This window comes from Artibeus jamaicensis, unplaced genomic scaffold, assembly GCF_021234435.1.
Source record: "Artibeus jamaicensis isolate MK-2021 breed Jamaican fruit bat unplaced genomic scaffold, CSHL_Jam_final scaffold_833, whole genome shotgun sequence".
Taxonomy (NCBI): domain Eukaryota; kingdom Metazoa; phylum Chordata; class Mammalia; order Chiroptera; family Phyllostomidae; genus Artibeus; species Artibeus jamaicensis.
The window spans coordinates 26,646,271-26,768,166 of record NW_026522056.1 but is presented as its reverse complement, the minus strand read 5'-3'; the positions used below and the strand labels follow the sequence as shown (position 1 = coordinate 26,768,166).

Here is a 121,896-nt window from a genome sequence, read left to right as displayed (position 1 = left end):
GGGCCGTGATGTGGTTTACGAGAAATAAAACACGCTGGTCCCGTGAAATCCTAATCACTTTCACAGCCAGCAGGCACCCCAGTGAAAGCATTTCCAGTGAAGTGAACAAGAACATTAAATAAAACCAGTGCTGGGGACTGGATGCATTTGAGTCAGGAGGAGAAAAGGGCCTTGGACTTGATCAAAGCCCAGCCAGGGAAGTAACTCTATTTGGCTTTAACTCAGCAGGAGAGGCAGTGACTTCAAATCCATGGTCAGTTCAATTCAATTTAGGAGGGACTTACCCCATTATTTCAGTGCTGCCTACCGAGCAGAGAGGTTCTGAGCAGCCTTATGAAAAATCTCCCCAGTGAAAGAGACACATAGAAATTGTCCCCTATGCAAGTTCTTTCAACTACCTCTGACCCCTTGAGCCACTCTCCCCAAGCAGATCCGAACCTTAAAAGCAGGGAAAGGGGCCCCAGGAGGCCTCTGTGTTCAGAGCAGGCAGCGCTGGTCCCGTTCCCTGTAGAGAACTTCTCTGTGATGTGGCAGAGTGTTGGAGGGCACTCCCCACTAACTGCGGACCAGGAGTTGCCTGGTAAGAGCAGGTTGGGGGGGGGAACAGAAATCTATCTGTGCTGAGATTAGTGAACTTCTTGAAGACATGAATGACTGGGAATGATTTTTCTAAAAATCTAAAAACAATGGACAGAAGGATACCCTTCAAGTGCATTGTGAATCCAAAATTGATGGACACTGACATTTAAACTGAATAATAATATGAAGTTTAGTGCTGATACAACCCCTCAAAGCTGGCAAAAGGCTGACATGTATTCTAAACAATAGAGAAATGTTATATCCAATGGAATGGTGGAAAAATAGAATAATAAACCAACAAAAACAGCTCATCAAAACACTGCTGAAGCAGTATTTGGTGTGGACTGTCTGCTAGGAACACCTGGGCAGGAAATGGATCTTATTAATGATGTTCAACTTGTAGTCATATTACAATCAGCTCGCTTTCCCTGAATTCAGCTTACGAAGTCACGAAGAATATTGCCTGGGCGGTAGTTTTTACTTTGATCCTGACTCTGAATGCCAATTTTCCTTACAAGTGGTTTCAAGAGCCATTGGAAATAGCTCCATTAATGCCTAAGTATAGAAATTTTATAATTAAAATGCATGCGAACATACCAACATCGACTAGAGTATCACTTCTGAGTTTAAAATTGTACGTAGAAATACTTTTAATCCCTAATGAGGTGAGGGTCACATTAGCCAGAGGGCCCATGCAGAGCTGTGTATAGCAAACCCCAGAAAACCTTTAGTACTCATTGTGATAGGAGCCGAGTAAGGGCTGGAAAGGTATTCATGAATTCGGGGTAGTCGTGGAAGGAAGAAAGGGGAGGAAGATTTTGAACAAGGTCAATACACAGTCAAGCATGAATTCTCTGGGTTAGACAAGAACTCAAGAAGATTTTTGAAAAGATGCCAGGAGGAGGAACTGGTATCCCTGTGGCCAGCAGGTGCATGTGTGTGTATATGTTTATTCCTTCACACTGGATAATGAAATTATTACCTACATTTGCAAGATGACAGAGGAAAACCCTCCAGAGACATCTGCATTTGATAGCTTTTGCTCAGCTTTTTGAAACAATAGTCACAAGTATATTTTATTAGCAAAGATCCCCGCACCTCAGCCATCTTCCCAGCTGTTTTGTCAGACTCAGAACACAGAGAAGTTGTTTTTAGAAAACAAAGCTGTTCTAGAAGAGGACGGCCGGTGGGGCAACTGAAAGCCTTTCTTGCTTTGACAGGTCAGGTTCAAACGGCATCTGGGGCACCAGAGCATGGTTCGTCTTTGTCTTCCTCTAGATGTCTCATCTCAGGGAATGTTTGGTGCTGTGTTCTTTTAAGAAGAAACACCGGCCAGAGTTTTGACAGTGTTCTCTGTTGATAATCCTTAACCAATTAAAAAAGACCCACCTGAGACCTTGTTCATGAAAGATTTACAGTGAAGTCACGAAGTAGTTGAATTCAAATGAAAAGTGTAAAGATAAGTGAGCATTTTTGAATAATAACGGATTCAGTAAAAGACAAAACATATCACTTCAAACGACCATGGAACAGCATTAAAAAAAGATATGTTGGGAGACATTTCTCTCCCCTAACAACTCTTTAGAATAAACAAATTTCTTCAGGGTTACTTGGAAACGCTCAAAACACTTAATAGGTAATTGGGTTGACAATTGCCCTGTTTTGAGACAACGCTCCAGGGAGATGCACTTCTTGCCCATTTGTGGAACGGAAATGTTAGCTCGATTGTCTCTGGTTGAACCCACACACTTGTAGAGAAATAAGCTGCTGTATCTACTTCTAAGCAACACTGCATAGCAAGGCTGCATTAACTCTATTCCCTGCCTCCTGATAACTTCTCGCTTTTAGAATACGATGCTACTGTTGCAAGATTTGATACTTTGTGTGTATTTTCTTTTTAAGTGGGGGGCCAGGGCAGTAGGAAGCAAGGTCTGTGGCAGGAAACGAGACCCCCCAGAATCGGAGTACTGGCTCAGGAAGGAGGGATGAGGACAGGGAGAGGAATTCATATGCATTCGGTTCTTGCTGCAAGCCAGGCACCGTGGTAGGTGATTCATATATAGGCACCGTCACCTCGGCAGCCCTCTGCGGCACGTGTCCACCACATCTGTAATCAGACAGATGTGGAAAAGGCCCAGAGAAGTTGAGTCATTTCTGCAGTGGTGCAGAGGTAATGGGGCGTGGGAGGAGAACTCCAACTTGGGGCTACTGAATTCCGCTGTCAGGTTCTCTCCTTTTCACCAGGCTGACCAAGCTCGGAGGTGCTCAGGTTCTGATGTGCACCCGAATCTGCTAAGGGGTCCGGTGAAAATGCACCTTCTTATTCTGTAGGTCTGAGATTCTGCCATTCTCATTGTCTCCCAGATCTCGCGGATGTTTTGGGGGCCGCCCCGAGAGTTGCCTGTCTCTACCTCTCGTGTTCTGTGGTGGAAATGTGGGGATCAGGGATTAAGAGCCCGGGGGCGTATCACCAGAAAGTGGCAGAGCCGAGTCTGAGCCAGCGTCAGTGTGGGAAGATGGGTTGGGAGAAGCCCCTTGCTAGTCTCCATCGGCCCCCAGAGCGGAGCTGCGTAACGATGAATGTGCCGGCTGTGCGCACTTGTTCCAAGTACCGCTGCCTCGGCCCTTTGCCCGTGGGCTCGCTGTCCCTCCCTTCTCCGGGCAATTCTGGAGTGACCGCTGCTGGAACCCTAGTGTTCTGACTTCCAGTGGAGGCTCTCCCCACCGCAGCTCAACTAGCACATCTCCAAGTGTGACGCCCAGAAATAGGAATGGGAGGGCGACACTGCGACCCCCGGGCCACGGGGATCGGAAACTCAACGGCCCACAGCAAGTGAAGGAAGACGCAGGCCTGGCTGGGGGCCCGTGTGTGACGCCCCCCTCCCGCAAAGGCAGCCCATGCAAAGCTCCCTGGAAGGACGAGGGAGCCAGGGTCGCTGCGGCAGAGCAGGTTGGTTTCCAAAAGACTCTAATGGATTCAGAAAAGCTAGCTAGTTTGGCCTAAACTCTTCTAGTTAGGATCTCACCCAACGACCCCGTTTGCCTCTTTTTTCAATGACTGATTTCTCTGAGAACATCTGGGATCTTCTCCGGGAACTGGGGCGGCGTGGGGGTGGGGCATCACCCGTGCGACTGTGGGTGAGCCCACAGTTAGTGTTTCTGCGCCTCCTGTTCTTTATACGCACATGCGCACAGTGATAAAGATGTCCCTTCCCTCCAGTCTGTGTTTGCCATAGGACTTCCGATTGGCTTGTGAGATTTGGCTTCAAAATGCTCCACTGAATAGACTGCTAGAGAACCATATTAAATAATAACAGCTAGCGGCTGTCTTCCTACACCAGCTTCTGGCTAAATAAGGCACCTTGGTAATTCAGATCTACTTAGCAAGTTTTCCTGAAGTGAACCAAATCTAGGGAAAGAAGTAGGTACGTTCTTGATTTTTGTGTATTATTTTAACTGTCAGGTATATCAGATAATTCAAATAGTCTTACCAAATGTTAGAATACGTCTCCTGTGTCCCCTGCTGGGAACCTGGCCTGCAACCCAGGCAGATGCCCTGACTGGGAATCCAACCGCGATCCTTTGTTTCGAAGGCCCGCGCTCAATCCACTGCGCTACACCAGCCAGGGTTTACAAAATGTTTTTAATTATAAATAATAATCCTTAGTAGGTTCTATAACCACACTTTAAAATGTGTATTTGTCCTCTTTGCCTTAGACTACCAAAATTATAAAGTCCACGAATTTATTCCCCATATCTGTAATGTGGTGTACAAATTAAATTTTGAGATTCCTCTTGTTCGTATCCAAGTGTTTGTATCCCTCCCCCACCCCCATTTATTTGTTGAAATCTAATACCCATCCTGAAGGTAACAGGAGGAAAGACCTTGGGAGGTAATTAGGGTTAGATGAGGTCACGTGGGCAGAGCCTTCACGAAAGTAGTCAGTGCCCTTGTAAGAGTCAAAAGGGAGCTGTTTTCTCCTCAGCTGACCACGGAGTCAGGAGAGGACACGTAGAGAAAATGGCCCTCTGCAAAACGAGGAGTGGGTTTTCCACAGAATCTTCATCTGCTGGACCTCCCAGAGTCAGTAACAAAAACATGTATATAAATGTTTGCTCGTTTTATTAGGGCTCTTTGTTATCCAAGCCTGAACTAAGTCGCCTACTAACTTAGCAAGAACATGAAATATTGAACTTAAACATGGTTCGTTAAATAATATAGACATTACAGGTTATCATTTACACCTGATCTAATGTCTTTAGAATTTTATTAACATATTGGAGATTATCTGGAAACAATTTCTGATCTAGAATTTGAGAACCTTATCATTTACTGCTATTGCTGAAGAAGAAGAAATAGATTTTTTAAAAATATATTTTATTGATTATGCCATTACAGTTGTTCTATTCCCCCCCTTCCTTCCCCTCCACCCTGCACACCCCGTCCCCCCCCATTCCCCCCCCCTTTAGTTTATGACCATGTGTCACAAGTTCTTTAGATTCTATATTTCCCCTGCTATTTTTGCCCCCCCATCTATTTTCTATCTACTGTCTATGCTACTTATTTTCTGTACCTTCTCCCCCCCTTCTCCTCCTCCCACTCCCCTGTTGCTAACCCTCCATGTGATCTCCATTTCTATGGTTCTGCTCCTGATCTAGCTGTCCTCTTAGTTTGCTTTTGTTTTAGGTGTGGTTCTTAATAACTGTGAGTTTGCTGTCCTTTCACTGTTCATCTTTTTTATCTTCTTTTTCTTAGGTAAGTCCCTGTAACATTTCATATAATAAGGGCTTGGTGATGATGAACTCCTTGAATTTGATCTTATCTGAGAAGCACTTTATCTGTCCTTCCATTCTAAATGAAAGCTTTGCTGGGTAAAGCAATCTTGGATGGAGGTCTTTAGATTTCATGACTTGGAATACCTCTTTCCAGCCCCTTCTTGCCTGTAAGGTCTCTTTTGAGAAATCAGCTGACAGTCTGATGGGAACTCCTTTGTAGTTGACTGTCCCCTTAGCTCTTGCTGCTTCTAGAATTCCCTCCTTAAAGAATAAGGATTAACTGTCCTGATTGTGCCCTCGGTAGGACGAGCTTGAAAAGGGAGGCAGAGACGAGTGACAGCTCTCGGCAGCACCTTCTGTGACACTTCTTTCTAGGCCATGAGTCACTTCTCTCTGTTTCAGCTCACTCTTCTGCAGAGAACAGGAGTTAGACTCAGGCTGTCGGATGTGTGCTTCATTTCTAAAACTCGGATCTTAGGAGCCGTGTTTTGGAAGCATCACCACTCTTATCCCATCTCCACTCCCCATGAGAAATCACACTTAACACCGTCTCCCAGTGGGAACCTATTGTACGTGTTATTGGAGGAAGGCGTGGATGATGCTTATGCCGCTTTTCTGATCAATCAAGTTCAGATGGTGAACGTTTTGCTTATGCCTCCCACTGTAGTTCTTTGTTACCTGTAAACATATACACCTTTGTTTCTCATTTCATTTCCCACCACCAGCGTCCTCAGTTCCCACCATGCGGGTGAGTGTGCTCATCTTCCTGTCCTTATGTGGCCTTCCTTCCCCTTCCCTTATCCCACCTTCTGTATCTACATTTAAACTTTACTGTGATACTTGTATGGACGTGTACGGCTAGAGTCTGGTCCTCAGCCAGGTTAAACTTTGTGTTTGATTCCAACCGTTGAAAGGATGATTTCAATGGTAGTGCCAGCTTTTCCAGCTTCCCACAGTTCGTTTAAGGTGCACAGTATGTGTAAGAGCTGAAGTTTGCATGGCGACTCTAAATGATGATCTGAGAGTTGAAAATCAGTAGCAGTGCTCATACTATTCTGTGTCCTCTGTGGGGGTGCAATAAGGTGGAGTGCAGAGATATTTGTAAGATATTAGGGTACCGACTGCTTTTTACCACATTCGAGGATGTGCCATTTCTTGCTAAGGTACATCCTGACTCTAAAAGAGCTTCTGCAGAAAACAAGATTAAGCTCCTCACACCAGACACCATCTGCCATTGTCTGGCAGCTGTTTGCCCTCTGGGGCTGAAAGGAGGCTGCCTGGGTGACCCCACTTTTGCTAAGCATCTGTAAATAGATGGTTTCTTTTTTCACCTATCCGGAGCCCATCTGAAGACTCCAACTATTACCTGTAGAGCCCAAGAACATCGTCTATGTACCCTGACATCCCTAGGTATTTTTTTTCCTCCAGAAGTTTTTTTCTCTTTCTTAATTTTCTTTACTTCCTCCCTTCTTTATTTTCCCTTGCTTCTCTCTCTGTCCTTTCACTTTTTCCCATCCCTCCTTTCCTTCTCTGTTTCTTTTTATTGCACTTCCTCTAATCAAGTTTATTCTAGCCTCAGATATTTCGAATGCAGGTAGCATGCTGCGCCTGCTATACCGATGATCGCACTTAGCCCCCGAATCCCTGACTCGGAAGCTACTGCTTCCTGGGACCCACGTCCCCCCCCCCCCGAGCCTCATGCTCACTGTGCTGGAGTACATCCTAAAGTAAACTTCTTAAAACGAAATGCACGGGAGGTAAATTTTCTGAATCTACGTATTCGTACCGATTTCATTTTAGCCCTTACTCTTGTTTGATCGCGTAAAAGTTTTGATAATTTTTTTTCCCTGAAAAAAATAAAGATTGGTAGCTTGTTTCTCAGCATCCCATGCTTTGTATAGGAAGAGCCTGCCACTAGTCCGATCCTCACTGCCTACACACACATAAGTACGATCTTTCCACCTGGGAGTTTTCAGAAACCCGAGTCTGGTTGCTTGCTGCAGCCCAGGTAACAGGCTCAGCCAGCGTTTCTGAGCCCTTTGTGTGTGTGACAGTGTTGTGCTTGAGATGAGCCTCCTGCCACAATCCTGTAAGGTTCCCGTTTTAGAGAAGAGAAAACTCAGGCACTAAGGGGGCAGCTAATTGCCCAAGGGCTCACAGCTGAGGGACATGGGGTGCGAACCCAAACGGTTAACTCCCTGAGTTCCTGTAACGTTTGGTGTGTGTCTGTGTGTACAACATACTGCAACACCTCACGACCTAGTCAATGATGTACCAATAAACTACTTCTCCAGGGGAAAACAACCAACCAACCAACCAACCAAAGAAACAAAAAAAAGCAAGCCCTATTTAGTGATGTCTGCTGAAAGGTGTGGGTGAATATCCCACCACGGCCCCTTCACGGGAAGAGCAGGTCCCCTTGGATCCTGCTGCTGAAAGCAGGCTCTGCTTTTGCGTCATTGGAACTAAACTGAGTGAACTTGGAACTTGTATTTGCCTGATACTGCTTTTATTCTGAACTTGTCTTTGGTTTAATTTTCCATCAGCCATACTTAGAACGAACAGAACAAGAAAGAAAGACAAATGATGATATGGGGCTTAGGAATGAAAAGAAGTATTTTGACATTTATGGTGCTTTAAGGACTCCGCACACGTTAGAAAGAGATAGATTGCTAGTCCTTGGGAGAAACTGCGCTTTCCACACCTACTCTAATACGATTTTCTTACAAATGTTACATATCAACACCCACGGTGTGTTGGAGAAAGCAACAGTGAGTTACGGGAACTCCAGGAGCAACCACATCCAGGGCAGAGCAGGGGAATGTCACGAGTTTCAGGAAGCTGCCTGGTTCTTTCCTGCACTGTCCATGCCTTCGACCTGGGACTGACTTCCTGTCCCTGTCCCTCAGAAGCCAACGGTTTGATGACGGCAGCTTTAGCTTCCATTACAGCCACTTAAACTGTGACAGTTACTTCAGCTTTCAAGTGGGTGTGCTCTCCTGGAACAATGAAATGCGGCCCCTCTTTACAGGGGAACATTGATCGTGGAGCACACCGGACTCTCAGACAGTTCCTACTTCTCGTGGACCTCATCATCTCACCTTTTTAACTTCCTAAGTCAGGAGTTGACAGTATACTAACATATAAGTAGCACAATACTCAAGAAAACAAGCAGAGATTTTAACATGCCTTTTTAGAAACCTTTACAGGGTCTAGGAACCTTTCTTTTTTTAAAGACAGTATAGTGATATAAATAGGTCTTAATTCATCTTCATAATTAGTATCCAATTAGGACATATATTTATGTCACCAGCTTTTTTTTCAAATGAATTTGATTAAATGATTAAGATCTTAAATGAGTTCAGTTGGTGCTTAGCTCCAAATTCAATCACCAGGCATCAGACGTAATGACACTTAAAAAGAAGTTTAACAATGAAAAACTATGGGGTTTAAAAAGTGTATTATAGTCTATGTATAATATCTCAATGAAAAATATATCATAGCTTCTTATTTGCCTTCTGAAACCAAGGAAGTCACGTGCTGGTATTGGAAATAGACATTTTTGTTCGTGTGTGTAGAGCACACACATACATCTCTAAAAACTCTGGGTCAGCACCCTTTAAGAGTAAATCAAGATCTAGTAGGAATAGTTTGAACAAGGGGAGGCAACCTTAAGTATCACTTGAGATTCCTATCCGTTATTTGGTACGCATTATGTAGGAGTACAACCTGTTAAAATTTGAATTATATTCGTTACTACGTCATTCAAAGGAATAAGGTTAATGAGCCTGTGTTTTAGATGGAATACCTGGACAGGGGAAAGGACGGCTCAGAGATGTCATCCCAATTGCTTCAAGGTCATTGCGTGAACCCTCTCCGAGGGCTGTCCTTGGCCTTTGTTAAGCCTCCTTTAGGATTTTGCACTGCAATGCTTGTTCCTATTTTCAACTTTCCTGCAGGTCTATAATGTTTTACTCCACATGTGTCCGACACAGTGAATAACAACACAATTAGAGATCAAATTCCCTAAATGATCTTCAGAGGAAACTGTTCATACTAAATCTTAGTAGCTAAAACATCACAGATTTTTGTGACTAGAGAACCTTCACACCGATGCCCTATCAGAGGAAAAGACCAAAGAAAGTCTACAATACCGCTTATCAGAAGACTGCCTGTATTTTCTAATGTGTGCAAGACAAAGAGCACCTTTATTATTAACAGCATCCCTCCCTCTTCCGGCTGGCAGGGAGCCGTAAGTAAAACCGACCTTTGGTGATAAGAGACCCATCACTGTATGTACTGACATTCAGCCACAACTAATCATACTTGGCCTCACCCTTACTTTCTTCTTTGGGTCTAAAACAACCTGGGTACTCTAATTATTTTAAGTATCCACTTATAGTTTATTTCCTTTGGCTTTAAGCTATGACTATGGAAGTAAATCCCCACAGTAGCAATTCCTTAAAACAGTGAGTAGAAATCCAAATATCAACTCAAATGTAAACATCTAAAAGATATATGGATATACATACGCATTCATTTTCAGGCAATATACAAAGCTCAAAATAAAAGTAGATGATAAACATTCATATATTAAAAGCAAACGTGCTCCTTTGGCATAAGTTTATTTTTACACAAAGAATTTAGAAAATATGAGGCATACACTCTGCACTGAGCGTGGGTAACCTTTTCAGTTTTTGCTTCTTTCTTTTTTAAATATAGATGCCGCCAGGAGAAATGGATCAGATGCAGTCTACTTTTTCCTCCTTTGGCTGATTTTTTAGGGAATTATAAACCATGAAATGAAACTGGGTAAATGTAGGTAGTTTATTGCAAGCAGCACCTGCAGCCAAGAAAAGAGAAAGTCGTTTGGTTTCAGAACACACACATTTACAAGCAATACAGACATCACCTGCTGTCTGCCTGGTGTCCAGCTAAACCTCACGTCTGCCTATGGTCTGTAGCCGACAGATCACAAGAAAGTAGCAGTAGGGGAGCCATCTTTCTGAACCTCAGACTATAGGCTGATGTTTTGCTCTATATACATGCTCTCATTGCTGCTATTATTTATTGTTTTTACATTCTTTTCTTAGCAAAAAAAAAATTCAGGCATATGCTGAAGATTTAATTCCCATACCACTAACATATTCCTACCATTCACTCATAATCCTCCTCTCCCCAGGATTCCCGTTTTGGTTTTTTTTTCTACCCTTCTATTCTCATTGAAAGGGAGGAGGGTAATTTGTCAAGATGCTCTCTACCTAATCAAGTTCATCTTAGGAAGTGGTTTCCTGCTGCCCCAGCTACCTGTGCACAAACACCTGGAGGGCCCCTTCTAACGCTATCGCGTTCAATATAAGGGACCAGATTCATCTACAATTACATAATTATCTTCTACAATTTTAAATTCAGCTATAATTATATAACTATCATTTTAGATCCTCTTACATCCAACTTTGAGCCTCTTAAGGTTTATTTTTTTAAGAGGATATCAATGAAACTGACTTATTTCATATATGAAGCCTTTCCCTCCCACAACTTATATTGACTTTTGCATCTTAGTACTTAGAAAAGAGTAAGATATACTTCAAACACGTTTTTCAAATACAGAACTGTGGGAAGTAGAAGATCAAAGAACAGTAGTAAGCAGTGTGACCTTATAAATGACATTGGTCAGTGTGCCCTACGTCTTCCCCAGCTGCAGATTCACAAATGAGGACCGGCTGTGGGTGGTCTTGTGATGCTCTGAATCCGCCACTGCCTCACACTGAAGTTGGATGAAGCAAAGGATGCGTCTCCGCACAAAACCAGTTCTGCTAATTCCTTTGGTTTACTAATCAGTAATACATTTTGAACCTCTGAGTCCCAGACAGATCGAAACAGCGGGGACATTTACATGATGAATGGGAAGATGATCTATCCATGTTTACTTCTAGTGAACAAACGCCGCTGAGCAGACACGCCCATTGCAGCGTGGACAGAAGCTGAAGCCAAACTGCGCTTGGGTCAGAAGTCACAGCCCAGGGCGAGGAGTCCACGGCGGCATCCCCGCCAGCAGTGGCCAGCCAGCAGAGGGGTTCGGGTATACTGTTTAAGAATTAGTGACTCTTAACGGGTCGTCAGTTAACATCTACCTAGTGCCTACCCAGTAGCATCTCTGTTGCCACCGTGTAGGAATCAAATACAACCACGGTATTTAAAAGTGTGTGTTTCCATCAACATTTGCAAGTTCGCACAAACACAAACTCCACATAAAACTCACCATAACTTCCAGTCACGTTGGCACAGATAACAGCTCCAAAGAACTTTGGAAAATACTTATGAATTCTGGAAATCACTTTTTGGCAAGCTACCGTTGGATTTTCTCCTCCTCTCATATATTCTACAGCTTGGTAGCTGATGTAAACAGAGGCAAAACTTGAGAATGACAAAATACACTAACTCTGAATTTGGTTACCTTAAGTTAGAAATCTAAAAGCATCAAAACCGTCACGTTTGATAGCATACATCAATGAACAGGACTTCTGCACAAACGTCAACAAGGCAGCGTGTCGACTTTGGTACGATGTCTATCTGGTCAACTACTCCACCTATCCCCTGCAGACAAGGGCTGATAGTTTCGGCTTTGACGGAGGTCATACAGTACGGAGCTTGTCTTCCAATAAGAAATGGGCCTATGATCAATAGGGAAAACTCTGGGCCTCAGCCGGAACCTCGTTGTCAGGATTATCTTCTAGTAATTAATTATAGGCAGGGACTGCACTTCTGACTTCTATCATCCATTACCGCAGCTGCTGTGGTCAGTGGCCTTACATAAATGGGTCCTAAGTACCCTCATCTGTGATGCAGAGGCAGAAATATTGTTCTTTTCAGAGGACGAGGGTTGCTTAGTTTGAACGATTACATTATCAACGTGATAGATAAAGAGTTGCGAGTGGAGTTTCTCCACTCACAGCCCTTGTACACACAAATTCGGATTGCACGGCACACATGGTTACTATCCTGACAGACAGTTGCCCTCCAAAGACCTCAGAGAGTCACGCATGGGAGAAGTCACACCTTGGTAGAAAGCGCATCAGTATGTCCCCGTCCCCAGTGGCCGCTGCAGCTCCAGCAGCGTCGTCCGCATAGGCCCCGGCTCCAGGAATCGGCGAATCTCCTATCCGACTTGGTGAGGACACAGCGTGAAAATTTAGGATGGGAAATCGCAGGTACACCCTAAGTCATCTGATGAGCTGTTTCAACAACAGCGGGTGTTTCTACTTAGCTACTGATAACTGTCTGAAGTAACTTCTCCATTGGGACCCAGAGTAAAGGATTTTCATAAGTTTCAAGCTAGGTTTGCACACACCTACATTAATCGTATAAGAATTAGATGGCAGCTGGTTACATATCAAGGTGGCACAGATTGATAGTGACTATTCTATTATGACCACCCTTGTCATCTCATTTCTGGATTATCTCTACAGGCTCAAATTAGATTTTGCCACCTACCATCTATTTCTGCATCCTATCTAAGGTGCCAAAATGGTACCAAGGTTTTTCCTTGTAACAACCCTTCGGTGCTTTTCTAGTACTCTGAAACAAAATCCAGAAACCCTTCACTGACTGAAGACCCCTTGAAATCTTGTCCCCTTTCCCTGCAGCCAGAGGCACCCAGTCTCTTTAGCAGCCAGCTGGAGCCCTGGACCGAGGGGCATGCTTTCGGATCTGGCACTGCCCTGGCCTGCCTGTCCCCTTGCCCTCCTCAGCCCCAGGCTCAGCCCCCACAGGTCTCCCTAACTACCGCAGCTTCATCAGACCACTGTGGCCGTCCCTGAACTCTAAAGCACCAGCCGGCTCTCCCTCTCCTTCCGCACTTAGCAGATACTAATTTATTTTCCTTCCCATTTATTTCTCTCAGCCACGAAGGGAGGGCCGTGCTTTGCGCCCGCCCCTCCCGCAGCAGCAGCACACACTGGTTTACGCTCAGTGTGCACTTGGGAGATGTGCGCTTTCAGACACTGACCCGGGTATTTTGAATCTTAGGCCATTTGTGGAAGTGCCAGCGGCTGTGCGTCCCGTCTTGTGGATGACCACCATGCCTGGAATTCAACGCAACGTCTTTGTAGGTATCAGCTCTAAAGTTTATCTCAGGTAGAACCAAATCATTCAATGGCTGGTGAAATAAACGTCCTCGTTCATTAATTTCAGGCAGCGGAAAACAGAACACGTGGGAATACTGAAAATTACACCAGGTAAAATTCGTGCTTTCTAGTGACCTGGTTTCATAGTATCAGTTGGTGGGTACCCCATATTCTTACTCTTCAGTTTGCTGTGGTACTTTTCAATGCCTTTCAAAGGTAATTCCACAGAAGATCAGTGATTTTCTGAGACTGACAAACATTTTCAACCTCATTCGCCAGAAAGAGCACTTGAATGTAGCAAATAATGTCAAATTATTAAAGAACTAAATATAAATAAAAATTAGAAAATCCACCAGGGAATGATCACCAGATATTAGGGGTACTGTGTAAGATAACTTACTAAAATGGACACAGATGTTCAGAAGATGCTAAGTGTGTGTGTGTGAGTGCAGACCTGTATACAGGCATATAGATCTATCAGGTCTTACTTGTCAGTTAGAACAGAATCCCCTTCTGGCACATGAATAGGGAAAACATTAGGAACTACAGAAGGACAATTACAAATGGCTTAACCTTAACCACAAAAACTGTGCAAAAGGCAGATTACCAATAGTGTCATGACCGTAATCATCTCCTGCTTCCTTATAGGTAGAACCATCTTGCTTTAAGATGCTAGGTGGTTTGTAAGGTCCACAGTATTTGGAAGCATCTGGTACAACATTCTGTAAATGAGATTTACGTTTTTATTTTTTAGAAAGGGTGATTTTAGAAAGTGGCAAGTAGTTACATGCAATCACGAGACATTAGGAAGAAACCAAAAGGACATCTGGTAAGTGAAAGATAAGAATTAAAAGCCAACGATTAACTAAGTCTCGTGTGAACAGATGGATATAATTTTACTAAATACCTAGTCTAGTCTCAGATGCACATAATGTGGAATAGAAACCTACTTAGTCTGGAAAAGACTCCTGATTTTTCTCTTTAGATGCCTAAAATTCTCTGCCTAAGGGCAGACATAAACGAAGCTCTTTTGTTAGATATTAATCCTCAGCAGAACCTTCAAAGTTCCTAATTTGTTCCCTGGCCAAAGAAGAATTATGAAATCTAAAGCAAAATCTACTTTAAAACCATCTTTTTTTTCACAGCTAGGTTCATGTGCACCTATCCTAAATTCTACTCCCAGACTCTTTTAGGAATCAAAGACTCGAGAAAATAATCCAAATCTATAAACTCAGGTGGAACATGGGTATCAACATTAAAGCAAGAAACCTACTGCTCCTTTCTCAAGAAACCTACTAGCTCACTAGGTGCCTCCCTGACCTGGTTTTACACAGTGGCCTCTTGCAGCCTGCAGACAGCCTGCAGTTACAAAACAGATCTGGTGACAAAAACAGATGAGAGGCTATGACAGGCCTCAGTAAAACTCTGAATGGCAAATGCAAACTGACCTGTGCTCAAGGATAAGGGTCACTCTGGAGTGACGGGCCAGGTACCTAATCCTACACAACCTCCAGTCAAACGAGGACAAGATCCTGGGTACACTCCGCACAGATAAAAATCCAGGAAATGTTTTAGACCAATGGTTCCGAAACTTTGATGTTTCAGACTTGGAAGCTTTCATTCTAAGGAAACACAAGCAGAGCAGCTCTGACTGAAGCAGCCCCCTCTCCCCATAACGGAACCTTCCAAGTCCCAAAACTGTCACCAGGAACCAGCAGCTGTCCCCAGCGGACAGGCCTTACGTGCAGTGCAGGGAGGGGGCTTTCAGGGACACCCAGGCCCCGAGTCATCGCTGTTCTCAAGTGCAACCGGGTGCTCCCCAGCACCTTTGGCTCTGGGTAGACAACAGAAGGCAAAAGGGAGGTCACTTAATATTTTCAATTTGCTTTTTAAACTTAAATATACATACCCTCCAGTAATTCGGCTGGCAATTCCGAGCAAGCCAGTCTGAATGAAGTGCTCGAGAAGTATTGGTAGACAAATCCTCGTTGACAAACCCCATACTTTCGGCAAACTTGGTGGCTGGTGAGTGGGAAGAGAAAGGCAAATTAGCTAACTATTGCCTTCTACACAAAATGCATGCGCAGGAAATGTTGAAGTTCAGCTGTCCCTGAAGTGGGCTGTGACCATCCCCGAGTACAGGAGAGTTCGGACAAGTTTTAAGGCATCTGCTTCTAGATCTCAGCTTCCCTATGTCCTCCCCAAAAGTGATCTGCTTCAGACCCCTGGGGGGTGTGTTTTGACAACTGTCCTTACCTCCTCCCCTCCACTATCTCCCTTCCTCTACCCGGGCAAAAGGCACACCTCTCGCCAGTGAGGAGTCTTGCAGCTCCAACCAGGCAGCCACGCCCAGCGTGTAAAAAGCTGAGGCACCAAAGAGACAGCTGGATTCCACGAATGTCTGTTTTCAAGTCTGATTTTCCAATGAAATCGAAGACCTCCTCTTGCCGTCGTGAGCTAATACATGTTCACAGTTACTCTGGTTATAGGTCACTGTATGGTGTTGGGTGTAAACTTGGAATGACATAGCAAACTCCTTCTGGTCCCATCTTCTTATGTTCATAGCACCCGTGGGCCTTATACCTCTCAAGGTCACACAGAGAAATGGTGCTGAACCCTATTGGTCCAGCAGGTCCCCATCTATAGCTAGCAAACTAATTTTTTAAAATCCTACTTTAAAGATGAAGAAAGTGAGAATTTAGAAGTTAACTTATCCACAGTGAAGTGGATATGAAGTAGAAGAGCTGGAAGTTGAGCTTTGGTCGGCTTTTTTACACTATTTCACACCGAGTCCTCTTCCCCCAGGGCACGCAAGACTAGATCCCTCAGCTCCGTGCACCTGTACCTGACTCTCCTGCCAGAAGCGTGTGTGTGGTGTGTTCCAGGACTTTCCGGGCCACGCCGATGGCGTTTTTAATGCGTCTAAGATCTCCTACTGCTCCGACGTTCATTGTAGTACTGGAAGAAAAAAAACACACAGTAAGATTTAAGGCATTTTCATAGATTCATAGATTTAAAAATATTGTTTTACTCTAAGCCTTTGTGTTCTGTATGGTAGACACCAACTTCATGTAGACGTCACAGCCCATCCATGAAGTTCATACAAACTCCCACAATCACACATGAAGGAAGAAATCAAACGCCAAATTACCACACCCCCCGACAGCACTCAGACACTCCGTGTGTGTCTCCGGGCGCGTCCCTCACACGGCTGTTCAAAGGGGTTGTAAGGCTTCCGGTCAGGCAAGCCACAGCCTTTGTGGGTGGCGGGTCAAGGGCCCTGCACCGATCAGAGACATATTTTCTGTAGTTTGGGGTCTCCTGTGCTCAAGAGACTACCATCCTTCAAGTGATATTTCTATGATTATTATGATTTTTTTTAATCGAGAGGAAAAGCAATTGTGATTGGAAAGGCCATGCAGTAAGCCAGGGGTTTTGGCCCCGGGACAAGCCTTTGACAATCATCCATCCTGCTCTCAGCAGAAGGCAGATAACGATACAGTAACTGCCCAGGAAGCGAAGGCGCAGGCACCCCGGGCCTGGAGCGCGTGCTCACCCGTCCATGATCATGGCGTCTAGCGTGGTTTCCCCAGCTTCGTCGGGGCTGCCCCCGAAGCCCACGGTGCCGTCGCACTGCTCCTTCTCGCACTGGGCGCAGCCCGTCTCCACGGCGTCCAGCGCGGAGCCACCGGACACCAACGTCCGCCACGCTGTTGGCAAAGCCCAACAGTACTTGTTTATATTTGTATATTTTTCTCAGTGCCAAAAGCAACGGGCCAGGAGTGTTTCGAAAACTCCTATGTTTACATTTTTTCACCTTTACTCTAAATTAAATGGAATTTTAATTTAACTTTTAAATTGTTTTAATGTGGTCTTTATTATATATTTTTCCAATACCATTAGGCCCTAATGACCCCCTTTCCCCAGCAATCACCTCACTGTTGTCCACGTCCACAGAGTCCTTTTTAAAAGCAGTTTTTAAATCAGTGTATTAGATGCTACAAAGGAATAAGAGTGATACAAACAATGGTATGGACAAAATTATGTAATACAACTAACTACTGTGAAGAATTCAAAGACTTCGGCTGCTGATGAAAAGTAAGGTTTTTTTTTCACTTATTAATATATATTTCTACTGTGTGTGAGAAAAAGATTTCATCCTCCAAAGTTACAATTGAAGCTGCTGAAAGACAGTGACATTGAAGTCATTAAATTACATCCTTATTAGTGGCTGCATCATTAGATCATTAAAAATATGTGTATATCACTAATACTTTTACTGCCATAACATCTGTCACAGCATGTTTTAATAACAGTACCACACAGGAGCAAATAATTTCAGTGTGGGCCTCACATGGATTGATTCATTTGATCTTCACGATGGCTTTCCAGGTAAGGACTATACACTTATTATCATCATTTTAAATGGGAGGAAACAGACCCAGCGAGGTTTTAAGTTATTCAACGTCACACAGAGAGTCTGCAGCAGAGCCAGGATTCAAAAGGAGCCGTTTGTCTGCTATTAGCACCCTGTTGTGTGGAGTCCCTACACCTTGAAAAGGAAAAAACAGAAAGTTTCTGATGGTCATTTTCCTTACTAATAAACAGAAAACTCCTTAAGGGGTAGTAGATACTATTTTAGTAAATAATTTAAGTATTATTACTGGCCACACTGGCTGGAAAGTCTTTTTTTTAAGAGAACAAGTTATTTTAATTTTAGAGAGGGAGAAACATCAGTTTGTTGTTCCATTTATTTATTCAATATATCACAACCGCATTCATTGGTTGATTCTTTCGTGTGCCCTGACCTGGGAGATTAAACTCATAACTAGCAACTGCAGTGTATCAAGAGGACACTTGGAGCTACCTAGCCAGGGCAGGGCAAAGTGTATTTTGAGAAGCTAAAGCCCCATACATCCACTCCCCTGCCTGGGCGGGTGCACTCTCTGTCTCATTATCGCTGGGAATTTGTTTCTTATGGTCTGCTTCCTCATTTTCTCTGAATGTATTCATTGCTTATAACATCCAGACTGAGCTCCACCAAATTCAGGAGCCAATTCTATCCCCAGAAAGTTAAATTAGCCTCTGAAGAGGTTTGAAATTACTTTTGGGGTATTATGTCTTGAAATGAATGAAACACACAGTAAGAAATTGGCAAGATAATGGTAAGTACAGGATGACAGCAAAGCACAGAAGATGGGCACCTATACTTCAGAATGGGTATAAGGGCAGTCCATCAGGGAAGGCACTTTAGCTTAACTGGCTTTCGATCTTGGCAGCAAATCAAAATCACTTTGGGAGCTGAAGACGAAACAAAACAAAACAAAACAAACAAAAAACTAGGTGCCTTGGTTCTAGCAGTTAAAGCAAAATCTCTGGAGGTGGAGCCCAGGCACAGATACATTTGACAAGCTCCGCAGATGATGCTAATGTACAGCTGAGACTGGAAGCTCGGGTTCCAGGTAGCAAATACAGCATATCAATTTGTGTGTAGGTGGGAGGAGAGTAAATGCAAAAATAATGTGCTTTTGGAGGGGAATTATTAGTCAATTTGCAAAGCTGGAGTACGGGGTATTATTGGGGAGAACGGAGAGGTTAGAATGAAGAGGCAGAAAGGAGAGAGACCATGAATAGGTTGCTGTCAGGCATAGACTTCCTGGGATAGGCTAAGCAGCAGGGCGGACGATATATTGGAGCAGGGCTTGCACAGAAGGAGTAACCCTAAATGATGGGGATGGAAAAATCAGCAGAGGTGAAGAGTACGGGGTAAGGGGTCAATTGCAAGAGATAGCGACGCAGCGGTGCGCCTAGGGCGGCAAGACGAGCCTGCGCAAAGGGTGGAAGGCCAGGGCTGGCCTTCTCTCCCCGAGACTCCCCGCAGGCAAACTCTCGCAGCACAGTCCCCGCCCGCGGCTACGGTCCCGCACCTGCTTCGGTTGCATTCTTAAAAGGCCAAGTGTTGAGAACCAGCGGGAGGAGGCTGGAGCTGCGCGCGAGAGCTGGGCAGAGAAAGAGCTGCAGCAAGAGGAGTGGGTTCGACTTCCGCACCATGACTGCAGGCCCCGCCCAGCGTCAGAGGGGTCGTGTCGCGGGGTGCTCTAGGACCACTTGACCCTAGGCGCCCCGCCCCCCGGCCCGGAAACCCGCCTCTTTCCGGCACTGTCTGTGCCGCAACTCTCGCGAGATCCGGATTCCTCCGGGACTGGCTACGGGAGGTTTTAGTCTGGAGGGCTGTGCAGGTTTCAGTATTCTTTTCCCGGTGTTAGAAGCAGATTGAGTTCCACACAGGAAAGTTCATGACATTATGTAGCCCTGGGAAGGTTTAATACCCTAGGAAGGTTGCAGACCCAGGGCAGGTTAAAATTTGGTCTAACATACCCGTTTAATGGCGAGTTGCAGGTGAAACGTTTGGCACAGGCAGGAAGTACTATTAGTCCGTGATTCCTGGCCTCAGGTCTGGGGTGGTCTTTGAGTGTGTCTACAACCGGTTCATTTTAGGTCTTCCCACTCCAAGAGCTTTTTGTAGGACGTCCTCTCCTTACAAACCCCTGCCTGAAAGAGGAGAAAGCCTGGGGGAGCCCAGGTTAACCCTCTGCACAGTTTCCCGAAGCGTCCCTCCCTGCTTCCTCCGTTCCCCGTCGCCTGTGCTTCACATTGAACCTGGCTTCACGAAGTGCTAAGTAAACATTTGACTGTGTCAACCTTTTTAAAGGAAAAGGTAAGAGACTTAGACAGCCATACTGAGTTTATTCCGAATAGCAGAGGGATTACACTGAGGAGCAGGAAACTGGTGAACCACACGCAAGTCCGGAAAAATAAAAAGCATTCTTCTATAGAGGAAAAGGGGAAGTTGAGAGAAGCCATTTGAACAAAAGCTGGAGCAAAGAACAGGAGATTTCCACGTGGCCCCGGCCCCGGAAGCTTGCTCACTGGTGCAGGGCAGAGAGGAAAGCTTTCTTTTCACACCGGCAACCTTACAAGGTGCAGCCGTGGTACTTTGCTGAGCAATTTCCCTTGTAGGGGTGTCCAACCCATGCCTGCAGGCCACGTGTGGCCCAGGATGCCAATGAGTCTGGCCCAACACAAAGTCGTTAATTTACTTAAAACCTTTTTGTTTTGCGAAGGGGGGGGTTCATCAGTTTTCATTAGTGTTTGTGTATTTAATATGTGGCCCAAGACAAATCTTCCAGTGTGGCCCAGAGATGCCAAAAGTTTTGATACACTGCATGGTTCTGACTGTACTTTGGATGAGGTTTCCTGTATTCATATTGACAGATAAAAGTTGGGATCAAGATTTTACATGCATGACAGAGGTGGACTTTTTGATAGTTGGGTTGACTGGGCAGTTGGGCAGGTGTGAACCGATCATCCGTTTGGGGCTCTGTAAGGCCCGCCAATGTTGCCAAGGGAACCCACAGGATCAAGTAATGTTGAAGAGTATCTATAAATCTACCCGGGCAGATAAAATATTAAGTTGGTAGGATGTGAGAGATTTACAAAACTTCCGAATTATGAAATTAAATACACCATTTAAATAGCATAAGCTGGGCTATCCTAGCCAGGGAAGTGCTATTAAAAAGTTTGGAGAAGTGTTATAAATTTCTACAATGGGGTTTTGGTGGAGGCACAGTTAATTTATGCTGAGGTAATCGGGATAAACTAATGCCATATGAAATTTAGAAAAGGGGCAAAACAGGGTCAGGAAGCAGGGAAAATGCCCACTGTACTTTGAATTCCTTTTCATTAGCACCTGATCTGAGCCCTAGTTTTCTTGACACTCCGGAAGGAGCCAGGACAGCCTTCAGCAAAAATCGTGCAAAACAACATATAAGAAACTGCGTTGGCATCCTCTGCTCTTTGGAGCATCTCCCGGAGGCTTAAGGCATTTGAGCTGCTTCTGGCTAAAGGAGTCCATTTGACCTTAACAAATGGCTGTTTGTGAAGGAACAACAACAACAACAACAAAAAGCAATTTTCAAGTCTAGAAAAAAGCAAAGGAGAAGAACCACTCTTTTATGGACTTGGACAGGGCTAGGAAGAAAGTGAAAGTTGGAAGTCTAGTGGTTTGTCCTTGGCCGAGTTGTGGGGGGGTCCCCCAGTGGCTGAGCTGTTACTGGGCGAGGGGAATCTCTGCTTCCTGCGGAGGCAGTAGTTACAAATGGAGCATCACTGCCTGTGAGAGATGTAAGGTACATCTCTTCTCCCTGAAGTCAGTGGTGTGTGTTGGTGATATGGATGGGAGTTCTTTTCTTTAGCTCAGCGATTTTCAGCCAGTGCTTTGAAAAATGTCTAAAACTTGTATCACCTGACTATTTAGTCAGGGGCACTGACCTGTTTTCCCTTAGACTGTCAAATAAAAAATGACAGCAATGAACACAACAATAGCTATCCAGTGTGAATTAATCAAAATTACATCTATTTTTATTAGATCAGCAAAAAATACATTTTTGGTGTGCTGCAGAATTTTGGTAATTAGTTTAGGTGTGCCATGAGATGGGAGAGGTTGAAAATCTCTGCTCTACCCTCTTGACTTCATTTTAAATAAGGTTTCTGTTACTTTTCACACTAATAAGTCCACCCTTTTCTCTAAAATTCCTCTCCTTGATTGAAATAAAAATTCCCATTAGAGAACTTCAACTCATCCTCTGGTTGTGGGAAAACAGCTAAAGAGAAGGGATGTTTGAGAACAGGTCTCAATGGGTCAGCTTTCTCAAGGGCATCGGTATTAAAAATAATTAATATGCCATCTTGAATGAATCGGACATATTTGATTCACTCAAATGAATGAACCTACTACAATACCCAGTGTGTTCATTGTCCAGTTTGCCTAAACTTGAAGTCCTTTCTGCCATTGTCTTAAACATGTGAAAGTAGCCTGGATATTTCAGCTGTTTACGGATTAGTTTTCCTTGATTAAAACTTGGAGACTAGTTTGAGTTTTAGCCCTGAAGTCGCCTCATGTTATTTTCAGGTTTTTATTTGGGCCTACATATAATTGGATCTTTATGCTTAATACTAAGAAAAATCCAAATGGAAAGGCATCTGTTAATTGGTTAGGTGGTACACCTAAAAAAAAGGATCCAGTTTTCTACAAATTTTCAATATCTTAAATCATTCATTATATACAACAACAGAGATCATTAGTGATAAATCAAAAGAATTAGTTGTGAATTATTTTTACTGCACATTAAAATGCATTACACGCTTTTCTTTGATAAAATGTTGATGTTCCTAATTAGTACCTACTTTGAATTAGCAATACTTCCGGAGGATTCTCAAGGCCTGGATTTTCTAACGTAGGGCAAGACCATCTTCCGGAGCCACAGTTTTCTCATCTGGAAGGTGGAAGAAACAAGTGTTCCTCCTTACCTTACCAACTTTTGTGAATGAGTTAGGAGATGTGGGAGATCAGTAAAGCACTGTGCATATTAAATAAAGTTCTGTGTTTAGTTGGAATTTTCCAAGCACTCATCAATAGATGTCAGGGAGGAGGCAATCCAGAAACATAGAAAGCAGCAAATTTCCACAGGAATAATAAAGATTGGACCAGATAGATACTCATCATGTATTTTGAAAGTCAGCAGTTAGAATTTCCTTAACTGACTTAAACAGGAGTTAAAAATAATGTTTTCTGTTTACTTTGAGCTGTCTGAAATTTGTTTTAAATGTCTGTAAGATGCCCATGGCAGGGTTGTGCAATTTCTGAATGTCATAAAAACAGCATCCTCACGTCTTCCCAAGGAGCAGTCTCAGATGGAAGTGTAAATGATGTTACAATTAGAGCCGTTCTGTGTGGGGTGAGGCAGGGGCGCAGGCAGCTGCAGGCTCTCCTTCATTTTTGCTAAACGTCACGGCTTTCAGTTTATCGGCCTCAGAAGGATGAAGAGCTGAGTCTCTCCTGATAGCATTCAAAGCTGTGGTTCCGCAGAGGATTTAATGCTGTCGTTGCAGGGTATCTCGGTATTTCAAATCTGAAGCTTAAAAATCTAAGCTATCCCCTCCGGCTTTTGCGCTGATGCTGTGAAATCCATTTGAGCAACATGCCCATGTTTTGCTACTTGTTCAAAGCTGTAAGCGTGACTTGGCATTGAAATAATTTTTTTTCTCAAAAACTCCCCGCTGAACTACTACCTGGGTTATCTAAATACAAGCTATTTATTTGATTGGCATTTGCTCTTGTCAGTTTGCAAACTCTGAGTAGTGACTGTTACTAATGTTAGAGCATTGTGGTACTGTATTTCTAATTTAAATCCATTTTTCATTAATTCAGGGACACTTGATGTTACTACCTGATCATACGGTCTGGTTGTAATTAGAGTCATTATACAGAAATAAGTATTATCTTATTATTCTCTAAATGAGAAAAGAAAGTATGTATCCTTTCTGGAATATATTTTTCTGATTCATGTCCGTGAAACCATTTGTTAAATCAATAGCAGATTCAAATCACCAACTTTTGGGGGGTGCTTTTTAATCTTTAAAAGTCTTTTGGTGACTTGTAGGACCAGGATTGTATAGTAGAATATTGGCCTATTCAATGATTTTTTCAAAATAACTCACGTACACCATATTCTCAATTTGCACTTTTAATAGTGGGCCACTGTTATACTACAGTTATCATAACGAGGATACAGGAGATCATTTTACATGGTGGGCCCTGATTTTTATGACTGTCGTTTGTGGTGTTATGAGGTCTTCATGAACGTGATCCATTCCGACAATAAAGGTAGAGGGCAATAAATGTCAGGATGTCTTCCTACCACTTAAAAAGTCACTTTGACATGGTTAACTGGTGTCACAGGTGATTTTCATGACAACGTTTCACAGTAAAAGCAAAATTCCAAAGTAACAATGATGTATGTATGGCAAATACTCTCACCATTTAAAATAATTGTTGGTCATGATTGCAAAGAAAAAATATTCTAATGGACAAATGTATCCTGTGTATAACTTTTCCACTAGTCTGTTATTTCCAAATGCTTCACTTTATGACTTAGAAGATTACACATACTTAGTATTCATTTTTGTCATTTTTTAGAAACATGTCTGTGTTCTTCAGTAAGTGTGCTAGTCCTTACTGAAGATCACCTACATCTTAACATTTCGGAACATATCTGTTTGGTGAAAAACCTTGACATTATTCACACTGTTGTATAAACTGCCTTTTATTTATTCATTTATTTATTGTTCAGTTCCAGTTGTCCCACCTTTTTCCCCATTGCTCACCCCTACCCCATTCCCCCACTCCCACAGTCAGTCCCCCCATAGTCCATGCCCGTGAGTCCTCTGTTCGTGTTCCTTTGCTTGGCCCTTTCCCCCATTATCCCCTCCATGATGGGGGGAGCATTACAAAAATGCTTTTTAAAAAGATAGGGTTAATCTCTTTGCATGTTGCTGATATTCTTTATATTATTTTAAATATAGAAAAGGACATAAAACATAAAGATGCACCTTAAAGAATTTTGCATAAGATGAACACCCAGGTAATAACCACTCGAGTCAACAGCTGAATATTTTGGAGTGCTGAGAGAAAACCCCTAGCTGCTCATGCAGCAGAATTTTTAATAACATTCATTTGTAAACAAACAAAAATTATTGTTTTCTACCGTTTAGGGTTATGATGACTGTGATTTTGAAATTTTGTACGAGCGTTAAGTGTTTTCCGTATTGAAAGAAAGAAAATGCAGTGGTGGCTTAAAGCCAATGGGATTTACGAGTTTGCCAAGACAAGAAGTAGAAAGTGGCAGGTATTCGGCACTTACCTGTTGCCTTAGGGCCCTAGGAATGTGGCTTCAGACGGAGGCCCACATCCCAGCCCTGGGAGGGAGGGAGGCCAGCTGTCAGCTGTGCTTCTCCCTTCTCAGCAAGGGAGCAAAGGCCTTCCAGGCACCCCCAGAGGCTGGAATGATGTCGTTTGGCCTTTCAGGAAAGCCTGCACACTCACCTTTTTTCTCAGTTCTTTTCTCTTTTCTTTCCTTTTTTTTAAGGGAAGGGTCTGGATGTCACCTCTGGTCAGGGTGGCACACAGCAGAAACAGCACATACTGAAAGGGGTCAGATACTGAGGCGACCTTGAAAGGTCAAGACCTCTGTAAATTTCTAGAAACTTTTTGAGGGACTTTGAACTTCACTAGAATGTAAATTTGGAGTGTGAGCGGATCTTATTTATATCTCAAAGATCAGGACGCCTTATTTAACATCAGAATTAAGACTGTGGTACTCAATGGGAGACAGAAGGGAAAAGGGCATTTTTCCCTCTGGGATAAAAAGATGGCTATTTTTGAGAATAAGAGATTAAAGGGAAATGGAGGTCTTAATGCCTGATGATTTTAATGTGCTGGGAGTAGTAAAAATCACCTGCCAAGATTACAGTGTGTTTGAAATGGAATTGATGACTAGAAATTTATGAGGGATTTTAGAAGATTCGTTTTAGGAAGAAGTCTCATGAAGATGAGCAGTAAGTGAACAATAAAGATTGTGGAGCTGAAGGTCCATTTGAAATAAGATGTTCTAATATTGTTGAATGATAATTAAACACAGTCTTTTGCCTTTTTCTAATATCATTTAACACACCTAAATTATAACGTAAAAAGTGAGAATTACCTGCCATTGGGGAGGGAGTCTGCTTGGTTGATGGGACATTTATTGGTATTGCCGACAGACTGGACACTGTGTATTTGTGTGTATGTGTGTTTAAAGGAGACAAACTGAGTGGAAGGTTTTGATTGGCCAGAAATTCTAGTGAAGGCAGAGTTTCCGTTTTAGTGCATGTCAAGGGCAAAGGCTAGAGAGTTGGAAATGAAGGAGATTGTGATAACCAATAACAAGCCTTTTCACATACTGCTGTTACATTTTAGGCTTGGAAGGCACGTACAATCCTTAAATTGAAGAGGGGCAAATTTGCAGTCTGGGGCATTTTAGCTTTAGAAACTCCCAAAATTATTGTCTTCTCTTTTCTTTCTTTGTTTCCTCATCTCTTTTCCTTTCTTCTCTCTTTTTCTGTCTCTCTCCTCCTCCTTCTTTCTTTCCTTTCTCCAACCCTTCCTTCTCTCCACTCCAGTTTTCTTCCTTTCAGAGTATTCATTGGTTGCTTGTGTCATGTTTTTGCGCAGTATAGATACAGTGGTGAACAAACCGGACTAATTCCTACTCTGATGGAACTTACCTAAACCACCGGGGAAGTATATAGCATGTTAACAAGTAGCGGAAGCCATGGAGGAGTGTAAGCTGTGTATGCGATTGCTCAGCCAGTTGAGCAGGGTGAAGGTGATCAGAAATGGTGAGAGTCTAGGCTGGTTTGGAAGGAGGAACCCGTAGACTTGCTCCTGGTTTGGATATGAGCTACAAGACAAAAAAAGGACTTAGGGTGGGCACCAAGGCTTAGTGAGCTGTATTGGGTGATGTGACTGATGTTAAGTTAGGATGAGAGACAGAACAAGGAATATTTGGCTTTGGGTGCAGAGTGGCCTTGGACCTGAATTAGTTAAGGTAGTGCTCTGACGCATTCCCGAGTGCTCTGAGGGTAAAATGGATCTTGCTCCGCATGGTCTCAGCAGCATTCGCAGGGCGTCCCTGGTGTTGAGAGGTTAGCATCGTGATGGTGGCATCTGTCTTCCCCCAAAGAGGAGAGTCAGGTCCCTGGCCCGACGCACACTGAGGTGTGAGTCACTGCTGGGACAGAGTGGGAGTTGAGAACTGTTGGGGCGAGTTCCTCCTTCCGCATGCCTTCTGTCTCCCTTCACCTGGGAGGGTCTTCTTGGAGCCTTCAGACTCTGCTCCGTTAGCCTGAGTGACTTGTCTGATGAATTTGGGAAGGCTAAACTGGACATGCTAACCCTTGCCCTTCTCCTCTGGAGCCTGAGCTGCTCACAGGACCTCAGGTCTGCACCCCCACTTCGTCACACCTGGCTGGAGTCAATGCCGGGCAGCCCTTTGGCTCTCACTGCGAGGCATGTCCTCTGACTTCACCTTTCTTCATTGTGACAGCGAAGTTCAGGCCTCTGTCTGCCGTTCCTGGATTTTATACTTTAGCTCGCTCAGAACCCTGGTGAGGAAGAAGAGTACAACTGAGTGAGACCCCAAGAGAAACAAAGGGAACGGGAGTCTCACCACCTCTTTCCGTTACAGCAGTTTGCAGAACGTATTCACACACGTAATCTCATCTGTGGCCGCCGGTCTGCAGGGGAAGGAGTTGAAGTTTATGGAAGTTAAATAACATGACCGAACTCAGTTATTAACAGTGGCAGTGAGATATAAATCCAGGTTTGTTACCACTGAACATGTTCTTTCTCATGTCTACAACTACTTTAGACATATATGAGGGATAGCTTTTCTTTGAGTCACTGGGGTGGCCCATGCATTCATCACGGTTGGAGCAGCAGCATGGGGACCTCTGTCAACTTGTGGAAATAGAACACTTACCATTATGTATTTTATTAGTTAAAGCCTCACACATTTGTTCATCCATCTCTCATTCGAAATATGCCAACTGTTTTATTTGTCCGAAATGCATTCAAATGCATTTGTCTTGCCAGTCACCCTTCATGGAGGTTTTTTTTTAAAGTGCTGAATTTTGGTATGGACTTTGTTATGTTTGTTAATCTGGTGATATTTGTGGCTCAACTAGGAAATGAATAATAGCCCCCCAAATTGCTGAAGGATTTTTATAGCAGGTGCTTTCTACCCAGTACATTTTCATTCCTCCATTTTGGCAGAATGCAATAGCTATTAATTATCGTAACATTTTAAAAGTCTCCAGCTTCACAGTGGCAACTGTGGTGTGCGTGTTTGTGTGCGAAGGGAAATCTGATGTGGCAAGTGCCCAGGGGAGTCTCTGTGGAAAGAGGGGTGCAATGGGAACGATGCTGAGATGTTTCCTTGTGGTGGGAAACTCCTGTGCCCATCTGCATGGGTAGAAGGAATGTGAATTAGCTGTTGAGGTTGTGCACATACTACTAAAAGCAACTGTGTAATCTAGTTTTCAAGACCTGTGCTACCCAAACCCATTTTTCTACATGACATAATGTTATCATTTAAATGTTGTCATTCGAATGTGAAGACCAGCTGTGCATATCAGGACACAGCTGCTGAGCTGAGGTGCAGATCAGCCATCTGGTGCTTGGTTCTGGGTAGTTAAATTCCAGCCAGGGATTTAACTTCATATCCAGCTGTGATAAAGTAAATTGAAGGCTGCATATTATTCCCCAGAAATCGCTCCTTTGGCATAGTCCTCAGGAATACATTTAACCAGGGGCGCCATTGATGGGTTCTACACTTCCAATGATAGCATCGGCCAGAACAAAACCAAACCCAAATTTATGTGGTCATTTCACATTTTTGTATGAAATAAAATAGCTAAAGAGAATGAAGCTTTTTAATCTTCTTCAAATGATTTGTTTACAGGGACGAGGTGTAGTACAGCAGCCTGGCTTTGCTCATCTTTCTGAGTGATGGGAGGAAAACTCAAGGAACTGGAAAAGGCGGATGCGGCAGAGGTGGCGCTTAGTTGGCCTGGTTTCCAGAATCAGTCGCTGTGGCTGGAGGTGAGTGAAGCAGGAGGAGGTGCTCAAGTTCCCAGTAGTCACCACTGTGCCGCAACCCGCCCTTCCTCAATCCCAGTGCTTTCAAGGGTGGACCTTAAAATCCCGCCTTGTGCGCAGGTTGGTCTCGGAGTCCCGAGGAAGGAAAAAACCTTGACAAATTAGACTCCTCCAGTGTCTTCAGGCATTCCCGTGTATAAATAACCGCATGGAATTGTAGACTTCATCTGTGTTACTCTTTAAAGGGGCAGACTTTTACTATAACTCAGTGCAATAGTTTCATTAATGAATGGTCTGTAGATGATTTTATCTAGAGTAAATGACTCTAGGATGTATTAATTACTGAGCAGAAGGGAATTAGGGCTTATACTAATGTAAGTTAGCTGTCAAATAATGTAGCCAACGCCTAGGTAAAGTGGTTTTATCTTTCTTTAATACAAGTTCTCTGTATTCCATCTTGTGGCTTCTGACTGGCCATGATAGGGGCTGGGCTGTGCTTATTGATCTGTGGCGTCTGCCCTTCTCCACGGGAGGCACGTGATTGAACTTAACGATGACCAGCTTCACAGCTCAACCAGCTGGTTTTTAGTGGGATTTTTGCGTGTTTACTTTAGTTTGTGTACAGAACACTGTTCTTGTGCATCATTAACTATGGGAAGATGAAGGAAAGAAAATGGCAAGTGAGAGTTATAAAATGTGTAAGATTAACTGAAATAGTAGATTCTTCTGCATTTCCAGCTCCATGTGGTGACAATGAAACGTGCTTTAGATTTGTGTCAGCTACGATCTGGTGTCCCTGGCCGCCCAGAGAAGCTGTAGGGCTGGTGAGGCCCCCCGACCCTGGGCCCAGACAGTCTGGCTGGTGCCTCTGTTTCTGCTCCATCTCTGCTGCTGAACTGGACTCTCCCCTCCGAGTGGGACCCCAGGCTCCCCTCATTCTCTGATGCACAAATCTATGTGGCAGTTTGCATATATAAATATGATGGACTAGGGAACAAATTTAGAAGCATAGAAACATATGCTTATGAGATCTATCATTATTATTTTGAGCAAATCCTTCCAGATACTAATGGAAAGATTTGTTCCTTTTTTTTTTTTTTGGATATGGGAAGGGGATTAAAGACAGTAAATTAGGATGTGCAGAGATGTTGCCAGTAATCCTGGGCCCCTATCCACTCTGAGCTCCAGCCAGAGAGCTGTCCTGGACATTTGGTTAGTAAACACGATGACTGTTAAACCACAGAAACTGGGGTGAGGGGTCTGTGACTCTAACGGAGGACCCATGGCATTCAGCACTGTGAATGTGATGTATCAGTGATGTGTGAGATGGGGACACAAAACATTTGGAGAGGACTAGGAGGGAGAGAAGAATTCTGGCTAGTGACTCAAAAAAAAAGAGAATGGAGGAGGAGGCATTGGATTTAGGCCTGGAAACATGGGCGGGGTTTTAAGTGAAGATAAATTTTACGAAGAAAAACTATTCTCTCCTTTTTTTACCTAAAGTCTATCTTTTCTTCAAACTTCAATTTAATAAATTAAACAGTGGTTGTGTGTGTGTGTGTGTGTGCGCGCGCATGCATGTTGGAAAACATGGGGACTTTGGAGCCATCTGACTCCACGCTGTCAGTAAGTAGCTGGCTGACCTTGGGAAACCCATCTTTGGGCCTCTGCAGGTGATCATGACCTCTACCTGACTAGGGTGAGAGGGTCAGATGCTAAAATGCCACAGAGCCCCGAAGGTCCTGGACCTGACTCCTTGGGAAAACTCACTATGGGCCACTTCCTTTCCTTAGTCCCCTTGAGCCCAGGACTTTGTATTAGGGTTATTTAGTGTGTACTGGGGATCCGGACGAAATCTTCTTTAGGAAGCAGATCCTGTAAGTACTCACTTTATAGTAACAGTCCACTTCCTCCTGGAAGGATCAGTGAGTGCAAGACTTTCACGGATGTTGACACCTGACCCAAACTGGTCCAGTCATAAAATGTAGCAAAATAACTGGTGACGTACAGAGCCTAAAAGAGAAATCTGTTTGATTTACAGAGTTTTTTGAACCTCTTTATTCTATAGAGAGCTATTTTCAAAGGACGTGCTTCTGCAGTGCTGACGCATTAGATTTTGTAGATGGTTGCATTTTGAGGGGTATGCGGGTTTTTTCTCCCAACTGACCTCTTAAGAATTAGGTCACCGAGTATACTCTCTTCCCCTAATTAGGCTCTGATGGCATCTAATTGGGCAGTTAACTTCCTTTGCTAGGTGTTTTTGTTCTTATTATGCAGACGTCTACCCCAACTGAGAAAGAATGAGACGGGCTCCCCCGAGTACGACTGAAGGGCGTCACAGGTTTGGGGATGGGAAAGGACACAGACCAGCTATTGCCAGCTGTGTAGGCTGCTTTCGAAGGTGTGGGGTTTACAGATGGCTACATACAATTTCTGAGTTGACAAGGAGAAGGATTCCCAACCTCGGTACTGTTGGTATGGGCTTGGGGAGAGGAAAAGTGAAAGAAAAATAGTCACTATACATGGTGGGAGAGGCAAAACATAGATCTGTAAAAAGTCTGATTTTGACTTTTGCTAAATTACAGTTCTTTATATTTATACCATCCAGCCATGTGCCTGAAATAAGTTTGAAATCACAAAATGGCAAAATTTGTAGTAAATGAAAATCATCCTGGATTAGTCCTATGTGAGGATATTGTGATAGAGCAAACAGTTGTGTCTGAACAGATTCCTCACTAATGATGTCTGCACAGCTCAACTAAGTGTCAGCAGTAAGAGGTTATCTCAGGAAGGAAGTGGTGGTGGCACTGACTTTTGACTTGGTCGTTACCTGCAGTAATTCAGCTCTGCTTCTCCATATGGTTTCCCTCAACAGAGGTGGGCATCCAGCTCCTTTTGTGCCGTGCGACCTCCCTCTCCGCCTTCGCAGAGCTGAGCCATCTTTTTTATTTAAAGCTGACATATTTAACAGTTTGGAGGAGGGTATGGGTGAAACGTTATTGTTTATTAAGTTATTCCATTGATGAACACTATTGAGAGTTCGTTATTTTTGTGTAAATGCTTTCTACTGGTTTGCATCTCATTTGTCTTACATTTGTTTCTGTGACGCTCCTGTGATGTTTATAATGGGTCAGACCAGTACCCGAGGGCTTGTTTCCTGCTACATTGCACCTTTACTTTGGTGCCCAGCTCCATCTGCTTCCTCCTGTCCTTGGACTTGGTCCTCTCGAGTTATTTCCATTCTTCCTGTCAGATAGCGTCCTGCTCCTAATGAACAGGCACACTTCAGAGTTCTCTGGAGGCACTAATCTGTGGTAGTGCTTTTAGTTAATCAAATTCAATATTACATACACATTTTTACTTTACTAGAAATATCCCATTAACGTTAACCATCAGAGTTATGAATGAAATGATACTCGATACAATTTTGTTCACACTTTCTTTAACCTTTCCTAATAACTTGGACATTTCTTACACTACCTTTTAGCCTACTGTCTACATATCTTTTCTCTCCTAATAGTTACAGATAGGAAATTTAACTTCTCTTATTTTCCAAAATCTGGGGTTGGCAAACTACAGCTTGTGAGCCAAATCTAGTCAGTCACCTGTTTTTGAACAGTTCATGGGCCAAGAGTAGTTTTTGCATTTCTAACTAGTAGAAAAAAATCAGAAGACACGTTTTGAAGCTCGTGAACATCATGTGAAATTGGAATTTCAGTGTCTGTAAACCCAGTTGTGTTGGACCAGGGCCACACTCCTCTGTCCGCGTGCCGTCCGCGTGCCATGTGCGTGCTGTCTGCCTGTTGTCTGCGTGCTGTCTGCGGCCACCATGGGGGCGCTGGGCGTTGGTGACCGGACAGGATGCCCACCCGCCTGCGCATTTGCCGCCCAGGCCCGTACAGAAGAGGCTTGCAGGCCTTTCTCCTGAAGTCCTGGGCAGTGGTCTCAGGGGTTGCCAGAGGCCTTGTGACGACCTCAAGAATGAGTAAACCAATGTATATTAAATTGGGAGTTATTATTAATAAACTTAAGCAGTTTGGATAGTTTAAGCAATATAGACAATTAAAATTTGCTGTGGTCACTGGCATGGAGCTGAGAACCCAGGCCAGATGCTTGGTGCTTCCTTATTCCTGGGTCGAGGTCAGTAGTCACAGGGCAGTGGCCACGTGAGCACGATTCAGCCCTTTAGGTCCTGGAAATAGCTGAGAAGGGAGGGAAAGCCAAAGAACAATAAGACTTTCTTGCTTGGAAATGAAATTACACTTTAAAAAAATTAATGGCAAAAACCTAAACACCAGTTGCAAGAAAATAAGGCGATCACTGTGGATTTGGAAAATAAATAATTCTGGTTTTTTAAAAAAGCAGTCATCTTAATATAAAACTCACTTCTTTACCTGGGGATTAGAAAAAGTGTATGCATAGAGTAAAAAACCTCACATGTGTGAAGAAAGATGAATTGGACAAGAAAGCTTCAAAACGCCCTTAATTAAGAGGCGTATGGGATGAATGTTCTCTTATACTGACGGCCTTTGACTCCCAAGGAGGGATAGCGAGAATTGAAAGAAAAGTGGGAGATGCTTCCCAGCCTTGCCTCCTGACCCGCACTTTATCGTGACGAGGTGCCGGTGGCATGGTCAGTGCTCAGGGAAAGGGGTGCCAGAAAAAGGGATTAGTTAGGCGTTAGTTTCTGACCTTCACAGAGTTGTCATAGAACGTTGGATGACTACTACTGATTTTAAATACAAAATACCACTTTCCATGCTTACAGTGCATTCAAGAGAGATGTCATTTTTTTCCTGAAAAAGTTAACAATTTTTAATAAGCAGCATTTAATTAGAAATACTCACTAAGATGTAAACTTGCTCCTAACTGCAGGGCACTGTTCCTTCGTGGCTGCATATTTAGTGTTCTGCTGGTGATGAGAGAATTCATTACTACCCCTGCTTGATACGATTAGCTTGGACGTAACTATCTAACGAACGTGATAAGTAATCCTTGCTGCAAGTGCGGCCCCGGCACCCAGGTCCAGAGTAGGAGGAAATACAGTGGGTGGGGGGTGATCGCTGGCTTCCGAAGGACCTGTCGTGTGTAACGACTGGGGAAGAGCGGTTCCCAGAGAGCACGACAGCACAGGTAGCATGGAGGCATCCACATGCGAGGTCTTTTTAGAACATTATATACGACATTATACTTTTTCAGGATGTGTAAAGGGAAATACAGGGAATGAATCCCCATGTTAAAATAAACCCATTGCAGCAGGTAGCATGAAATGAGGGTCACATGGTATATTTCGTTGTTTAAAATCTGTAGAGATTAAACTTTAGTGAGCATAAAGCACTAAAATGAAATTTCAGAGTCGTTCTCACTTGAGAAGAAAGCTGCATTCGTCATGAGCCCTTGGAAATGCAGTGATTTATGCGCTTCCTTGAGCTGTGCCTGGTCCAACCCCCTATGAAGGTGGGGCACTGGGGTGTTCGCCAGAGGGTGCCTGAGACCATCAGCACCCTGGGGCGCTCTCTGCCAAAGAGGAGGAGGGTGAGGAGTCCAGGCTTTTCGGGGAGGGGGGAACCCCGCACAGAGGAGCAGCATTTCTGATGGGTCTGTGTGGGTTTGCTGTCACTCCCCCAACTGGGTAATTACTTACATCTCCCGTTTGCTCTGCCTTGTGGGTAAAGTCATAGATTACTTGGCTACAGGAACGTGAAAATAATGCACATATCCAACTTCAAATGGAGGATTTCTGAGAAAGAGGCCTAAGGAGTAAATCCTTGAGAGCAAAGACTTTGGATATCAATATCAATATATCTATCATTTTCAAACTCATCTTTTTACAAAACAATCTTTTTGTACATCAGCTCACCACGGCCCAGGCTTTGGTCACTGTGATGGCTTGTAACTTTGTGAACTAGTAACTGCTGCTCTGATACTGTGATGAGGTTGTCAAGGTTTTCTGACAAGGAAGACAGAATCTGAAAGAAAGCATCACGCTACGTTATGTAGTGTAATTTAGGGGATGAAATGTTTTTAAATTTTAGAAAAGTTAATCCTGCATTGGTCATGAAAACATGCCTATCAGTTGACTTCTAGGGGAAAAGTATAAATTTTCTGCATAGTTGGGTCAGATCCCCAAATATCATATGATTTTCTGACACAGAGGTGGAAACCATCTATTGTATTAAAACCAGGCATTCAGGCGGGATGGACGGTAAGGTTAACAGGATTTCCCGAATCCGCTGCAGAGCGTTGGTGTATCCCTCTGGGCCACGTGAGGGCTTAGCAGACTGTGCCTGCGGCGGGTGAGACCTGCCACCAGTCTGGGCTGCTCCTTCCCCAGCTCTGTTTCTATTGTGGCAACCTCTCCTTGTAAAGGGACACAAATTCCACATTCTTTTCTTTCTATCACTTTTACTTTTCTTTCTATCATTAGTTATGTGGCTCAAGCTGTGCCTGAATATGCCAGGAGGGTATAGGTGTTATGGACCAAGAAGAGAAAAAGAATGGAATCGTGAAGTTGACCTGTTAGTGAGTGTTTTTCATCATTCGCTTGGAAGAACAAGCCTCAGACACCCTGCAAGACAGTTCAGATAACGTGAAGAAGTTCACAGTAAAGATCCTGAAGGTCGGAGCCTGCGGGTTGCCGACTCTTCCTGTTGCAAAGCTGCGGCGACTGCCACTCGCTTAAACGTGCACAAGGCGTAAACGTTAGTTGATGGCCGCTCTTCCCGAATGACATCTGGTCCACTGGGGAAAGCCTGTGTAAAATCAGTTTAGAAACAGAGTTAGAATGTGATGCCACAGACGGGCAGTGAGACTTTAATTCATGCTTCGATGACATCCTACTTGCAGTATGGTAATTCTCTGCGCACAGGCCTCCTTCAGGAGTCCCCCTGGAAAAAGAAAAGATAGCGTACACAATACAAGTGCGCAGCCCCGGAGACTTCCAGCCTGCAGAGTCTGATCCACACGGACTTCTGCTTGGAGGCTTTGGACCGGCTGCCAGTTAGGTCCGGGATTGATGGTAAGAGGTCCTAGGGATGTGTTTTTGAAACACTGCATGAATCCAAATGAGTTTCAGGTTCCCTATTGTCCAAGCTCAATTTTGTTCAAGTGCAGAAATGTTGGCTTTTCATTTGTCCAGAACTACTATTATAAATCACTATGCCCCATAGCTTTTCCAGGCAGTTGTAGAATACATTTTCTCCTGGATAGATTCAGAATATCAGACTTGTCATTGAACTTAGGTCAGGACTGAAGTGGCTTCTTTAATTTACTTTCTTTCAATACTATTGTAGTCTTTTGTGTATCCTCTGTGGCTTGGCCAGGATTTTTAAGATGTTTGTTAGCATTCTATATTAGGATTTAGACCTTAGCATTCTAATATTTAGGACTCCTGTTTAAAATAGACATAGTTGTTTAAAAACCTACTCATTGATATGCATGTTCTGCCTCACACGGTAATAACATCAGAGCCTTAACTCCTACAGGTGTCTTGTTGGTGAAGGAGAAAAACAAACATCCTGTTTTATTCTTTATAAATGTAGTTCTGTAGTAGGGGATGCCTTATAAAAGTATTTTATCATTCTCCACAGGTATTTTTACTACACATTCTCAAATCATCGTATTTGTGTCCATCTCATTTGAAAATAAATCACAAACATGCATTTTCACTCTTTTCAATACCTGGAATCGAATCAGCAACAGGCCAGTCATTTCTGAACGCAGGGCATTACTTGGTTTCTTTATCTACTGGCGTTTTCTTACTTCTTTTAAGTGTGCTCCTTCTATTACCCAGACACACGTCGGTCCTGGGTGTCACAGTCTGGTACTTACTTTCTCTTTTTACCTGTTGGTCATATCTGACATGAGACAGCACTTTTCTCTAAATTAAAGATAGGTAGGTAGTGCCTGTCTTAAGAAACCCATGTGCTCTTAGGGACTGCCGCCCTCAGGAGGGAGCAGCCATGTTTCTTTATTCCTCCTGAGCACGGGATAGTCCTTAGCTGTCGGGTAGTAGGCAGCGTGGAAAGAGAAATACAAGTGGGACTGAAAAGGTAGAAATGTGGACGTCCTGGGCTAATACTTGGTCGAACTTCTTTCCTCATCTGCCAAGTAGATGGTTGTAGTTCATACCTCCCATGGCTTCTGTAAGGGTTAAAAGAAATATGAAAGCCCTTCAGAAACTATCCGTGTATTTGCAAATATTAGTCACTTATAATACAGACCGTGTGCTGTGGGTGAGGAAAGCTTTGATCTACAAGAGGCAAAGCACTTAGCAGCTAACTTCAGGACTGACGTTGGAATCACAGAATTTCTGTTAACAGCAGGCCTTCCATCCCCGCCTTTTTTGCTACCTATTCCTCCCTTTTTGGGGCTTATTAGGAGTTTAAAACAATGTATATGTACGACCTCTGTATCATATCTTAGTAAAAAGCAGATAATAGACTAAGTCCTTGAATATGTGCAAAAATATAGCAGTAAATATAGAAAGCGAAAATATGCTTGATTAAGACCCCTTTGAAATACTTCTATCTGTGAGTTCACGATAAGGAAAATAATCTGCATGTTTCTGAACAGTCGCAAGATATACTACTAATTATGTTGGGACTAATACACAACCCATTTCTACATTTTCCTACAGAGTTTCTTTCTTTAATGTTAGAAAGACTAGGCATCTGATTTTTCTTTTTCAGATGAGTTTAGACCAGTTTCTGAACTAACCTCTGAGCTCTTTCTAGTAAGGGAGGCCTGGAGTCAGAACGCTTGTGCGCACTGACAGAACCAGGTGGAAGGGGGTGATAGCCCAGCCTCTGCTCTGCATTGTGAGATCGCTCTCTTTCTTCAAGGGAGAAAGAGCGCCTGTCTGCAGCTGTTCTTCGGAAATCACAAGAGTTCCTCTGACTCTGTGGACCGAATCCTTGGCAGTGCACACAAAGCTGTTAACCTAGTGACCCAGACCAAAGCAAGAGGACAGCCTTCCCCTGAACTGCTTTACACTCACAGGCTTCTTGGCTTCCTGCTTCATTGTGTTTTCTCCTTGAACTTTTCACTGTTGAGTGTTTTCATTTCTTTTGTGTCACACCATAGCCAAAGTTATACATATGAACTTTTAGAAAAGGAGCACTTAGAAGTGGGGAGGAGGGCTTGCCCCAGACACGAACCATGGAGTTACGCATGTCCGTGCAGTGCCCACTGCTTGAGGGTGGTTCTGCGTGTTTGCTGTGAGACAGTCTCATGGGGCTCATCAGAACCAGTGCTCTCAGGTTTAAAAAAGAATACGGGAGACATGACCGAGCACAGATGCTAGTGTTACAGCAGAGGAAGGGCTTACAGCACCCAGGTGAGCTTCCCGTGTTCCCAAAGGACTTCCAATGCTCACAAATTACTTTGTCACTGACCAGCCGAAAACCCGTGTCCTCCAACTGGTGCAAAGTTGAAGCACAAGAAGGGGCTAGAAAAGGAACGCCCACAGTACACCCAGGGCTGGACGTCGTTCTGCACACCGGGTTGGAACTGTTGTAGGGGGACTTGCCCTAACAGATTGCCTTGCTCCCAGAATGAGCTCCTCTCTGTACAACCTTGCTGCCGTCACGGCCCCACACCCGTGTTTTCAGCCAGTAGTTACTGAGCACACACTGTGTGGGAAGTGCCACGGGAGGGCTGGGCAGACCAGTGACGTCTTGGCTCCAGGAATTCCTAAATAACCTCCTATTTGACTGGAGTATTTCAGTTGTAGGGGCTTTTTTTGGGGGAACTTTCTGTCCAACTAACAATGAAAGTAGCAAACAGTTATTGACCTGTAGAGGCTGCACAGCGTAGTAGCTCAAGGCTTGGTCTCTAAGTTTTACCACTCAAGTGGCTGAACGTTGGAAAAGTAACCTAATCATTCTGATGTCTGTCATCTAAAAATAATTGAATTACTATTTTTAAAGTACTTTCAGTGGTGTCTGGATCCAAACAGCTGTTTAAAAATGAGTAAAATGCCTTCCTTGCTTATCCCAAGGACAGATCTAACATTAGACATTTCAAGTTTGTATTAGTCATCTATTGTTGAATAACAAATTACTCCCAGATCCAGCAGCTTAACACAAACGTTTATCCTTCCATAGTTTTGGGTGGTTCAGGCACCTGGGCATGGTTTACTTACGTGTGTCTGGCTCTGGGTCTCATGAGGCCACAATGGAGCTGTTAGCAGAGGCTAAAGGCTCAGACTAGACCGGAGGATTGGCTCTCGAGCTCCCCCACGTGGTTGCCGAGTGGTCTCCGGACCTTAAAGGCTGTTGGACAGAGCTGAAGTTTGCTGCCAAGGGGACCTCATTTTACACCAGGGTAACTGGCTTCCCCATGGAGTGATGGACGGAGGGAGTGAGAAAGAGAGCCAAATGGCAGCCACCATTTTTTGAGGAAATGATGCTCCATCACTTTTATTCACTAAAAGGCAGGCCTTGGTCCAGGTCACTCTCCGGGGGAGGGAATTGATCCAAGGATGAAAACACCAGGAGGATTCCACTGGAGACCTTCTTAGAGGAAGCCAGTCACCAAGATGACGGATTTTTTTTAAGCCTATGAAAGCTAAATATAATATACTTCCACTAATAGAGAACCTGAAGCCTCTTACAGGCTCCAGAGACGTGGCGATCTTTGAATGTACTTCATTTGGCCAAATAATATTTTGTTTCAGAGGCTACGTGGTTAATTACATTTTCTATTGGCCCATCGTCTGTCTTTGGAAGATACCGAGACCTCTGCTTGATGTAAGGCTCCCACACGGGTGTCTTCTAGCACTGGAGGCCGACCCTGTTTCTGTCCCTGACTTCCTTCTTGTGAAGCAGAGTGCAGGGCACTGGTTTTCAAACCCCAGGGGCACCGAGTGCTTGCTGTACCTGGATCGTCAGTCCCAGAGGGGAGCTCCAAATATGTGAAAGATTGCAAAGACCATCGCTACACTGAGCACCGGGAATTAGAGTCTGAACACTGTGTCTGGTGTCAGAGTCAATGAGGAAAACACACCCAGTCAAGCACTGGGGGTGGGCCAGGTACCAAACGACACACAGGCTTGAGCAAACAAGAACACCCACTCTGCGTGGAACAAGGAAGGGCGCTCCCACCCAGGGTGCTGAACAGGCTGGGGGCCATTGCTGTGTGACTCAGGGGTGTGGGGACGTGCAAGTGTGAGGCTGCCTCCCTGACCTTTGTGGTCCTGTGGAGCTGGTTGTTCCTGGGTTTTTTTTTTTTCTTTCTGTAGAGAATTTAGTTAAGACCATGGATTTGGGGAGAGTTTTCGGAGAAGCTCAAATACAATGGCTTCTTTGTGCTCAAGTCCCCAGAAGCATGTTTCGCAGAGTATTTTTACCCTTATGAGAAACTATGTTATGCTTTAAAACCAAACCATAAGGATAAATCAGAAAATGGTGTAAAGAAAAGTGCATTTTGAACTTAGTGAGGATAATCAACCAGCATCTTTCAGAATAACAAGAGGGAAATGCTGTTCTAAGACAAGAGATGCTGTGACTTCATTGGTCCCTGAAGTATCCAGATGTATGGTCAAGCCTTGAACAACCCAGGAGTTGGGGCTGCCAGCCCCTCCAGCTGTTGAAAACCCACCTGTAACTTTTGACTACCTGGAAACGTAGCTGCCCCTTGGCATCCACGGGGGGTTGGTTCCAGGACACCTCTCGGAAGCCAAAGTCCATGGATACTCAGGTCCCCTGTACAGAATGACGGAGATCGATGCACACCGATGGCCCTCTGCATCCACAGACTCCCAATTGTTGATGGAAAACAATACAGATATTTGTTGGAAAAAATCCATGTATCAGCGGACCCACACAGTTCAAACCTGTCTTGGTCAAGGGTCGACCGTATTCTGTTTTGCTCAGACCAGTTGCATCAAACACACGGAATTGAAATCTTACTGCTAATTAACTTGCGTGAACTTACAAAATTCTCCTTGAACCACATGCTTTGTGTGAGCTACTTCTGAAGTGTCTTTGAAAGAGAAAACAATCCTTTTCTTTTATGGCTGTTTTTCAATTAGAACTTCTGTGCTTATATTGTGCCTGACCTCTTTGAAAACCTTAATTTAAATGAGGAGTAAAGAATTTAACATTCTCTTGCAAGGTCCATTCCAGCTGCAACATTCTTCAGTTCTGTGTTTCGAAAAGCGACAGAGTTGTCCTGAATTGTAAGTAGAGAAGCGGAGAACTCTTTCTGCAGGAAAGCGAATGGTAAGGCACAATCTCCAACATGTTGAACAACTGCGACAACAAACAGGTTTCTGTATTCCTTCCGAGAACGAAGTAGAGAGACTTACTCTAAGGCATTTATTGGGTATTTTTTTTAAACCGATGCAGGAAGTGACGTTTTGGTCAGAGAAAGTAATTATTTCTCTTGTTTCTGTTCATCATCATGCCACCCATTTTAAATGGGCTTTTCTCTCAGATGACAATAAGCAAATCACTATAATTCTCTGTGGGTGACTCAAATCTGCCAGGTCATAGGATTGGGAGGTAACCCAGAGGATCCCCAGTTTTTCACTCATATTCTCTTCTTTCCTCACAATGTTGCAGTTCCTCTATTTCCCCTTCAGCTGCACTGATCACCCAGTAAACACAGTAAGCCCCCTCTTCCCTGTGTGGGTGTGTGACACGTGGACACCAAATGACCGGCTCTGACATGCTAGCGCAGGGCCTTTCTCATTTTCTCAGCTGCGAGCATCTCTCCCTTCGGGGTTGCCCCGGTCACAGCGCAGGCCAACCTGCTATCGTGAAGAAATCCGAAAACAGAGTGGCTCAGACGGGATGGTTAGTTTCCTCTCACATGAGCTCAGAGCATCCGGGTGGTGTGGGGTATAAAACATCTCTGCCTAATCAGATTTTTCCAGGGTCCCATCCATCTTGTTCTGTCTCATCGCTCTGTGATGTCTCGGTCTCATCTGCTGGCCAGGGAGGCTCACGTGCTTTACCTCTGTGAATTCTGGTCCCAGGAGTGTGGAGAGGAAGGAAATGAAGTTCCAGTTTTGATTTTAAGGAGTTTGGTCTGGAAGGTGCAGGCATCATTCTGCTCACACCTCATTGGCTCGAACTTAATCACATGACTGTGTAAGGTACAGTGGAAAACTGGGACTTGTAGTCTCCGGCTGGACAGCCGCATGCTAAACAAATACTCAAGGTGTGCCATTATTACCATGTGGAAAGGGGTAATCGGTCTTGGGAAATCGGTCTATGCCACCGTACCAAAACCTCTAAAAAGGCACCAAAGTCCCTGGAATACAGAGCAGAAATGTTAGGAGGAGGATAGCAGGTACAAGAGTGAGAGATGCCGCTTCCACACCTTGGCTCTCAGGCTGTGCGTCTGGCCTCTGGGAGACTTAGCATCACACACTGAATGAAGGTTTCAAGTTTGTATATCACACCGTAAAGGACAGTTTCCTGGCCACACTGCAGTTGGTGCCTCCTGGGAAGACCTACTTTCCCTGTGGCCCACCCAGGGCTTCCCTAAAGGTCCAGAAATGTCTCATTCACCTCTGCACAGTTCTAACACAGCATGAAAGTGTAAGTCAAGGTCAAATGTTTTCCTCCCCAGTCATCTGGTAGAGTATTGGGCTGGTCAAAGTTCATTCAGTTTTTTTGTACGATGGCTCTAGTAGCGCTTAGTTGTCTTTAACTTCATGCAAAACACTTTTGTGAGATTGTATTGTGACAGCTGTCATGTTAGCATGCATTTAAAAAAACTTAACAAAGTTGATGAATTTGTGTGCAGCCGTTTTAATACTGAAGATGGAAGAAGATGGGTAACATTTTTGGCATATTTTGCTTTATCATTTCAAGGAAGGCAAAAACAACTGAAACATGAAAAAGACTTGTGCAGTGTATGGAGAAGATGCTGTGACTGATTGGATGTGTCAAGAGTGGTTTGCGAAGTTTCCTGTACTATTGACATTCTGGTGGAATAATTCTCTGCTGAGGGGCCGTCTTCTGCATTGGAAGGTGTTCAGCAGCTCCCCTGGCCTCTCCCCACTAGAAGCCAAGAGTAGGAGATAGCCGGCATACTCAAAACATCCAAATCAATAAAGCGATTGGTGAAAATGAACTATCTGCTTTTTTTAATGGAAAAGACTAAACAGACTTTTTGGCCAACCTGATACTTCTCAGAAGACGCTGAGGGAGAGAGAGGAGGCAAATACAGTATCGGCAGAAATGGTGGGAATTTGAGTTGTCTGCTCATGCGACTTACTCAGAGCTCTACTGCAGACGATATGAACACCTTCCAAGAGCGCTGACGCTTTACAGCACCGAAGGATTTCTCAGATCTTAGTAAAGGGACCCACTTCTGAGCTCTTAGAAGACACGGTCAAAGGGTGGTTTGGTGGGTCACTAACAAATTTAGCAGGTTTAGCAAATTTAGTATTTATTCTCGCTATTCTTTGTGTTCCTTTTATATTATTCAAAGTGATGGCCTCTCCACTTTGTCATTCTGGGCCCTGGTTTCAACCACCCAATCAAGTAAAAAATCAGAACTTGCAGCTGATGCTCGAGTTGGCTAAAAATAAATCAATATTAAGATTTCCTTTCTCTTCCTCTGATTTTAAATCCTCCAGATTTTTAAGAGTGGGAGTCTCCCAGCCGGACCGTCGAGTTTTGGACCTGGTTTGTACTAACAGGCTGTGCGATCCTGGGTAACTTGCTTGACCTCTGTGTTCCTCAGTTTCCGTGTTTGTAAAGCAGAGCTATAGGAGTCCCTGTTAGTCCATTAGTCACGAGCACATTTAAAGTGGTTAGAAGGGCACACAACAGGAGATGCCTGTGAAATCAACGGTAACTATCACTATTTTATCCATGATAGGTCCATATCGCTGGTTCGCCACCTAGCAACCCTGCTTTCCCTTGCTCGAGTCTTAACTTCCAGCCTTGTTTCAAACCAAACACGTGCTTCCATTTTGCTAAGCTGGACTCCATTACATGGCCAGACAAGTCTCTCGCTTTCGTGTCTGGCTTCTTTTTTCGGCATGTCCTGTCGCAGACACTGCTGATTGGGCTTCACACATCTCACGATTCCTGCCAGGTGCCACTGCCCCTGTGGAATCTTTCCTGTGGTTTTCTTGTGTGAAGACGATCTTCTCAGAAATCTTCATTGCAAGTCATGTTTGTTTGTTTGTATTTTCAGGATACCTTATTAATTAATGAACTGCTTACAGAAACAGACACATCTTAAATGCATACCAACCACATTTAGGTAGACCCTTTTACTCTGTGAAAGGAGCTTGCAAACTCGTGAGAGAAATAGACATGTGTATAAACAACTTGTTCTAATACAGGGTTTTTTATGTTACTAGAGTAATGTTAGAGCTATCTAATAGTTCAGGTTACTTAGCTCCAAATTGAGAAGCCAGTGAGGGGTTCTTAGAGGAAGTGATGACAGAACTGAGTTGTAAAAAATGTTGTAGAGCTAACCAGGTGAAGTTCAGCAGGAGGGAAGAAAAGACACAGCCTTTAGTGACCGATGGGCAGTTTGGAATTCCTGGAGTGGACTCGGTGCACGTGGGGCTGGGGCGGGAAGCCTGGGAGAAGCAGCCTGCTAGAGAGGTAGAGCCCTGAGGACTGTGTGTGATAAGGAGCTTATACGTATTCTTAAGTGCTATTGAAGGCTTTTCAGCTGATTTTTAATGTAGATAATTCAGTCTAGCAACAGTGTGGAGGTGGGGCTTTGAGAACAAAAAAGACTAATTCAAGGTATATTGCCATCATCCAGGTGAGCGAGAGAAAGGGTAGGAAAAAGTAGGGGCTGATAGAAAAGAAGAAATGAATTAGAAAATTACTCATGAGAAAAATTAGAAAGAATTCACATTCAGCTAATTCTGGGAGATAAAGAGGAAGGAGGCACATATATCATTTAGGTTTTAACAGGAGTAACAGGAAGGTTGGCGATGCTAAAAGGCACCTAAATCTGAAATGAACACAACACAGGAGACGGAGGGGCAGCCTCCGTGTGTTTACAGTGCACGCTCTGCTGATCGCACGCTGACCGTTCCAGTTCCGCCTGCACACACAGGCGCGTGCTCCCACTCTCGGAGGTGAGTGGGAAAGACGAAGGAGGGGACATGTTTATGTAATCCTGTCCCACGAAGTCTGTGTCTCTACACCCACCAGTGGTTCATGCCATCTTCTTCAGCACTATAGAAAAGACTGCTAAGGTGGGGTGCATCTGTAATCTTAAAAATAAACAGAGAGGAGAAGAAAAGAAAGAAGGAAGGAAAGAAGGAACGAAAAACAATGGAACCTAAAATATCCACGTGGAAGTTGAGTTCATTCGAATGTAAAATTGGATAAAAACCTGGACTGGTAAATCCACGGTAGAGGAAAAGTAGGTTTATAATCATCTGTACGGAAAATAACATAAGAACTAATGAATAATAATATAAGACTAAGCTCTGTGTCTTAGATACTCATAACTGTAAACCTACTTTTGCTCCACTCTGTATGATATGAAGAGCAAATATCTAATTAATAAAAAAAGAACTTTTCATTTAAGGTTGATAATCTCTACCTCATCCTTTTAAAAAAGTAACTTATGCAAATCACTGCAAACTATAGATATCTTTTTCTGTACGGAAACATGAATGGAGGAGCGGAGTGACAAACACAAGCCGCACTGGGACCCCAGAACTCTGGGGTCCGGCCGTGCCCAGTCAGACTTGTCTGGACAAGTCACAGACTCATTTAACCTGCTCCTGAAAGTGGTTGTTTTATCTTCTCTGAAATCTGTGTTCAACAGTTTGGTTCCATACTGCAGCCTTCACTCTCTTGGTATTTTTTTTTTCTTTTCAGTTACTTGCTTATTGACCTCTTTTGATATTGATATTTTTCAATGTGGCTCAGAAATATTTGCCTTGTTTTTCAAAGGTCTTGTGAAAACAGAAGCAGCACATGGGAACTAGGTTCAGGCATTGCCCATGAACTCCTCAAATCTATCAGTGACAGTAAATGATATAATAGTATAAATTAACACTCTGGAGTGTTTAATTTTTGTTTCCATCTCTGCTCTTGGGAGGGATAAAGAATGGCTCTAATTCAGTTAACAGGCCATTGAAGCATCTTATTTGTAGACCAAGGGTTAAGACTTGGTAAGAAAATAATGCCCTAGTCAACTCTGGGGGACGGATTGAAATGAAATGAAAACGGATTGAATAAATGTACAAAAGAGCCCGAGAGTCATGGCTTACTTATTGCTCTACATTTCCATGCATTTTTTGTTGTTCTTCAGAGGTTCATAGTTTTATCTGCCTTTAGGGTTTGAACAACCCACAGTTTCTCAGTCTTTCCTCTGCATTTTATGTGTGAATAATTCACTCAGGTACACACAATTACAGGTGTATGAAGAGGCCAGTCTTGTTCAATTTTAGCAGCTTCTTATTCACAAACTCAAACTGTTGTTTGAAGAGATTAATTGTCAGTTGATTTTATACTACATGGGAAAGGGGAGTAATGCTAGCCTTAAAATGAAAGGTTTGAAAAGAGGAAATCCTTTCTAGGTAGAGGCAATTTATGTGATTTATATTCATTAAGATAAAACAGCAGTTATACTATGATATGCACAGTACAACGCAGTTGAATTTAAGGCTGCTTTAGAACGTTCACGGCACCTACCCTGGCTCTCACAATTCACTGCCTTGCACGTGAACCAGCGTTGGTGCACAGAGGACCACCCAAGGAAGAGGACGCCGCAGCGTTGCAGATCGCCTGTCTGCGGGTTTCCGTTTTCATGAAGTTTCACATACAATCTCTGCAGATATAAGTGAGGAAATAAATAGGTTGCTCAGGAAGCTTAAATTTGGTGGGGGAACTGATTAGATTTTTGAAGTTGATGTTTCGTTCCTAAATAACTTTCCTCTTTCTGGACCACCGCGTCCTTGAAAAGTTCATTTTGTTTCATCTCTGGGTACGGAGGCTGCACATGACAAGGGAAGTTGAAAGCTTCCCAGGTAAAGATCCTTCAAAGAATAAGCAACTCATGAAGGGGAAGGATAAAAGTCAACAGTTTATATCACTCCGTTGCTTTTAAGATTTTCATCAAATGCATCCCCTGCGGTTGAAACTTACTAGAGAAGCTTCCCAGCAGAGTTAAAAATCATAAAACAATGACAATGTTCCCTTTGTTTGTCTGAGCTTTCAGACGGGAAAGGCAGCGTTCGGACTGTGTATCAGCTTCCTTTCTTCCTCTTCTGGTGCTGGGGAGAAAGTCTCCTACCCCGAGGTACAGACACCGGCCACAGTGGAAGGAAAGGAACTGAGTTTTTGTTCTCAGGGAGACAAATGCAGCTTAGTTCGAAGAGTTTGTATTTTATGGGTTCTGGGATGAATGTGCCACCTGTTTACTCAAGGACAAAAATCTTTCAAAACACAAAAGAGGAGTTCATTGCAAAAAAAGTAAATATTAGCTTGTGATTGAAAAAACATTTTTATTGATACCTTTTCATCAAGATGCCTAGAACTTGATTTTTCAAAATCTGTGTATATGAATGGCAGTGGCAATAGCATACCGAAAATTAAGCCCTTGCAGAAATTACGGGGGCTATGCTTTCTTATTTCTCTGATGTCACTGGTTAATCCATGACCTCACACTGATGTTTGCTCAAGATGACCCTATGCACATCTCATCTCCTACTACATGCATTTGGTATGTTCCCTCTCGGGAGCAAAGGTGTGGGGGGGAGCACAGTATGACTCCTCAAAATGCAAAGTGCGGTTTTGAGTGGAGAAGCTTTCTTAAAATCTCCAGTGTAGTTGCTTCACCAAAAACATAGTGAATGGTGGCCAAGACTTGCCTGATGATATATTGCAAACTAATAAAAGTTGAAATGAGTTCTCTTAGATATTCATTGTGTAGAAGTTTTGCTGTTGAGTTACCTTTCTGAGGTTTAATTTTTTTAAAAAGCCCCCATCATTGGCACTGCAAAGCCCTGCCATAAGGTTCATGGGGACAAACTGCACTAATCTGGCTACATTTCAAATGAGTTAATCACATTTTGTTCACTTAAATTTTTCTGGATCTTTCTCTCTATTCATATAAACACTCTAATTACCACAACAGTTTTATGTAAATGGTTTTGATTAGAATTAAATTTAAAATAAGTCATTTTGCTACTTTTTATAGTCCCTCTAACAGGGATAAATACACCCAAGGCAGCTATAGTCTCCTGCAGCGTAAGCAATCCCCAGGCTGCAGTTTGAAGGTTCCGCGCACAATGAACTTGCGGATGAACAGGCCATGCATTTTGCAGAGGTGTTTGAGTGCACACCCCTTTCCACCCGGATGGCTCTCTCCTCCCGAGGAGAGCTCCCATTTGAGGATGCCGACACAGCTACTCTGCAGCAAAGACAAAAGTTCCAGCAAGGAACTGGATGGACCTGTGCAGTCTGTTTATGGTCTTGTGTGGAAATTAAAACATTGCTTGGACTCCTAGTTGCTGTGGGGCCGAGGAGCCTCACTCCAGAGACCTTTTGTCTTGTCCCTCGGCCGCGCCCCTTCAGCGATGTCACTAGACCTGTCTACCTCACTGTTTTGGGCCCGTCTTCACTGATTAGGTTTTATAACTGCTCTTTAACTAGGGCACCCAGGCTTGTGTGGCTCTCAGTGGTCACTGAGGTGTCCTGTGCACTGAGAGCTGGCCGGGGACAGGGCAGGGGGTGCTAGCAGCATGGAAACCGTCGAGCTGTCGAATGCTGCGAATCGGAGACCTCCCTCCCATCCCGCCCATCCCTCAGTGACCAGCACTAGGCGGCCGTTAGTTCTCTCTGCTGCTCTTCCTCTTTTCCTACTTTACGTCTTCTTCCGAAAGAATTTAATTCCTTCTTCTCCGTGATTCTGCTAGCTTTTCTTTGGCTTTAGCATTTCTTGAAAATCATCATGTGATTTTGGCATATTCCAGAAAGAGCTACCCTCCGATTCTCATATGTGCCTGTTTCCCCCATAACTCATTGTGTGGACAGGGCCCTCGAATCCAGTGCCCCCCCCCCCGACTCCCCTGTGTCGAACTGGGGCGCCAGTCTGCACGAAACGCAGCTGCAGGCAGAGTTGTAGGCGGGGTCCCCTCGGAAGAGCAGCTGTGTCCCGGTGGAAACCACACGTGCTGCAGTTAGTGCTGACACGTTATTTTTATCCCCAGTGGCATAGGCTATGTTATCCAGCTCATTATTTTAGCCTTTACAGTTTTGTTCTGATGGTTGCATTTTGACTCTTGCTCCATGCATTTTTAAAGGTGGTCCTGTATCCTATGCTTGTAGACCTTATTGTGTCTTCTGTCTCCATTTAAAGACACTGATAGGAGCGATGATTGGGATGGAGCTGGAGACAGAGCACAGCGCTGCAAATATACCATTAGTTCTGAATAAAGACATTAATTACACTTATGACACTTTTACAAAGCTTGTCTATGTTACCTAAGGATGGCTGCCTATTCAGTTAGGGTAATAAAGAAAAATGTTTTTACTCTTGCAGAGCTCAAGATTTAATTGCTCTCTTAAATTCTATGAGCAGAAGCTCTTCCAGAATGCCTTATCGCTAGGATCAAACTCCATCAGGGCTCCTATATCTCAGTATCCCCCGCCCCCAGGCCCTCCGGTTTCCTTTAAAACTGTGGTGCTAGATCTCATCTAGTCCTGCTGCACTCAGCCCCCAGGTCGTGTGGTGCAGAGGATGAATGCGGGTCCATGGCCACATGATGGTCGTTAGGACATAACTACAGTGGGACCGCACATGCCAGTTGGCTACTCATTATGGGATCATCCTTGGGAGCCGCAGCAGTATGGCATCGGCAGTCTATGAGACGGTACCTGTGACCTGGAAGTTCATTTCAGTAATCTGGCTTATTGTAGGGGTTGGCAACCATAATAGGTAAATACGGCCAGGCTGTCTGCGGACTAGGACCCCGCAGAGCTGCTGTGCACGGCTTTCCTGTCCCAGCATGCCCTTGACCTGATGGCATAGGGTTGGCTTTGCAAATATCTCAATCTTTGGAGCCAGTTGCTTCAAGGTACAACTTATATAAAATGTATGTATGAAAATGCTGTTTTCCAACAAGCCCCAAAGTGAATCTGTAGTTGAATTAACTCACCAGCTTCCAGGTTGTGCCGTAAGTGCCACCCTCGGATTACTGTCTCCGTGTCTTCTTATCTTCAGTTTTCTCAGCATCGGTTTCAATGATCCTTCAGGCTTCTCTCAGTTGTTCAGTTTGCAAGACTCCGTTTTTACTCACAGCCCAAAATGACGACCCTCCGGACCTCAGTCTTTGAAGGCGCTGCTCAGGCCGAGTCTCTAACTTGGCTCTCCCTTCTCCGACTCTCAGACTCGTATCCGCCAAGCCCTGCACAATGAGGCCAAAATTCCTACCAGAACCTCTGCCTTCTGAACTTTCCCATGCTGCCGGTCTGTGAATGGTCTCTGGGACCCCTTTTGTCCCAGGCTGCGTTCAAACTCATTTGGCTTTGCCCCACAGGTGTCTGGATGCCTCTAACCTCCTCTGCTCCTCCCCCGTTGCCCTTTTAGTTACTTGAACCATTCCTGTGATTGGAGTTTACACTTGCTGAAGGCAGGCGAAGGGCACATGTTTCTCCCCTTCTTGTCCGTCCTGTTCAGTCAGACTCGGGGTGCCCGGAGTCCTTCCTCAGGCCCGGTCCTATAGTCTTCCTGCGCCACAGAGCCTTCTTTTCTGCATATTCACACCACGTTTGTCCGCCACATCGTAGCTCGCAGCCTGCATCACACATCGTTGTTCAAAATGAAATAAATGCCTTCAGGTGCACATTTGCATCAACCCACGAGATAACTAATTCTGTAAGCACATGCACCAGGGAAGTGAAGGTGGGCAGCGTGGCCTCATCACACCCTTACGTTTTGCATACTCTCAGATTATTCTTTCTCCTCAGGTCTTCGCGCCATTTCATATTTGACATAATACACCTTCTGAATGTACTTCCGATCCAAATGCATCTTCGTAGAATTGCTGTGCGGAGAATCAGACCCCCTTCATCAAGTGCCTATCCGTGGCCTCCACCAAGGTCGGGGGTCGAATGACCTCCTTTTGGGTGGGACTTGGAAAAGTGCCCCCTGATGATTTATAATAACCAGAAAGTGTTTACAACTCTGGACATAGTAGCCAGGACACTAATACTTTGTAAGCCTACTGGTCATGCAAATAAAAGGAATGAGGTAATATTCTTTCATAAATTGGTAAGGTGATAATCGCTCTTCAGTATCAGTGGGAAGGAAAGAGGGAAGATATGTAACTACAGAAGTAACTCGTAAGCAGTGATGCTGAAGGTTTTATGTCCAGATGGGGCATTGATACTTAATTTCTAGAATATTGTCAGTTAGTATCATCTTGTCATTTTGCTTTTAGTGGATCTAAAAAATTGACTCTTCATCTTTGGAAGGTGGGGAAAACATTAACTTGAACTATGGTATGTATAATCTAATGTGCTTACTGATTAATATCTTCCTTTTTAAAAATAGAACTTATTAGATAGCATGAAATAGTTTAATAGGATATCATAAAAATAAATGACATATTCTGCTTAGAAGGTATGATATTCTCAAGAGAGAGATACCAGGTATTTTTCCTTTAAATTTTAGATAGCATCCTTCTAAGAGTTATTATCAACAATTTAATTCAAACTTATCTCTATCAAAATAACTAGAAAACTAGGTTCAGTCAGCAAAGAAGGGAACAAAGATGAAGACATTACTTGAGTTTTAAAGAGTAATGAGAAAAAAATAGTATCATGTATACATCATAATATTGATATTTGATATTGAAATGATGAATTCATCAGTCAAGGCCAAGATTTCATCAGTCAAGGCCAATAAGAACCAAGATACAGAAATTACCATAGTTTGCTCCTAAGGAGAGACACTGCTACCATACAAACAACAGAATCATGAAAAGCCAGTCAGCAGCCCATGAATCCACTTGAACTGCATGGAAAAATGCTAGATTTAGTGACATAAGGTAACTGATTTTTAAGATGTGCTTACTTGAAAGAATTTACTGATTTCTAAATAGAAAACCAGAATAATCTGATAGGGCCTTTATGAATTCATTTTTATTAGACAGGATTCTACTAATTATAATATATAGCTTTTTTAATGCAGATGACCCAGACATAAAGTATTCCAATAAATTATAAAATGTCAGGAAAAAAACTCAGTTTGATTCTAAAATAAGCGTCATGAAGGTTACACTCACAGTGTCCATTGGATGTTTTGTGGGAGAAAATTAGCCATTAAATCTCAAAGGGCATTTCTGGGAAGGCCCATAACTGATGCCCTGAACAAACCTTTCCCAATCTCTTTCAATGGGTGAGGCTGCTCACCCAGGGGTGGGCAGGGTGCAGAGCTGAATAAGACCTGAGAGCTGTGTTCCACCGCACACAGTGTTCATGCTACGGCACAGACACAAACAACTGGGTCACCAAAATGCAGGATGACAACATTAACCAAGCATTTGTGAAGGTTCCCTTTGCAAGTTAAAAGTAGCCTAAACTTATACACTACATCTGGAGCCCACATCCTGATAAAAGCCCAAGGTGTCTAAGCATTGGACATTTCTGAACACCCAAGATGACAGTCACTTCTGCACTTATGTAAGACGACAAGTCAGTTTTTACGTTCTTAGATTACATAACTTGGGAGAGGGCCGTCTAAACACTGCCACTGTTGAAAATAACCTGTGAGCTAACCACTACGATATTGAGTTTGAAAGAATTTGGAGCGTTGTAAATCATCCTAAATGTTCAGAATGACACATGAGCGCACGTTTCTGGAAGGAGGTTGGGTACCAGAGAACCTGCTGTCAGCTGACAGTGGAAGGGTTGTGTGGGCTGCACAGGGGCCTCGCGGGTGGCGTGCTGCCCGGGAGTGGGGAGGAGGGGACACTGTCTCCAGTTGGTTAGTGACTGGCACGTCCTCAGGTGGGTAGTACAGCTGCCCCTGCAGGGAGGAAGGTGGTGATGTAACCGGTCTAATCTGTTTTTCCAACTGGCTACATATCCCAGATGGTGTCACTGGAAAATGACTCTTTCTGAAAAATGTATATTATTGCAAGATTCGGGGGGAGGATGTTTAAAATAAAAATAAACACTCCTAGTCTGCAGGACAATGTGCTGTTTGTGTAAAATACATTTAACTAAAAATCTTAAAAAAATATTATGCTTGTAGGGGCCTGGTCCACTCACCCACTCGATCACTGTGCACATGCCGGGCAGTTTCCTCTGGTCTTGGAGGGACTTGGCCGAGGCGTTTGAGAAGCACAGAGAGACGACCCCCCTCCGTCCTCACCAGGCCCCGAGGTGCGGCTCCTGCAGGGTTGGACAGCGGAGATCAGAGCAGCCAAACCCTGTGATGGGCTTCAGAGCTGAGAACGCAGCTCAGCTCCGGCTCTCCTCTGACCTGGCACTGCCCTAGTGTTTTGAAAGGACCTGCATCTCAATGACTTTGCCTAAATACCAGAAGTGCTGTTGCGTAGGTAATGGGATCCTTTGCACTTGATAAAGGATCTGGTCAAGGCTTGGTTATGACATGGTCGCAGAGGTAGACAAATGTCACAGCTACAGTCAAGGTCAGGGGCCTTGATTTCTACAGCACTGATGCTGAACTCAGCCACCTCCGTGCTCAGTTTGGAGATGCAGATCCTCGCCAACTGACCTGACCGAGTTTTCCTGCCTGTAACAATACTAGTGACTATCAGTGGAGTGGTTTACATTCTCCACAGCTCTTTTTGTGTATATTAGCTCATTCAATCCTCCCAAAAGCACCTATGGCAAGAGTTCTATTAGTTGCCTTGGCCATGTGGCTCAGTTGGATGGAGCTCTGTCCCATATATGGAAAGGTTGTGGGTTCAATCCCAGGTCTACCAATTAATGTTTCTCTCTTGTAATGATGTCTCTCTCTATCTCTTCTTCTCTCTCTCCCTTTCTCTCTAAAATCAGTAAACATATCCTTGGGTGAGGATTAGAAAACAAAGAGTTCTGTTAGTCCATTAAATAGATAGGAAAATGAACAAACGTCTGTTAGCTTCTGCAGGGCCCAGCACTGTCCTCTTTGGCTGGGTAATCTCCTTTTATACTCATAACGTCATTATTCTGCCATTATGATTGTCATCTATTGATGAAACTTGGAGCAGCTTATCATCAGATGTGTGTCTAGTGACTCAAGTAAAACTAAAGTCCAGTAAGATCAAGTCAAACTCTCTAATGCAATTGCCAGTGTCCTCTTTACTACATACTATTATTCTCATGAAGCTGGGTGGTGGGGTCTGCCGTCCTGCCTTGTTCAGTTCTCAGTGCTCGTGGACGTTCGTGAAGCGTCCCCACCTGGCTCGCCTCCTCTCAGGCAATGCTGGGCATCTCCCCTTCCCTTTGTCCCTGTAGAGAAGAACATTCTTTAGTTAGAATGACTTGCTTACGAGCACTTTATTGCTCTCATTGCTCCCTCCCTGTCTTTCTCTCCATGTATCTCTCTAGTGTACTTGAATATAAAAGGCTATTTATACTTCCAGGTGACTGTTAACACAAATAAATTTCTGTTAGCTAGATTTCAGGCAATGAAACCAAGCAAACAGGAGACAGAGAGCAAAAATAAAAGGGGGGATTTGCTACATTGGTAGTCATAGTGAAAAGGTAAGAAATGAACAGTTTTTAGAAACTCTCAAGTAGAGGGTGGATGTAGCAACTAGCCAGGAGGGAGTGCAGAATTGATCGTGATTTGTGAAATAGGTGTATAATGCATGATGTAGTCATGACTGAGCAGGTCCCCCTTGTTGTAAAACCTGGTGGCATGCCCTATGAAGGGTGTATTTAAATATCTTAGGAATCATGGCACAAATGCGCCCACCCCAGTGTTAAATCGTCGGCTAATGCTGAGCGTCCCCTGAGCTGTCAAGACTGATCTATGGACCACAGCTGACCCAGAAACCGGGACCCAGAGAGCAAGCTCCAAGTTCAGAATTACACTTGGCACAGGGGTGGAAAGAGGTTGGATCAAGAAGTCAGAGGTCACAAGCAGTAGAAGGTCAAAGCTATGTAATTTCTCAAAAGCCCAAGACCACATGCAGTTTGAAGGCCGTGAAAGGGCAGCCCACAGAGCAGGCCAGTCAGAGGTAGGAGGGGTTGAAACAGAGGCACACATGTCTTGCTCAGGAGTACTTGCTCCTCACTCCGGGGGGAGCCAAACTCCAAGTCTGGGTTGAGGGCAGCCCGACCCCTGGGGTCGCAGGGTGGACGTGAGCAGTCAGATCTTTACCGGTTTGATTTATTTTAATTTCAGGTGCTTGGTGCAAAAATGAAGTCAAACAAAAATTAATTTACTGGTGGCTTTTTGCAGCAGTGTCCCATGTGAGGAGATGCATTCTCCCTGGACTTCGTGTGTTATTCCTTCCTATCAGCCTCTGTCCGTGGAGGCACATTGAAGTGAACTGTGTGTTTCCAGGGCTGTGCCACTCACTCGTCCCCTCCCCCGAGGTTTGCCTTCTCCACCTGTTAGAATAAAAGCTATTCCACTAGCAAATGGGAGATTTTTGAAAGACCCATTACAGATATGTCTTACTCAAAGGCCATAAATAATTTCAGATCTACTAGTCTGCCTTCGAAGCGTGGTGGAAAAGGAGAGTTGAGCTAGCCCTCTGGGCTGATCGGCGCCTTTCAGGCAGACGCTGTTGGGAGAGCAGCTATCCTTTCAGCTGCTACAAAGCCAGGGATCAGGCTACTTGTGGGCACAGCAGTCTGAGAGGCACAGAGCACAGCCTGTGCCGTCAGTTCACCCTTAGCACTGAGTTCCTCGGCTGCTCAGACTGAAGGTGGTTAGAGGCTCCTCCTTTGGGAAGAAGGTGGTGGAAGAAGAACGCCCAGGGAACTGTCCAGGTAGCCAATGTCCCGCTGAAATCAAGTGACTACAGTTTGAATTACTGAGCGATGCCCTGCTCAGCCCTTATGGTTCACCCACTAACACTAGACCCAGTGGATGGGCATCTGGAGATGCCCTGTTGAGCTCTGCATGGCGGTGCAGCCCTACTAGCTCAGACACAGGTGAGAAGACACTGCCTGGGACAGAGGGTGGCCAGTGCTCTGGACTGTCGCCGAGGTCGCTGGCCGTGGCTTCCTTCCCTAACCTGACACCCTGTTACATTTGGACGGGGAGGAGGCGGCCTTCGCCATCTTTCCATATGCTTTCATCTAGCAGGACTCACCTTGACAATGTCCTGTTTGTCCTGCACCTGCACTCTTGCTTGTGGTTCTGAAGTGGGCTGGAGCCTGCACGTTCCAGGGGAAGGACGCATGTCTGGGGAAGCTGACGTGGCTCCTGGCCCTCCGCCATCCCGACCGTGTCCGCTGCAGTCCAGTGCCAAAGCAAGGCCGTCCTGTGAGGGACCCAGGTCTTCACTGCCGGTTTGCACAGGAGGAGGAGGGCAGGCCTGCAGCCCACGTGTCTTCATTATACACGGAGGCCCGCAGTCACAGTGGTTCGTACTTCTTCACCACGGTTATATTTTGCAACACCAGCTCGGTGAAGGGAAAAAGGGGGTGCATCTGTCCTGTTTTCCTTTCAGTTAGTGACTTACCCACAACATTTGTGTCTCCAAAAATGAGCCTCATGACCTCAGCTTTTCTGCTTCTTTGCCTCTTTCCTATCAACTGCATTCTGAGGGAGAAAATGACTCCAGGGTCCTTTTCTGATGTTTGAACATAAATTAAAAAAAATATTCTGGCTTTTAATCATTAACCTTGAAGCAGCTGTCCACTCCATCTGAACATCTTGACGCCTTCAGAGCTGTCTTTTCTTAATTACTTTCTTGTACTAATTACAGAGCTAATTAATACCATTTCTCTCTATTCTTTTTAAGTTTAACTAAAATCATCTTGGCTCATCGTGGGCTCTTTTACATTGTAAATCAGACTCTCTTTGTCTCATTAAAGACCAGGCAGAAAAGTCTACTTTCCAGGCTGTACCCCTGCCCTCCTCCCTGGGAGGAACGGACTCTAGGCTACTCTCTGCCCCACGTTAGCTCAGTCCCTGGGGTAAAGAAGTTCCCGCTGGCCCCTTGCAGATGTGTCTCTACTTGCCATTTTTAAATTACTGTTGCCTTCGGATGTGGGAGAATGTGTTCCTTTGTCAAAATGGCAATGGGAGGCTCAGGTGACGGTCCTTTTCTGTAAGATTGGGCAGTGCACAGAGCTGTCAGTTTTATAAAGGTGGCGCCTTTCATTTCTGACTCCTGCTGCTCCTGACAGTTGAAATGGCAGCAGGAGGCAGACACTAAAGTGAGTTCTCTTGGCATTTGCCCTTAGGTAGAAATTAATAATAGAAGAAGCAGGCCCGTGCTTATAAACAGTTAGTGTCAAATGTCAGGCGATAGACTGTGACCAATCTGCTAATGAGATGACCCAGACTGTCCCTAATTTTCCAAAGCTGGACTTAATTCTCAAACTTGCTTACAACACTAATCTGTGTTCTGATACTTGGAGAGCGTTTGGTCTGTCCTGGAATATTATGTTCTACTTCAAGAACGATGTCACAAATTGGGACCGTGTGTTTCACTAGGCCCTCAATTGCCTGGCTGCTTTGAATTTTATAAATTGCGCATTATATTTTTTCTTTTGACTGTTTCTGATTTCTGATGAATTAATATCTACATTTTTAGTGTAAGAACCGTACATGATGTCATATAGCTCTGTTGATTTCCACCTAAACATCAATCCCATGGTTTTACAGGGATCTTGGGGCTGTGTAGACAGTCCTAGTTTGCTAGTCTGTTTACGAGCTGACGGCATTTATTGTGTTCCTTCCCTGGCTGATGCCCTCCCGTTCTGCACTCTCAGCCAGATTGTGTGTGATGTTTGCGATTCTTGTCTTTGTGGATGGATGCTCTTTTCCCAGGGGTGGGGTCCGAACATCCGGTAGAATTTAAATGGTTCTCTCCCAAACCCCGCTTGGCTGGTTGCATCCCCACCTTCTGCTCTGGGAGCCGGCCAGGACACAGCACATAGCCATGTGGTTATGTATCAGGTACACATTCTGTCTTTTTGGTCAGTAAATTTTCATATCGGTTCCTCTGGTGTTTGAAAAAATACCTTAGCGTGTACTTCCATCTCCCTTTCCACACCTCCTGCTGGTGAAAGTGATTTATCACTTTCTTAACTTCATTTTATAATCTTTTTGGTGCTCCCAAATGCCTCTCTCTCAAACTGGATTACTTCTTGTTTTTCTTATTTATCCTTTTGGTCCATCTTATTCAGGGTCCATTCCATTCTATCTGAGCACCCTTACTGAGGACAGATTAATTATCCTTTAACAGCTCCCATTTCTTTGGGTTTGGTGTAGATTTGTGATGAAATATATCTACTTCCACCTCTTTTGTGTAATCCTCTAAAACTTGCTTTATGAAACTACCCATTTCATGTTACTTTGCTCATCGTTAATTTTAGTTAGTAGTAGCTGCTCCGACTTAGGCAAGGTGCCGCTCCATTTTTACCGTTTCAGGTTAAGAAACAGTATTTCCCCCATGTCCGCGACTTACACAGACATTTTCATGTTTAGTTACACCTGGACCACCTCTGATATGGCGGTTGACAGGGCACACTGCTGTGCTCTTATTGATTCTATTAAAACTTTCTTCACTGCCTGATGTTTCTCTCGTTGTGTAAAGGTTTGTGCACGAGGAGGGGCCGGCTCACTGTGAGCTCCGACGTGGTGGCTCCAACCTTGGCCGTGAAGAGCAGGGATTTCCAACCTTTTCAACCTGTTAGCACACACAAACCACTTACTTACCAGAATTCTGCATCACACCAAAATAGATATATTTTTTGCTGATCTGACAAAAATAGGTGTAATTTGGTTCGTTCCCACCGCACAGCTGCTCTCGTGTTGGCTGCTGTCATATTTTTCTCTGGTGACCTCAGGGAAAAGAGGTCAGTGCTCTGACCAAGTAGTCAGGTGCTGCCTGTTTTAAACGTTCTTGCGGCTCACCGGTCGATAATGGCTGGTGCAGAAGAATCACTGGGGAGCTTTGGGAAAACGACAGGTTCTGAGGGACTCACTCCAGACGTACAGATCTGAATTTCCTGGCGAAGATCCCCAGGAAATGTCCCTAAGCCCCCACTGAGAATCTCCAGTGGGCTGGTCAGTGGGAGTCCTGTTGTGATGGGCGATTGAGAGCCAGGGCTAAATGGCTTCCATGCGGGACCGACTGCGTCTGAATCCCTGAGTCCTCTGGCGAGGGCTTCCCGTTCCATAAGACGGAGCGGCGAAGACCAGAAACCCACGTGCACTGGGGAGACGCTCCGTTCGGACTGCATGTTTCGTGTCCCGTCCCTCCGACGGGGCTGTCACTTCTCTGAGGTCTGAGTTGTGATTGCTCCTCATTAAAGCCCCGTCCCCTGTCTCCTCCTTGACACGTGGGGACACTCCACTCCCATTGGTTAAATATAACTATCCGAACTGCTTCTTAGCTCTGGGCACGGGTTGGTGAGCATCTGCCAGGACGAGTCTGAGCGCAGGTCCATCTGAAATGAAAGATCATTTAAGCCCGGGAAAGGAACGCCTCCCTAGGTGAGCAGGAGGGAGTGGAAAGAGCCCAGAGATTCCAGGATCAGCCCAAATCGGGTGCTCAGGGTGGCATGACCAAGACAGGAGTGGAGAAAGGCGGGGCAGAGGAGGCAGGTACGGGAGGCACGCGGGGAAGGCTTCTGAGGCAATTAATGTTCTACGTCAAACAGTCACCTTGCCTGGGACGTCCCTGAAAGAAAGCACCCCTGTGTGTCAGACATTGTGCTGTTTTAACAGGACAGCTCTTCGCAAGGCTCCGTCCTCTCAGCTGGTGCCCGCAGAAGTGGAACGGCGAAGGACAGACAGACAGACGTCCTTGGGGGGCGGGAGGATTTTCCATTTGGTTTTATACTTCCAGACAGAAAAGCCCAGTAACAGAAGGAGGGCAGGGAGAAGGGTCGTAATATATGAAAGCTGATTTAATGTCTCAGTCCTGCCGCAATAAAGTCTTTATTGTGTGTGCGTGTGTGTGATGTGGTTTAGCTTCGTGCATCTGCTGAGGCCAATCAAACCACCTTTTTAAGGTTTCTGGATGTCAGCATGAAGTTAGTACGTAAGCATCCTAATGTCTGAGGGGAAAGTTCATTTCTACCCACTGAGCAACACCAAATCTATAACTCAAATCTCTTCTTAGGAGGCAGAAAAAAACGGGGCTCAAAGATGCCAGGGCCTGAAGGTCAGGTGTCTTCTGTCCCCCGTGCGCAGTGGTCGCTCACTCGTGTCCTCGGAGTGCTGAGCTGCCCGGGGTGTTGGTGAGGCTGCAGCAGAGTCCTTGCCAGACGGTGGGTCCCCCAGTGGCCCCTGTAAGTGGGTGTCGTCTTACTGGGGAGTGGGTCTGACATTAAGCGACGTGGCAAAACAGGGGAAGTGTCAGGGAGAGCCCCCCACAGTGTTAAACTTCCTAACTGTGAAACGTCCTTTCACCGATGAAACTGCAGCCACCGCGGATGCGCCTGCTGTGCGGAGCCCTGGGTGCGTGTGGTTTGCGGGTCCTTCCCGCTGTGACGTAGCAACAGTGACATTGCTGCTCTGCTCACTTGGGTCTGGAGTGAAGAAGGAGACCAGGCCCACACAATATGCCGTGGACGTGCAGTGACGAGAGCAATACACCTTATTCTTCAAAGCCACTGGTACTGGGAGCCATTGGTTACTGCTTCCCCAGGGGCACCATCCTGCTGATACAGGGGGTGACGTTTGGCAGCTCCCTCGTCACTACTGCAGAAGTTTCAATAGGTTGTTTAAGAAAATACGTGCTACCCAAGCTTTAAAACATAGTGCAGCATTGAAGTACACACTATCAACCTCCTTAAGCAAACAAAGAACAAAAACACTTACTCGGTGACTGGGACATAGAAAAATCATTGACACTTAAAACTCAGAGACCTTAGCTTCTGTGCTCTTGCCCCGTGTAGGCAGACGTGCCCCTGGCCCTGGTTTTCTGAGAATTTTGTTAACTATGTAGCCCACTGCCTTTTTGAGTCAGCAAATTCTGCTGTTGGAAATTTTAATTGTTAGGTAGAACTGCCTTAAATTTAGAGAAAACGGTTTTCCTGGAGGTTAAGTTTTCCTCTAATAGGAAAGTGTCGTCCGAGTCAGCCAGTTCTGTTGCTGGACAACTAGAATTATTAGTTGTGATTTTAAAAATATTTAACAAAATCTTTCCCTTGTCACTTAATTTTTGCAAGTTCTGGCCTCAAGAAAAGTTTAGATTAGATCCATTATACTCTTCACATGACCATTCCTAAAATACTCGGAGACGGCTGTCATGTCCTCCCAAACACTCTTCTCCAGCCCTCAGCGATCTGCTTCGTCGGCCGTTCACGGGAAGCCCTCGCCGCCCCTTCTGATGGAACGGACTGCTCCCCATCGGCAGCCTGTATACAGACGCCCCCTCTTAAGGCACAGCAAGAGCACGCGACATGCCAGAGGGGACGGCAGTTTCAGAGTCCTCGGGGATTCTTTTTCTCGGGTATTTTTCTCTGTTACTGGGGCCTGGGATTGATTGCCTGGGCTTTTTTAGAAGCTGAATCAGTAATTGGATCATGTAAATCTCTGCAGACTTCCCCTCCTGACCCGTTATCACACCGAGGTTTCATCTACCCTTTTCTTATGTTACAGGATTTCGGAAAACAATGTAGAACTTTATATATATTTTTAATAATTTTCCAATCAATATTTTAAAGTAAACATCACTTAAATTAATTTCATAGTGTGACAACTTAAATTAAACATTTAAGTTGGTGTGTGTTTATACATTTATATTATTGATAAGTGAAATACTTCTCTTTTCTCTCAGTTTATTAGATTTTTTAGGATCACATAAAATTGCTATAATTTTTAACTACAGAGCATATTCACTGACATACTTGTTTTAAAAATATCAAAGTTAATTTTATCATCGGTAAATTTTTATTTGAATTATTTAGTCATAGATATTTTCTACTTCATTCATGTTGCTTCCAATAAAAACAATCTGCACAAGTGAAAATTATTTAAAACTATGAAACATTATCCATAGCAAAGTGAATAATACATACTGTATCGACTATGCGAAGTACAAATTGAGGCGAAAGGAGACTGTCGCGTTTGCTGTGGGTGCAGTGGTCACCCGTGGGCTGTGGGGGCTGTGGGGGCTGTGGCCGAATGGGGAAGGGCTGCTCCCAGCATCTGACAGTGTCATAGGAACCAGATCCATCCTCAGTGAGGTCGTCCATCTGTAGACATAAGACGGGGCCTCTTCTCTGCATTAAAGTGTCCATGGAACGTTTCCATGTTCAATGTTTTGTTACTGGAGATTCAAATCATATTTTTCTAAATTATGGAATCCGTTCAGCAAACTGGTTCAAAGGCAGCGCCTAATTTCAGAGTTTCAGATGGGAGAAGCATTATTTTCATCATTTTATCCACGATGCGGTCCTTATTTTGATTACACCTCGGAGAAGCATGTGGCATCACTATAGTTTTGCCAGTGCTGAAGCACCGGTGACAGTGGTCCCTCCCACAGAGCTTTGCCAGTAGAGAGGTGCCAAAAGGGACCCGGCTTGTTTCTGGAAACTGGTTCCGGCTGAGAAGTAGGGTCTTCTCACTTCCTCTCTGCTGCTCCTCATGCCGGGAAGAGCAGCCCTTCTTTACGTAACTGGCTAAAAACTGCCTTACTTCTTTATTCTGTTGTCTGCGTGCCTTGCCTGATACTTTCGTGAATCTCTATTGAAATCTATTGAGAGTGACAGAATGTGCCAATTAAAAACAATGTATCGCGACTTGGCTTCATGACACTGACCCAAATCATAGTTAATAGTAAGTTAAAGAGAATGGAGTCAGCAGTCCTGGTGACTAAAGGTAGAAAGAAAATCAATAACGGGAGCAATGAGATACCGGAGAAGGAGCAGACAAGGAACGTGAGGAAAAAGAAGAAAGTGGAAAAGCAGAAGAATGGAGGGGGAAATGAGAGATGAAGGGACAGGAGAGAGATGATGGTTTGGGTCACCTCCCTTTCCTCTGCACCTCATCCCTCTCCTGGTGGGACACTTCGCCTGGTCCTGGGAGACAATTTCCTACCTCCCCACTCAGGAAATGCTTCTCTTTTTTTCTTAACTCCAGCTGTTGCTTGAACAACACAGGCTTGAACTGTGAGGATCCACTTAGATGTGGAGTTTTAAGTAAATAAATACTGTAAATGTGTTGTCTCTTAATGATTTTGTTAATGGCATTTTCTTTTCTCTAGCTGCCTTTACCTTAAGACTCTAGTATATAATACATGTAACATACACAATATGTATTAATCAACTGTTATTCTATCAAGAGCAAGGCTTCTGGTCAGGAGGACGCTATTAGTAGTGAAGTTTGGGGGAAGTAAAAGTTATATAGAGATTTTCAACTGTTAGGGCCAATGTCCCTAACCCCTTTGTACTTCAACTGTTTTAGTAAACATTTACTAGGAGCCAGGTGCTTTGCTTGTCTCTGGGGACATCAGGGAGACAAAGTCCTCACGGTCCTGCCCTTGGACACCTGTTTTCACACCAGGTAACTGTACCCACCCTTCCCCAAGATGCTGCGACCCAGATCAGATTTTTGGAGGCTTCCCCCTCAGGGTGATCCAAATGGATCTGTTTTCCTTGTTACAATTTATAAGTTTCTAAAACCCAAGCCAATCTTTATAAATCCTACATGTGTTTGGGTGTTTAATTTTGTAAAAATATATATGTTGGGTTACTTTGCATGTGTGCAAATAACGGCAGTGCCATTGTGATTGTTTTCGGTATCTGCTGTCGTGTGTGTTGAAGTTTAGTAAACAGAGAAACAAACATTTCTTTAGTCCCCGCCGCAGGTCAGCGCTTTCCTGGGAGGATAGGCGTGCGTAGGGAAGAAATGTGGCCCATTCCAGAAAAAGGGAATCCTACGTTCCTGTAGCTCATGCAGGGAATCATGGGTGGAGGAGTCCAGGTAGACCTCAGTTTAACTTTTTAAATGTTGAAATCGTTGGCGTTTCTTATATTACTCGTGACATTTGCAGGTCAAGATCGCCTTAATTTCGCAGTCACCAGAATTCTTTGGTAGGGCAAATGCAGACAGAAGACAGGCCCCACGGGACCAAATAGTGTTAAAAATGCTCACAGCTAACTTTCAGCCTGCAGATAAACTGACAAACCTCGCTGGGTGTCTCCCGGAGCAGCTGCGCATGCGCCCACCGGGCAGGGGCAGACTCCCCCAGGCACTTGGACCTCCGCACCAGCTTCCTTTCCAGGGCAGCGCTGAGCGCTTTGGAAGCACATTAGTTGTTCTTAATTGTCTTTTTCCTTTTATCTCAGGATATCCCTGGTGATGTTCTGACTACTTTAGGGGCCTGGGCAACCACACTCCATTCGTCACCATCAGACCGAGAAGAAATCTATGCATTACATGCCTTGAAGAGTGTTTCTTTGTTTCTTTTTCTTAATGTTGCAATTTAAATCAGAGCGAATGTGGCATATATCCTCACGCATTTGGGGATGTAAAATTTCCACCCTTTCTAAAATAAATTTTTATTGTAATACAATGAATTTGATTCTATGATACTAGACTTCAAAAATAAAACCTTATCAATAGCTAGCATTCAAGTGGCACGCTATTACCATCAGTGATTTAATGATTTTAAGCAGTATTATGTCTCATACTCTCTTCCATGAGTGACATTTTATTGCAGATGGTATCAGTTGCAAGCAAAAAGATTCTTTTGATAAAGTCTCTATTGATACCATAACATTAAAGTTAATTCTGAATAATAATTCAATCAACGCAGTTACTGGGGGAAGTACTATGTTTTCTGCACAATTCTATAAAGTCTGACATAGTTCCCTTTCTCAAGCAGAAAGAAAAATATATGGGAATATACAGTGGTTAATTACGTGGTGTAAGTACTCTTGGTAGAGGAGTTAGGAAGAGGGGAAGGCGGGAGAGCTGGCCTGAAGGCGGGTCCAGTGAGGGCGGGTCCCACTGAGCGGAGGGGGGGAGGCAGGCCAGGTGTTCCGGGCAGGCTCAGAGCTGGGCGTTGAGCGTGAGTCTTTGAGGAGAGAACACTCTGAGTGGAAGAACTGGGTCATGTTGATGTTCGGCAGGGAAGGCAGGGTACACTGGACCCTGGGGCTGAAGGATAAAGGACCCGAAGGCCATAAAGACCAACATCAGCAAGAAGAGACGGATGGACAGGAGAACGAACATTTATTGGTCATACATTACAAATAGTCATAGGTAACATTTATTCTTAGCTTATCCTGTGTCCACACTGTTCTAAAAAGCTTACAAAATTTATATTGTGTTATTCTGAAAACAGCTTTGTGAGTAGGTATTATGATCATTTTCCTCTTAAAGGTAAGAAAATGGAGACACAGGATACAAGACTGTATCACACAGGTAGTAGGTGGAGCAACCAAGGGGTAACCCCAGCCATTTAGCTTTCTGAGCCCATGTATTTCAATACTTTGCCTTCCAACATCACAAGGAGGCTCTAGACCTACACATTGACAGAACTCTGCAAAACTGGTGTCATTGTCCCAATGTCCAGGCTGACGCACTGGGTGCCCAGAAGCTATCACTATGTCAGTTACAGTTGAAACTTCTGCCAACCTGAAAACACAATAATACGACATTGACTGGGATTTCAACTGCAATGAAAGGAAATATCCAATGAACACGTTGAATCAGTAATCATAGCAAAATTATGTGTCAAGCACTATCCAAGGTGCTGAAAGTGTACCCCTGGGAGTTGGTAATTAACTATTTTATTATATATCTCTACACTTACCAATGTACATTTTATAGTTGCTCAGCTATTGGTATTGCCTCCAAACTATCAACATTTACTTTGGCTTATTCTAAATTCAGCTTAATCACTCCCTACACCAGTGCTTTGAAAACAAGACAGGAAACAGAGAGAGAAGAGCCCAACATCACCTGAGGAAGAAACAATTATTCATTTCCTCTGGGGTGGAGCCAGCTAGTACAGTTACGAGAGCAGAATTGTCAAGTATTTAGGGAGTTTGAGAACTGGAAGTGAAACTGTTGGTAGCTTGAAATTAGTCTCATTGGTGCATCTACCTGGAAATTGACGAACACTGCAATTCGGGGCTTTTTAGTTTTTGAATCCAGTTTACCAGCACACCACTGCCCTGTCTCCCCTTGAGGAGGTTGTTTATGTTTTCTCCTCACTCTTTCAGATGCTCAGTGTACCTGTTATTTGTTTCTTATCAAATAGAGATCACGCGAATGCAGAAAGAGAAGCGAGTTAATATTTCTTGCACAGCTGCTATATATGAAGCGCTGTGCTTATTCTACATATTACTTGATATGTGTGACAACTCAGTGAGTTAAATATTCCTTCCATTTTCAGCCTGGAAAACTGTAGCTCAGAAAGCTTGTTTCCCTGACATCAAACAGATAATGAGAATTGGAGTTGAATTCTGTACAAGATGTGTATGGTTTCAGGTCATACAGTCTCTCTCTTGTATCTCACAGGCTCTGCCTGAATGTACATCAGGAGGTTATTCTCCTAGGTCCATTTAGAATTACTAATCTTGAAGTGATTTAGTAAGTAATTAACATAGCTGCTTTGTTCATTGATTTATTCCAAAAGTACTCAGGGCGAAGAAGCTAGGCCCTAACCTAACAGTGTAGCAATGAAGGAGACAGACAGCCCAACAGGAAGAACACTGGAGTGGAAGGCGCCCCTTCCCATCCCGAAGCATTTTGAAGCTGCTTTTGGGGAGACAAAGGTAGGATTCTTGACACCTCAGAGATTCTGTCACATGCCTATTCCAGTTAAAGCTGCATCTCAAAACAGTGCTTAGTACTTGCTCTCCAAGAGACTCCCTGTACCATTTGAGTTGTGAGCTTAATCATGGAATCTTTATATTCTAGAGCTTAAAATGGACAACTTCTAAAATGTGATTAAGTTTTAGTTTGGGATTTGGGGAAAATAAGTGTGAAGATGTCTTAAGGGTATATTTGTTCTAAGAACCAAAGTTTGGTGTAGATTTGTTGAAATGAAGGGGCAAGTCGCCTGAGTTCCAAGTCTGCTGTTTATTACCTATTTATTATACCACAACTGTTGATAATTCACTGACCTTTGTGTTCCTGCTTTTCTCTCCCATACATGATGATTATAGTGATACTCACCTTACAAAATTAGGTGACTATAGATGAAATATATACTCTTTCCAATCTACCTTTCTACCCCACTTCTATCAATTTCCTATAGAACTCTTAATTTTAGGAAACCTTTTCTTACTATTTTTTTATCAGTCCTCTGGACTTTCCTTCCCTGAAATGTCTCCTTTTCTCTTTCTCCTTTTAATGTTGTCCCGTTTAAAGCGATAGATCAAGTCTGATCCCCCTTGAAGCCTTCTCAGTCTCTGGTAAGAGTTCTTCAGAACTCTTATTGTCTCTCAGAGTTCAGACCGTATTTGTCTTTTTCTCACCTAGTTGTAATTACAAAATTCTTTTGTCATCTATTTTAATGCTTTGTGCTTTTGTGTTAGTGTCATGCTTATCTTTTCTTTCCAACAAAATGTTTTTCTCCAGCCTGGAGGCTGGGGCTGTTCAGACTGTTCACATTTCTTCCCATTTCTCATGGCACCAACCAGACTGTTACGGGCCTGGACAGTCTCAAGCTGCGGCCGCATGAATTCATGTTAAAGTTCACGATCCTTTCGGGAGGGCTTGGGATAGAACTGTGCACAGTGTGAATGCTTAATAATTATTACAGTAAATTACTTGCTGTAGTTTTGTTCTAATTGTAGCATGTTCAAAGAATTCAACCTTTATGGCAACTTTTTTTTTTTTTAGTTTCTTGACCTGCAGGAATTCTCATGAAAATTAACAGGAAGTCATTATGAACTGAATTGTGTTCTCCCACATTTTTGAATGTTGAAGCCCTAACTCCCAGTACTTCACAGTGTGACTGTATTTAAGGTTAAGTGAGGTCATGGGGTGATTAGGGTGTGCCGTAACCCAATAGGACTATAAAAAGAGGAGATCAAGAGAGAGACACCCAGATGAAGACCACATGGAGAACCAGAGAGAAGATGGTTACTTATATGCCAAGGAGAGAAGCCTTAGAAGAGAATAAATCTGCCAACACCTTGACCTCAGAGCCTGGAGCACTATGAAAAAATAAGTTTTCATTGTTCAAGCCCCCAGCCTTGGGGCTGTATTATAACAGCTCATCCCCTACTCTCTTCCCACATCTCAGAAGAGCAGACCTGACTGCATTCTTTCTTTGTGCCACTAATGCTCTTCGGAGCTGGCCCTTCCTTTTGGGCTCTGCGAGGAGCCAGAGCTAATTTGCACGGCAGTCTGCTCGAGGAAGACCAGACAGGCAGCGGACCACTGCACGGGAGTGGATTCATTGCCCTGTGGCCAGACTTTGGCTACGGACATCCACTGTGTCACCTATTGGTTGTATATCCTTGGGCAAGTTCATGGATTTCTTTTGTCTCAGTTTCTTCACTGGAGAAGTGGAGGAATCCTGTCTTTTCATAAGGATGCCATGAGACTGAAAGGACTTGAAACACATGAATGCTTAGGACCGTGCTTGGCACATGGTCATGAATAAATTGCAGCAATTATTTGAAGGTGTTCACATTTAATCTGTTATTTCATGTTACTTACCTTTAATAAGTAAAAATCTAGCAACCTAACTGAACTCATGTTAGCACTGGAATTTAGGATCATGGCTTTGAATAAATATTCCTAGTATATTAAATGGCTAATTTATTCATCTCTTTATTGTATTTACATTTTTTATGAACCCAAGAAGTGGTGTGTTAGCACTTCCCTTGTCAGAGAGAAAATACAGGTTCTCAGGTATTTTCACATTTCCTGGGGCCCCTGTGCTTCTTTTGCTTGGGTAACTCAGGGGATCTTGAACGATCCTGGTGAATTAACAAGGCAAACTGGCTATGTATTCCAGTTCTGATGAATGGCCTAAAAATGACTTCAGTGGAATATTTTTCTTTTTGCTATCCATGTTTTCCTCCTAAATTAGTGCTATAAAACCAAGGACACAGTTTCAAAGGCATTTTTGTGATTCGAGATTATTGCTGTTATTGCCCTCAGGTCCCCCCCCCCCACAAGGGGGTTGCAGAACCAACTGCCTTTGCCCACCGTGGGCCCCTAATCTGTTATAATATGCTAGTAAGTTTTAATATGGTGTGGTCTTGTGTTTATAAGCACAAACCTTATTGTAAATGTCAAAATAATTCAGATCTTAATATATCCCCTGTAGTGATACATTAAAAAGGCCACAGGAGCAAGTGCTGTAGGTAGTTATTTCTTAATAGACAAGGATCTTTTTGCTGTTTCATTTGGAGATCAACACCCAGGGAGACAATGAGTAGCCGACATTTTAATTTCTGAGTGTGGTGTTTGCTTTCCCCACAGCATGGGGGCCTTTACCTTGAAAGGCCTTCCTCATTAATCTACCGTGACTATGTCAAAGACATGAGAGGGTTTTTTACTCCGAATTGTCCAATAAATGAATAAATGTATTATATTCATCATTGGGCTACAATTATATACTGTAGTAGCAGAAGTGATCTTTGAACTTACCTGGTTTTGCACCATTGCTCGACAGGTAAGAACAAAGGGGTTGACTGACCGTGCACAATGCCTGGGTCAGACCTGGAACCCAATTCAGTTGATTCCACATCCAATCTTAATTTTGTTTTTTAATTACATCATCTAGAATAATGATTTGAGGGAAGGGGTCTAGTTGTTAGACTTCACTACATTTTACCAGAACTAATAGTTTTGAGAAAAATACAGAAAATATAAAGTGGATCTAGTGATCTTTGGTACCTGTACAACAAAAAGATCTCTACGTATAGTCTGGCTGCAACTATACATAGAGGCCTTTTTCCACCTTTACTCAGAAAAACCCCTGCTTCTTCATTATTTGGCCCCCCTGGGAGAGGAGAACACTAACTTGAATCACACAGACCTGAAACAAAGACTCTCTAGATATTGTGACGAAACTCAACGCGTCTGTATTATATTTCGCACCCGGGAGGCAGCACACCCACGCAGTCCAGCCTGTTTTCATTCTTCATCGTTTGGTTTTTAATAAGCCTGGCAGAGGGAAGAGGATGATGCTGAGCAGGTCGGTAGCACCCAGGGTGCCATCCCCTCATCGGTCTTATACTATGCGGGTTCACACTGCGATGACTTAAAAGTGTAAGAGGCGGAGCTTCAAGCAGCACGTGACAGGAACCCGGATCTGGGAGGGGTGCGGTGACCCGTCTGTGATGTCCAGGCTAGAGGAGCACACGCTCTTCTCTGCACCTTCATGTCAGCTGGGTCGTGCCACTAACTCCTGGTTCAGGCCACATTCTGCTTTAGACGAATATTGCGAATTAGGCATGAGAAAGCCTGGCTTTCCCACGAACTGTGGGCTTTTGGCCTCTTGGTTCTAATCTAATCCTCTTGCATGTCATTTTCTAATATGTAAAGTAGGAGATGTGTTGAAGTACATTTTATCCCCAATATGTTTTCACTGATGTAATACCCTCTGCTTCTAAGGGAGAATGAGTGAGAACGAAGGTGATACTTCCCACAGCAGTGAGACCGACGGGACTTCTCCCTGTCCCTGTGTAGTGCGACTCCCGTATCAGGGCGGGATGGCTGAGTCCAAGCACATCAGTTCACCGACGTGGCTCAGAGATTCTTAGACCTGAGCTGATCCAGCCAGGACACAGACTCAGTCTCTCCGCCCCGCCATAGGTCTGGAGACTTACAGAAGGCACTGCCTGTCTGTAGGCTTTGAGGCACTCTGGTGGAAGATTACTTCTGATACTTAGAAAACTGCCAGGCTGCCTTTGGAGATTTCTAGCTGCTGTGATGGGCAGCTGGTTTCAGATGCATATTTTTATTGCTCTGGTTAGACGTGAGTGCATGTCGGGACGAATTGCTGAGTGCTGTGGAGTAAACGGAAAATGAGGGGGTTTCTGTCTACGTGATCTCGAAAGATCTGAAAGGAATCATTTGTAAAGCAAATTGACCAGATATCATTTAAAATAGTCTAAGTGAAGGGTACTTTTTCATATACAAGATAGACTTGGGAATTAAATTGGAGGCCTTTTTTTTTTTTCATTTGAATGTGTGCTAGTTGTAGGGTGAGCAAACTATTACAGGATTTTTTTCTTTATTGCCAGTGTTTTAAGACTGTTCATTCAAGTTATCAGATGATTTCTTTGTTAAAAGTGCTCACATGAAGTTATATGTGCTTCAAACCAGTTCTCTATTTACTATTTATTTTCACGAAGTTTTAATTATTATCATTATTTTAAGTAAGGAAAACAGGTGCAGGGATATTAAGGATTTGGACAAAATGTAAAGACATTTTTTGGACTTTATTCAAGTCTATGTACCATTTTTTAGGCTTAATTCTTATTTTTGAATATATTATAGGCACATTTTCAAAGTAAAGAATATATAAAAGGTCGGAGGACTAAAAAGCAAATGCTTCTTTCTTCTTTAATTAGGGAATGCTTGAGTTCCATTAAGGTAAAACATTTTCTGTTGAGATAAGACAGTATATTCAACTCACAGCCCAAACACAACACTGTCATTTCACTTTCTGTTACTGACCTCCTTGGAAGCTTATAACATTAGCAAAATTATAATTCTAACTTTTTCATAGCAGTTTCCCAGTGTGTAAAAATGGAGGTGATTATAGAGTGGAATTGTTTTTCTTCATTTTAAGAAGACTTTAAAACATTTGTTTTTCTGACTGGCAGTAAGGTCCCCTTTTATACCCCTTGTTCTGGTTTCCTGGTCAGATTCTCCAAACCAGGTCTCTTTGGTTGACCAGTTGACCAGATCACTGCCAGCAGAGAATCATGTTACACAGGCCCACGCAACTTTTTTTGGAGAACTAACTAATGGTTTAAAAAAACATAAGAGATCACTGGGGAAGGCGGGGGCGGGGGTAGAATCACAAAGTAATCCACTGTGTAGTTCAAAAGTCATTAGATTAACGTGAGCGTGACTGGGTTTACGACAAAGAGGGAATCAGAAGGGAACACATTTATTCTGTTTTCACTGATACAAGATTTCACACATGTACTGTTTAGGCCTTCAAAAATTATTCAAACCTCTACTCCAGTAAGACTTATGATAGAGGCATTGTTTTCTAACTGCTATATCACAAAACGTGCCGTTGGTAGGAAATGATATTATAGGGCACATTGTGTTTACCTTAGGCTGCAACGCGTTCAAGACCAGGTCTTGGATCTTAGTTCTGGGGTCCACAGCAAATGTGGGTACTGCCATGCAAACTTCAGAGTATGTCTTAATCCCATTTGCCTTTTAATGGCAAGAACTTCAAAACTGAATTTAGATTCCAAAACTTAAAACTGGGAACAGGTACACAACATGGTGAAATAAACTAGCATTCCTTTATTGATATGATCCTGCATGTTTTACTTAGTTTTCTTGTTGTCAAGTTCCTTGTGCCATTGCAGTGATCAGGCATGTGGGGCATAGCTTGAACTCCTCTATTGTAATTAGAGAAACAAACAAATCTCCCTTCCCCATAAAACAAAACAAACGAACAAACAAACAAACACAACCGCATGAGATGCTGGGGTGGTCTTCAGCTGGGTGTGTCCCTCTCTGCTGCCTTCCTGTGGTCAGCTGACTCCTGCTCTTCTACACTGAAGCCGCCTGGAGGCAGGCTGACCATCTGCTGCCAGGTCGCAGCTGCCTCTTCTAAATTACGCTCCTGCTTCTCCATCCCATTTCTAAGTGATTGGCTGTTGTTATCTGTTGCCTTTACCACCCTCCAAAAAGCTGGCAAAACAGGTCTCCACTCGGAATCTTTAGTTTTGAATACTTTTTTACAGCACATAAATCTTGTTTCTTATTTTCTAGATATGCATCATACACGCAGAGTTCTTTTCTACAATAGAACACAGGCCCTCAGGCAAATGTTCGAGCACTAACTAGAAAGACACATGCAATACACACCCCATTGAGTCCCATACCATAAGTATGCATGTTTTCTGCCCATGAATGTGAGTATCATTATCACTTATATGATCACTGATGTTTAAATTTTATATTTTTGTTACTAATACAAACTCTGGACTCACTGTTTCTATGTTTTGTTAAGAAACAGGACAGCCAGAGAAGCAGCAGAGAGCGAACACCACTGGGAGTGTGTGGGAACCTTGCTGGGCAGACCAGAGGTCACCTGATCTGAGGAAAGCTCAGTATGGCTCATTCATTAGAGCCCGTTCTGTCACAAGGTCCGTCCTGGGAATGGAGCCCCGAGGCTCCAGAACGACACCGTCCACTAGAAATGCGGTGTTACTTGTGCTGGACCCTGTAGAGCGCACGTCACTTAGCTAATTCTTTTTAAAAAAAAATATTTTATTTATCTTTAGAGGGGAAGGGGGGAAGGAGAGAGGGAGAGAAACATCAATGTATGGTTGCCTTTCATGCATCCCCTGCTGGGAACTGGCCTGCAGGGAACTGGCCTGCAACCCAGGCATGTGCCCTGACTGGGAATCGAACCATAGGCCCACGCTCAATCCACTGAGCTACACCAGCCAGGGCAGCTAATTCCTATTTCCTAGTGGGCCCACTAAAACAACAATAACAACAACAAACAAACAAACAAACAAATTTAAGGTAAAATAAATTTTAATCCTGTATTCTGTTTATCCCAGTGTATCCAAAATACTATTTCAACATATAGTAAATGTATCATCATTGGCATAATACAGAATCTGGCACAAATAACACTGCTTTTTTATTACATAAAAGTCTTTGATTACAAAGTCATAAGCATGTAGTTCTGTGACATAACAATATCACACTCAAGCGCCTCATATGGTATTTTAGGTAAAATGTTCAAATTGCTGTTCATCTCGTGTGACACAGTCACGTACCTGACCTACCACAGTCAATGGCAATGCTTCTGCCCGACCCTGTATAGTATTCTCTTTTCATTGGTAATTCAGTATGCGTTTCACATGTCTATAGCATCTGTATTCGTAGTAGGGATACTTTAAATGTTCAGTAGCTGTGAGTATCTAGTGGCTGCTCAGTTGGACTGAGCAGACCTGGGGTTGCTGTGTAAGGCTATTACATCCCTTACACAGCAACCCCAGAAAGTCACTTGCCTCTCCTACATTCGACTAGTGCCGCGTGGCATCTGCATGGGTGGTTCCATGCAGACAGCACACAGACCTGTATTCTCTTACAAAAGTTAGAAGCCCGATTTTCCTTCTAACTCAGATAGATGATATCATTCCAGTAAGCCAGAAATCCACATTCTAGTAAACTGTGGGCTCCTTCTCCCCTATTAGGGTGATGACGATAATTTCTTGAATTGTTCCAGTATTTACTTTCAGGGGTGGTATATGGGAAATTCATAATTCTGATATTATTTACATTGTCACAAATTTCAAGATTTTATATATATCTTATGAGGCTTGAGAATTCACTGTGATGGAAATTAATATGGTGATACATTTAAATCACTCAAGGATCACATTTTTCTTGTCAAGTTAATCTGTAGGATAACACGCTTAAATGCAAAATAAAGTGTCAGTACAATGCTGTGCAATACGGAAGGAAAAAACCTCTACTTTCTATGGAAATCAAAGTAAGAAGTTTCATGGTGAAATTCCCTAGGAACACTCACAACTTCACATCTTACTCCTGCCGAGTGGATGGCCTGTTTGCAAGCCCTCCTCCCCCGTCCCGGAGGAAACAGAAAATCGATGAAACCATCAACAAGCCAAGTGAGCCAGGTGCTTCAGAGAGGAAACAGGAAATCAATAAACAGCCAGCAGAGTAAGTTCTATGGTAATATTTGTAAATAAAGTTAATATACGTTAGAAGGGAAAAGTGTGTATCTATATATAAAATGTACAGAACCATTTAACGCAAACTAATACAGAGATGTTAACCCCTCAGAGACTGGGCTATGCGGCTTTCTGTTTGCTTTTGAAGCAAAGCAGAGCTGGAACTGGCACTGATGCATCGTGATGTAATTAGTTATTGGGCACAAGATTGTAATTTAGGTGTATTTACACTTCCTGATCTTCCTCGTCCTATTATATTACCTGAATTAAATTTTGGTGCAAAATTATTTTAAAGATGCTGAAACCTAGAAGCTTTATTCTCATTCATCTTTTTCATAGGCAGAGCCTTCTGACCAAATGTAACATTTAGATTTTTCTTCTTTGTTTGGTCATGGTATAAATCTTGCCACTATTTCATCAGCATATTTAAAAGACATAATGTTATCTTTTCTAGAAGGCTTCAGATATTTATATGACAATGCTTAACACGTGAATAGGAATCCAGTTTATTTGAAATAGCTCCTGATCTATATAATTAATAATGACTTTTAAATCACCTCTAGATATTTTAAAATTGGAAAATCTTTAGAATTATGAAATTGTACTTTAAGTTTAATGGACGTGATATTTTAGTTACTTTGATACTGTAGGATGGGCCTATACTAAATAGAAAAATAAATGTATCCTGAAAAGATATAATAAATTCCTGTTTTAATTGAGAAAATATGAGATAATAAGAAATATATGACTATTAAAATAAATTTTAAAGCTTCATTTACTTTTAACATAAAGGTTTAACTTTAGAAGTTTTATATTTACAGAGAATTTGTGAAGGTAGTACAGAGAGTTCCCGGGTACCCCGCCCCCAGTTTTCTCTATTATTAATATGTTACATTAATATGGTAGATGTTGTACAATTGACGAGCCAGACTTGATACTTAGTTTTATTTTAACTTAGGGAGGAAGATCATGAGGCTCTGAATATCAGCTTCCCATTGGGCCAACTTCTGAACTACTTTAAAAAGAAATCCGTTCAAATATCTTGTCAAGTTTCAGTTGGAACAAACCGTAAACTTTCCTGACAGTATTGAACAAAGCCCTGGGCACAGGAGCCGTCCTCAAAAAGGGTGCTGAGGACGCACCCGCCCAAGGCCCAGAGGAAAACAAGGGAAGAAAGACTGAGACAACTTCCCCGAGAGCGGCACAGTCCGTAGGATCCTAGCGATAAGTAAAGTGCAAACCACATTCCAGTCTGGCCATATCTAGCTACAAAGGAGTGCAACACCCATTTCTGTCCAGACATATGTGGGCACTCCCAACCTGACAGTCACCAAGCCAAGTTCCCAGGTCAAAGACGAGACAAGCAAGCAGTGGCTGTCCCTGGCAGAGAAGGCATGCACCACCAGTGGGTACCCAAAGGCTAATTCATGGGCAGCAACTCAAAGATCTCATTCTGACAGGTGATTTTTGCTAGCAATGTGAATCTGAAAAGGAAAGGATATGAAATTTTACCTTCTTCTCTTGACCGGGCACCGTCAAGGGATGTCTAGAAGAGATTGGTCGGAATTCCCACTCGGCTGGCTTCTGCCAGTGTCTCCGGAATCCCACCTAAAGGCTCTGGAGTGAGTAGGGTGTCCCAGTGGGTCTCATTCTGGTCACCAGAAACTGCAGAGGAGGAAACGTAACTTTCCCTGCAGCCTTTACGGGGAGTGCCTGGCCGAGACCCCTTTGCTCCAGGACGTTTCCGAAATGGGTGCATTGATCTAGGTTAAAAGTGCTCCACGGTGGCCGCTGGGATTCAGGGTTATCTTTGGTGAGGTTAACCTACTCGTTCAGCCTTAAACACGATTTGACTCTCCTGAGGTCTTACACTGGACACACAGTCCAGCTTAGGCCGGACCCACAGTGGCCCCAGACTCAGTCCAGTTTCCAAGTCAGACCCAGTCTGATCCTGACTGGTTTCTGGATGGGGTCCAAAAAAAGGAGGCTCAAGGGAGGCCTGAAAGCTCCTATGCAGAAGTTGTGGGGGGGTCTCTTTGGGTTCTCTGTTATAACCCCAGATTTTAAAAGGTAAAGTGGGGCATGGATGAAAAAGGTGAAAGGAGGAAGCCAAAACAAAAAATGAGAAACAGACAAACCAAAACCCAAATAGCTGATAGACACAGATAACAGCTTGGGGATGACCAGAGGGACAAGGGAGTGGGGAGAGGTGGGGGAGGGTGAGAGGGGGTGGAAAATGGTGACGGAAGACTTGACTTGGGGTGGGGAGCACACAGTATAATATACAGATGACGTGTTGCGGAGTTGTATGCCCGAAACCTACATAATTTTGTTAACCAAGGACACCCAATAAATTCAATTAAAAAAAAATTGAGTTCATTTGAGCAGAGAATCGATTGCTATTGGACAGTGCCAAACTGGAAATGGTTAGGAAAGTAAGTGGCAGAAGGAAAGTAAGCGATTTTTGACTGGCTGCGTGGCCGTGGTTGGTCATGTTTAGCAGTTTGATTTCCTCACCTTGAGGCTGTTTCAGGCTTAGATTTTGGTCTGCTTACTTAGGATATCATGGCATTACAGCTCCCTCAGTCTAATGCCTTCTTGTTTAATTAATTTATCAGAACCAAGACATTGACTTGGAAAGCAAATGTGAGTACACATTCTAAATAAAAGCAAGCAAATGTTGGTTTAAAAATAATAGCAGAGCGTAATGGGAACTTTATGGCAACAATTTCATTTATAGTATTTACTTAGTAAAATGTTCACATGCAAAAGCACACAGGATATATTTCATAACTGTGGCACTTATACTTTGAGATCCGTTCTTCATCTTTTATAGGTGTTATTTAACCTACATCCTAATATTTCTGGAGAACATCCCAAGATACTCTTATAATGTGTAAGCCTGTGAATCATCAGCTGGGGCATTTTATGTTGTGCTTGAGAATGACCCTGCATTCCTGGCTGGTGAATGTGTACAGCACTCATTTCCCATTTGTTGGAAAAAATAAAAAAATAAATGTGTGATGAGTCCTATAGTTAGACTCAGAGTTGTTTTTTTTTTTAAGTGTTTCACCCTTTTCTTTTTCCATTGTTCTATTTCAGAGCAAAGTGAATGTGGAACATTCTAGCGTTACACATCTGGGGAAGGGCCACGACCTTTTGAATGGTAGCATCAAAGGGACCTGGGGAAATCTGTGCCATGAGCACTTAATAACACCCTGCCATGATGTCATGGGTGTCCTCTACTCCCATACTATGAGAACATAGTGCTGGGACCAGGGGTGGAAGTACAAAAACACCAGTGTTGAGGAATGTGTCTCATTTCAAATCTCTGCATTAACTGTTCTGTGTGATGTTTGGTTCGACTTTGTTAGAGAGTCGGGGTTATCTGAGTTTTACTACTATAATTTATAACAAGAGTAGCCTAAAAAATGATGGATTAGTAGTTGGGATGGACCTTTAAGTTAAAATGCTTCTTAAATTCTCAAGTTCAATTGACAGCATAGTTATATGCTAAAAAATTTTATTAGGCATTCTCACAAAGTCACGGTCTGCGTTTCAGACAGGATCTGAGTGAATTCTTTCCTATCAGATGCATTTCAACAGTTTTTGCTTCCCTGACAAAGGTTTCTGGAAGAATGAGCTCCTCCCCTCATTTCCCCCCCTTTTTAAAAAAAACTGTGATCAGCAAAATAACCATCTCTCTGCCCCCTTGCCTCTGTGGCTGATAACAGCATTTGTTGTTTATACGGCTGGTAGGGTTGCTCTTAACCCCTTCCTCAAATAGGCAGGCCGGCCAAGTAGCTCTGACTTGCCGAACACATCCATTGTAGGGAAAATGCCCCATATTAATTGTTCAAAAACTTTCCATGGGGCATCAGACGTGTGCAGAATTGCTCAGGGCTATTTGCCCTTCAGAAGACCTCAGACCTTCCCCGGCCCACAGAGGCCAGGCCTTTGCCTTGGCTGCAGCAGCAGCTTCGCTTTGTGCCAGCAGGATGGGCTCGCTGTCCCACTTTCTCTTCTGAACTTCGCTAAACCTCCAACTTCTGTTCCCCACTCCCCCCTTTTGCTAACGCTGGCGATCGCATGCTGAGTAAATAATCCACACACCAAGATCTGCAGTCCTTTCAGGGTTGTTATTCCGCCTCCAAGCCCCGATGTCGGAAGCTGGCCTGCTCCATGTTCCCAGGTAGGTTTCCTAACAGCCACCCCTGCTGGGGACCCTCCCCCGGCTTACAGACTCACAGAACTCCCTCACCGTTCCCTGACTATATTTGGAAGAACTAATTGGTGGTTCTGGTGTCTTTGTTAAGAAAAAGTGACACTTTTTGAAGTTTAATAAAAGTCTCTTCAGCTACAGCCTTTTAGCAGAGGTAACAAAACATTGTTTGAACAAATAACCTCTCAGTAGCCGTGACAGTTCCTCCCTGCTTTTCAGAGCTGTTGACATCTCCTGGAAGGAAATGGTAAAAGTTCCTTGAAGGTGCAGAATTAGTTTTTGAATAATGGCATTTCCTGATAGGAAATTTTATTTCGAATCAGTGACTCAATTAAATTAGGTTCCAATTTGAATGCATCAGCATTTTTATGATATATATTTAAGTAACGTATTTCCCAGTTGTTCTTAAGCAAGTTTTGATACATATTCCAGACTGTACAACCATTTTTCATGATGTTATTGATTACTTTGGAGAAAAAACATTTATCAAATATCACAATTAAGGAAGTGACTATAATAATTCAGGTGTGATATTAATCAAACTAAAGGGGGCTCCCTTTCATCTTTACTGATAGAATTTTCTTGAGAGAATGAGAGAGAGATAAAGAGGGAGTTCGTACTTCTTGGGGATAGAAAATTTATCTCAGCAGAACAAAACTGGAATTAGTCATCAGTCTAAATGAAGCAACTTTAGTTTATCAATATCTGAGGTCTAATACCAGACGTGCTGTAAAAACCTTGTTTAATGGCCATTTGTAAACGTTAAACTCATGTCTTCTTTCTCAGTGAAAAAAGAACATATTCATTTTTTTTTACCTGTAATGCAACATGCATGGGGGACTGGAGAGAGGGGCACTCATTTCTCCCCTGCTCCCTAAAGCCCACCAGCTGCTCTCAAGTTGCCCACATGAAGTTTAACCAGAACAGACTGATGACCTTGGAACTTGCTCTGAGAGAACGTTGAAGCCAGCCACTGTTACACCATGGTGCTGCCTTACCAAGTGTTTGGACGACTTGGGAAAAGAGCAAAGTCTAGCTTTTTCATAATCTGCTGTGCTATTTCAGGAGTCTTATTTTGTATTCTTTATAAAATTTAGATTTCTTTTCGAAAAAATGAGAGTGCAACATATAAAGTGATCTAATTTTTTAAAATGTATTTTATCCCGGTCTGAACTATTAGCCTGAGCTCTGCCTTCCTAAAGTTTTACTTCTCCAACACGTGTTGCTGCCCGTTGGTGCAGGGGTGTTCAGCCCACCTGTAGGACTTCTTCATCTCGCTTAATTTCAACGTTTTTACTAGTAACCATTACTAGAGACTTCCCGTCCCTGCTCAGGCCCTGCCCACCGCCATTTCGGTCCTCCATTCTCCGAATTGGACTATTTTAGATACCACATACAGGGTGGGGCAAAGGGAGAGTAACAGTTGTTTGGATGGAAAATACAGCAATAAATGCCACAATAATAAACTCTGTGTTTCGTGTGTTCACAACTGTGAGCCTCCTGTTGTCCCTCCCAGTCTGTGCAGAATCATGAAGCCCTTGCCCTTCTGTGACTTAGTTTACTCAGCGTAATGTCCTCAAGGTTGGTCCACATTTCTGTGTATTGTACAACTTCCTTCCTTTTGAAGGTTGAATAGTGTTCTGCTGTTTGTACTGCCACCTTTTCTGTGACCTGCCATCTGTTGATGGACATGTAAGTTGTTCCCAAATCTTGGCCGTTGTCAATAGTGCTGCAATGAACATGGACTGTGAGTCTCTCTCTGAGACCTGAATTCAGTTCCTGGGGATGAGGACCCAGAATGGGATGGCCGGATCACATGGCAGCTCTACTTTTAGTGTGTTGAGAAGCGTTCACGCTGTGTTTCTTAGGGGCCGCACCATTTGGCATTCCCAACAGTAGTGTGCAAGCGTCCCGATGCTCCGCGACTTCACCAACACTCGTCGTTTTTGATAGTAGCCGTCCTGACAGGGGTGAGGTGATAGCTCCTGATCTTGGTTTGCATTTTCCTAATGATCTGTGATGCTTAGTACTTTTCATGTACCTGTTGGCCGTGCATGTGCCTTTTTTGAAGAAATGTGTGTTCAACTCCTTAGCCCATTTTCGATATTGAGTTATTAGTTTATTTTTTGCTTTTGAGTTGCAGTTACTTACTTATTTTAGATATTAGCCCCTTATCAGATGTGTGGTTGGAAGATTCTATAAGAGATATCTGCTTTGGTTTTGTTTTATTTTTAGCCTTAAACTACCAAATTCAGTCATCAGGGTTCATTGCATAATTGAAAGGGACACATGATTACATTATGTTTAGGTGAAGGAGATCATCTGATTGTGAAATACATGTGCCAATAGTTGGCACATTGACCCAGTGACGTTTAGAGATCAGTTTACTATAAAAATTCGAGTAAATGTAACTAACTTACCAGTTTTGAAGAGCAAGCTGTCATTAGTGCCCTTTCTTTTATATGCTAGATTTCCATATGTTCAGCACTAAAAATTATAAAGGTAGAAGGACACTTTACTACAGTCAGAAAAATCTTGAATTAAGATGTAAAATAAATATATATTTACTATTTGAGTCACTTATGAATTGAACCATGAACTCAACAACAATGTAAGATTTTTTTTGTACCGGACACTGTATAAAGTACAGGTGATAGGAAGGGATGAAAGGCACCCTCCCCGCCTTCAGGGACCTTAGACTATGACAACACTTCTTAATGCAGGAAAAAAAGTCTCAAGCCAAGTACGATTTAAAATCCAAACAAACAAAGAGAAAACAAAATCTACTGCAGTATTAGCACCAAGCAGTAAGCAGATCTGAGGGGCTGGTTCTGAAAAGCCAGCTGGACTGTCGCAGGTCATCCCTCTTGTTTTGTAAGATTAAACTGGGGTGCTATTTTCAAAAAGTATATTATTCAGTCTATAGAAAACAAACACACTTTTTCTTTATTTGCATAAAAAGACACTGAAATGGATTAAATAAAAAGGACAGTATTTATTTGATGAGAGCTCCAAGACTCAATTTGGCACTTGTTTCTAAGGGAAGTATTTTCTCACTTTATCACTTTCTTCACAACCTGGAGCCCCCTTTGGCCCCCTGATGATTCACCCTGCGGGGACGGGCTGACCTGAGTGACGTGGCAGAGCTTGTCACACCGCACTGTGACGTTTCTGTCACTGAGAGGTTTTCCTCAAGTAACTACATGTAGAAAATATTGTCTTTATCATTGATGTTGAGACTGAAGCCCCAAACCTAGATCATTAAGTCTGAAATGACACAAGTATATACATAGGAAATTAAGAATAGAGATCTTGATATATGACTGTGTTTTTCCATGTATAATGCACACCATGTGTTTGACCCAAACTTGCAGGGAAAAAAAATCTTCCATTTTAATTTTTTAATTCAGTTTTTTATGTATTTATATTTAGAATCAAAACCAATGATCATATTCCAGGGTGTTATTTTGCATACAGATATCGGCATTGCTTTCTAGAGTTATACTTTTAATGCACAAGCATAAAGAAAAGAATTAGAGCCTGGCTGGTGTAGCTCAGTGGATTGAGCACGGGCCTGGGAACCAAGCAACCACGGTTCGATTCCCAGTCAGGGCACATGCCTGGGTTGCAGGCCAGTTCTCTCCCTCTCTCCTTCCTTTCCCCTCTAAAGATAAATAAATAAAATCTTTAAAAAAAAAGAAAGAAAAGAATTAGAAACATTTGTATAGATACAGATTGAGTGCCACCCATGTATAACGTGCATCTCTCAGAAATTTGGGCAAAACGTGTGCATTACTCCTGGTGACATCACGGTAGGACGGGCTGGCCAGTTTCTTCTGTAACTGGGTGGGCCGGGTGGTGAGCACGTTGGCCGTGCGGGCCCTGTGGCTCGGCCCTGGGCACTGCACCTGCTGCAGTGTGAGACGTCTGCCCTAGCAGTGCACTAGGGAACAGGCATGGGTGTGTGCTAACGAAGTTGTATCCGCACAAACTGTCGCTGATCTGGCTTTGGCTTGTGGAACACAATGCACCAGCCTCTGGATTGAAAAAAAAAAAACGTGGACTGAGTGGGCACTTATATTTGCAGCAAATATTAAGGTACCTTTGCTGATACATCATTGCTCCCAAGACTGAGGTCCATTAACAGCCTGGGGGACACAAGCTGCTCACCTCTCAGCTCCATTTGAAGAGACGGATCTCTCCTGTCCTTCAGGCAGACAGGGTCCTTAAGGCTCATACATTCCAACACTCCTGCCAAGGCTTCAGGTTTTCTCTGGGTTAGTGCTCGTTCCAACCCTTTTCTTGCCATGGCATGTATGGGAAAGAATAGGATATAGCGTGCTTGGCTACATGGATGATGGCGGTCCCAGCAGCCCCTTGGTGACGGAAAACGAGCCTGACTCTAGACTTCCAGCCCTCGTCCCCTACCCCCCAGGACGGTCACCCGTGTGCCAACCACAGGGCTGGGATGCACTGGCTACATCACTCATTCTATGGAGTGATTTGGGAATGTTTTGGAGCAGAAAGAGAAAAGGCAGCTGGCAATTTTGATGCTGCCCTTTAAATTCTAAGAGTTTTTACTAAATTCTCCTCCTCCTCTGTTCTTTGCAGGCTTCTGTGCCATTCACTTTCTAAGGAAAATGCAGGTTATGCAAAGTACCCAGAAGTCACTGCTGTCTTCCAGGGTGACCCAGCGTAAAGGTCAAGGTTATTGTTCTCATTCTTCCCCCAACTGTGTACGTCACTTTAGGCTATTCATTTAAAACCACAGGGCATCCACTTTCATTTTTGTGAAGAAGCTTGGAAAAACAAGATGTGTTGTAGGTCTTATTCAGGACTAACATATATACAACATCCATCTTTCAAAATCTGAGACAAGCTCTTCTTCTGGGGTCTTCCTGCCCTGTGAGTTCTGTTCCCACATGGATTGTTACTTATTTATGAAATCAGAATATCAATGCCCTCAGCTCCTTGAAGGGGGAAGTCGGCTCACACGAAGATGGGAAAACAATGTACAGTAGCATCTCATCCCGTCCGTCCCCGGCAGCCATGAATCACAGTCAAGTACGTGTGCTGTCGGCACGGACAACCCAAGGTGTCGGTGGCTCCAATTAGGGTATAGATTGGGGTCTCAGAGGCAGGTAGCAGAAGGGATGCTGCGTGCCTTTAGCTAGTGGCTCAGAGGCGTTCGAGATTCCTGGAGATGGACGAACTGGGGCAAAGCTGGCCAGGGGCTGCACCCTGTCTGCCCACCTCCCACCCCCAGTCCCCGGTCACACGGCCCTGTGCCACTGTGAGTGAGGCTGGCACACATAGCGCAGTGGCTGGCGTAGAGGAGAAGGACTTAACATTTGGATGCGTGCACTTCCTTCACATCCAATGTGGCGTGTACATATTCGGGGTTACCCAAGCAGCACAAGAATGAGCAGAAGCACGGGAATGTGCCTTAGAATAAAATGGAGGACGCTCTAATCCTCAGGTTCCCGCAGACGGCTGGGACATCAACCACCGGAAGAGAGCTGAGCTTAGGTCTCAGGTCTGCAACTGCACGTTGGAAGGGGCACTCGGAAGGGGCACAAGTGAAGGGTGCCTTGCAGACAGAGTCGGGCTTCGCTGTGGAGATTTTACGGACACACATTCATGTAGACCACCAGAACTCTGAGTGTTAGAAACCTGTCTTCCAAATACATCAGCTGAAATGGCTTCAAAAGGCACGAAATGATTAATTGGTGTGTGTTTGGTAAGTAGGTCCTTACTCTAGAGCCACACTCACGCGCACGCCCACCCACGACCTCTCCTCTCTCCTGTGCTCTAACCCTCACGGGGAGAGTCTTTATGTTCCCCTGCCGGACTCAGTGTCTGTGATAGATGGTACACAGCGCTGTCTCATGTAGAGGCTCCCGGGAACATTCTTGAGAATTATGGATGTCAGCAGTGAGACGGTGTCCTCTTATGTTCTTAAGGTGACAATTTGTGGGCTACTTCAAACAGTCCTATTTGCTTATATAAAACAAATGAAAGGTTAATACCAAACATATACAAGCCAGCGATATAGATTATTAATCGAAATTATGTGATGTTCAAAGAACAATTTATTGTTTTTTCAGAAGTATTTTATATTTTCAGGATAGCTGTCAGTGGAAACTTATTAAATTTCCCAGTCCGAATCATAGGAAACAAACTAACTCGTTTCATCTGTGCACACGTATTGGAACCATTTTTTCGGTGACCAGATACTGTCAGCGACCTGCATGGAGCTGGATGATGAACAAGGCATCGCCTGGCTTTTAGTAAACTGTGGTTGGGTTCATAATGTTCGCACTCCGTAGGCTGTCGGAAAATGGCATTGATGTTCTTTCTCAAACTGACTTTCATAAACACTCTCAAACTGCCCCTTAATTCAGGCTTTGATTTGACACCTTAAGACAACACTGTCAATTAGCATTTTTGTGACTAAATTGGGATATTCAAAGGTGTTTTATTTTAAATTTATTTATTTATCTTTAGAGGGGAAGGGAAGGAGAAAGGGAGAGAAATATCAATGTATGGTTGCCCTTTGCGCATCCCCTGGGGCGACCGGCCTGCAACCCAGGCATGTGCCCTGACTGGGAATCGAACCGTGATTGGTTCTCAGGCCCGAGCTCAATCCACTGAGCTATACCAGCCAGGGCCCAAAGGTGTTTTTTAAACAAAGCAACCTGCTCTGTATAAAACTCACCATAAGCTACAATTTGCCAGCAACAATCTAGGCAGCCGAATCGACAGGACAAAGGCACATCCCAGAGATCTGAGTCACGCAGGTGGCTGTCTTCTCTGCTTCTGCTTCAGAGTCAAATGTTAATTAAAAATGTTTTTTTTAAAAAAAGCATCCTTCTCGGGCCCTGCCCCATTTCCCGAGGGCCCCTGAGCTCTCCCGGCCCCGCTCTTCTGATCCGTTCTCCCTCGGTCTATGTTCTCTCTTGTACCTCGGATCGCCTTTTCATATCTAGCACCACGCCCTTTCTTGTCACCTTAATTGTTTCTTGTCTGTGTCCCCTTCTCCTCTGCACACTCCGGAATCAGTGTTTTCCCAGCCTGTGTTTCTGGATCGAAGCAGGAATCGACCTGCAGGTGCTACGCGTGCAGCCTTCCTGCCCCCTCTCTGCTCACCAGCAGCAGTGCAGAGACCACCCGACTGGACTTTCGTTCAGATGGTGGGTATCTCCGGGGACACGCGTGGCCTCCTCAGAATAGGGACTTGGGCGTCGGAGTCCTGGAGACCTTTGGACTCAGTTACCCTCTCTTCTCGTGCACCTGGAGTGTTACCATTGAACCAATTCTTACACAATGCTAAGTGATTCATCACTAATGCACTTAATTCCAAAGTAATTTGAAAAACATCCTTAATTCCTCTTGAAGTCCTCTCAAACCCTTTTGGAAACAAAGTCAATATGAATAAATGCTGAAACTTACCCTCGAATACACTCTCATTCCCCACTTGTTCTATTTGGAATTTTGGCTAAGAAAAGATTTTTCCTTTAGGCTATTGTCAAGTGTCAAGATTGCTTTCTTTCAGGGAGACTGAGCACTGTCTGTTCTCACCCACCATTTATTTTCATGCAAATGCAAACCACAGGGTCCACTTAGACACCAAGAGTGGCTTTGTGGGGGACGTTGTCCCCTCAGGTCTGCCCCAGATCTGGGTGCCAGCAAGATGCAGCTCCTCTAGCGCCGTCCACCCTGCTCCATGCCTTGTCCCTTCCCGGCCCACCTCCTTTAGGGTACTCACCAGCCGCTGGTGTCATCTGGCCCCTGTGGTATGAGTCTGGAAACCAAGCTGCCACTCTGCAGCAGGGACTCCAAACTTGACCGTCTAAAACCAATACAATTGGTTAAATCAGCTTTATTTACTTATCTTAAACGAGACAGGTTAGTATAGACTAAAATGTAAAGGGACCAGCCAGCGTGGAACAGAGTGGAAAGATATCACTATGCAGCTATGTAGGAAGGCTGCCTCATTAAACAGTTATTTCAGCCATTTAATATCTGTAATACTGCATAAATTATGTGGTTAACAAAGAGTATGCTATTGCCCGAGTTTAGAAATTCGTGACCAAAAATCTATCATATAGGCTTCAGAGACTTGCATAAACCTCTTGAGGTTGTATGTATAGTTGTACATATGTGTGTATTACACACACATGTATGAATATTTACATGTTTTTATACTTTGTTTTTAGGGGGTGCAATCCTGGCTTACATGAGGCTTTCAAATCAGGCTCACACCTCATAAGCGGAGGAGCGGGATCTTTAGGAAGGGGCATTGCAGTGGAAACGCCTATGACACCATGGAGCCCGCATCCAAATCAGCACCCAGCGGGTTACTGTCTTTTCTTCCACACCAAGGAAAGCCATATTTTGTTGCTTTGTTTGTGAGAATTGTTCAACTTAAAGAAATAGATGAATTTGATTAGGTTAGCGAAACAGAGAAAAGTAAGGCCTGCCCTGTCCCTTAAAATTCACTCAACAACTTCTCTGTTGGATGTCTTTCCTGTTCGGCTACGGATTCATAATGAACGTTCATTCATAATGTTTTGGCTGCCGGGCATAGTTCTAGTGGAATTCACAAGGTGGTTTTATTTAGTCCTACACAGACCTTGGGGAGGAGGCATTATCTCCCTTGTATAGGGACATAGAGGCTTGGAGACCGGTGGAGATCTGTACAAATTCGGGAGCTTCACGGAAGACTAAGCTGGAATCGGAACATGTGTTTTCTGATCGTAAGCTGACTGAGTTTCCAGGATGCATGTTCAGTGAATGGATTTCTGCCTGTCTGGTGCTCTCACGGACCTGCCTGTCTGTCTGTGGGTTGTCATTCACACCGTCGGATCAGCTGTACCACTGTACTTCATAAACCGTTCTCAGCGGACCATTAAAGTGTTTTATGAGTGATTACCGCTGTCCCAGGCAAACCGGGGTGTGCGGTCGCCCTGAGCGGGAAGAATGGCAAATTTGTATTTGCATATTCTGGTTTATCATGTAGACAATTTCTTTTCTATTTGTGAATTGATTTGTAGAATTCTACTATCATTTTCTATTAATGAGGTATGTCCTGTCTTACTACAGGTGTCTTAGTTAAGTCAAGTTCAGGGGTAACTGAGCTAGACACCCTGCCGCCCTGGTGTGAGGCGATCCCATGCAGGACTTATTCCAACTATCAGTAGAGATGATTTAAGAAACTATTGAAAAAGAACATTTAGAGGTTACATATAAGTTTCTTCATTGATTTTTAAAATAATCACTATGACAGCAGAACTAATTCTTTTCTTAGAGTACAAGGATGTAGGCTCGAATCTTGGCTATGTGGCTCAATAACTTTGAAACTTCGAACAAACTAACTTAGGTCTTTACGCCTAAGTTTTCTCATTCCTACAGGGATTATGTTAGTTTCTGCTCCTCCTACCTCACAGGAATGCTGTAAGTACAAAATGAGATAATATGTAAGTGCTGTGCAGACTGCAAAGTACTTGAAACGTATGTATGCACGCACAGAGCATTTACATGTATGCATTTACATGCAAACATTGTCATGCCTATATTCCCACATACATTAAACTTTGTATTATTTTGCTTTATAATAGAATTGTAATCACACATTTTATAATTTTAAAATAAAAACATACACAAAACTTTCTGCATTCTTAAAATAATAACTTAAAAAGCCATAAGGGACAGTGAATTCTGTTCCTTCGCAGGGCTGTTTTCTCCCACTGTCCTGAAGATGGCATAGTAAGCCCACTCTGGCACAAATGTTATTAAGAGGTTACAAGAAAAATATATATAAGGTTAAAACACTAAACTTAAAACAAGCCTTTTCCGAAGTTTGTGGCAGAAAATTTCCGAGTCTTTTACACAATGCCCATTGTTTTGCTGTTACAAGAGTCATCTGTCTCCTTGTGCCTCAAGGAGTGGTATGAACAGGTGACGAGTCAGAAAACCGATGGAGCCAGGTGTTACCGACAGAAGTCAGGTCAGTTCATGTCGCACCGTCTCATCCATAAATTTACCCCTGGAATACGCTCGCCCATTATCTTCTGCATAATGTACAGCCTGCTCCTCAATGCCAGTTTTTGCTGGACACGTTACGGGGTTACAGGCTTGGAGAGAGGTGAGATTAGTTAAAAATGTTTTATCAAACTATAAAATACAGTGAGGACTATTCTTATAAAATATTGGCATGTTACATTATTTTCGTGGGGTCGTAACACAAGTTTGAAAAATAGATATTTACATTATACCCGCTGTATATTCTGCAAAGGTCTAGAATTCATGAAATCTGGGTGCCTTGTGGATATGTAACTGTGATGTTATCTGCTAGACTGGTTGAGGGTCAGAGGTCATGGTTTGCATTATTTTCGACTTACCTGTTTGTCCCTGCGTGCAGTGTAGGGTCTCTACATGTTAAGGACTTAAAAATCTAAGTATCACCCATAATTTACTTATGTAAATTTTCAGATAAATATCAGGCTTAATGAATGTTATATACATACTTCTTATGGATATATAACCTTATGTATGCTCCTGCAGCATGCTGAATAAACAGATAGATGAAAACATTTTTGCTAGCAAATTCATGTGTAAGTGGTTAGGAAGAGTAGGTGTTTGGTATGTGTTGGCAAATTGCCTCTCACTGGAAGGGAACTTCTTGGCTTAAGCTGTTGAGAACAGAACTTTAGTCCCAGGTGAAGTGCCCTTTGATAGGATGAGAATTTGGCCGGGCAGCACTGAGGTGCTAGAGTGAGGGGAGCGACTGGAAGCTTATCTCGTCCTGCATCCGTCTCCCAAGGCTGCTGGAGTGTTTTCCGGAATCAGAAGTGATCCGCTTTTGATCATTAATGAATCATAGAGAGGTCAGTGTGATCTGCTCAGTGTAGGTGGGTTGTTAAAATTGATCTGAACTCAGAGCATTTGAAAGTTCACCAGTTCGTAAGAGTATAATGTGGAAGTCTTACCGTCTTCTCGGGTTTTCATTTTGAATAAATCATTTGCTAATTTAAAGTATTTTATTGGCCCTTTGTATTAATAATCCTTAGATATTGAAAATAAAAGTATACATTTAGGAAATTAAGATGGCATTGCTTACAGAAAGAACCTGTCATAAGTTATAAAAGGTAAAGTAGACAGTCAAAATGGCTAAATACTTATTGATTGTCAGTAGTGCCTCAGTTTGACCCACTTGGGTCAATTTGATGATATGCATTTAAAGATGTCAAGCTACAGCCCTGGTTGGTGTGGTTCAGTGGATTGAGCCCCAGCCTGTGAACCAAAAGGTTGCTGGTTTGATTCCCAGTCAGGGCACATGCCTGGGTTGCAGGCCAGGTTGTAGGTAGGGGGCATGAGAGAGGCAACTACTCTGTTAACAGAGGGAGAGATACATCAATTTGTGGTTGCCTGTCACTCGGCCCCTACAGGGGACCTACCCCACAACCCAGGTGGGTGCCCTGATTGGGAATGGAACCAGTGACCCTTTGGTTTGTAACCTGGCATTCAATCCACTGAGCCACACTGGCCAGTGCTAAATGAAATTTTAAGAAAATAAAATAAAGATGTAAAGCTATATATTCATGAATATGCTACACTATCTCATCTGTTAACAATGTTTTCTATATTATCTACATATACCTAAACAGTGATATTTTGAGTGCATTTTCCCCTGGTTGTCTCTATTTAAAAAAAAAAAACAGGCAAACTCAATGAACAAACAAAATAAACAAAGAAAAAGTACAAAAAACAAAGCAACTTTTTATTTCTAATTTTATCTGACAGAATCAAAGAATTAGTCCATTGTTTGCAGAATCTCAGAAGAATGTTGCATCGTATTTGACTTTATAATGTTCATATTTTGTTGAAGTTATCCCTCTTTTTCTTTCATTGTAGACTGTCACTTCGCAGAATTGTCCAGCTCCCAAATCCCTTGGGCATCAGTTTGAAGCATGGCCCAAAGACGGTAAAATGAAGAGAATGGTTCCTTTTCTTTCAAAGGAGCCCCAAACATGTCATTGTGTCTTGAATAGTTTCTGAGGTCCACAGCCCACAGTGCAGTGACTTCGAAGACTGTCACACGTCAGCCCCAAGAACCAACTGTTCCATCCATATTATGAGACGAGAATCAAGATCTGTGCAGGAAGAAGGTTGATTTAATTATCACTCAGAAATCAGCACTAGTGTTGGGCATGGCAGAGAGGGTGTTGACCTACTGTGGGGATGTTTCTTTGTAATCAATTAGTTCGTATTTCCTTGAATAGATTCTGAAATTTGATGTTCTCTGTTACACAGGAGCTGGTGCCAGGTGAGAACAAGCCAGTCGCTATCGCCTCCTCTTAGTAAGTTCAGGTGCACAGTTCCGACAGACCTTTCATGAAATGCCCTTCGCTGGCGATCACACAAGAGTACGCACCACAGGGTTTTGGGTGCTTGGAAAATGAAACAGAGCAAGCTTCAAGGCCATGTGCCGGGGGTTTACCATTTTGTCAGAAGTTTCTTCACTTAATTTGTTTTAAAACCTTAAGAATGATAGTTGTGCCCTGGCTGGTGTGGCTCTGTGGATTGAGCGCTGGCCTGCTAACCAAGGGGTCATTGGTTCGATCCCCAGTCAGGGCACATGCCTGGGTTGCAGGCCAGGTCCCCAGTAGGGGGCATGTGAGAGGCAACCACACATTGATGTTTCCCTCTCTTTCTCCTTTCCTTTCCCCACTCTCTAAAAATAAATAAATAAAATATTAAAAAAATAAATGATAGTTCTTATGGTTATTGCATTTTAAACCTTTTTTGCATTGGTTTCCTTATTCTGTGATAGAGAGGGTTTACATTGAATTATCCTTATAAAAACAGCAATCTGTAAACTGAATATATTTGATAGTGTCTAAGGCCGTCTATCAATTAGAGAGTATGCCACCTTCTGTTCCAAAGACTCTAAAACAGGAACCATGACAATGATTTACAATGTGGCGTTCCGTGAAGAAGGGCGGGCGCTGTGAATGACGGCCAAAGACCTCTCCTACCTTTCAGACTGTGGTTCTTCTGTGTGGAGGGTGGGTGCTCCCAAAGCAGGACCCTTAGTCGCGGCGAGTTAAATTATTCTCACGAGGCCTGTCCTTCCCTTGTCTCAGGAACCAGTGTGAGCTCCAGCGGAGCGTGGGCAGCAGCCATGCTCTGCCCCGTGTTAGAAATAAAAGCCCCGAGTTGGAGGCAAAGGGACTCACCCTGCATTGAGCTCAGGTTGCAGCTCCTGGTTTCCGGCTCCGTCACGTCACCGACAAATGGAGAAAACTCCAGAGCGCCCCCACTGGCCCTGAGCAACACTTCCTCCCAGTGGCTGCCTGGAGACAGCACGCGGAACTCACAGCAGGCGGGCCACTGCCACCCTTCCCGGTCCTACGGGTGTGGGCTGCGGAACCTGCGGGGCCCGCGGTGGCTTCCTCCCTGACTCCTGCCGGTCCTTCCACCCCCCTTGCCGACGCTGCCAGTTGGATCTTTCTCAGACGCTGCTCTTTCGTGACGCAGGTAGGAGAAGGTTCTTTTCTTTGGGCCCAGGCAGTAAAAATTGTTTAACCCAATTTATCCTCCTTTTTGGTTTTAAGTAAGAAAATGAAGAGCTAAACTCACGGCACAGTCGGGTAATCACTGCCCAGCTGTTGTTCCCCGTGGTGGGCGGCCCAGCGCCTCTTCCTTCTGTTCCATTGAATTCATTAAGTCCATTAAAACCATCCTGCAGGCTCTGCCTGGTTTGGTTCCTTGATGCCTAATTGTGCAAGCTACTTCGTGCCCTCGTGGAGAGAGGTGGAGCGTAATTCTTAAACAAATAGATCTCCGTTTGCTCAGGAACCATAAACGCCTGCCAATTTCCCACTGTATCAATTTGAAGTTCCCTCTCTGTGGTTTACAAGATCCTCTCTCTGTCTATTTAATTGTATCTCCCATGATGTCTCCAAATGTGCTCTCTCCTCTAATTAGGCCTGTTTCCTGAAGGTTCTCTGAGGCTGCTCCGCTCATTCTCACCTTCCCTTTTCCCGGGGCCCACTAGCTCACCTCTGATGCACCTTCTCCCTCCTGCTCCTGTGTGACCCCACTGTTCTGTCAGGGACAGACGCACACCCGCGTTCTTTGTGAGGCCCACCCTAGTTATTCGTGGACCTCCCCTTCTCCTGTTCAAGTTTTCCTTTTCTGTGCTGCACAAGAAAAATGGTCCTTAAGTGATTTGTGCATCTTTCATCGGCTCCTTCACTGTGTCGCAAACTTGACAGTATTTGTGGGTAGAGATTCGGTCTCAAACGTCTTATGTTTCACTAGTGTTTTCAGTAGAAGGTGGCAAACTTCTTCGATCAACAGGTTTTGGTAGACGTCTGACCTCCCTTAACTCTTTCACGGGTTACAGATCTTTCACTAGTGCTCTTCACCTTGGCCTCTGCTCCTCTCCTGGCCTGGTCTTCCCTGCCGCTTTGGCTACTGAAACAGGGCAGAGGTGGCAGGTCACGTCCAGCTGAGGGAGACAGGAGCTGGTGCATTCGCCCTGATTACTCTTCCCCTCCCTGTGACTTTGGGGGCACGTGTTCCAGAGGCTGAGCAACAAGACAGAGAGAGGCCTGCAGGGGAGTCTAGGTGGACAGGAAACATGCCTACATTGTTTTAAGCCACAGAAACTTGGACGTTTGTCTCTTGCAAAAAACCAACTTAATTATCTTCAGGAGGATGAGGCTAAAAATTATCGTGTGCATGTTTTATAGGATCTCGAAGTATTCATCCAGAGATCTATGTGAGTCCAGAGTCATGCAGAGGGCTGCAGATACTTAGGAACTTCTTCTGAGTGGATTAAAATCGCCCCTGTCTACAGAGAGCCGGGTGCTCATTTCATAATGTCCTTGGTTACAGGAACGTGGGCTCTGGCCTCGTTTTGGCATTCTGCGTTGGCGTCACCCTATCCGGATCATCTGAAGGTTCAGAAGGTGCTGATCTTGTTACAAATACTCCTGGCTAGTGGTTGGTCAAGAGGCTTAATCCCAGAGTTTGGGATTTTATTCAAATTTCTTCCTTTGGTCTTAAAATATAAAGAAAAGAAAAAGAAAAAGCTCAACTTACCCCATCTTAGGTTTGTTGAAGCAGGGCATATGTATGGCGATATTCTGAATTCTAAGGGAAGTTTGATGTTAGTCTCAGTATGTGACATAATGAAGGAAATCTGTGGGTGAGAAAGTCAAGGCATAAGGGTGGATTCAAAGCTCCGTAACTCCATTTCCATTCCTTCATTATATTCCCTTATGAATAGGGCCTGAGGACAGTCTCTTGAGAAGGAGTGTTCAGAACTTCAACTCTTGAGGAGTTACACCTTTTATGGTCTTCTCCTTTTGGAAAGCAAAATTTGAATAGGAATTACTGCACAGCATGTGACTAAGAAACTTCAGATTTATTTTGTATGTTTAAACCAAAAATTTAGACCAAGATAAAAAAAATTATCCAGATAATGAAAAGATATACATATGGTAGTAAGCAATGTTTAAAAGATGGAATTTCCCATCCACTATTGGTAGGAATGTATTCTTTCTGGAAAGATGTTTAGAAATTTACATCATGATCCTTAAAAATGTTGTATAGTCTTTTCCAGTAACCCTACTTCTCAAAATCTAGCTGAAGGAAATAATCAGGAATAACATCACACATAGTACAAATGGATATTTTTCAAGCGTTTTAAAAGTGTATAAATGCTGCTGTAGTCAGTTTGGGCTGCTGTAACAAAATCCTGAGGCTGGGCGACTTGAACAACAGACATTTACTTCTCACAGTTCTGGAGGCTTGGGGGCGCCAAGGTCAAGGTGCTGGCTCACTTAGCTCATGGTAAGGGCTCTTACCCGCATTTGCAGGAGGCTGCCTTTTTGCTTTGTCTCTCTTTTTAAAAAATAATTTATTTTTCTCCTTTTTATTGTAGTTATTGAGGTGACACTGGTTAACAAAATTACAGTTTTCAGGAGCACAATTCTATAACACATCATCTGTTCACTGTTGTGTATTTATGACCCCAGGTCAGGTCTTCATCCATCTCCATCCACCACTGAGCTCCCTTATACCCTCCCCCACCTCTATCAGCCCCTCCTCCCACTGCAATCTCCACACTGTTGTCCGTGTCCGTGAGTTTTTTCTCTTTTCTTTTTGGCTCAAACCCTCCACACCCCTGCCTAGACCAACTGACAGTTGTCAGCCTGCTGTGTATCTGTGAGTCTGTCATAATTTTGCTTGTTAGTTTATGTTCTTCATTAGATTCCACACCTGAATCTAATACGGTATCTGCCTTTCTCTGACTGGCTTATTTCACTTAGCATAATGCTCTCCAGGTTCATCCCTGCTGTCGTGAAGAGTGAGATCTCCTTCTTTTAAAAGGCTGCATAGCATTCCATTGTGTAAATGGACATAGTTTTTTAAATCACACTTTTCTTATCTACTCATTTACTGATGGGCCCTTGGGCTGCTTCCAAACTCTGGCAATTGTAAATAATGCTGCAGTGAACACAGGCATGCATATATTCTTTTGAATGAATGTTTTGGGTTACTTTGGATAAATTCCCAGAAGTGGAATTGCTGGGTCATAAGGCAGACTTCTTTTTAATTTTTTGAGGGGACTCCATAGTGCACAAGGGTTCCCTTTCCTCCACATCCTCTCCAGCACTTGTTGTTTGTTGATTTATTGATGGTAGCCATGCTGACAGGTGTGAGGTGGTATCTCATTGTGGTTTTAATGTGCATCTCTCTGATAATGAGTGACATTGAGCATCTTTTCATATGCCTATTGGACATGTGTATGTCCTCTTTGGAGAGCTATCTATTCAGGTCCTTTGTCCATTTTTAATTTTATCATTTGTGGGTTTTTTTGGTGTTGAGTTTTATAAGTTCTTCATAATTTATAAGGGATATTAACTCCTTATTAGATGTATCATTGGCAAATATGTTCTCCTACTAAGTGGGTTGTGTTTTCATTTTGTTGATGGTTTCTTTGGCTGTGAAAAAACTTTTTAGTTTGATGTAGTCCCATTTTGCTTTTATTTTCCTTGTCCAAAGAAATACCTCAGAAAAAAATGTTGATACAAGAAATGTCTGAAATCTTACTGCCTATGTATTTTTCTAATTCTTATGGTTTTGTATGTAACATTTAAGTTTTTCATTTATTTTGAGTTTATTCTCATGTGTGGTATAAGAAGGTGGTCTAGTTTCATTTTTTCTTGCAAGTATCTGTCTAATAATCCCAACACCATTTATTGAAGAGACTATCTTTACCCCATTGTGTGTTTTTGCCTCCTTTGTCAAGTATTAATGACCATAAAGGCATGGGTTTATTTCTAGGCTTTCTATTCTATTCCACTGATCCATATATCTTACTTTAGGCCAGGACCTTGCTGTTTTGATTACTGTGGCCTTGTAGTATAGTTTCATATCAAGTAATGTGATTCCTCCAACTTTGTTTCTCTTTCCCAAGCATGCTGTGGCTATTCAGGGTTTTTTGTGGTTTTCATATACATTTTTGGAACATTTGTATGAAATGTGAATGTGTCATTAGTATTTTGATAGGAATTGCATTGAATCTGTAGATTGCTTTGAGTAGTATGGACATTTTAACGAAGTTAATTTGTTCTATCCATTAACACAGTGTATGCTTCTAGTTATGTGTATCTTCTTCAGCTTCTTTCTTCAGAGTCTTATAATTTTCTGAGTGCAGTTATTTTACATCCTTGGTTAAATTTATTCTTAGGTATTTTCTTCTTTTTCAAGTGATCATGAGTGGGATTGTTATCTTGGTTTTCCTTTCTGACAGTTCATTACTGATGTCTAAAAATGCAACTGGTTTCTGGATATTTATTTTGTATCCTGCTACTATTTTACTGAATTCATTTATCAGTTCTAGTAGTTAGGTTTTTTTTTTATTGTTTGTTTTTTAGGGGTTTTTTTGTGCTGGAATACTTAGTGTTCTCTATGTACAGTGTCATGTTTTCTGCAAATAATGACAGTTTTACTTGTTCCTTTCTAATCTGGATGACTTTTATTTCTTTCTTCTTGTCTAATTGTGGTAGCTAGGATTTGTAGTACCATGTTGAGTAAGCGTGGTGAAAGCCAACATCCTTGTTTTGTTCCTTATCTTCAGGGAAAAGCTTGAAAGCTTGTAGTTTTTGTCTATCATCTCTTCTTATAAGGATAGTAATCCTTTGTGGGAGGGCAGGGTCCCATCTTCATTATTTCTTCTAAACCTAATTATCTGCAAAATCCCCACCCCAAATGCCATGAAATTAGGGGTTAGGATTTTAACATATAAATGTTGGGAGGACACAACATAGTTGATAGCAAATATATGACTGCAAAGTAAACAAACAAACCTACGGTATATGTAAGCATCTTTTGGTATATTTTAATGAGAATGTATTTGCAATCACTAAATATATTATTTAAACAATTAGAATACTTAATGGCATGAGAAAATATTCACAACATTAAGTAAAAAAGTTATAAAACTACATTTATCCAATAACTAATTCTAAATTAGGTAATGACATTGAAAAAAAGAACTATATGGAAATATTATTGTCAATTATTTTTGTATGTTGGAATTTCAAGAGATTTAAAAAAATAAATATTTCCACATCAAGGAGTTTCTATATGTAGAGATGAAGACTATGGAAAAAAATAAAAACTACTAAACCAGTAAAGTAAATATCAGTCATTTTGGTCAATGGAAATAACCAGTTTTCTCAACTACATTGAACATCTATTAATTCTCATCTTTCTGTTCATGCATTTGCTGTTGCTGCATAATAAACAAACAACAGCAACAAAAAAATCCTTTTCATCGTTTTAGACTTGCTAACTACACCCTGGCTGTCCGAGACAGTTGAGTGAAAGACCCTCCCTGACTCCCTCCAGGTCAGGTTATATATTCCTTCTCTCTATTCTCATTGCATCTGTTGTGTTCCTATACAATGGTATTAAAATATAATTGATCTTCTTGGCTGTGTTCCCTGCTGGGTTGTAACTCTGTAGCTCTTTGAGGTTTCAAAGGTCTTTCATCACCATGTTCTTAGCTTCCAGCACAATGACTGGTGCATAAACACCAGTCGGTAAGTGGTTGTTGATTGAACCATGCTTACAATGACTTATGGCAAGTGTACGCATGCCCAGCGAAGTACTCTCATGAGACAGGTTTAACTCCTGGTGTGATATTATTCCAAATTTTGGGAATTTTCTGTCTAAGTAGTCTGGAAGCACTATGTAAAAATACTGTACACCAGCTCCTGCTATTCAAAGATGATTAGTGTAATTATAAATATAACATTAAAGAATGTATTTTTTATCATTTGGATATATTTTTCAATAATAAAGTCAAGCCTGTAATCATCCTGAATAACCAAATTTAGTCTTTCAAAAGCAGAGAAGTTAATGGTAGTCTTTAACAAAATGTTCCAACATTTTAGAATTTATTATGAATTATAAAATACACTGGTTCTGGTAGTAAACTTCTCAACCCAAAATGCAATTATATTTTATATGTTTATTTGATAAGGTTATTTATTAAGTTGATAAAGTTAGGCATTAATCTGTGTGAGAGAGATGGTTGTCATGGTAACAGCTTGAATTGCACAGAAACAGCACCCTGGCCGTGTGGACTAAGGCAAGTGAATCTGCTCTAGTGTGGAGCACTTTCCTCGCTGAAAAATAATTGACACAAAATAGCAAGGGAGTTAAAATGAGCATTCAGAAGTACTTCCACTATAAAGATTTTAAGGATAAAGGCTTGAAAGTCCCCAAATTTGGAAAGCCTTCTCTACCAGCATAACCAAACACTCAGATGATCACCCTTTCCGTAGAACGGAGATGTTCTTCAGAACGCCTCAGAGCAATGCAGGGGACTGCAGTCCGATGTTCAGAAACTGAGCCAAAAGGTGGCTGAGATGTGTCTAGAGAAGAAGATGAACAGATGAGATGTTATCTTTGGTGCCCTCCTCACACTATTTGGTGCGTCATAACTCGCCATGATGCTAATTAGGTGACAGAATGAATGACTGTCCTTTCATGGAAGAACGGCAGACACCAAAAATTAATACACAGAACAAGGCCTGCGATTGAGTAATTTTATCATCGTGCTTTTTGGCCCTGTGGGATCAGTGGACTTCCTGCTGGGAACAATTTTTCTTTACTGAGTGGATCATTGAAACATCCATTCTCTACAATGAATGCATGTCTTCCTTGTGTATGTACATGTGAAACTGCAGATTTTTCTCTAACTGTGGATGCCTGCATTGCACTGATGCAATTTAAAAGGATTGAAACAAATTTTTAATACTAAGTAGTTAGTTTTTTTGGTTGCTATGTTCAAATAGTGTTGGCAGAAAATTATTGCTTGAAGATTTTTGTGTTAGGAAAATAAAATACAGCTGTCTCTCAAACTGTAAGGTCTATCATATTTACTCGAAAGTTTAATGATTGTGTAGCTGTATTTTTAACAACATATCATCAACATCTTAAAGTAGCAGTCATCTCTGTATTTTAGAGCCAAAACCTCGAAACCAATCAGGCTTATGTCTGTAAAACATGTGCATATTTTTAACTGTTGTATAAAATAACAATATATTACAGAATTTACATTATGTACATGCCTTAACAAATTCTATAGTCATTTACCAATTACTGAGGTTTTCAAAATTAGGATGTATATTAAAAGTAAAATTCTATACCGAAATAGTTGCTTGGACTACCACTTAAATTTTAATCACAAAAAATTTAAATATCAGTAATATACATTTCTAAATGCCATGCTTATAATTGAAGGAAGGCACTTAGGTACGTTTAAATGAGTGACCGAAAATTCCAGCAAATTCACATATAGTTTTACTCTTAGGACATGGAATGCCTGATTAAATAATTTAAATTAAGTCCCACCTAAATAGCTGTAATTTCCTCTGTGTGATATGAAATGGGAAAATATTTAGGATGATCCAGGTAATTGACTGGAATCATTGTGTCTGGTATATAATTGTTAGTATTGAAATACAGAGAAAAGGTGGATGATTTGATTTTTAGATTTCTTTTGGTTCCTGTGCCTCAAAATGAGGGGAAAAAACGTGAAACCTAAATTCCTATGTGCTGTTTATGTATGGGAGGGGTTTAGTTACAAGGGAAAAATAATGGTTGCTCTGTGTAGTACAGTATTTCAAAATAACTTTCAGAGTGTTGATTTTCACAGTTACGAATAAGTAGAATTTAACTAGTAATTAAAATTGAAATGTTAACAAATGCTCGCTCTGAGGCCTCGCTCACAAGTACCGTGGATGCTCTGTTTTGAGCCATTGTGTGTGTCTGAGTTTAATCCTTACTTGAAATATCCCCAAGGATGTTTCTTTTCTTAAAAATGAAGCGAATTACTGGAAAAAATATTAAAGTGCCACTTTCTGTCCTGTTCAGTTCATTTAAAGAATGGAACAATAATTTGTGATATATGAGGGACTTAGCACCAGCAGAAATAAGTCATTCTAATGACGGCATCACCCACACTGCTACCGTGAGTCTCTGTTTTTCTCCTAAGAAAGTTGTGGCTGTAGCATTCACTAATATTGCTCCATTTTGACAGTGCAAATTTTTAGCTTTTCTCTTGAATAATCAGATCTAACTACTTCTTTCAGCAAAGTGCACATTTTGAGTAAGGCGCACTGTCTCTTTAGTAGACCCGTTCTGGCGTTTTTGTATATTCTGTGAACTCAGTAAGTTCTCTTCTTTCAGTGTGTGATCTCGCAGTATTCAAACACACTGTTTCATTGAGAAACTTGATCAGTATTTTATGAAGAGTGCATTCTGCAGTTTTTCTAATGTTTCCAATGGCTTGACTTCTGGTTTAAGTCATAGTTCCTAAAATAAAGCAAATGAATTCATACATGCCAGGTCAGCACAGACACATGCAAGGGACCTGGGACAAAATTTGAGGCATGGTGGATACCTTGGAGGAATTAGGCCTTTGGACAAGGTCAGGGTGGACACACCTGGGAAGTAAGGGAGCCATTCCTGCTTAACACGGATGGTCACGGGGGATCGGGGAGACACTCTGGATTAGAGCAGAGGCACTGGGGCATTAGAAGGACATCCCAGATGTCAGTAAAGACCCCCCTGGGGAATGGAGGACACACCCAGGACAGGGATTGCACTGGGGGATTCCAGTGTCAACCCAGGTCAGGGTAGACATACCTGAGGATTTAGGGAGACTTGCCTGGTTGGTGTATACAACCTCTGAAATTAGGGCAACACTTGAGGTAGTTTCAAAGCTCCTTGGGATTAGAGAGACATCCTAAGTTTATATTAGAGGGCAAGACTGGAATATCAGGGAGAGATTGTGAGCCAGGCTACACACCCCTAGTGAATTAGAGTGATATCCATGGGGAGCGTTGAACACACCTGGAGAATTAGGGAGACAGCCCAAGTCACGGTAGATGCACTGGGAAATTTCTTAGGACAGTGGTTATGTCTTATATTCACACATTCCCTGTACTTCTGTAGTTCTGAAGCTTAAACTGTTAGCCAAAAGATCGAATTTGTTAGTTACTGAACACATTCATGCTAAACAGATTATCTCTAACTTTTAAACAATGAATATTTATGCGAGTGATTAACTTTTAACCATAGGACACAGAGATACAGGGAAGTTAATTTGAAACTTAATTTTGATTGGTAAGGAAAATTATTCATATAGATTAAATGAGCGCTGAAAGAGAAGATGCCAGAATTATTCCGTTCATTTTTCTGAAATGTTTGCTATTTGCTACAATGTGCACTGACCCACATTCTTGGCTAGTAGCATCTTTATTGGTGGGTCACTAGAAGAGGTATTCCGTTTTTATTTTAAATGACTAATCACATGTCGCCACATAGGACTTGGGTTATTTAAATGTGAAACAGACAAATAATTCATCTCTCGCCCAACACCAGAATCTGTGGATTGATTACTACAGAGATGCTAATGATGTATAACTGACATCCGACATTCAAACATATTGAGGATTGAAACAAAGTTTGTATTAAAGGGATTGTTGTATTTATAACCCTCATGTCAGACAATGATACAAGACATTGCCAGGCTAACCTCTGTGGTCTCCTCTTGGCAACACTAAATCTGAACCATTAGCTAATACTGAATTTGTATTCCAATGAAAAGTTGGGACTGAACTTTAAAATATTAAAATACATTTTATATCCTGTTTATGGAACACTTGTGTGCATGCACCTATACCAGCTAGAAAGCATAACTAATTCCACAGCATAAATCTAATGGAAAACATCTTTATGAATATAAAAATATCGCCCAGCAACTTATTGTTCACATTTTCCCTCTTAAATAAGTGCTTATCACTCTGCTTTGTTAGTGATCACATTAGAAAATATCATTATGTCTGCATTTATTATTTGCACACTTCTCTCGCCTGCAAATCAATAGGCTTAATATCTAATACGCGCTTCAGAATGATCGTTCCTCCTCGCTTGTTTCCTTCCTAGCCCACAGGACAACAAACGGAATTTCATTACACGGGTCGTTGTGCTGAACACTATAACCCAGTACATATGTTATGTAAGTACTTGCTGTATATCTCCGTACAGGGAGAAAAATGCATTTGTTCCTTCAAGTAGACATGTAAGTGCTAAGCATCAAATAATACATAGGAAAGAAGAAGAAGCCAGGCTGGAGCCCGCCCCCCCCCCCACACACACACATCTGCAGGGAGCAGATGCCCTCTTGCTGGGCTCTGTCCTCAGCCACGTCACCTTTCCAGTGACTTTCATCTAAAGCTGTAGTCCTGCAGGGAGACACCGAGCAATGACCTCCTGTTCATTAACTACACATTCCTGGTTGTCAGTATGCTTCTTGCAGTTCTTTTTGCTCTTCTCAAGCAAACTATGGCCTTTAATTGAAAGGAGAAAATTAGCCGTGGTACGGGGTGGCGAGAGTTATCTGGAGGGATTTGCATTTATCAGAACAGATAGTACTTAAGACTCTGGTGCTCAGGGAGCAGAAGGTAGGGGGAAACAGTCACGTAGGAATACTTGGAAGAAAACTGACCTGTGAAATAAATGCATCATAAACAGGTTAACATGAAATTTACATAGAGAAACTAGATTAATAATAGCCCAGTGCGGCAGTCATTGTAAGCTTCTTGCATGTACCTGTGAGAGGCTTCTTCCCTTTCTTCTTTCTGAATCAAGCTGTGAGTGACTCCTCAGTCATCGTAACAATGTGCCAGTGTCCTTAGTTGGCACTTGTCCTCCTAAAAGTTTAGCATAGAATGACCTGATTTACTCATTGGGTTTATTTTTCCAAATCTCTGTACATTCCCATTGCACAGCCTCTGGGCTTAAACGATTTTTTAAAAATTAGGTTAGCCAGAGGAAAAAAGGAAAGCTCTCCCTGCCTTTTTGGCAGATGCAAAGACTAACGGGGACCTCTGTGTGGACAAGCTGACAGGGACTCAATAACATAAAGACGAAGAGGCAACAGGCCTGTGCATGGGCCCCTCTTGCCTTCCTCCTCACCCTTTGTTGGGACGAAGGAGGCAGCCTTCTTGTCCCATCACCTGCTGTCACAACACCGACTGGCCTACCTTGCGAAATGACCTCAAGTGACACAGAATTTGTGCCAAGTTGAGGCAGATGACAGAGCTGAAGATCAAATAATATGCAGTGGAGAGAGGATGCTGAGGTGCTTTCCAAACCCTCAGCATCCTTCGGGGGCTGGCCCAGAGCAGTGGCCAGAGAGCGCCTGAAATAGATGAGGCCGTCTTTCAATCACGTTGACAAATGGCACCTGTACTCGGAAGCCCTCCCCAACTTTCCAGGGCAGAATAAGTGGGACAGGGACTGCCCTTATCAAAAGAAAATTTTAGCCCGGTACCTGACACGCTGAAGGATTTTGAAGGATTAAAGTTACTATTTGAAATAAAGGCCATCTGACAATTCTGACACCTATGATCGTTACTTGTTCCATTCATTCACTGCAGCATAACAGGCCACCCAAAGTTAAGGACATAAAATGCCAGCCCTTTCCTAATGCTTTGACTTCCTGCGATCAGGAATAGATGCAGCATCAGGGGTGGGTCTCTGCTCCATGTCTGGGGCTGCCCCTGGGGAAGTGTGAAGGGCTGGAGGGATGCCCACTTCTGAGCTGGAGTCATCTGGAAATGTCCTCCCCTACAGGTGGGCTCCTGGTGCTGGCCCACTGGAGGCTCCGCTGGGATGGTTGGTCAGCCTGGCACATGCAAGTCCTGACTCTGGGAGGCCTGGGGCCCTGCCAGTGCCATTGCTGGCACCCAGGGTTGCATTGTTCTGAGTGGCTCACCCAGCAAGCATGCCTTCCGACAGGGCCCACGGGATCTGCAGGCCTCGGAAGGCCTTGTGAGCTTGGGAGGTCATTGTTTCCTCTGTGACCTGTAACTCCTAGCACTCACAAGTCCGCCCAAGTTCAAACACAGGGCTCAGAGCCCGGACCTCCCCGCAGGAGGAATGGCAGAGAACTCGAGGCCCTCTCCCAAGATGACCGCCCTGTACCCCTGGCCTAGCGCTCTCCCAGTGCTTTCTACATGGCCTCTCTGTAGCTCCGGTACACAGCATTTGGTTTCTCTTCTTCCCAAGTCCTTCCCAGCGGGGAGGCGGCAGTGAGAGCAGAATGGCGGCTTTCTCTTGGCAGATCAGCTTCGGGTCTGCAACCTCGCTCGGACTTTCCACCCTTCCGTCCTGCGAGCTGGAGGTCGGTGTGCAGCTAGGGGTCTCGTGTGCAAGTGCTGCTTGGGGCGGGGGTGTAGCTACAGTGGACTGAGGGAGGGGTTGATACCTATTTCCTGGAATTTCTGCTATACATCTGATGGAAATATTCCCACATGAACATACCAATTTACTAGCTCACTATATCCAAAATTAGATTTAAAAGTAGTTTTTGATTAAATGAGATTTATCGTAAGCATGACAGAAAGTGTAGTTTCAATTTTGTAAAATTTACCAATATGTTTCAGCTCATTAATAGAGTGAGAAAAATCACATAAATATATCAACAGATTCTGAACAAAATTTTCATAGACTTCATTATTTATTAATTTTAAATATTGAATCAAACAATTTATAAAGTGTATTTCTATTTACAGTATGTGCTTTGAAAACACTCAGAAAATTATAAGAACCTCTCTTAATGTGTTAAAAGCTTATACCTTAATTATATCAAATGTCATATTTGAAGATTAATTCTAGACACATTATCATTGAGCAAGAGCAGAGAATGGGTGGTCCTTTCTCACTATTACAGTTCAATAAATGACTGGGATTGGGGATCATTCTTGAAAATCAAGTAAAATAAATGTAAATTTTGAGAGAAAGAATAAAAGTAGAATCCCATCATTTTACAGAAATGATCTCCATACAATTCCTAGCTGATTTAACAAAGTATGAATTAATAGAGAGTTAAATAAGTTTTCTGAACATAAGTTCAACTCAATTCTTCAGCATTCATATAAATCAGTAATGACTAATTAAAAATGTAATATAGCACTAGAGCAATGAAAATAAGAAGTACACAGACATTAACCTCGGAAAGAATGTGTCAAACCCTTATAATAGAAGTTTTAAAATCATAGTAAAGGAAATAAAAGGAGACCAAAATAAATGGAGGCATAATATGTTTCTGACAATATAAAGAATAATTTCCTACATTAATTTAAAAGTCAATGTGATTCCCATTAAAATTTATGTTGAAGAATTGAACACACATACATACCCACGGGAAGCTGGGTTAACAAAACAAAACAGATACACTATAAAGCGTAAGTGATTAAAGTAATGAATACAATTTTAGGAAATACCCAAAAGATGAACATCACAAAGTAAAGTTTAAAAACAGGCCATGATCTCGGAACTAGAGAGTGAGGACCGTGGTTCCCGATCTGGTAGGGAAATTTGGACAGATCATAAATTATTTTGGGAAAACAGGTTCACACAAGGGAGAAAGCAGGCTCTCTATTCTTACCGCATGTGAATGGTGAACTGCAGATCCGATGAGGATCTTACTGTGAATAGTAAGTATAAAAGTGTGGGGGCAGGGAGAAAGTTCTTTCCAGAACCCTAAAAGCACCATGCTTGTGGATCGAATGGCAGTTGACTTATGTGCAGATTCCGGGTTTTTGTGTGGTGCAGAATACCATTGAAAGAATTAGCAGCTGGATAGCAGATTGGGAGATGTTCGCAAAGTTTTTAATGTTGAAACTATACGAAGAATGTCTTCTAAGCAACCCCCCAAACGGGAAAATTAGGAAGAAGACTGGATAAGGACATGAAAAGGCATAGCATGACTGCCAATTATGTGTAAAAAGGAAATAAATGCAAAATATAAGAAGAATAAAGTACCATTTCACACTCATTGGATTCACAAAAACAGAAAGAGACAACTGAGTGTGAACAAGAATATGGAGGAAAATACTTGTTATCTACAGCATGTAGGACCATAGTCTGGGGCAGCTGTTTCGGGGGGAAAAGCATTGTTGTGATTTTACAAATGCTTGTATGTTACCCACAATCCAGTAATTACTATATTCCACAAGGCTCTCAGTTCCAAGAAGGAACCTATTAGATTCCTTAGTGGAAGGAGGGAATTAGAGGCAATTTAGGCTTTTGCTATTAGGGAAGTTAAAAATGCAGAATTTACTGGTGTATATACTATGGAATACTTAACTGACATGTCTAATCTTCAAAACTTAACGTTGAAAAAAAGTGAACACATGATTTGTATAAAATCTTTGAGTCAGTTATTTCAACCTGTCCTCAAAATTAAATATGTTAAATTATATTTAGGTGCATAAGGACAAAGGTTATATGAACACATTCTATATATTATAGACCTTTTAAAACTTCCTTTATAAAACTGAGTGGAGTGTGAAGTATTACTCCTTAAAATTTCTGCATATTAGATTCTCAAATATTAGTCATTCTTGAATATGTACGAACACTCTCTGGTTAAAGCAATTTTCTTATGTGTCTTCACAATGCCATCAAATACACAACGAATATGTAAAATAAGTCTGTCTCTCAAAACCGGGAGCCTGACAAGTCTGCCCTTCTCTCTGACACCAGCTAATATGTTCACTCTGGACAACTCAGCATGTCACATGGAAGCCTCACCCAGGTGGGACTGCAGTCTGATTACGCCAACACTTGGCGACTAGGTGTCTCTGTGGTAGCATATTTCAGGCACGACTCAGAGTCACGTATTAATCACTCTCTCCTCCTTTCACCATTATAGTGTTAAAATCCAAATCCGAACATTCTAAAAATAAGATTAGAGAATATCTTGCCAATCTCATTGTACCAGTATGACACATACAATGACAATGACTTCATTTTCTGTAGACACCCTGGATTTTGACTCATACCTGATTTCAACTTCTCTCCTTGCATTATTTCATTACATATGAACAATATTGATGGGGAAAGCAATGTGGAATACAATAAAGATATTAGAAAATACTTCCCTAAATAATTGAAAACAGTTATTAAAAAGTGATATTATAATTCTTGAGTAAAATCAGGTCCTGGCTGGCATAGCTCAGTGGATTGAGCGCAGGCCTGCGAACCACACGATGGTGGTTCGATTCCCAGTCAGGGCACATGCCTGGGTTGCAGGCCAGTTCCCAGTAGGGGACTCATGAGAGGCAACCACACATTGATGTTTCTCTCCTCCCCTTCCCTTCCTCTCTAAAGATAAATAAATAAAATCTTAAAAAAATTTCTTGAGTAAAATCCACGTATAATCGATAATTGTATTCATTTGCCAAGAATTAAAATCTCATTAGATAAGGTTGAAATATAACCTTTAGGATGAGGTACCCATGAAAGTAACGAGTAGTTTTCTCAGTATATAACGTTAACAATCAAGCAGTTAATAAAACAGACTTGGCTGGTGACAAACGGTGGTTGCATGTAATACAACCTGGATGAACTTATTTTCTTCTATTTTACAGAAACAAAAGAGCCTGATATTTTACTGTCTTTAGTGTTTACTTTGGAGGAATGTTTTTAGAAATAATTTCATCCTGAGCTGTCTGCTTCTATTGTTATATGGTATTATTCAAGATAATATTCAATTTCAAGAAAAGGCAAGTTATTGATTTTTACTAGTAGAATTATTTGCTATTTTGTCACCATTGAATTTGAGAGATTTTCCTTAAAATATATGTTTATTTTGCAATCCAACCTCCCAATATCGTGCATGATATTTAATATTGATATATATCTTTCTTTTCATTACCCCGGGGTTTCAAAATGCCAACTTGTGGTTTATCTTTTGTATATTATGAATTAATATATTTGCCCTATTGGCTTTCTCTAAAATACCATGTTATCTATGGTTCATCTTTGATCAGATTTAAATCCATAGGCTACCATAAGCATCATTCTACCACATTTTGTTCGCACGTAAGTATTTAACAATATAAAGCAATGTGCTGTGTGCCCTTCATGTGCTATGAGGGAACCATAACTGGCTTTTCGATGATTTTAGTTGTAATTATAACAATGGCTATACTTCTTCTCCAGAAGACTTTTTTTCCCAGGTGGTCTATTTTTATCCTGACATTTTTGTCTCTGAATTTCATCATGGGAAGACACAGCAGTTTATCTTAGAGTAGTTCAATTTCGATCTCCAGGTGACAAGCTGATATTTCTTTCCTTTGAAGAAGCTTTTAATATGATGGGTTAAATGTCAAGAAAAAAACTCCCATCATATATTGAACCCTGCTAACCTCATTTTTCTTCATATTAATGATCTATTGATAGTTATTTTTAAAAATGTTCTTTTTGTCAGTAAGTGATGGAAAGAGTTTAAAAGAATGCATTTATTTAGGTATCTTATATGTTAGTATATATTATGTAGAATAATACCGAGTTTTGCAACTATGAAAGAAATCATGAACTTTAAAGTTATTCACTCACCTTCAGCTGTACCGCTGGTCAAAGAGTAAAACTGAATCTCCAAACCAAGAATTCTTCAGTAGACTTTTCCATTTTGATCTTTAATATGGTATCTATTAGAAAAACATGAAGGAGATCAAAGACTATAATAGAGTTGGAAGAAGAAATAACTTCTACTTATTAGATAAAAGAAACGTGTATTTTATTTAATTTTTAGTTATATTTTATTGATCATGGCATTACAGTTGTCCCGATTTTATCCCTTTTGCCCCCCTCCACCAAGCACCCACCCCTCCCTCAGACAGTCCCCACACCACTGTTCATGTCCACGGGTCGTGCCTGTAGGTTCTTTGGCTGCTCCATTTTCTATACTGTACTTCACATCCCCGTGGCTATTCTGTAACTGCCTGTTTGTACTTCTTAATCCCTTCACCTCTTCACCCATTCCCCCACACCCCACTCCCATCAGGCAACCATCAAAATGCTTTCTGTATCCATGATTCTTTCTGTGTTCAAATCTTTGCTTAGATTGTTTTTTAGATTCAACTTTTGATAGATATGTATTCATTGCCATTTTATTGCCCATAGTTTTGATCTTCTTTTCCTTAGATAAGTCCCTTTAACTTTCACATACTAATGGTCGGGGGCGATGAACTCCTTTAATTTTTTCTCGTCTGGGGAAACTCTATATCTGCCCTTCAATTCTAAATGAAAACTTTGCTGGGTAGAGCAATTTTGGATGTAGGTCCATACTTTTCATGGCTTTGAATGTTTATTGCCAATCCCTTATAGCCTGCAAAGTTTCTTTTGAGAAATCAGCTAGAAGTCTTATGGGAACTCCTTTGTAGGTAGCTGTCTGCTTTTCTCTTGCTGCTTTTAAGATTCTCTCGTTAATCATTGACATTTTAATTATGATTGTCTTAGAATGGGCCTCTTTGCCTCCATCTTGTTTGGGACTCTTTGTGCTCCCTGGACTTGCATGTCTATTTCTATCACCAAATTATGGACATTTTCTTTCATTATTTTTTCACATAGATTTCTGATTTCTTGCTCTCTCTCTTTTCCTTCTGACATCCCAGTGACGTGAATGTTGGAAACTTGAAGGTGTCCCAGAGGCTGCTTACTATCCTCATTCTTTTTTTTTTGGGGGGGGGGGAAGGGGTTCTTTTCTCTTGTTGTTTTTTTCTGATTGGTTGTTTTTTTACTTCCTTATGTTCCAAATCATTGATTTGATTCTCATGTTTCCCTGTAAATTGTTCTTTATTTCAATTAGTGTGTCCTTCATTTTTGACTGGATCTTTTTGTGTTGTTTAGGTCCTCACTAAATCCATTGAATATCCTTATAATCAGTGTTTTGAACTCTTCATCTGATAGATTGCTTATCTCCATTTTGTTTAGCTCTTATTCTGATGTTTTGATCTGTTCTTTTACTCAGGCCAAATTTCTTTGTCTCCTCATTTTGACAGCCTCCCTGTGTTTGTTTCTATGTATCAGGTAGAGTTGTTATGACTCCCTATCTTGGTAACATGGCCTAATGTAGTAGGTGTCCTGTAGGGTCCAGTGGCACAGCCTCCCCTATCACCCAAACTGGGCACTTGATGTGAAAGGGTTGAGTACACCCTCCTCTTGTGGTTGAGCCTCGGTTGCTATTGGCAGATCAATGGGAGGGATTTACCCAGGCCGGTCAGCTGCAAGGACTGGCTGTGACCACTGATCACCAACCTCCACCCTCCATGAAGGATGCTGTGCAGGGGTAGGGTTATGGTGCTCTGACATAGTCTGTAGCTGTCCACTGGGTGCATGGGCCCTGGAGTTTCCCAGGTGATGCAGGCCAAGTTCAGCTGCCACCTGTGTTCTGCCTGGTGCCCCTGCCTGAGCTACAGAGCAGTCTGAGATGGTTGCTACTTGTGCTGGGCTAAGAGGTTCCAAGGTGCAGCCAAGTTGTGAATCTAGGCTGGCTGCTGCTAGTGACAGGCCTGGGGCCACTTAGCTGTTGTTCATTTGAGAGGATTGGGGAGGTTATGAAGCATGAGCCAAGACCAGCCATTCCTATGGAAAAGTCACTGTTAACAGTTTGGGTGGGCCTATAAGTTGAGGGGGATGGAGTCTTGGGATTTCCAAGGTGGAGGGTTAGGTTAATGGAGTCTCAGATATGGCACCTGCCTGCCAGCTCTTGGCTGTGTGCTGGGAGGTCTCAGAACTAAGTGACAATGGCGTCTGCCTACCTTTCTGTCTGGGGAAAGCTATTCTTCAGCTCATGCCTTGATACTAGACACTTCAGTTCTTTCCAATACGCCACTAGTGCCTTTGAAGCTGCTGTCTCAGTGCTGGAGTTCAGAAGGAGTGAATCTGAGTACGTCTTTGTGTGGGTTCTTTAAGGGGAAGTGGTTGGCACTCCCAAAAGATCTTCCACTGATTCAATCGCCATTAGTTTTTGCAACCAGAAGTTATGGGGACTTATCTTCCTGGCACTGGAACCCTCAGCTCAGGGGCCTGGTGTGTGGCTGGGACTCCTCACTCCCAAGATATTCCTCCTATATTTTTATCCATCACAAATAGATGGACCAGCCCATTCCATGTCTCCACCCCTTCTACCAGTCTGGGTGGATGTAGTTTCTTTAATTCCATAGTTGTCAGACTTCCATTCAACTCAATATTTGACAGTTCTGAGTTCTGTATTTAAGTTGTAATTTTGATGTGGTTGTGTGAGGAGGCGAGCCATGTTATCTGTGCCACCATCTTGACTAGAAGTCCATGGAAAGTTCATTTTATTTTTTTTTGTTTTTCTTTGTGATGTTTTTATTGTTTTTTCTTCTGGGTCATTTTAAATAGGACAGTTTAAAAATGGTCTATTAAATGTTACTAGCTTCTTTGAAAGACCCAAACAATAATGTTCTGGAAACAGAAATATTCTTTAATATTTTGAGTAAAACACAATATTATATTATTTGCTTTCTGCTTATATAAGGCCACTAATTATACAACAAATATTAGACTTATTAAGCTACTTACCAAACCTGAAAGGTGATTTCTTTTCATAGCTTTGTAGCACGCAAGACAGGAAGTAAGGCATGTCAAGAGGTGGGTCTCACGACTCTCACATAGCTTCAAAATGAGGAAGAGACTTGAGGTTCTGGGCTAATTATATAAATACCACAATTACAACTTCCATTGATCTATCCCTCCCACCGATCTCCAAGCACTCAGACACACATATGAGCAGGAACACATGTAAAAAAGCCTGTTCTGTGCCTTGTATCAGAGCCATTGGCCACATGTCGATATTTAGGTTATTAACATTTAAATTCATTAAATGTTAATAAAATAAAAACTTCACTTCCTCATTTGCACTATTCACATTTCATGTGCTTAAAGCCATTTGAGGCTGTTGGTTACCACCTTAAACAGCATTGGTCTTAAATTTTTTCAGAAGGTTTCCATTGTCCCAGAAAGTTCACCTGGAAAGGGCTGCTAATGGATTTCTCAGTGTGGGGGGAGGTATCTTGAAGTACTTTTGATTCTTTCATGATATTCTCATATTATATACTCAGTATTTTAATATCTAGTCACATATTTCTGTGAACTCTCATGGGGCTATGATGTTCTACAGCTCTATACATTTTACAAACTTTAACTTTAAAAACATCATCGTCACTGTTGTATCAAGTTCATGTTCTTCCCAGTGGGCCCATGCAGTAACTGGGCAGCTTGCTCACTAATTACAACTTGGAGCAAACAAGATATATTTTCTAAGGGGGAATGAAAGTAAGCATTTATGTTAGGTTGCTTACTTTTAAAGTTAAAAATTATTTAAATCATTCACCTCGAAATGTTTAAAGGCAAGGTGTTTTTTTAAAAAAATCATTGCTGTATTGAAACTTTTATCTTCGGATAATTGTTCCTCAGGATGTCTTGTTCTGTAATTGCATCAGATATCTGACATTTGCAATAATCCTTTGAAAGAATTAGCTTTTCCTGATCTGAGAAATTCTTGGTGATAAAGGCTGTGGAAATTTCAAACAGCAGGATATTTATTATATCAAAACACAAAGGGGACAATTTACAAGGCCAGCATGATATACTGGGTGTCACTTTTAAATGATTAAGTGCTTTAATCAAAAGTTACTTTACATGAAGTTAATTGTCTATCAAAGTAAGTAACTTTATTCCTATTAGGGAGAAATTAAGCTGACGTTTGGAGAGGTGACCTAAATTCACGCAGGTAGAGATTGCAGAGGAGGGATTGAAGTTCACGTCCACAGAACCTCAAAGTCCTCTGCTTTCAAGTTTACATAGTCCTGGTGAATTGGTTCTTTCAAAGAAAAAAATAAGGAAAAAAAGCTGTGATTTTTCCATGGTGTATATACTCTCAGGATGGCCATGCAGTCTGCCAATGGTGTTAAACCTCGCGAAATTTGCAGATGCTTTTCCTGCTCTTCTGAGCCAGTCTGGAGCACTGCAATAGACAGAAAACTTTGAATGACAGCAGAGAGGGGAAAGATTCTACCAAACGCAAGGACATTCTGCGACTGTGGGCTGCCATCCTCCTTGATCCCTGCGTTTTAGTGCCTGGCATTGTTAGTTAGGGAGGTGGCTTCACTTTTATCCAAGAATGATTATTTCTGAAGACAGTAAAAATACATCCTCGTGATTCTTTTTTTATTTGAACTTTGTTACATGATGTGGGTCTTCTAATAAAAGAAAAATCCTACCATATGGCAATTCTTACTGAATATTAAATTCATTCTCTTTCCTGCTTTTTCAGCAAGCTGATGCCAGGCAGGTGACTGGCACGGGAACAGAATTATGCTAAATAGTGGAGTAACACGTGAACATTCCTGTGCAGGTAGTGATAGTCCATGTGCCCAGTGATGCAATTTTACTCTCATGAGTCTCTTAACCTGAGTGACCGTATAATCTAACGCCTATCCTAAAGAACAGTGTATTATTAGCTGTAAATGTTAAATTTGATTTCTTTTTTACAGAGGTTCTCCAAATGATAATTATAAATAGTCAGTGTTAAAAAGCCCACTGGCAGGCCAGTTTGTTTGATGGCACACATGCCTGTCTTAACGCTAGTGCAATTCTCCGGGCCCCGCGTTAAGGCAGCGTTACCCTGAATCTGAGGCCATAGCCCCCAGACTACAGTGGCACTTTGATTGATGTGCGACCCTTGTAAAGCCCTGATCATGTTCCAGACCCCGTGCCTCTCACCTTGCTTGGACTTCCTGTACCTGAAGCCACCTCTGGGTGCATTCAAAGACAGTTTCCTGGGCTCCATGACAAGGGGTTCTAGGGCAGGTGGTTGGGGGAGTGGGGGGACCTGGACTTTTCACTGCCACACCCCATGGTTTGGGTAAAAGCTTTTCTTCTACTAAAATGAAAGTGAAACAGGAGAACATCAAACACCCTTATGTCGCCGATTTTCAGTTCACTGAACACATGCCATTTTTTACCTCTTTGGGACTTGGCATTCTTAAATCCTCCTCCTCTCTCTTTTGAGTGTTTTTGCCTGCCAGTTCACCTTTTGGTGCTCATTTTAGGTAAACCCTGTCTGGAACCCAGGCCTGAGCAAGCTCCTCTCCCTTCCCTGGGCACACCTGTTAACACCATGGGCATCGGTTCTTGCATCTGTTATATTCCGTGCAGTGCCCGGGTGAATGCTTTGTCCCCGACCCACCTGCAGACTTCTTAAGAGCAGAGATTGTGTCCATTTTCTGTTCCTTATCCATCCCTTGCACTGAGCAATCACTCATTAAATACATCGAATGCTGAGTGGACAAATCAGCTTATCTTCTACAGAAATGTCCCTCTTGAGTCATGCTTGAGTGCAATGTTCTTAAGCCATTGAACAAAATCCCTGTGAATGTTTTAAGAGCACTGCAATTGAAAGAGTGACCAGGATGTTCTTGTATGTTCTTCATACAAAGACTCAGCTGATAAATTCCTTTTAGAAAAGATGTGTCTATGTTAAGGAATTCATATCATATGGACCAGAATTCTGCCTCCCCTGGTTGGAATTCTGTCTTTCTTGACATACGTCTGTCCAGCTGTAGACTAAGATTAAAAACTCACAGAATAGTCTGTCCTGAGATGAAAGCAGCCAATGCCTGGTGTTTGGTTTTCCCAAAGCAGGGGACCAAGTTCAGGTGGGGGAATTGGGCAGAATATATGGACAGCAGCAGGAAGTGACTTACGATGAGTGAGAATGCAGAAAAAATAAAACACATAGAAAAGCATGCTTATAAACCATAACGTCAGTTTTTCCTCACTTCCATTGTGCGTAGAATAATTTTTGAGTTTTCAATCTTGGAGGACTCATCCTTTGCCAAAATTGATGCCCGGCAGCGGATTTCATTAGCTGCCATAATTCTATGGGCGAATACTTCTATTTACAAATTTACCTGCCCTGCTCCCCTCTCTGTAATCCACAAATCTTTTTGCATTGTTTCTCTGTGCTAACATTGGCATTGTTGGGAGACATTTGTTTTTTGTACAGTTCTCCCTCACTTTCGTGTATAAAATCCTTGCAGCTACTCCAATGTTCTTAGATTATATTAAAATGCTACATTGTGTTCTTGCTGTTCCTCATTTTGTTTTTGCACAGTACGTGCCCTACACTTTTGTTAAACCCGTTCGTCCCATAGCCAATGGCCATTTCCACTTAGTGCTAGGATTTTCTGTTTATCAGTTGTCTTCTTGACCTTCTGTGCAAACTCCCTGTTGCTAACACAGAAGAGAGTGTCTTTTTCACTTCTCCCTCTATTTCCAATGATATTTTTAAAAGCTATCTTCCCCAGATTTTATTATTCATTATCATTGCTTTAATTATGTATTCCTATAATTCTTTTGTGAAGTGATTAAATATCCTCTTTTCTCATTATTGTTCCTGGTACAAGTTCTAAAATCTGCATCAGCTGATTGCTTTCTTCATCATTACAATTTAAAATCACCTCTTGACGATGTTCATCCCTCACTGAAATTAGCTCAAAGTCCCCTCCTTGGATTAATGACCCCTCCTTGCACTCTTCTGCGCTCTCCTTGCCTTGAGAGATAAATAGGCAAGAAGCCCATTCCATAGTCATCAAATCGCGAGTTTCGAAGGTAATGCTAAAGGTTATTTAGAGTTGATCCCCTAGATTCCAGACGGGTGGGAGGGTACTGAAACTTTCCTAATGCGATGGTTATTTCTTCAGAAGGAGATTTGGGAACATCTTAAAAGAAGAATACAGTTATTTCTATGCATTGATGCAGAGTTACTAAAAGTGAAGGTTCAATTAACAGTTACAAATTCAAGTAAGTTTAAATCACATTACTGCCAATTATCCTTTGCTGGTACGTGTCAAAGGGGAATATTAACCAGTAAATTAGCATGTTCAGTGTTTCATCTATATACAAATCAAATTCAAGCGAGATGTCTCTTACAAGGAGAAAGAAACAAGATGTGTATCCTTAACTAACTTTGCAGGACACAGAGATTCAGTGGGGTACTGATTTCTAAACAATAAATAATTCACCTTATAAATAAATTTGTGTTTGTTTGCTGGTGAGATTGAGCTGCATGCTAAGTGGGGACCGCTTTTGGAGTTGACACATGCGTTTTCACAAGGTTTCTACCAACTCATTGATCTTATAATGGACAATACTTTATTTATGTGCAATTTCCAAAATCAGCTAGAGAGCCTTCTTGGTTCCTTTTTAGGGGCTGTAGTTTCATATTGAAATTGAATGTTAGATAAAAGTAATGCAGGCAGAAGCAGCACAGTTTTGCAACATAGTCATCAATAATACAAAGTATTCTTAGGGCTGCTCATTACCACTACAGATGTATTTACTTACCCTTTCCTCTCTTCTTGAAATACCCATAATCCCCTATTCCCCTATCACTGTTTAGGCTCAATTGAAGTATCACCTTCTCCAGGAAATTTTTTCTGATTACCTGAGTTTGGTTTGGCAAATCCCTCTGCACCATCACCCTACCTGATGCGCAGGCGTATCACTGGGCTGTGCACCTGGAAGGGCGTACCCCGCATCAGTCAGCTGGGCTGGGCTGGGCAGAGTTTTGTCTGTCGGTGGAATGGTTCTGTAGCTCCAGTACCCTTCAATACTGACACTGCACATGACATTCAGTATATGGGATTGTAACCTACCCTTTACTATCATTTTGGCCGAAGCAACATTAGCTCATTAAAGACAAAGACAATATTGGCTATTTGATAAAGGGGTTTAGCAGAGTCATAGGCCATATTCAATACAAAAACCAAAGAAGAAGAAGAAGAAAATACAGAGTGAAATGGACCAAAACAAGGAAGTGAGAAGCAAAAATAATTAAAGTAGATGACTTCATTAAATCCTCTATAAACTTTATAGATTTGATTGGTATTTGTGGCTGGAAAAATTTAAAGGCCTAGAAAAGTTTTTAGTTCTTAAAAGTAAAATTTATGTGGGAGGGACACTGTGGAGAGAAGCCCCCCAAACGTTTCTCTCTGATAACTCTGCGGTCCTGCCCTGTGGCTACTGAACATTTCATAGAGCGATCAGAGTGGTGGCGGTGGAAGGTGGTCATCTCAGGGGCAGAATTTGATTCCCTGGGATGGTCTGAAAGACAGGCCACCTCTGTGTTTGCAGCATGGAGTTTCCAAGAGCAGATTCGCGTAGAGCCCTCGCAGAGAGAGCCCTGGGGAGACCCGACTCTCTGGTGACGTTTGCAGCAACGGGTGGAGCCAAAGGGATTCTGGGACCAAGTTCAGGGAATGGAGACTGTGTTCAGATCCTGCAAGTAACAGGACCAGGGACACGTAGACACGCTGCTTTGTGAGGTCTCACTGATGGCGGAGAAGTGTGGCAATCTGTCCGCGTCTGGGCCCTCCTTTTTCCAGCCAGTGGGGAGCAGGGCTGATCTAGTGGCAATTTCATTGCTCTGTAAAAAGAACCTTCAAGTGGTGGGTTGCACATCCTCCCTAATACTTCCCCCATTTTCCCCTTGGCTTCCCTTAGTAACCTGACCCTGGTAACTTGCTTTTATCCAGTTTACCAGCTTGGACTCTTCCTCTTGCCACTCTGTGAGAGGCGAATTTTCGTGATAGCATGATGGTAAATGACGCTTGAAAACTGGAACCACAACTATGGGAAACATAAGTGAAACCTTTGAAGAACAAATCTTTTCTGTAGGGAAAATGAGCTGCAATAGGAAACCAAGCAAACAAACAAAAACCTAAATAAGCAACAATGAATAATATGAAATCAATGGCTAAGTACTTATGCAAGTGAAAATGGTGAAATTCAAAAGCTGAATTTGACTCATTGCTTGGTCTTACTCTTAAAATGTGAAATAGCAGTTCATAGACAAGACAGAAACATTTCTGTGCAAGGTATTAGAGTAAAAACAAGAGGCGTAATAAAAATATCATAGTGATGTTTAAAGGATTGCATCAATTTGGAATAGTTTGCTTGTGAAAAGATGATTAAGAAAAGGCTTCTAGGAATCTATTCTGGAAAATAATAGAATTGTAGAACAATATGAGGCCATGGGCAATGATTACTAAATTGTAATGTTTTGGCTAGTCATTGAATAGCATTTCAGAGAATAGGTTTGGAACAAGCAAAAAAAAAACTATTTAGAAAAAAATGAGGTTAAATCTGACTTTTTTTGATATATAGGATTTATCAGTCACGAAGTATTGGATATATTGTTATACTCCACATGATAAATAACTAGAGTAAATTTCAGGATAGTTAACTTGACATAATGAAATTTGATTTTATCACAAAAATTTCTCGGTACAGGTTTCAAGCTTTTGGAATATATTGCTGAGAATATACTATGCTATGGGGTGTTTTTCATTATATATAGTATTGTTTAAATGCTATTATGGATGAAGGCAAGAAAAAATATTTCATCTTTTCTTTCCTAGTGTGCTCTCATTTTTTCCATGAGATTTATTGGGGTGACGTTGGTTGAGAAAATCCCCCAGCTTTCCAGCCCACAGGCCTGTGGGGCAGCAGCTGCGTGTAGCACTGCGTGGCCACCACACTTGCCTTTTTTGCCAGGCTTTCCAGTCCCCTTCATTGGTAAAGAACTATGTTTCATAGTGTATTTGACAGCTTTTGAAAATATTTAAAAATGAAATACATAGCCATCCAAATGTTCAAATTTCACATACAGAGTATTGGTGTCTGGAGCGAAATAAGGGTGGCAGTCTTTAAAAAAAGCATCTTGACTGTATCATAGATTCTTTCTTTTAATTAGGAAGCTCACCAGGCCCTTTTTAATACCATCCCCTAACTAGGTCCCTTATGTCTCGGAGTTGCTCGTATTGCGAGCTGATTAGACAACCAAGCAGCTTGAAAATCCCCCACTAGACCTCTCGGTGAAGTTTAATCATCCAGGTGAGATCCTGATGAGGCTGGCAATTAGACTTACTGTATTTTTAAAATGGAGATGCTGAGTTTCAAAATATTAACATGCTATTTGAATACAGTGGCGACACAATCCGAGGGGCTGTTGCAGCCACAGATCAGGGAGTCTGCCTCCCCCCACCCTTGCAGCTCACTCTGCTTTGTTGAGCTGACAAGTGTAACTCTGCCTCTGAACTGCCCCCAGGGATTTTGCCTGACTCCATATGGCCCGGTGAATGGGAAAAATAGTTGGGATACTTAAAGGTATTATTTCAAAAATGGTTAAACTTGGCTTCTTTTTAACCTTTCTACATCTGAAGTGAATCAACCTTTTCCTTTTAAAAATGTATAATTTACATATGTGTCTATATAAATGTATAAGTAGAAATACACAGATACATGATAGTATAGGAAGGTTATAAAAACTCACCATGTATGGAATACAGGGTGGGACAAAATTAGGTTTACAGTTATTCATATGGAAAATAATGTAATGATTACGAAATAATACAAGAATAAACATTGTTTTACATTCTCACAAGTGTAAACCTGCTCCTGCCCCACCCTGTGTTGTATTATTCAAGACCGTATCTCCCTTCCTTTGTTCACTTTTAAACAGCAAGTGTGAAGGCAAATACAAAGTAAATGAGGGACTTATTCCTCCCTGTTGACAGTAATTGAAGAGACTTTTCCCTTCCCCTGTTCTTAAAGCATTTTACTTTAGAAAACTTGTAACTTCTTTCTCTGTCTCTTTAAAATCTATGTAAATATTTTTTAAAGCTCAATAAGCCTCTGGCCAGCGTTAAGCCCAGGATGGCCTTTATGACCCCGGTGTGGCCTCCCTCCGGGACCCAGGAGCTGACTGTTGGAGACAGTCGTGAGGAGGAGACTCAGTCGTGCTCCCAGCTCCGCTGGTCTGTGGGAAGGTAGAGTCTAACAGCGTGGGTACCTCACTCCAAGTTGCAAAATGTTCCCCTTTCCTAAAGGTACCAGAAGTTTGTTCTTCCTTTGGATGAAGTCTATAGCTAACACAGATGGTCACCCCAACTATGTTGGTGGTGAGTCATGTGTGACGTGGTCCTATCATCTTCTAAACTTAAGGACCAGTTGTTGTCAACCTCGCTAACACGCGTGCGTGGGCCGGGCCGTGGGGAAGGTGATTTCTCTCTTTCTCCGCGGCCTCTCCTACTGCATTGAGTATCACACACACCACATTCGGGTTCAATGCATGTCCACCAATCAAATCGGTTTCCTTCTCTGCTTTGTCGAAGGTGTGTTGAGTTGGGAGGAGGTTTTGTGTTTAATTATATTTTCCCACCACAAGCAAACCCCACTCAGGTTTTTCCTGGAGAAAAGGGGGTGCATTTAAACGATCAGATGGCTAAAAGATTCTCCGGGATGACTGGTGAGCCCGAATCAGAAACCAGCTAAACGTGGCCACTAACTCTGGGCAGGCAAACTTTCTAGTTCGATTTCTAGTTTGATCTCTAGTTCGATCCAGGGAAATGACCTAGATGTGGGGATGGTTATTGAAACACACTGGGCAGCCCTGTCCCTCATCAAACGGAACCATGATCATTAGCTGATAAATCTGGTTAAACAATGCACACATGGACAGATGCTCTAAAATACACATTCTTGTCTTAAATATTATTTTTGTGCAATCTTTCCTACTGTAGTACAATGCACCCACGTAAAGTATACAGAATGTAAATGTACAACTCAAAGCTCCCCATTTCCGACTTCTAATAGCATAGAAAACCGTTTCTGCCTGTTTGGGAGTTTATATGACTAGAATCACACAGCCTATATCCTTGTGTGTCTGGCTGTTTTTGCTCCAAATAACCTGCGTGAGGTTCTGTTTGTGAGTGTGTAGCTACAGTCCATCCACTGAATTACTGTACAGGATTTCACTTATGTGAACATAACACAAGTTGTTTATTTCACCATTGATGTTTTTTTTCAGTTTGGGGAGATTATAAAGGAAGCTATGAATATTTTGAGAATATCTTTTGGAGTACACATACATGCAATGCTGTTTGATATATACCAGGAATGGAATCACAGGGTCGTAGATAAAGTTGAATAAGTAGTGTTTTGCAAAGTGTCTGGGCCAATTTGCAAAGCCCACTGGCGCTGAGAATTCCTGCTTCCAAAGCTCACTGAAAGGCGGTTGTGAATCTCCTTTTCATCTTAGTCATTCTAATTCACGTTTCTAGTGGTGCCTTGTGGAGGTTTTATTTCAGGTCCTAATGAGGGTGATGTCATTTTTCTACACTTAATAATCATTTGTATGTCTTTTCTGTGAAAAGATATCCTTTTTGTCCATGT

General features: G+C 42.7%; 1 protein-coding gene and 1 long non-coding RNA gene across 3 annotated transcripts; one reads left to right on the top strand and one right to left on the bottom strand.

The window, feature by feature from the left end:
- Window positions 1–9,964: 9,964 nt before the first annotated feature.
- Window positions 9,965–19,574, bottom strand: AGA (aspartylglucosaminidase). The gene is made up of 9 exons (XM_037146546.2): window positions 19,409–19,574; window positions 17,038–17,191; window positions 16,327–16,439; window positions 15,391–15,503; window positions 14,089–14,203; window positions 13,364–13,439; window positions 12,415–12,522; window positions 11,618–11,751; window positions 9,965–10,198 (listed from the first exon to the last, which is right to left on the bottom strand). Exons 1-9 carry the CDS (start codon window positions 19,530–19,532, stop codon window positions 10,098–10,100), a joined length of 1,038 nt encoding a protein of 345 aa, XP_037002441.2. The 5' UTR covers window positions 19,533–19,574; the 3' UTR covers window positions 9,965–10,097.
- A 118-nt stretch (window positions 19,575–19,692) lies between these two features.
- On the top strand, window positions 19,693–91,903 carry LOC119050305 (uncharacterized). Of its 2 annotated transcripts, XR_008390621.1 has the most exons (4): window positions 19,693–20,199; window positions 28,883–29,022; window positions 91,096–91,349; window positions 91,495–91,903. It is a non-coding gene; the product is annotated as an uncharacterized LOC119050305 (long non-coding RNA). The 2 variants fall into 2 exon arrangements; XR_005082725.2 differs by lacking the exon at window positions 91,495–91,903 and having other exon boundaries at window positions 91,096–91,487.
- Window positions 91,904–121,896: the final 29,993 nt, after the last annotated feature.

Bases quoted from the DNA above. Each gene is read 5' to 3' on its own strand.
- AGA (XM_037146546.2), bottom strand. From the start codon at position 19,532: ATGGTGCGGAAGTCGAACCCACTCCTCTTGCTGCAGCTCTTTCTCTGC. The intron at 15,504-16,326 runs GTACAGGTGCAC...CCCACTCACCAG, and splicing joins GCTTCTGGCAGGAGAGTCAG to CCACCAAGTTTGCCGAAAGT. The intron at 13,440-14,088 runs GTAATCTGCCTT...GTTGAATTCCAG, and splicing joins TTACGGTCATGACACTATTG to GCATGGTGGTCATCCACAAG.